General features: G+C 49.4%; 2 protein-coding genes, 1 long non-coding RNA gene, 1 other non-coding gene and 1 pseudogene across 8 annotated transcripts; 1 reads left to right on the plus strand and 4 right to left on the minus strand.

Annotated features, from left to right (window-relative positions):
* Positions 1–28,514: 28,514 nt before the first annotated feature.
* LOC107128872 (keratin, type I cytoskeletal 18 pseudogene) lies at positions 28,515–31,973 on the minus strand (annotated as a pseudogene).
* A 4,933-nt stretch (positions 31,974–36,906) lies between these two features.
* CAND2 (cullin associated and neddylation dissociated 2 (putative)) lies at positions 36,907–75,646 on the plus strand. Of its 4 annotated transcripts, none has more exons than XM_045385719.3 (15): positions 36,907–37,015; positions 43,646–43,789; positions 47,638–47,792; positions 48,530–48,653; positions 50,369–50,634; positions 53,444–53,569; positions 53,721–53,863; positions 55,611–55,903; positions 56,334–56,475; positions 56,825–58,327; positions 60,534–60,629; positions 65,729–65,898; positions 67,674–67,838; positions 71,693–71,800; positions 74,606–75,646. In XM_045385719.3, exons 5-15 carry the CDS (start codon positions 50,594–50,596, stop codon positions 74,831–74,833), a joined length of 3,015 nt encoding a protein of 1,004 aa, XP_045241654.2. In that variant the 5' UTR covers positions 36,907–37,015; positions 43,646–43,789; positions 47,638–47,792; positions 48,530–48,653; positions 50,369–50,593; the 3' UTR covers positions 74,834–75,646. The 4 variants fall into 4 exon arrangements, with proteins under 4 accessions (XP_045241654.2, XP_005547920.3, XP_073889117.1 ...); XM_005547863.4 differs by having other exon boundaries at positions 53,464–53,569; XM_074033016.1 differs by lacking the exon at positions 56,825–58,327 and having other exon boundaries at positions 53,464–53,569.
* Positions 75,647–77,070: 1,424 nt separating this feature from the next.
* Positions 77,071–82,544, minus strand: RPL32 (ribosomal protein L32). Of its 2 annotated transcripts, none has more exons than XM_045385716.2 (4): positions 82,496–82,544; positions 81,179–81,279; positions 80,379–80,560; positions 77,071–77,263 (listed from the first exon to the last, which is right to left on the minus strand). In XM_045385716.2, exons 2-4 carry the CDS (start codon positions 81,272–81,274, stop codon positions 77,134–77,136), a joined length of 408 nt encoding a protein of 135 aa, XP_045241651.1. In that variant the 5' UTR covers positions 81,275–81,279; positions 82,496–82,544; the 3' UTR covers positions 77,071–77,133. The 2 variants fall into 2 exon arrangements, with proteins under 2 accessions (XP_045241651.1, XP_045241650.1); XM_045385715.2 differs by having other exon boundaries at positions 81,179–81,282.
* On the minus strand, positions 81,361–81,499 carry LOC123572068 (small nucleolar RNA SNORA7). Its single transcript, XR_006696408.1, has one exon. It is a non-coding gene; the product is annotated as a small nucleolar RNA SNORA7 (small nucleolar RNA).
* A 37,837-nt stretch (positions 82,545–120,381) lies between the features above and the next one.
* On the minus strand, positions 120,382–127,165 carry LOC123571691 (uncharacterized). The gene is made up of 3 exons (XR_006695906.2): positions 126,767–127,165; positions 122,059–122,147; positions 120,382–120,574 (listed from the first exon to the last, which is right to left on the minus strand). It is a non-coding gene; the product is annotated as an uncharacterized lncRNA (long non-coding RNA).
* Positions 127,166–135,717: the final 8,552 nt, after the last annotated feature.

Raw genomic sequence — 135,717 nt, forward strand, 5'->3', positions numbered from 1 at the left:
TATTGTGTTGAGGATCTGTAAATAATTCTGCACAGCCAGAGAGTGGGGGCCTTAGGGATGGAGAGGGGGAGAGGAGGAAGCAAGAGAGGCAGGGACTCAGCAGCCAGACATCCAGAGAGGGATGGGGTGCCATCTGAGAGGGACATGACCAAACCTGCGTTTAAGATAAGAATTTTGCCTGGGGCCGGGCGCGGTGGCTCAAGCCTGTAATCCCAGCACTCTGGGAGGCCGAGGCGGGCGGATCACGAGGTCAGGAGATCGAGACCATCCTGGCTAACACGGTGAAACCCCGTCTCTACTAAAAAAAATACAAAAAACTAGCCGGGCGAGGTGGTGGGCGCCTGTAGTCCCAGCTATTCGGGAGGCTGAGGCAGGAGAATGGCGTAAACCCGGGAGGCGGAGCTTGCAGTGAGCTGAGATCCGGCCACTGCACTCCAGCCCGGGCGACAGAGCGAGACTCCGTCTCAAAAAAAAAAAAAAAAAAAAAGAATTTTGCCTGGGTGCCACGGCTCACGCCTATAATCCCAGCACTTTGGGAGGCCAAGGCAGGCGAATCACTTGAGTCCAGGAGGAGTTCAAGACCATCTGGCCAACATGGTGAAACTCCGTCTCTACTGAAAATACAAAAGATTAGCCGGGTGTGGTGGTGCATGCTTGTGGTCCCAGCTACTCGGGAGGCTGAGATTGGAGGATCACTTGAGCCTGGGAGGTGGAGGTTTCAGTGAGCAGAGATCACACCATTGCACTCCAGCCAGGACAACAGAGTGAGATCTCATCTCAAAAAAAAAAAAAAAAAGTTAAGGATTTGGCAGCTGCACTGTGGACTGGTGGAGAAGCTGTGAGGATCCAGCATGTGGGTGACCATGAGCCATGCAGAGGAGATGGGGACTAGGGACAGGGTCATGGGAAGTTTACATCTCCGCTGTCCAAAACAGTAGCCACCAACCACATGTGGTTATGGAGCCCTTGACACATGGTTGGACAGGATTGAGATGTGCTGTGAGTGTAAAACAACACTAGATTTAAAGACTTGGTATGAAAAATATATGTGTATATATACACATACACACATATGTATAATAGCTCATTAAAAATTTTTGTATTGGCCGGGCGTGGTGGCTCAAGCCTGTAATCCCAGCACTTTGGGAGGCCGAGACAGGCAGATCACGAGGTCAGGAGATCGAGACCATCCTGGCTAACACGGTGAAACCCCGTCTCTACTAAAAAATACAAAAAACTAGCCGGGCGAGGTGACAGGCGCCTGTAGTCCCAGCTACTCGGGAGGCTGAGGCAGGAGAATGGCGTAAACCCAGGAGGCGGAGCTTGCAGTGAGCTGAGATCCGGCCACTGCACTCCAGCCTGGGCGACAGAGCGAGACTCCATCTCAAAAAATATATATATATTAAAAAAAATTTTTTTTTGTATTATCTGTTAAAATGATATTTGGATATATTATTATTATTATTTTGTAGAGACAGGATCTTGTTCTGTTGCCCAGGCTAGAGTACAGTGGTGCAATCATAGCTCATGGTACCCTTGAAATGGGCTCAAGTCATCCTCCTACCTCAGCCTCCCAAGTAGCTGAGACTACAGGTGTGAACCACCATGCCTGGCTAACTTTTATTTTTTTACTTTTTTTTTGTAGAGAAAGGGTCTGCTGTGTTGCCCAGGTTGGTCTTGAACTTCTGGGCTCAAGTGATTCTCCAGCCTTGGGCTCCCAAAGTGCTGGGATTATAGGTATGAGCCACTGCACCTGGTCTGGATATATTAAAATTAGTTTCACCTGCTTCATTTTACTATTTTTTAACATACTGAAAATTTTAAAAAATTTTAAGTTTTCAGTAGCTACAGAACTTCTATATTGGATGGTGGTAATTCAGAGGTAGAACTGGCAGGGTTTGGAGGCTGGAGTACTGTGAGGGTGAAGGCGACCCCAGGTCTAATTGTAAGTCTCTCTTCTCCAGTTGCTCCTTTCTAACGAGACCATTGTGGTCCAGAGGCCACAGGGAAGAGCCTACAGAGTGAGTGTTCAGTTCAGCATAAGCACACACACTCATATCTTCAGAGTAAGATCTATCTAGACATGAAATAGGCTGACTGAACAGACAGTGAGTTCTCTGTCTCTGGTGGTATGTAAAAATAAAATTAAGCACCACCATTAAGCAGAGGAAAGGAGGTTGAACTAGATATTTTCAAAATATAGTCCCTGGACCAGTTGCTACAACATCCCCTGGAAACCTTTTATTTTTTTTTTTTTTTTTTTTTTTTTTTTTTTTTTTTTTTTTTTGAGACGGAGTCTCGCTCTGTCACCCAGGCTGGAGTGCAGTGGCCGGATCTCAGCTCACTGCAAGCTCCGCCTCCCGGGTTCACGCCATTCTCCTGCCTCAGCCTCCCGAGTAGCTGGGACTACAGGCGCCCGCCACCCCGCCCGGCTAAGTTTTTGTATTTTTTTTAGTAGAGACGGGGTTTCACTGTGTTAGCCAGGATGGTCTCGATCTCCTGACCTCGTGATCCGCCCGTCTCGGCCTCCCAAAGTGCTGGGATTACAGGCTTGAGCCACCGCGCCCGGCCAAAACCTTTTATTTTTATTTTTTCATTTTTTGAGACAGAGTCTCGCTCTGTCGCCCAGGCTGGAGTGCAGTGGCACGGTCTCTGCTCACTGCAAGCTCCGCCTCCTGGGTTCAAGCCATTCTCCTGCCTCTGCCTCCCGAGTAGCTGGGACTACAGGCGCCCGCCACCACGCCCGGCTAATGTTTCGGTATTTTTAGTAGAGACGGGGTTTCACTGTGTTAGCCAGGATGGTCTCAATCTCCTGACCTTGTGATCCACCTGCCTTGGCCTCCCAAAGTGCTGGTATTACAGGCGTGAGCCACCGTGCCGGCCTGGAAACCTTTTAGAAATGCAAATTCTCAGACCCTATCCCAGGCCTGAATCAGAAACTCCAGGAGTGGGACCTAGAATCTGTATTTAAACAAGCCCCACTGGACTAGGTGATGTTTCCTGCCACTTAAAGGTTTAAATGCGGCCGGGCACAGTGGCTCGCACCTGTAATCCCAGCACTTTGGGAGGCCAAGGCAGGTGGATCATGAGGTCAGGAGATCGAGACCATCCTGGCTAACACGGTGAAACCCCGTCTCTACTAAAAATACAAAAAATTAGCCGGGCGTGGTGACAGGCGCCTGTAGTCCCAGCTACTCAGGAGGCTGAGGCAGGAGAATGGCGTGAACCTGGGAGGCGGAGCCTGCAGTGAGCCAAGATCGCGCCACTGCATTCCAGCCTGGGCAACAAAGCGAGACTCTGTCTCAAAAAAAAAAAAAAAAAAAAGGTTTAAATGCCTGGCACATAGTAGGTGCCCCCAAAAAACTATTCACTACCTTGTTTGCCTCCTACTCCCAAGTTCAGGTACTTCCCTCCCTGAGCCTTAGTTTCCCTCTCGGCACCTCCTACAGCATCTGGTTGTGTGTGTACCTGGTACAGGATGGATGAACCTCACGGCGTTTCCTACCTCTTTGCTGTGGGCAGATCTCGGGGGACATGACAGAGCTGCCAGAAGTGTAAGGCAGGCCCCAGCTCAGCTCCATCCTGAGGTGACCTCATTGCCCTGTGTGTAGTGGGTGATTCATGGGACAACCTCCTACTGTCCTGTGAGCACAGCTGACAGCCCAGGGGAGCCGGCTCAGCAGCTGAGCATGGCATCCAGCTTCCCTGCATTCCAGAACTGCCAGCGGGGGACTGCCTGACTCAGCAGGCATGTGTGTTCTGGAGACAACAGTTAGACAGCTCAGCCTCAGTCTCCCCATCCATAAAAATGGGGAGACACAACCCCTATCCACGGTGAGAATATTTGTATAAAGTGGTTAAGGCAGCGCCTGGCACACGTCAGCCCCTGCTATACCTTGGTGTTCTTGAGATGAGGCCATGGGATCCTTCAGGCTGATTGGAACTCCCCAGTGACTTCCTAGGACTGAGAATGATGCCCTGTAAGTGTATGGAGAAAACAATGTTTACCTACTATGAGCACCTGGGAGCCATGAGCTTTTTTTTTTTTTTTTTTTTTTTAGACAAGAGTCTCATTCTGTCGCCCAGGATGAAGTATAGTGGCGTGATTTCAGCTCACTGCAGCCTCCATCTCCCAGATTCAAGTGATTCTCCTGCCTCAGCCTCCCAAGTAGCTGGGACTATAGGCACCCAAAACACCCAGCTAATTTTTGTATTTTTAGTAGAGACAGGGTCTTACTATGTTGGCCAGGCTGGTCTTGAACACCTGACCTCGAGCCTCCCAAAGTGTTGGTATTACAGGTGTGAGCCTCCATGCCCAGCTACATGAATTTTTCTTTAGTCACCAGAAAGATGTCTGTGAGGGCAGCACCTGCCTTAGTCATCGGATTTTTTTTTTTTTTTTTTGAGACAGAGTCTTGCTCTGTAGCCCAGTCTGGAATGCAGTGGTGCGATCTCGGCTCACTGCAAGCTCCGCCTTCCGGGTTCATGCCATTCTGCCTCAGCCTCCTGGGTAGCTGGGACTATAGGCGCCTGCCACCACGCCCATCTAATGTTTCGTATTTTTTAGTAGAGACGGGGTTTCACCGTGGTCTCAATCTCCTGACCTCGTGATTCACCCGCCTTGGCCTCCCAAAGGGCTGGGATTACAGGCGTGAGCCACCGTGCCCGGCCCGTCATCTTAAAGCATCTGCTAAATGAACTCTAAATTGGAGAGTTTTGTGCCCATTTCATGGATGAGAAAAATGAGATTCAGAAAGGTTAAATGATGTGCCCAAGGCCACATGGCTGAGAAGTGGCTGAGTCAGGATTTTTACCTGAGTCTCCCTGACTTGAAACCTGGGACTCTTTCTATCCCTCCATGGAGAAACTCCAAGTTAACTCACAGATTTGGAAGCTCCTGCATGTGCCATTTAAATCCATGTTTGAAGTGTTAGCTTCTCGTCCATTTTGGAATCCTTGCAATCTATGGACTTAGAGAAACAGTGGCTGTAGCTGATGCCATTTGAGATGGAGCTTAAAAGATTCCTAAATCTAGATTAAGCCTTACTCACCCTGGGCCTCTGGGTCTCAGTTGTTTCACCTGTAAAATGGGTATAATGAAAGCTTGCCTTGGCTGAAGGCAGAAAGTTGGATCTTGTGATCCTGAGGGCTCTCCTAACCCTCAGATGCCTGTGTCCCTGCGCCTACTTTAAAAGGCAAGGACTAAAGTTAAATTTAAAGTTAAAGTTAATTTAAAGTTAAACCCGGAGGCGGGTTTAGATATTTTAACATTTAAGTTTGTTTGTTTGTTTGTTTTGAGACAGAGTCTCACTCTATCGCCCAGGGTAGATGGCAGTGGCAGGATCTCAGCTCACTGCAACCTCCACCTCCCAGGTTCAAGCAATTCTTCTGCCTCAGCCTCCCGAGTAGCTGGGATTACAGGCACCTGCCACCATGCCTGGCTAATTTTTGTATTTTTAGTAGAGACAGGGTATCGCCATGTTGGCCAGTCTGGTGTTGAAATCCTGACCTCAAGTAATTCACCTCCCTTGGCCTCCTAAAGTACTGGGATTACAGGCATGAGCCACCACGCCTGGCCTGAAGTTAAATTTAAAAAAAAATAATAAAGAGGGAGTAGAGGAAAAGTTAATCCTAGCTCATTCTGGTAAGTGCAAAACTAGCGATTTGTAATCAACAATCTTATTGTTTTAAGCAGAAAAGTCCTTTTGACAAATAAAATTAAAGAAATCTTATCTGATCAAAGTGGATTTTTTTTTTTTCTGCTTGAAGTAGGAGCCATGGGCTGTCAATGGGAACACCGGCCCAGCATCACCTTGGCCTTGCAGGCAGCCCTTGGGGTACCAACGAAGAGCCCAAGGGTGCCAGAGAACCCAGTTTGACAATCACTGGAGGGCAGCAATACAAACAAACCATCGCTGGAGATCTGTTTGAAGAGACAAGAAGGTCCACTAAATGGTTGCTTTGAGTTCTAAAGAAAAATGGTTCTGTTTGATTACTTTTTTTTTTTTGAGACAGCGTCTTGCTCTGTCGCCTAGGCTGGTTGGAGTGCAGTGGCATGATCTCGGTTCCCTGCAAGCTTCGCCTCCCGGGTTCCCGCCATTCTCCTGCCTCAGCCTCCCGAGTTGCTGGGACTACAGGTGCCTGCCACCACGCCCAGCTAACTTTTTGTATTTTTAGTAGAGATGGGGTTTCACCATGTTAATCAGGATGGTCTCGATCTCCTGACCTTGTGATCCACCCACCTGGGACTCCCAAAGTGCTGGGATTATAGGCGTGAACCACCGCACCCGGCCTCTTTCTTTCTTTTTGAGACATGGTCTTGCGCTGTTGCCCAGGCTGGAGTGCAGTGGGCACCATCTCTGCTCACTGCAACCTCCACCTTCTGGGTTCCAGGGATTCTCCCACCTTAGACTACTGAGTAGCTGGGATTAGAGGTGTAGACCACCCGTACCCAGCTAATTTTTTGGTATTTTTAGTAGAAAGAGGGTTTTGCCATGTTGTTCAGGCTGGTCTTAAGCTCCTGGGCTCAAGCAGTCCTCCCACTTCAGTCTCCCAAAGTGCTGGGATTACAGGCATGAGCCACCATGCCCGGCCAGTTTGTTCCTTGTTATTGCAGAGTAGTGTGGATGTTCAGATTCTACGGTGTGGATAGGCAAGTGCTGGTTGTCCATTTACCCAGTGAGGGGCATCTGATTGTTTCCAGTTTGGGTCTATTATGAATAAAACTGCTATAAATATTCATATACGGGGCTAGGCGTGGTGGCTCACGCCTGTAATCGCAGCACTTTGGGAGGCCGAGGCAGGCGGATCACGAGGTCAGGAGATCGAGACCATCCTGGCTAACACAGTGAAACCCTTTCTCTACTAAAAATACAAAAAATTAGCCGGGCGTGGTGGCGGGCTCCTGTAGTCCCAGCTACTCAGGAGGCTGAGGCAGGAGAATGGTGTGAACCTGGAAGGCGGAGCTTGCACTGAGCTGAGATCACGCCACTGCACTCCATCCTGGGAGACAGAATGAGATTCCGTCTCAAAAAAAAAAAAAAAAAAATTCATATAGGTTTTTGCATGAAAATAAGTTTATATTTCTCTAGGATAAGTGCCAGGAGTGCAACTACTGAGTTGTATGGTAGTTGCATGTTTGGTACTTTAAGAAACTGCCATACTCCGTTGGGCGTGGTGGCTTAGCCTGTAATCCCAGCACTTTGAGAGGCCAAAGTGGGCGGATCACCTGAGGTCAGGAGTTCAAGACCAGCCTGACCAACATGGTAAAACCCTGCCTCTACTAAAACAAAATTAGCCGGTCGTGGTGGCACATGTCCGTAATCCCAGCTACTTGGGAGGGTGAGGCAGGAGAATCGCTTAAAACTGGGAGGCAGAGGTTGCAGTGAGGCAAGATTGCACCACTGCACTCTAGCCTGGAAAAGAGAGAAACAAAGAAAGAAAAGAAAGAAAAGAAGAAAGAAAGAAAGAGAGAGAGAGAGAGAGACAGAAAGAAAGAAAGAAAGAAAGAAAGAAAGAAAGAAAGAAAGAAAGAAAGAAAGAAAGAAAGAAAGAAAGACAGACAGACAGACAGGAAAGACAGGAAAGAAAAGAGAAAAGAAAGAAAAGAAAGAAAGAAACTGCCATACTCTTTTTCTACAGTGTCTGTACCCTTTTATATTCCTACCAGCAATGTATGAGTCATTTAATTTCTCCACATCCTTGCCAGCATTTGGTGTTGTCACTATTTTTTATTTTAATCATTCTGATTGGTGTCATTGTGCATTTTGCTAATGGCTAATGATACTCGACATATTTTCATGTTGTTATTCACCATCTATATATATACATCCTCTTTGACGAAATGTCTGCTCATATCTTTTGCCCTTTTTCTAATTGGATTGCTTGTATTTTTGCTGTTGAGTGTTAAGAGTTATTTATATATAGCAGATAGTAATCTTTTGTCAGGTATGTGGTTTGCAAATATTTTCTCCAGTCCATAGGCCACCCTTTGACAATGCTGAACAGTTATTCGCTTACCTAGTTCACAGGACTCTGAGATGCCAGCTGAACAGGCATTCTCTTATCTAGTTCACAGGACTCTGAGATGCCAGCTGAACAGGCATTCTTGGGGACAGTTCACAGATGCAGAAACACAGGTCTAGAGGATAAAAGGACTTTCCCACAAATGCACAAGGAGTTTAGGGGCAGAGGTGGGACCAGAACCCAGATCTCCTGACCCTCGGCCTAGTGATCAGACCAACTTGTGGAACGAGATGTCCTCCCTTTCCCTCCCCTCTCATCCTGAATGGATGCTTACCACACAGCCACAGCTCTAGTTGAGCTTGCTGAAGCCAGACAAAGGAGAGGGATGTCTGTTCCTGGGGAAGGGTCAGTCTTCAAAAAGGACCCTATGTCCAGAAAATAGGCACTTTCCTCCAGGTGAGGGAAGATCTGACCCTGGAGCAGCTACTACAGAATGAGTTTTGTGGGACACCTTAAGGCTGGGGAGGTTAAGTAACTTGCTTGAGGTCACACAGTGATTAAGTGGTAAAAGTTGGGGGGTCAGTTACCAAATTTTTGCAGTGCCTTCCTGTCAGCCCTGATACTGAGTTTTATAGGGGAAAGAAAATAGAGTCATCAGATGTAATCAATGGGTCAGAGGAATAAAAATTTGGCCTCCAGGACAGCAGGGAGAAAAGGCTCTCCTTGGAGAAGAGCAAGTGGGGACAATCATGGTGAGGGTGGGAGATGTCCTCTTTCCCAGGGGACTGTGGCATCGATGGAAGAGATGGGAGGAAGTAGCAGGTCAGGAGCTTTGGTCCACTTCTCTACAGTTAAGTATGAGCTCTGAGGTCCTTAGCGTTTGTTTTACCTGCAGATCAGAGAATTGTGGTGAAGAGAGAAATGAAGTAACGTCCTCATCAGATGGGAGTTTATCTGAGCCCTGGGTCCCTACAGGCCTGGCTAGATAGAAATGTTCTCCATTCACAGGGCAAAAGCAGCATGGTCAAGACTCCTCTGAACTCCTCTCTCTGAGCAGGGGCCCCAGAAGGTGGTCTCCAAAGGGACGGGAAAACAGGACAACTAGGGCTGATACCCCACCCACACTTTTGGACTTAACAAAGAGGCGAGGAGGGTCAATGGTCTGGTCTCATCTTGAGGACCTACTGTGAGCTAGTTTGTGTCTAGCATACAGTTGGAGCTTTTAGGGAGGAATATGGTGCAGCTCCCGTCTCCATGCCCCTTATAGCTTGTCCAGGAAGCAAAAATTGTGGAAGTGTCATAATTACGGACTCAAGAGCCAAATGGAACACTAAGGACCATCATTGCCCCTCAGCCAGATACCACAGGAGCCACCCGTCGTTAAACAAGTTAAAAAAGCTCCACCTTCTGGAGCGGAGGTGAGAGTGGAGGGGTAATAAAATGAGGCTGAGGCTGGAGCAGAGTGGAGGGGCTCACACCTGTAATCCCAACACTTCAGGAGGCCAAGGCAGAAGGATTGATTCTGGCCAAGAGTTCAAGACCATCCTGGGCAACATAGCAAGACACTGCCTCTACAAAAAATTCAAAAAGCATTAGCCTGGAGTGGTGGTGTGTACCTGTAGTCCCAGCTGAGATGGGAAGCTGAGGCAGGAGGAGTTGCTTATGAAAGGGACTTAGAGGTTACCCCACAGGAGTGGCTGTCCCCAAGCCAGCCTCTCTAATTCCTGGTGGTTCAAGAGATAATCATAGCTAGTACCAATAATACTGAATCACATAATCAGAAAGAATTTCCATTTTCAACGTGTCTGGGCCCTTCTGATTAAGAATAACATGGTGTTGGCCGGGCACGGTGGCTCAAGCCTGTAATCCCAGCACTTTGGGAGGCCGAGACGGGCGGATCACGAGGTCGGGAGATCGAGACCATCCTGGCTAACATGGTGAAACCCCGTCTCTACTAAAAAAATACAAAAAACTAGCCGGGCGAGGTGGCGGGCGCCTGTAGTCCCAGCTACTCGGGAGGCTGAGGCAGGAGAATGGCGTGAACCCGGGAGGCGGAGCTTGCAGTGAGCTGAGATCCGGCCACTGCACTCCAGCCTGGGCGACAGAGCGAGACTCTGTCTCAAAAAAAAAAAAAAAAAGAATAACATGGTGTTTATGACTCTGGAACCAGACAGCATGAATTTGGATCCTGACTGTGACTTACCAGCTGTTTGACCTCAAGAAAGTTACTTAACCTCTCTGAGCTCTGGTTTCCTCATCCATAAAATGGGGATAGCAATTGTACCTACCTTATTGGGTTGTTATATTAACTTAGCTCACTTAAACTGCATATTGGTGACTATTACATCTAGGAGAAAGTCTCCGTGTACTGTTAAAGTGTTTTTAACACGCTTTGCCCATTTTGAGCCCACGCTCACTTTTAGTAAAGTATTAGAGTGTATCTCTGTGGAGATACACTCTAAATTTCAGCAGACTGGTATCTGATTAGAATGTAATAATAACCTTGTTCCACTTTCCTGGTATTTTGTCCTTTTTAATAGTTATTTTCAATTTACGGCAGATAATACTGGCTTTCTGTCTTGGGTAGTAACATAAAGTTTTCCTTTAAAAATAAATTATTTTCCCTGTTGGCAGGAGGAGGGAGAGCATCAGGAAGAACAGCTAATGGATGCTGGGCTTAATACCTAGGTGATGGGATGATCTGTGCAGCAAACCACCATGGTACACACTTAACTTGCACATCCTGCACATGTACCACTGAACTTAAAATAAAAGTTGAAGATAAAATTGTAATTATTAAAAAATAAAATAAATTATTTTAAGTAAAGATGTGAGTTTAAAAGTTATAATGTAATATTAAAACCTTAAATATTCCCGGGTGCGGTGGCTCACGCCTGTAATCCCAGCACTTTGGGAGGCCGAGGTGGGTGGATTACCTGAGGTCAGGAGTTTGAGACTAGCCTGGCCAACATGGTGAAACCCTGTCTCTACTAAAAATACAAAGATTAGCTGGATATGGTAGTGCATGCTTGTAATCCCAGCCACTTGGGAGGCTAAGGCAGGAGAATCGCTTGAACCTGGGAGGTGGAGGTTGCAGCAAGCTGAGATCACACTGCTGCCCTCCAGCCTGGGTGACAGAGTGAGACTCTGTCTCAAAACAAACAAACAAACAAAAACCCTTAAATATTAAAATATGTAATAAATAATACACGTGGTTATAGATGTGGCAAAAGTTCTGGAAGTGGTATGTGAATGAATGAAGTTTGGGAGCTTTGTTGTTGAGAGAAATCCTGGAGAATCCCTGTAGATGTCTGAGCAGGAACACTCAGAAAAGAGCTGCACTATAGGAGGCCTGACTCAAGTGGGGCCCAGCCTACTCTAAAACAGAGACAAGGGGCAGACAGTCCGCTGTCCTGCCTGGGGCTGAGATGGGCCAGGGACAGGAGGGAGGGGGAAATTCGGGAAATTTTGTGAATACTCATCTTTCAAACAAATTGCAAATAGACATCTTTGACACAGTCTGTACACTTTGAATATAGGGCATTGAGTTATTTGAGGAATTATTTTTGTTAGGTATGAAAATGGCATGGTGGTATGTAAAAAACAGACTGGGCGTGGTGGCTCATGCCTATAATCCCATCACTTTTGAGAGGCCAAGGTGGGCGGATCACTTGAGGTCAGGAGTTCAAGACCAGCCTGGCCAACATGGTGAAACTCCATCTCTACTAAAAATACAAAAATTAGCCAGGTGTGGTGGAGCACGCCTATGGTCCCAGCTACTGGGGAGGCTGAGGCACGAGAATCACTTGAACCCGGCAGGCAGAGGTTGCAGTGAGCTGAGATTGTGTCACTGCACTCCAGCCTGGGAGTTAAGAGTGAGACTTTGTCTCAAAACAAACAAACAATGTCATAAATTGGCAATGCAGGCTGAAGTGATTACTAGTGTCTAGGATTTGTTTTGAAGCACTTGAGTAGCAGAAAAATGTGGAAGAGGGAGAGACGAAGCAAGATTGGCTAATGTTGGTAACAGTGGAAGCTGGGTGATTCGCTATATTATTGTGTCTAACTGGGTATATATGAAAATTTCCATAATAAAAGTTTCCAAGGATGCAGTACATCACTGGATCCATGTTCCATGGCATCAGAGAGGCAGCACTGTTTTCAGAAATGTCAGGACTGTGAATTCCATATCTTTGTTTAAACCCAGAATGAAAGCACTTAGTGACTGAACACCAGGACACTCCTTGCTATAAATGTTATGGAATCTCCGGTTGTGATTTCCCTTGGGCCTGGTGATCCCTTTCTAGAGTTGTCCGATCTACCAATATAGTTCTCTTCTTTAGGAGGGTTCAGCAGTCTCTGGCAATAAATAAGTGGGGGTTGTTGACCTTTATGACAAATACAGGAAGGGAGGGAGGGAAGGAGAGAGAGGGAGAGAGGAAGGAGGAAGGGAGAGAGGAAGGGGGAAGGGAGAGAGGGAAGGAGGAAGAGAGGGAAGAGGGGAAGAAGCAAGAAAAGAGGAGGGGCGAGGGAAGAAGGAAGTGTTACCAAAACACCAGCGGTTTTGTCTAGGTCCTGCTGCTTGCTGCACAGAAAGCCAATTACTGAGACAAGTATTGCCAAGGAAGAAGCCTTTAATCAGGTGCTAGAGCTGAGGAGATGGAAGCTCAGTCTGAAATCTATTTTCCTGACTGACTAAAACCAGGGGTTGGTATAGTAGGCAAGAAATGTAACCTTGTGTAAGAAAACAGGAACTTGGGAGGGGCAAGGAAGCAATCATGGTGAGTGAGGGGTCAGGCACCTAGTGCAGTCACCTGGTTTCAGTTCTTTGATACTTTTTGTGAGAGGCCTGAAGGTCCTTTCCTGAGGAAGGAACTCAGATAAAGCAAATGTAAGTTGCAAGTTTTAACAGCAGAATGGTCAATTTCTATGTTTATCCAAAAACAACTGTCTATGGGCTTCTTGGGCCCCTTTCAGAAGGAAGAAAAGGAGCAGGAGGAAGGAAGATAAAGAGAAGGCTCTTGAGATCATCTTGAGGCCCAAGCCCTAAGTGTTTGGAATGGGCTCATCTCTGTTGGAAGGAGACAGTGCCTTCAGTCTAGGAATTCTCCCAAGAACTCTGGGAAGTAACTCCTCTGAGCAGTCTGAGCTGAGCACGAGCCCAGGCAGATGTCACAGGACACATTTGTCCCACCCACCCAATGACAGGAGCCTGAGGATGTGCAGATGCACCCACCCAATGACAGGAGCCTGAGAATGTGCAGATGCAAGCATGTGTGGCGGGACTCCTATCCACTCCTCTGCCTGGAGAAAGCAGTTCCTCCTCAAGGCTTGGTTCATGAGTCCCCTCTCCCCCTTCCCTCTTCTGTGTTCCTGTATTAGTCAAGGTTCCAAGAGAAACAGAACCAATAGAGTTTACGTAGATATACAGGAAGAGATTTATTGTGAGGGATTAGCTCCACAATTATGAATGCTGAGAAGTTCCGTAATCTGCCATCTGCAAGCTGGGGGTCCAGGAAAGTCAGTGGAGTAAGTTCCGGTACCAGAAGCTCTGACATTAGAGGACAAGGGAAGGTGTGTATCCCAGCACAAGCACAGGCAGCAAATTTGCCCTTCCTCCACCTTTTGGTTCTATTAGGCCCTCAGCAGATTGAATGATACTTACCTGCACTGGTGAGGGCAGATTTCTTTACTCAGTCTACTGCTTTAAATGCTGATCTCTTCTGGAAACAGACACACCCAGAAATAATGTTTTACCAGCAATCTGGGCATCTCTTAGCCTAGTCAAATTGACACATCAAATTAGCCATCACTATCTCTATGATTCTTCCCTCAGCCATAGCACACACTGCACTGTGGTAATTATTGGTCAGTTAATGTCTGCCCTACTGGGCATAACAGTAATAAAAATATCAACTAACAGCTACCATTCATAGCAGGCTTGCCCAGCTCTTTCTCACAAAGCAGTTGCTCTTAACCACATTTCTAATCAGCTTGCCTCTAGCTCCCCCTGTGCCTAGTGAATGGCTGGCTCTTTGGTAAACACTTGAGGACACACTCACCTCTCTGACTCTTGACTTCCCTCCCAGTCTGGGGAGACTGCCACCCTCCCCGAGCAACTTGCCTGCCTCATTCACTGCCAAAAGGTGTGATGGAACGAGAGTCCCACCTTGCTCATGTCAAGTACAAACATCTTTCTCCATCCCAGAGAGAAGCGGCTCAGTCTTATAAATAGCCCTGAGCTGGGAGCTGAGAGACCCCATTTTGAGCTCTGGCTCTGGCTGTGTGATCTTCACAAAATCACACAACCTCCATGAGCTTGGGTTTCTTTGTAGGGCAAATGGAGAAACCCCTTGTCCCTTAGGGGAAGGCATCTGACAGTGCTCAGCAAATGTTCCTTTTTCAGTTCTCCGGGAGGGGTTAAAGAATTCTTTTGGCATCCTGCTGAGGTGGGCTGCGGTGTCACACACACAGCACCAGGCCATGGGCAGAAGCCTCTGCCGAGACCTGGACAGAAGCCTCTGCTGAGACCCAGGAGGAAGAAGTGGGGCCCAGAGGGAGCAGCCTGGTTCCCCCACAGGGCCAAGCAGATTGACTTCTGGAGCAAGGGGCTGCATCTGGGGAGGCTTCTCTTCAGGCAACACCTGAAGCCCTGACCATGGGCCAGTATAAATGAGGATGGTGGTTTGTTAGCCAAATCCACCTTCAGACACCTGCAGGATACCTACCCGCTGGAGGCTCTGGGAGTGAGCCAGCCCTGCCCCTCACTGTAGGAGTGGGAGATGACAGAAATGAACCTTTATTCCCAAAGTCTACAAAACACTGTCACAGCCATAGCTTTCTTGTACTCCTTGCTCCTCACCAGATCTCTCAGTTCAGTCACTTGCTCAAGCGTCTACACTGTGCCAGGCACTGTACCAGGTGCTAGGTGGCAGGGAGGGTAAGTACCATTGCATTTAACAGCAGGGGGCCAAGCAGTGAGGCCAGAAGTTGAATGCAGGGGCTCTGCTCTTAAAACCCCACTTCTTCCTATTACTAACTGTCTTCCAGCCAAAAGAGGATTTCTCAGTCAGCCATGGAGACAGAAAAAACAGCAGGAAGGGAAATTGAGAGTGAGACAGAAGAGACAAAGGAAAAGGGAGTGATATGGTTTGGCTCTGTGTCCCCACCCAAATCTCATCTTGAATTGTACTCCCGTAATTCCCACATGTTGTGGAGGCACCTGGTGGGAGATAATTGAATCATGAGGGCAGTTTCCCCCATACTGTTCTCATGGTAGTAAGTCTCAGAAATCTGATGGCAAGGGGAAAGCTGTTTTGCTTGGCTCTCATTCTTTCTCGTCTGCCGCCATGTGAGACCTGCCTTTCACCTTCCACCATGATTATGAGGCCTCCCCAGCCATGTGGAACTATAAGTCCAATAAAACTCTTTCTTTTGTAAATTGCCCAGTCTCAGGTATGTCTTTACCAGCACTGTGAAAACAGACTAATACAGTGAGTGAGAGGAGAAATCCACGAAGGCCTCCAGGAGGCTGTGACAGTTGGTTTTGAAGGTTGGTTGGGGTTTTTTTTTTTTTTTAAATAACTTCTCCCACCCCTTGACAGAAGCAGCATCAATTCCTTACAGCAACTTGAGTAAAATACTGGCAAACAAAGAAATCAAAACAAAAATCTCCTGGAATTCCCATCATCCAGAAATAACCACTGTTGATATAGGTGTATGTATCCTTCATCTTTTTTCTATCCACAAATACTTACTTTGTTACGAATGTGAGCTCAGGCTGTACAGGCTGCTTTATGAGGTTCTAGTGCAGGTTTCCCCCAGAAACATTGCAGGCTGAGCCTTCTTGCAGTTTCTTCCTAAGAGAGGAGGAGGGAGCATCTTATGGAGGGGGCATATGTGAAGGAACCACACATAGACCATTCACTTGGGTGGAGATTGCTTTCTGCCCTCCGACATCTGGTAGACCGGACATGTTCTCTAATCTGGGAGTGCTGAATTAGTAAGACTCATGAGGTGGGTGTCTAAAACCACTTTTCTAATCACCCTCCTCTCCATCTGTCTGCCTGTCTGTTTCTCAGTTCATTCCACATTGTGAAAGGGAAAGGGGCTGTTGTTTATTAACATCCTAAGTTGAAATCACCAAATAGTATGAAGAATTTGACATTTTAGTCAATGTTTTTCTTAACAACTTTTTAAATGGCGGCTTTATATAGCTGCATCGTAGTTTACTTGACCATTCCCGAGTGTGGACATCCAGGCTTTCTCCTCAGTCTTTTGAAATAAAATTAATCCTGTTAATCTGTGTGAAAGATGGGAGTTAGAAGGGCCGTGGGGAGCAGCTAGGCTCAAGGCTTGACAAACCCTTTGTGTAAGTGACCAGAGATAGTGTTTCGAGCTTTGCAGGCTAGGCAGTGTCTGTGGCAGCGTGGTGGCGGCAGGGAAGCATTCTGGACACACAACATTGTTCTAAAAATGTAATTCTCTGCAAGTCCCGTTGCTGAAAATGCCTGCTGTAACTTCATAACAATTTTATCTATAACTACGGAACCTGTCCTAACTCTAGGACTAACTTTGCCCACCACTGTTGCTCACCAACCAGAGCTTGCCAGCAGTTCCCCAGAACCTTACTGGTGCCAGTGCACTTTCTCAAAGAGCAATACGTTTCTCCTTAAAAAAAAACCTCCAACCTCTTCTCTGTTCTTTGGCCATACCAAAGACTACCCAGGCTGTGTGTATGCCCCAAATTGCAGTTCTTCCTTCATCACTGTGACAGTTTAATTTCAGATATTTGTTTCTGCATTTTTAGTTCGACTTTGACAACATTAATAGCAAATTCTAAATGAATGAGTGTGGCTGTATTCCAAAAACAGGTGGCAGGCTAAGTTTGAGCTGTGGGTCACAGTTTGCCAAACCATGAACTACAACAAAGGTGGGAAAGAGCAGGATGTGTTGGGGAATAAAACACGAGAAAGTACAAAAATATACTCTGCAGTATGTATGTAGAGCAGGAAGCAAAGAGAGACCCATTGATGTCCACTAAAGAACTAGGTGGTATTAACTCCTTGTGGCAGAAACTGTTTCCCCTTTTCCATAGTAATAGCTGGGCACATGGCTACTATAATATAGACTACACTTTCCAGTGCCAGAATATACACTAGTGGCAGCTTCTGACAATGTTGCTTAAAACACATCTGGCATATGATCTTTGTCCCTTTTTTCTCTTCCTCAGTCCAACTAGCTGGAAGCCAGTATAGAAAGCTCATAGAATGCAAGGTTAATATATGAAAGTCAGTTAAAATCTTTTTTTTTTTTTTTTGAGACCGAGTCTCGCTCTGCCGCCCAGGCTGGAGGGCAGTGGCAAGATCTCGGCTCATTGCAAGCTCCGCCTCCCAGGTTCACGCCTTTCTCCTGCCTCAGCCTCCCGAGTAGCTTGGATTACAGGTGCCCGCCACCACACCCAGCTAATTTTTTTGTATTTTTAGTACAGACGGGGTTTCACCATGTTGGCCAGGATGGTCTCCGTCTCCTGACCTTGGCATCCACACGCCTCAGGCTCCCAAAGTGCTAGGATTACAGGCATGAGCCACCGTGCCAGGCCTGCATTCTTTGTTCTTTTTTAAGATGAAGTCTTGCTCTGCCGCCCAGCCTGGAGTGCAGTGGTGCGATCTCAGCTCCTTGCAACCTCCGCCTCCCGGGTTCAAGTGACTCTTCTGCCTCACCCTCCCGAGTAGCTGGGATTATGGGTGCCCCACACAATGCCCGGCAATTTTCCTTATTTTTAGTAAAGACAGGGTTTCACCCTGTTGGCCAGGCTGGTTTTGAACTCTCGACCCCATGATCCATCCGCCTCAGCCTCCCAATGTGTGCGGAATTGGTTCCTTCCGGTGGGTTCCTGGTCTCGCTGACTTCAAGAATGAAGCCTCAGACCCTCGCAGTGAGTGTTACAGCTCTTAAAAGATGGTGTCCCCCGAGTTTGTTCCTTCAGATGTGTCCAGAATTTTTTCCTTCTGGTGGGTTCCTGGTCTCGCTGACTTAAGGAGTGAAGCCGCAGACCTTCGCAGTGAGTGTTACAGCTCACAAAGGTAGTGCGCACCCAAACACTGAGCAGCAGCAAGATTTATCCCAAAGACCAAAAGAATAAAGCTTCGCCACTGTGGAAGACACCCGAATCACTTGCCGCTGCTGGCTGGGGGGTGGCCAGCTTTTATTCCCTTATTCCCTGCCCCCGTCCTGCTGATTGGTCCATTGTACAGAGTGCTGATTGGCCCATTTTACAGAATGCTGATTGGTCTGTCTTTACAGAGTGCTGATTGGTGCATTTACAAACCTTTAGCTAGACACAGAGCACTGATTGGTGTGTTTACAATCGTTTAGGTAGACAGAAAAGTTCTCCAAGTCCCCACCCGACCCAGAAGCCCAGCCGGCTTCACCTCTCACCAAAGTGCTGGGATTACAGGTGTGAGCCACTATGCCGGGCGAGTTGCATTCTTATATGCTAGTAGTGTATAATTATAGAGTATATATGTGTGTATATATATACATGTTATTTATTTATTTATTTATTTATTTATTTATTTATTTATTTGAGACAGAGTCTCACTCTGTTGCCCAGGCTGGAGTGCAGGGGTGCAATCTCAGCTTACTGCAGCCTCTACCCTCCAGGTTCAAGCGATTCTCCTGCCTCAGCCTCTCTCATAGCTGGGATTACAGGCATCTGCCACCACACCTGGCTAGTTTTGTATTTTTGGTAGAGACGGGGTTTCACCATGTTGGCCAGGCTGATCTTGAACTCCTGACCTCAAGTGATCTGCATGCCTCGGCCTCCCAAAGTGCTGGGATTACAGATGTGAGCCACTGTTCCTGGCATATATATAATGTATAACATCACCTATAAAAAGAAATACTTAGGAATAAGCCTTACAAAATGTGTATAAGATCTGTATATAGAAAACACCCTGATGAAAGAAATCAAAGAAGATCTAGATAAATGGGGAGATATTCTGTGTTCATAGGTTGTAAAGACTTAATACTGTTAAGATGTCAGTTCTTCCCAATTTGATCTATTGGTTCTATTGGTTCAACACAATCCTAATAAAATCCCAGCAAAGTATTTTGTAGACATTAACAAACCGATTCTAAAACTTCCATGGAAAGGCAAAAACCCTAGAGTAGCTAGCACAATACTGAAGAAGAGCAAAGTCAGAGAACTTACACTAGCTGATTTCAAGGCTTGCTATAAAGTTATAATAATCAAGACAGTGTGGTATTGACAAAGGAATGAATAGGTCAATGGGAAAGAAGAGAGAACCCAGAAACATCTACAAAAATATAGTCAAAGTTGGGCATGGTGGCTCACTCCTGTAATCCCAGCACCTTGGGAGGTCGAAGCAGGAGGATTGCTTGAGGCCAGGAGTTCAAGACCAGCCTGGGAAACAAAATGAGCTCCTCTGATTTCTAAAAATATTAGAAAAAAATATAGTCGACTGGCCAGGCACGGTGTCTCACGCCTGTAATCCCAGCACTTTGGGAGGCCGAGGCTGGCGGATCACAAGGTCAGGAGATGGAGACCATCCTGGCTAACACGGTGAAACCCCATCTCTATTAAAAAATACAAAAAATTACCCGGGCGCAGTGGGGGGCACCTGTAGTCCCAGTTATTTGGGAGGCTGAGGCAGGAGAATAGCATAAACCCGGGAGGCTGAGCTTACAGTGAGTCAAAATCGCACCACTGCACTCCAGCCTGGGTGACAGAGCGAGACTCCGTCTCAAAAAAAAAAAAGAAAAAGAAAAGTTGTACTTTTGTACTTTTTCTGCAAAAAAAAAAAAAAAAAAAAAAAAAACTACACACAGACCTTACACCTTCCAAAAAATTAACTCAAAATGAATCATAGGGCCTGGCACAGTGGCTCATGCCCATAATCCCAGCATTTTGGGAAGGCTCAGGGAGGTAGATTGCTTGAGTCCAGGAGTTCAAGACCAGCCTGGCCAATATGGTGAAACCCCACCTCTGCTAAAAATACAAAAATGCATGCGCCTCTGGTCCCAGCTATTCAGGAGGCTGAGGTGGGAGGCTTGCTGGAATCTGGAAGGCAGATGTTGCAGTAAGCTGAGATCGCACCACTGCACTCCAGCCTGGGCAACAGAGTGAGACCCTATCTCAAAAAAAAAAGAAATAAAAATCATAGACCTAAATGCAAAACATAAAACTATAAAATGCGTAGAGGAAAATATAAGAGAACATCAGTGTGAGCTTGGGTTTGGCGATGAGTTTTTAGATACAACATTAAAAGCATGATTCATGAAAGAAAAAAGTTGGACTTTATTTCTTTTATTTATTTATTTATTTACTTATTTATCTATTTATTGAGATGGAGTCTCGCTCTGTTGCCAGGCTGGAGTGAAGTGGCAGGATCTTGGCTCACTGCAACCTCTGCCTCCTGAGATCAAGCAATTCTCCTGCCTTAGCCTCCTGAGTAGCTGGGACTACAGGCATGCACCATCACGTCCAGCTAATTTTTGTATTTTTAGTAGAGACGGGGTTTCACCATGTTGGCCAGGTTGGTCTCTATCTGTTGACCTTGTGATCTGCTGGCCTTGGCCTCCCAAAGTGCTGGGATTACAGGCATGAGCCACTGCACTCAGCCCAAGTTGGACTTTATTAAAAGTAACACTTACTGCTATACCAAAGACACTGCTAAGAGAATTAAAAAAGCAGCCACAGACTGAGAAGCAATAATTGCAAATTACATTTCTGGTAAAGGACTTATATCAAAAAATATACAAATAACTCTTAAAATTCAACAACCCATTTAATAATGTTACAAAGATCTTAACGGATAGCTCACCAAAGAAGAATACAGATAGCAAATAGGCACAAAATAATACTTAACCTCATTTTTTTTTTTTTTTTTTTTGAAATAGAGTCTCGCTCTGCGCTCTGTTCCCCCGGCTGGAGTGCAGTGGTGCAATCTCGGCTCAAAGCTCTGCCTCCTGGGTTCAGGCAATTCTCCTGTCTCAGGCACATGCCACCATGCCCATCTAATTTTTGTATTTTTAGTAGAGATAGGGTTTCACCATCTTGGTCAGGCTGGTTATGAACTCCTGACCCCGGGTGATCCACCCACCTCGGCCTTCCAAAGTGCTGGGATTACAGGTATGAGCCACCGTGCCCAGCCAACCTCATTTGTTTTTAGGGAATTGCAAATTAAAACAACAATGAGCAATCACTACACACTTACTGTAATAGCTAAAATCCAAAAAACTGACACCACCAAATGCTGGTAAGGATATGAAGCAACTGGACTCACTGTTAGTGGGAATGCAAAATGGTACGGTCACTTTGGAATACAGGTTTGGCAGTTTCTTATAAGCTTACCATATATATAGCTTTACCATACCTTCCAGCCAGCAATCGCATTTCTAGGTGATTATTCAACTGATCTGAAATTTACCTCCACACAAAAGCCCGCACATGAATGTTTATAGTAGCTTTATTCATAACAGCTAAACACTGGAAGCAACCAAGATGTCCTTTGATTGGTGAATGGGTAAACAAACTACGGTACATCCATAAAATGGAATATTCTTCAGCAATAAAAAGAAACGCACTACTGTTGATGATAAACACAGCCAGACATTAGTTAGAGCAGTGAAAACAGATTTTATTCAGTAACTACTGACAGCAGGGGAAAGAACTGAGCTCCATTCCAATTTGTGCAGAGATGATTTGGATGTTTTAAAGGGAGAATGAGGGAGCCAGGAGAGCGGGTCTCTGTAGAATCAGAGAAGTGAAAAATTACAAAGGCTTGGTCAGTGCAATTAGGCCAGCTCTGTTTGTTCTATCCTCCCTCAGAGAGTGGGACACAGAGGCCCTAACATCATGAAATGTTCCTGATGATTACATTTCAAAGGAATGGCTTTCAGGTCCTTGAGAAAAACTCTTCTGAGTTATAAGAGATACATATTCACAATTGTAAGCTGTTTCTAGTACATGCTTTAAGAAAGGGAGGTCAGAGGCTTATCATGAGATATTGGCTAGAATAGACAGTAATGTCTCCAGGCAACTTGAGCTTTCTGAGGTATTTTAACAAGGTCTGGGGTCATTCTAGGGATCTGTTCTTATGGTCAAATCTCTTAGTGCAGGGGTTTAGATGGATTGTTATATGCCAAGAGTTCTGTCTACCTCCCCTCCCCTCCCCTCCCCTCCCCTCCCCTCCCCTCCCCTCCCCATCCCTTTTTTCTTTTCTTTTCAGATGAGTCTCGCTCTGTTGCCCAGGCTGGAGTGCAATGGCATGATCTTGGCTCACTGCAACCTCCACCTCCAGGGTTCAAGCGATTCTCTTGCCTCAGCCTCCCTAGTAGCTGGGATTACAGGTGTCTGCCACCATGCTCAGCTAATTTTTGTAGTTTAGTAGAGATGGGGTTTCACCATATCGGTCAGGCTGGTTTGAACTCCTGACCTCAGGTGATCCGCCTGCCTCAGCCTCGCAAAGTGCTGGGATTATAAGCATGAGCCACTGCGCCTGGCTAAGTTCTGCAGTTCTCGTGGAAAGACATAGATGAATCTTAAATGCATATTACTAAGTAAAAGATGTCAGTCTGAAAAGGCTATATCCTGTATGCTTCCAACTATGCGACATTCAGTAAAAGGCAAAATTATAGGCCGGGCGCAGTGGCTCACACCTGTAATCCCAGCACTTTGGGAGGCCAAGGCGGGCAGATCATGAGGTCAGGAGATCAAGACCATCCTGGCTAACATGGTGAAACTCCGTCTCTACTAAAAATACAAAAAATTAGCCAGGCGCGGTGGCAGGTGCCTGTAGTCCCAGCTACTCAGGAGGCTGAGGCAGGAGAATGGCATGAACCCAGGAGGCGGAGTTTGCAGTGAGCCGAGATCATGCCACTACACTCCAGCCCGGGCGATAGAACGAGACTCCATCTCAAAAAAAAAAAAAAAAAAAAAAAAGGCAAAATTATAGAGACAGTAAAAAGGTCAGTTGTTGCCAGGGGCTCCAGAAGAAGGAGGGAGAGATGACTAGGTAAAGCAGAGGGGATTTTTTAGGATGATGAAGGTATATACAGCAACTATATATAATACTCCAATAGTGAATTCACAACACTATGCATTTGTCAAAACCTATAGAACTTTACAGCACAAAGGATGAATCTTAACATGTGCAAAGTTTCTAAAATCATTTAGGAGGTCAGGGGATTTCGGGGTGGAAAGCAGAATGTGATGAAACAATGCAACTGTATTATAAATGTATGCAACAACCTCACTGAATGCAGGGTGGGAGAAAGGTGCTGACCTAAGTAATTCAGGCAGATCCCAAAACCGGGGCTCAGTCTGGGAGGGTTCTTAGCTTCACTCAGGAAAGATTTCAGGAGGGAGCCAACAGTGAAGAAAGCAAGTTTATTCGAGCAATGATGTACAGCAAAATGGCTGCTCCACAGACAGAACAGGGCTATCTTATAGGCAGAGTGGCCTAGAGTAGCACTCCTGGATGGCTGGCTAGCTCTATTTATACCCACACTCAATTATATGCGAAATAAGGGGTGGGTTATTCACAAACTTTCTGGAAAAGGGGTGGGGCATCCCCAGAATCATATAAGGTAACTTCTGGGTCGTTGCCATGGCAGCATTTGCAAACGGTCATGGCACTGGTGGAAGTGACATGCCAATGCAAATAAGCAGTGAGGGTAACTAGAGGCTGCTTTTGTGGCCATCTTGGTCCTAATTGGTTTGGGCTGCCTTCTTTGTAAATCCTGTTTAGATAAGGAGGGTTGTGAAAAGAAGTCCTGTTGATCTCCTACCTCATAAGTAGCTTTGGAAATGAATGGAATCTGCAAAACTAAAGACACAAGAAGATAAACACAAGCACTATCCTGTAGTCTGTGAAGTTGTTTCCCATGGGGTACAGGTTAGCCATTGTGATATCACTGTGTGTGTGTGTGTGTGTGTGTGTGTATGTGTATGTGTGTGTATATATATATATATTTTTGAAGAATTGGGTAAATGAGTGGCCAGGATTCTCGTTGTTGGAGTAGGAGTTATAGTGAAACAAGGGGAGGAAGCTAGAATTATCCATTGGATAATGGATTCACATTGGACACATCAGTATAAATTTGTGTTTAGCTTAATAGAGATACAAATAATTACATATAGAAATATACATAGATATGTGGATATGCATGGATTAGTATACCTACATCTATCTCCTTGTCTATCAGCTGAGAGAGTGTACAAGCAATGACACCCCAGTAGGAACAATTATATCTAGCAGCCAAAACTTGATTTCTAATACCATTCTCCAGTAAAAGGAACCAGGGATACTTGGAGAAATGGCTGATTTTCAGGAAATATGCAAGATGAGCCTGAAGCATCTTCTAATGCCAGTAAATAAGGAAGTGCTCAAACACACACACACTCACATGCACACATGAGATCAGGGTATGTCAAAGGAACACAGGAACCAACTGAAAGAGTTCCCAATGGCCAAAGCTGGAACAATTAAAAAAAAAAAAAAAAAAAAAGTAAAGTAGTATTGGATTAGAACTCAAAGTATAAAATATCCATAAGTCCATACTTATATAAATAGATGGTTAAATAAATAAATGTGGGAGAATAGATGAATATCTAGTGCAGAACAATTTCAAATTATTTATGTAGATAATCCTCCCTTAAGGAAGTGGAGCATAACACCCCACTCCTTAGATGTGGGCTGCACATAGTGACTTTCTTTTGAAAAGTAGAGTATGGAAAGAGAGGTGGGGGAAAGGAATAACTTTATAGTGAAGAAACCTGACAAACACTACCTCAAGCTAGGTGGTGAAGGTTAACATCAACAGTGATAATTCATGCTGATATTATGCACCCCAGAGATGTGATGAGAATGATGCTTTACCTCTGTGGTCTTCCTTGCAGGAGCTCATTACCCCAGTCTAATTATAATAAAAACATCAGACAAATCTCAGCTGAAGGTCATTCTGTAAAATACTTTAACAGTACTCCTCAAAACTGTCAGCATCATCAAGAACAGGGAGAGTCTGAGAAACTGTGATATGGTTTGGTTTTGTGTCCCCACCCGAATCTCATCTCGAATTGTAATTCCCATAATTCCCACGTGTCAAAGGTGGGACCAGGTGGAGGTAATTGGATCATGGGGGCGGTTTCGCTCATGCTATTCTCGTGATAGTGAGTGAGTTCTCATGAGATCTGATGGTTTTATAAGCGTCTGGCATTTCCCCTACTTGCACTCACTCCATCCTGCCCCTCTGTCAAGAAGGTGCCTGCTTCTCTTTGCCTTCTACCATGCTATATAAGTTTCTGAGGCCTTCCCAGCAATGCAGAACTGTGAGTCAACTAAACCTGTTTCCTTTATAAATTATTCAGTCTTGGGTATTTCTTCATAACAGTGTGAGAACAGTCTAATACAAACTATCATAACCAAGATGAGCCTAAGGAGACATGACAACTAAAGGTGGTATCCTGGAACCAAAAAAGAACTTTAGGTAGCCAGGCGCAGTTGTTCATGCCTATAATCCCAGCATTTTGGGAGGCTGAGGAGGGCGGATCACCTCAGGTCAGGAGTTAGAGACCAGCCTGGCCAACATGGCAAAACCCCATCTCTACTAAAAATACAAAAATTAGCCAGGCATGGTGGCGCATGCCTGTAGTCCCAGCTACTCAGGAGGCTGAGGCAGGAGAATCACTTGAACCCGGGAGGTAGAGGTTGCAGTGAGCCAAGACTGTGCCACTGCACTCCAGCCTGGGTGAGACTCCGTCTCAAAAACAAAAACAAAAAAACCCCAAAAAACAAACAAAAAAGGACATTAGGTAAAAACCAAGGCAACCTGAAAGAAATATAGTCTTTTAGTTAATAATAATGTATCAACAGTGGTTCATTAATTGTGACAAATATACCATGTCAATGTAAAATTGTTAATAATATGGGGAACTGGATGTGGAGATATAGGAATCTTTCTATTGTGTTCACAATTTTTCCATAATTCTAAAACTGTTCTAAAATTAAAAGATTATTTTAAGAAATGTGAGGAACAAAGAACTAAAAACTGGATAGAAAAATGGGAGAAAGATATTAATAGATAATTCACAAAAAGATATAAAAAGGGCCTCCATACATTTGAAAAAAATCACACTCATAATTAGAGAAATGCAAATTAAAACAACACTGAGATACCATTTCTCACCCATAAGATTGACAAAGACTAAAATGCATGACAACACATGCATTTGCATAACACATAGGCTGTGGGGAAACAGACATTTTCCCACATTGCTGGTGAGAATGCAAACTGGTGCAGCCCTTGTGGAGGAGAATTTGGCAGTAGCTAAGAAAGCTACAAACGCATTTACCTTTTGACTCAGTAATCCCTCCCCTTGGAATCTACCTGAAGATAAAAAACATGAGGCCGGGTGCGGTGGGTCACACCTGTAATCCCAGCACTTTGGGAGGCTGAGGCAGGAGAATTGCTTGGGAGGTCAAGTGTGCAGTGAGCTATCATCACGCCACTGCACTCCAGCCTGGGTGACAAAATGAGACCCTGTCTCAGAAGAAAAGAAAGAAAATGCATATTTATAAGGCTATTCGTTGCAGCATTATTTATAATTACAAAATATTGGAAAAAAACTTAAATGTCCATAGATAGAAGAGTGGTTGAATAAACTATGACATCTCCAGCAATGGAGTACCATATAGCTGAAAAAATGGATGAGATCTCTATGAGTTGATATGGGGTGATTTCCATATATACAGTTAAGGGGGAAAGAAAGCAAAGTGCAAAAAAGTATCCATGGCATGCTACTGGTCGTGTAAGAAAGAAGAGGTTATAGGAAAATACACATTTCTGCTCATTTGTGCAAAAGAAATCTAGAAAAGGTAAACCAGAAATTAAAGAGTTTGGCTACCTACAGGGGGTATGTTGAATGGGGTGACAAGAAGGAAGGTATGGAAGCGACACTTTATTGAGTATACCTTTTTGGTTAGCCTTGACTCCAGGAACAATAGTAATGTTTCACATACTCCCTAGATAAAGAAACAATTAAAACCAACCAGGGGTGGGCGCAGTGGCTGAAGCCTGTAATCCCAGCACTTTGGGAGGCCGAGACGGGCGGATCATGAGGTCAGGAGATCGAGACCATCCTGGCTAACACGTCTCTACTAAAAAATACAAAAAACTAGCCTGGCGAGGTGGCGGGCGCCTGTAGTCCCAGCTACTCAGGAGGCTGAAGCAGGAGAATGGCATAAACCCGGGAGGCGGAGCTTGCAATGAGCTGAGATCCGGCCACTGCACTCCAGCCTGGGCGACAGAGCGAAACTCCGTCTCAAAAACAAAACAAAACAAAACAAAAAAAACAAAAAAAAAAACCAACCAGAACGTTGGGGAAACCCAAGCTGGAATACAAACACTAGCAAATCAACCTAACTTTATTCCAAATGAATAACAGACCATACCAAAGGGACGGAAAAGACCTAACTTAAGTTTAACTGTGGAATATATAATTTGAATGGGATTCTGTAAGGCTACAGACAAAAAGAACTGCATATAAATACTGTACTCTAGTTAGCAAATTTGTTTTTCACTGGGGTATGGGTTAGCAATTCTGCAAGTAGTGTATATGTATACTAGGATTGAACAAATAAGTAAATATAGCTAATGAGAACAAGATTTATTACTGTAAAAAAAAAAATAGTTACAAATGGCTGGGCACAGTGGCTCATGCCTGTAATCCCAGCACTTTGGGAGGCTGAGGTGGGTGGATCACCTGAGGTCAGGAGTTCAAGACCAGCCTGGCCAATATGGTGAAACCCTGCCTCTACTAAAAATACAAAAATTAGCCGGGCGTGGTGGTGTGTGCCTGTAATCCCAACTCTGGGGGGCTGAGGCAGGAGGATCGCTTGAACTTGGGAGGCGGAGCTTGCAATGAGCTGAGATCATGCCACTGTACTCCAGCTTGGGCAACAGAGCAAGACTCCATCTCAAAAGGAAAAAAAAAGTTACAAACAAGAAAAGATAGAGGGATAGAATGAACCCTTTAGTGTTGGGTTGAAATCAGATATCTCAGTATGAACTTGTGGGTTTTTTTATAGATAGAGATGTATGTGTGTGAGAGTTAGTGTACACATACATATTTTATAGCTTTGTCCTCTGAGAGGACCTAGAAGAAATGACATCTCAGTAGCAATGAGCATAGCCAGAACCCAGATATTGGTTTCTAAGTACCACTTTCCAATAAAAGGAACCAGTGCTCCTTAGAAAAGGGGATGGTGATTATAGGGTTAGAACAGGGAAAATATAAGATAAGCCTAGAATATCTTTTGTTATAAAAATAAATAAATAAAAGAAAGAAAGGAAATGCTCCAAAAAGAATAGGGGCTTGTCAAAGGAACATAGGAGCCAACTTGAAGGAGCTCTCAATGGGCAAACCAAGAGCAATTTGAGGAACAAAATAAATAGTAATGTTATTGGATTGTAACCCAAAATACAGAATGAATATACAGGAGACCACATGTTTATTTGTTGATTTTTAATTTATTATTATTATTTTACCTCTGAACTTTTTATTGGCCTCCTGCTCCCCAAAGGGTACCCTGCTTCTGCTGGCTTAATGTTTCAGAATTTTGGCATCGTTGGTCTCAGACACCACTTTGCCATCAACTATCTGGCGGGTGGTGGTTTTCTGGATGGTTTGCATGGAGTTGCCGCTGTCCAGGGCATCAAGATTGAAGTCCTCACCATCTTCCAGCAGGCAGCAGTAGGTGGCAAACTCAGCCTCCAGCTTGACCTTGATGTTCAGCAGGGCCTCGTACTCCTGGGTCTGGCTGTCCCTCTGCCCGAGTCAGTGCCAGCTCTGACTCCAGGTGCAGCAAGATCCCATTGAGCTGCTCTATCTGCAGGGTGTAGCGGGCCTCCACCTCCCTCAGGCTGTTCTCCAAGCTGGGCTTTAGATTTCTCATGGAGTCCAGCTCAATCTCCAAGGACTGGACTGTATGTCTCAGCTCTGTGAGCATCATCTCAGCAGCTCCAACCTCGGCAGACTACATGGTGACCACTGTGGTGCTCTCCTCAATCTGCTGAGACCAGTACTTGTCCAGCTCCTCTAGGTTCTTCTGAGACAGCTTGTCATATTGGGCTTGGATATCTGCCATGATCTTGGTGAGGTCCTGAGATTTGGGGGCATCTACCTCCACGGTCAGCCCAGAGCTGGCAATCTGGGCTTGTAGGCCTTTTACTTCCACCTCGTGGTTCTTCTTCATGAAGAGCAGCTCCTCCTTGAGAGCCACGATCTCTGTCTCCAGCTGCAGCTGAGTGACATTGGTGTCATCAGTGACTTTGCAGAGCCCATGGATGTTGTTCTCCACAGACTGGCACATGGCCAGCTCTGTCTCATACTTGACTCTAAAGTCATCAGCAGCAAGACGGGCATTGTCGATCTGCAGAACGATGCGGGCATTGTCCACAGTATTTGCGAAGATCTGAGCCCTCAGGTCCTCGATGGTCTTGAAGTAGTGGCTCCAAGTCTCTGACCTGAGGTCCCTTCTTCTCCAGGTGCTCCCAGATTTTGCTTTCCAGCCTCTGGTTCTCGGTCTCCAGGCTCTGTCTAGGTAGGAGGCCAGGTGGTTGTTCAGGCTTTGCATGGTCTCCTTCTTTTTCTGGATGCCTCCCATTCCTGCCAGACCCCCAGCCAAACCCGCGGCCAGGTCCCCGGACCCTATGCTGCCCTGGAAGCTGGTGGAGCGGGACACAGAGATCCAGGAACCAGAGCCCCCAGCACCTGCATAGACGCTGACCATGCTGCTGACCAGCTGGGCGCCATAGCTGGGCACCTGGACAGAGCCCAGGGACCGGTAGTTGGTGGAGAAGGTGGAGCGATTGCTGAAGCTCATGCTGTCAGGGGAGGAGGGCGAGAGGACAGGACTCAGCTTTGCCGACTACCTATTCTTATTTTTTAATAGAGATGGGGTTTTGTCATGTTGCCCAGGCTGGTCTTGAACTCTTGAGCTCAAGTAATCCTCCTGCCTCGACCTCCCAAAGTGCTGGGACTACAGGCATGAGCCACTGTGCCTGGCCAGAGACCACAGATTTAAATAAATAATTGAAAAATAAATAAATGGGGGAGAAATGACCATATCTTCCTTCCAGAAGAGTTTTAATTAATAAATGTAGAAGGAGACTGGATGCAATGGTGCACTCTTATAATCCCAGCACTTTGGGAGGCTGAGATGGGAGGATCACTTGAGCTCAGGAGTTTGAGACCAGCTTGGGCAACAGAGTGAAACCCTATCTCTACAAAAAATTAGCCAGGCATGGTGGCACAAGCCAGTAGTCCCAGCTACTTAGGAAGCTGAGGTGGGAGGATCACTTAAGTCCACGAGGTCGAGACTACAGTGAACTGAGATCGCATTACTGCACTCTAGCCTGGGTAACACAGCAAGACCCTGTCTCAAAAAAAGAGAAACAGGGAAATAGAAAAATCACCATTAAACAGTAATATTCATAAAAGAAAGATCCACCAATGGATGCTAAAATTAGTAGGTGGAATTTTGAGGAGAAATAGGATATTTTGGTCATCTCAAAAAATCTCCTCCAAGATATTTATTCGGTGCAATTTCTTAAGTTAATAAAATTTAAATGCAAATTTACAAAAAGTATAAAATTATTAATTACAAAGAGAAACATAGCAACTTTATAGTAGAGAAACTCAACCCAGACACAGTTTAGCTAAGTGATCAAGATTAACACCAGCAGTGAGAAGACTTAGTGACATCACAAAGCCCCTGCTCCGATGCACTGAAGAAAGCATAACACTGCTTGTGCTGTATCCTAGCCAAAAAATGCGTAACTTCAACCTAATCACGAGAAAAGCCTTAGACAAACCCAAACTGAGGGACATTCTGTAAAATAGCCAACCAGTTCTTTTAAAAAGTATCAAGGTCATTAAAAACAAGAGAAGGTGGAGAAAAAGTCACAGATTGGAAGATACTGAAGAGACCTGGAAACTAAATATAACGAGTAACACTGAATTGGATCCTTCTATAGGAATAGGACATTGACGGAAAAATTGGTGAAAACAATTTTTTTTTTTTTTTGGAGGCAGAGTCTCGCTCTATCCCCCAGGCTGGAGTGCAGTGGCACGATTTTGGCTCACTGCAATCTCCGCCTCCCAGGTTCAAGTGATTCTCCTGCCTCAGCCTCCTGAGTAGCTGGGATTACAGGCGCCTGCCACCATGCCCAGCTAATTTTTATATTTTTAGTAGAGACGTGGTTTCGTCATATTGGTCAGGCTGGTCTTAAACTCCTGACCTCAGGTGATCCGCCTGCCTCAGCCTCCCAAAGTGCCGGGATTACAGGCATGAGTCACCACACCCAGCCCACACCTGGCTGATTTTTTAAAAATATTTTTGTAGTGATGGGGTCTCAGTGTGTTGTCCAGGCTGGTCTTGAACTCTTGGGCTCAAGCAACCCTCCCATCTAGCCTCCCAAAGTGCTGGGATTACAGGGATGCACCACTGCGCCTTGTTTGTTTTTGAACTTCACACAAATGGAACCACATATAGTATGCACTCCTGCATCTGGCTTCTTTTGGCCGATACAATATCTTTGAGATTCATTCATGTCATTGCACATGGCAGTAGTTCATTAATTTTCATTGCTATATAATCCATTTTATGAACTACCACAGTTTGTTTATTCATTCACCTGTTGATGAACACTTGGGTTGTTTTCCAATTTTTGGCTATTCAGAAGAAGGCTTGTCTGAATTTTTTTTTTTTTTTTTTTTGAGATGGGAGTCTCACTCTTGTCACCCAGGCTGGAGTGCCATGGCAGGATGTTGGCTCACTGCGACCTCCACCTCCGGGGTTCAAGAGATTCTCCTGCTTCAGCCTCTGGAGAAGCTGGGATTACAGGTGCCTGCCACTACGCCTGGCTAAGTTTTGTGGTTTTAGTACAGATGAGGTTTCACCATGTTGGCCAAGCTGGTCTCAAACTCCTAACCTCAGGTGATCCACCCACATTGGCCTCCCAAAGTGCTGGGATTACTGGTGTGAGCCACCGTGCCTGGCCTGAACATTCTATTGATGAACACATATACATTCATATATCTTGAATATATGCCTCAGAGTGAAAGTGCTTATCTGAATACATCAAGGTAGACACATGCTTAGCTTTTGTAAATATGGACAAACAGTTTGTATCAATGTAGTTTTACCCATTTAAAGCTCCCACTACCATCATATAAGAGAGTTCTGGGGCCAGGTGTGGTAGTGCACTCCTGTAATCCCAGCACTTTGGGAAGCTGAGGTGGGTGGATTGCTTGAGCTCAGGAGTTTGAGACCAGCCTGGGCAACATGGCAAAACCTGTCCTTACAAAAAATACAAAAATTAGCCAGGTGTGGTGGCTCACACCTGTAGTTCCAGCCACTTGTGGGGCTTGAATAGGAGGATCGGTTGAACCTCGGAGGTCAAGGCTGCAGTGATCTGAGATCGCATCACTGCACTTCAGCCTGGGTGGAGTGAGACCCTGTCTCAAAACAAAACAAAACAAAAAATGAAAGAGTTCTGTTTGTCCTGCATCCTTGATAACCTTGTACACTTTTATTTATTTATTTTTTTGAAACGGAGTCTCGCTCTGTCACCCAGTCTGGAGTGCAGTGGTGGGATCGTGGCTCACTGCAAGCTCCGCCTCCTGGGTTCAGGCCATTCTGCCTCAGCCTCCCGAGTAGCTGGGACTACAGGCACCTGCAACCATGCCCGGCTAATTTTTTTTTTTTTTTGTATTTTAGTAGAGATGGGGTTTCACTGTGTTAGCCAGGATAGTCTCGATCTCCTGACCTCGTGATCCACCCTCCTCAGCCTCCCAAAGTGCTGGGATTACAGGCATGAGCCACCGTGCCCGGCCTGTACACTTTTATTGCTTTAAATACTTCCTCTGTGTGGAGACCTTCCCCCGTCTATATCTCCAACCAGGAATTCTCCCCTGATGCAACTAATGCATTCAATTGTCAACATGGCATTTTCCTTGGATGTCTAGTAGGTAATTTCAAGTTAACAGATTGCAGTTTTCAAGTCCTCCTTCCCATCAAAAGGTTTCTTGTCTTGACTTCCTCATCCCCATAAAAAGCACCACCATCTACTCAGCTGCTCCAACTAAAAACTCGTAATTCCTCCCTTTTCCTTACCCATAAAAATATATGACTTATAAAAACATATGCACTGACTCATAAAATTATTACAAAAGTATTATGAAATAGGAAAAGACCTATTAAACTATGTACTTATTTCATTTTCTTTTCTTTTTTCTTTTTTTTTGCTCAGTTTTTTGTCTGGTTCTTTTGCCCAGGCTGAAGTGCAATGGCATGATCTTGGCTCACTGCAATCTCCACCTCCCAGCAATTCTCCTGCCTCGGCCTCCTGAGTAACTGGGATTACAGGTACATGCCACCACACCTGGCTAATTTTGTATTTTTAGTAGCGATGGGGTTTCACCATGTTATCCAGGCTGGTCCCAAACTCCTGACCTCAAGTGATCCACCCACCTCAGCCTCCCAAAGTGCTGGTATTACAGGCTAGAGCTACCAAGCCCAGCCTATTTCCCTCCTTTTTATTGAGGCAACAGTTACATATAGCAAAGTACAGCTTGATTAATTTTTACAAATATATACCTGTAATCATCACCCCATTCAACAGTGTGGATTCAATTAGCCAGGTGTGGTGGTGTGTGCCTGTAGTCCCAGCTATTCAGGTAGCTGAGGCAGGAGGATGGCTTGAGCCCGGGAGGTGGAGGCTGCAGTGAGCGGTGATCATGCCACTGCACTCTAGCCTGGGCAACAGAGTGATACCCTGTGTCAAAAAAAAAAAAAAGTGAATTCAATCCTCAAATGAAACTGCTGTATTCTATTTCCACGACATAACCTGAATCTTCCCATCTTCACCACCATTCCCCCAATGCAAACCAACCTCATTCTTTTTTTTTTGTTTTTCTTTGAGATGGAGTTTCGCTCTGTCCCCCAGGCTGGAGTGCAGTGGTGAGGGATCTTGGCTCACTGCAAGCTCTGCCTCCCGGGTTCACGGCATTCTCCTGCCTCAGCCTTCTGAGCAGCTGGGACTACAGGCACACACCATCACGCCTGGCCAGGTTGGTCTTGAACTCCTGACCTCAGGTGATCTTCCCGCCTCGGCCTCCCCAAGTGCTGGGATTACAGGCATGAGCCACCACGCCTGGCCCAAACCACCCTGATTCTTGATTGTGTGGACTGTTCAGCACCAAAGAGATCTTTCTAAAAAACCAGGCCGGGTGCAGTGGCTCATGCCTGTAATCCCAATACTTTGGGAGGCCTGAGGTCAGGAGTTCAAGACCAGCCTCCTGGCCAACATGGTGAAACCGCGTCTCTACTAAAAATACAAAATTCTGCCGGATGTGGTGGCGTATGCCTGTAGTCCCAGCTACTCGGGAGGCTGAGGCAGGAGAATTGCTTGAACCCAGAAGGCAGAGGTTGCAGTGAGCTGAGATCACACCACTGACTGCACTCCAGCCTGGGCGACAGAGCGATACTCTGTCTCAAAAACAACAACAACAACAACAAAAACTGATCAAGTTACCTTCTTGCTTTATGCCCTCCAGTGCCTCTTTAGTGCTCCCACATAAAATATGAACTCCTTGCCTTGGCCTGAAAGGTTTCAAGTAATCTGGCCCCTGTCTGCCTCTCTGTCCTCATTTCCTCAGTTGAAGACTGATCTCATTCCATTCCAGCCATATCCTGCCCTTCCTTCCTCCCTCCCTCCCTCTCTCCCTTTTATTTATTTATTTTTTTGAGGCGGAGTCTCGCTCTGTCGCCCAGGCTGTAGTGCAGTGGTGTGATCTCAGTTCACTTCAAGTTCCGCCTGGGTTCACGCCATTCTCCTGCCTCAGCTTCCCGAGTAGCTGGGACTACAGGCGCCCGCCACCACGCCTGGCTAATTTTTTTTTTTTTTTTTTTTTTTTTTTGTATTTTTAGTAGAGACGGATTTTCACCATCTTGGCCAGGATGGTCTCCATCTCGTGACCTTATGATCCGCCCGCCTTGGCCTCCCAAAGTGCTGGGATTACAGGCATGAGCCACCGCGCCCAGACCCTCCCTTCCTTTTTTTTGAAACAGAGTCTACTTTGTCACCCAGGTTGGAGTACAGTGGTGCGATCACGGCTTACTGCAACCTCTGCCTCCCAGGCTCAAGTGATTCTTCTACCTCAGTCCCCCAAGTAGCTGGGACTACAGGCATGTGCCACCACGCCTGGCTGATTTTTGCATTTTTTTGTAGAAACAGGGTTTCACCATGTTGCCCAGGCTGGTCTTGAACTCCTGAGCTCAAGCGATCCACCCACCTCAACCTCCCAAAATGCTGGGATTACAGGCATGAGCCAATGCGCCCAGTCAGCCACAGCCTTATCTTTTTCTTTCTTCCTTTTTTTTTCTGAGATGGATTCTGTCGGCCAGGTCAGAGTGCAGTGGCGCAATCTTGGCTCACTGCAAGCTCCGCCTCCCGGGTTCAGGCCATTCTCCTGCCTCAGCCTCCAGAGTAGCTGGGACTACAGGTGCCCGGCACCACGCCCGGTTAATTTTTGTATTTTTAGTAGAGACGAGGTTTCACCTTGTTAGCCAGGATGGTCTCGATTTCCTCACCTCATGATCCACCCACCTTGGCCTCCCAAAGTGCTGGGATTACAGGCCTGAGCCCCCGCGCCCGGCCACCACCTTGGGACCTTTGCACCTGCTGCTCACTCTGTCTGGGAAGCTCTTCCCTCAAACCTTTGCCCAGCTGCTTCATCTGTTGAGGTTTTAGCCCAAATGTCTCCTCCTCAAAAAGTGCCCTCCCTGACCTTTGCTAAAGTTGCCCCTCCACGCTCCAGGAACTGTCTATTTTATTTTCTGAAGAGCTCTTATTTTCCTTATCTAATCACTTTCTTCCTTCATGCTTATTTCCTCCACTAAAGTGTAAAGTCCCCAGAGGGCAGGGGCCATTTGTGTCTAACACCCTGCCGCATTGCATCCCTATTGTATAGAACCTAGGCACCTCATAATAACAGGTGTTCAAGGGGGTGTCAATTTAATAAAGATTTATTTTATCCTTATTTTATCCTTATAGCCCAGAGAGGCTGTTTCATTATCCCAAGATCACACAGTCAGGAAGCAGCCTAGCAGAGATTTGAAGCCAGGCTTGTCTGGTTCTGAAGCACAGAATCTTTTTGTAAGGATTGTTGCCCAGGATATTAAGGGATCTGCAGTCAATCCTGACTCCATCCCAGATTCATTAGCTGTGTGACCCTCAGCAAATCCCTTTGCTTTTGGCCTCAGTTGCATTGCTAAAAAAAAATGAAGAAACTGACCCTGCCATCCTGAGGGTTGGGGATGGCAGGCAGGGAGCCTTGTGTGACTGAGTTCATTCCCCAGATGCTGTCTGGCTCAGGGGCGGGCAAGCATCGTGGGTGAGGGGATTGGGTGAGGGGTTCTTTGGTTGGCCTGACCAACTTTGGTTGATAGCTCCTGTTTCTTGAATGCCCACAGATGAGAAAGCTGAGGCTCAGAGAGGTAAAGTAACTTGGCCAAGGCTACACAGCAGAAGAGGCAGAACTGGGATTCGAACCTGAGACTCTCTGATATCATATCCATGCCGCAAGACAGAGCTGGCACTTAGGGGAATAACAACGAGGTGGTGGCCGGGTAGTGAGCTCCCCGTCTCTGGGGGTGTGCAAGCCGGCGCTGCACTGTTAGCTGGGCAGGGGCTGGGGCCGGGGCCAAGACCACCGAGTCAGGCCCAGGCCCGCCCGCCTCCCGCAGCCGCCATGGCCAAGGCGTGAGCACGGGGCGGGGCGGGAGCTGCTATTTCTGTCTGGTGAGCGCAGCCCGCGCAGCTGGCGAGGGAGGGGGCGCCCGCGCCGCCATATTCCCTCCCGCCGGCCAGCCCCGCGGCGCGCAGCCACCATGAGCACCGCCGCCTTCCACATCTCCAGCCTCCTGGAGAAGATGACGTCCAGCGACAAGGACTTCAGGTGCACCCCACCTCCGGCCCCCCGCCTCTCCTTCCCCTGTAAAGCCGGGGGCCTTCTTCCCCTCCCGAAGTGCCAGCCCATCCCCCATGACCATGCAGCCCCCTGCCTCTTCTGTCTTCTCCCTGCATTAAGCTGCGCCCCCTCCCCACAGACCCACTCCTGCCTCGTGGTCCCCACTGAAGCTCCGGCCGTTCTACCCTAGTGGCGGTCCTGCCCCTCTGCGACTCCAGTCCCTGCTTCGTCTCCCACCGTGCAGGCTTCAGCCCGGCCTCTCATCCCCCATCAGAGCCCCAGCTCCGCCCCTCTGCACCCTGCCTCGGCCTCTCCTCCCTCTGTATGGCCCCCTTCTTCCCCCGCAACTGATGCCCCAGCGCCCCCATCCCCCGCCACCTTCAGCAAGTCCACAGTGAAGCCCTCCGCCTCTCCCTGGGGACCCCATCACCTCTCTCTCCTCCGCATTGAAACCGGACCCTTCCTGGGACCGCTATCCCCTGCTGACTTTCTCACTGGCACCCTCAGTGATGTCCGCTTCTCAACATCACCCGGACCCCTCCCTCCCACTCTCCCTCCCGCCCTGGGGATTGTTCAGACCCAGCCTAAAGGAGGGGGCTGGGCTGAGTCTGGCTTTCCAGTCACAGGTAGGTGATGGTTGGGGTGGGACCTTCTAGGTTTTGTGTGCCACTCCGCTTCCCCAGTCCCTTTTTCCTTTTTTCCCCCTCTCACAGTATCACAGAACTACAGGAATAGAGCTGAAAAGAACGGTGGAAACATCTGGTCCAATGAGTTTGCACCTGCATTCTCCGGGGAAACAGGCCCAGGGAAGAAAAGGGATTGGCCCGTGGTCTCATGGCCAGTTCTGGCCCCTCCAGCTGAAAGAAGACCTTGGAGACTCAGTGAACACTTTTTCACTTTGTCCCCATTTTACAGATAGGGAAACTGAGTCTCAGGCATGAAGGGTGTAGGTTCAGTCACAAAGCCAGGAAGTGGGAGACTTAGTCCAAATCCAGGCCAGTCTAATACAGAGGCCAAGATCTTAGTGAGGCCCTCTGATTCCAGCCCCCTGACAGGTTAGGAGACTGAGACCTGCTCTGGTAGTCTGACTCCTACTCTTCTCCTGCAGCCCATTCCTCAGTACCCCTCAAGAGTCCCCCACATGAATAGAGCCTGGGATCCAAGGTCTTGGCTTCAGATCCCAGCTGCCATCACTCACTGGCTGTGTGACCAAGGACAAGTAACTTAACCCCCATGAGTTTCCTGTGCTTCTGTTTCTATAAAATGGGGGTAACAGAACCCATCTCTGAGGATTGGGGTAACGACGAAAAAGATAGTACATGTGAAATGCTCAGGTTCGTGGCAGGCACTGGGTCGGTGCTTAATAAATGGACACTGCTATGATTCTGTGCACATTCAAAATCTGTCACGCCCTGTCCCCTCTCTAAACCTTCACTAGGGGGATTCTTTGCTCTCCCTTGACCTCCTCCCTTCATCTGACAGCTCCTGTAATTCTTTGGGATGCCTCTTGACTCCAGGCAGGATTAGGCACCTCTCCTGAGCTCCCACCATGCCTCCCCTCATGTTTCTGCTAGATCACTTCAGCCCTGGGAGACCCTGAGCTCCTGGGCCACCCGGACTATGCACTTTCTCTTAGTGCCCCAGCAACTGTGCTGGGTACACAGTAGGTGCTTAGTGAATGTTCGCTGGGTCCCAGGCTCCCTACTGTGCACTCCACATGTAATCTCAGTCCACCCATGGGTGGTAGTGATTGTTCTTCCTGTTTTCCAGAGGCTTGGAGGAGTGCAGTGACTTGCCCAAGGTCACATAGCTGGCTAGTGGCCTAGGGGATTTGTGCTACTGTCTCTCAGGCCTCAGGTCCAGTCTCTGGGAGAGGGAGTTGGCCCTGCCAGCTAGAGCCCGAGAAGTCCTTTCAGCCTGTCTCTGCCAGTGGCCTGGAGAACACTTAAAACCACCCCAAGCATGTGAGAATGGTATCTATTTTTAAAGTTCGAATACCAGGGTGCTGGGTCCTGCAGACCAGCTGTTCAGGCGCCCGTGTGGCCAAGGGTTTCGGCTGAGTTGCCTCTAGGGTTTCTCTGTAATGAAACTGAGACTATGTCCTCTGGTTCCTGGAGGGGGGCAGTGACTGCAAATGAGGGTCCCAGGTTGGGTGGAGGAGACCTTTGATTCCTGTTCTTCCTGGGCCCTGGCTTTATGGGCAGGAGGTGCCCCTTTACCACAGAGGCTCCAACAGTCAAAACGAGTACACTTGGGGGTCTTGTTCTTGAAAACACAGTAGTAGTGATTGAGAAGCCAGGAGACGTGTGTGGTGGGCTGGTTTTCCGCCCAGTTTGCTGTTACCTTAGGCAGTTTGTGCAGCCTCCCTGAGCCTAGTTTTCTTACTACCTCATGCTAAGAGCTGGTTGTCCTATTGAAACCTCCCAAGGATACTATGAGGTAGGGCAAAGAAAAGTTCTCATATATATAGAAAATATGAGGCCCAGAGAAAAGGAGGTAGTTGCCCAATGTCACCTGGTTGATAGATGGCAAGACCAGTATACTCACTTAAAGCCAAACTTTGGTGCTCAAGCTCTTATCCACCAAATTATATACCTTTCCTTCCCTCTCCCATCCCTGCACACATAACACATGTAAAATATGGCTTCCTTTCTCTGAGAGCCAGTGTCTGCAGGAACCAGGGGTGTCTGAAATGCTGAAGCATACTTCAGAAGAGTTGGTTTCTGAGTTCGGGCTATTTGGCTGTAAATTCTGTTAAGGGCTAGCTCTCTCACTACCTCTCCTCCTGCCCTCACCCTCCCCGACAAAGCCCCCTGCAGACCTGTTCTTTGTTGAGCCTGGAGTCCCAGAGATAAACCTGATGGGCCTCTGCCCTCAGTGAGTGTACAGTCCAATGGAGAAGATGCTCTGGTGGCCAGACTTGTATTGCAGTGTGAGAAGTGCTATAAAGGAGGGGTGCAGAGTGCTCTGAAAGGATCCTGTCAGAACATTGTGTTTAGGGGCTGTGAATGCAGGGGTAGGGCAGGGTGGTCAGTCATCCCTGAGCTGGGACATTTGAGCTGGGGTCTTGATGGGTGAATAGGAGCTCAACAGGTGGAGAAGAGGAGCGGGGGCAGGAGGCCTATCTTGGGCAAAGAGGCACATCACCTGGGTTGCCAGGCTGAGCTGGGCCCCCATGGACTGCAGCAGAAACACAACTTGGAGACCCTGCATGCTATCTCAGAATGTCCCCTCAGCTGAGCAGACGTAGGCATGCATGTGCCCACCTCAGGCCTTGGCCTGGCTCAAATCCAAACCTCCTCCTTCACTTTACCTTTGCCCAGAGGTGGGCACAGTCAGTCCTACCATCCTGCCCGTGCTGCCAGCCCAGCCTCCTCCTGTCTCCTAGCAACTGGTGGCTAATCTACCTGTTAAAAATAAATAGGACATCGACCAGTCCACCCCTGGTAACAGGGCACTGTGGGCTGCGGTGACATCCAGGAGCAGGTCTGAGTCTGCACAGATGAGAGCCAGAATCCCAGCTGTGATAGTTTTTGCCACAGGAGGCTGGGGTCAGGGCTCTTGGTTGATTTGCTCAACCATGCTGGAAAGCAGGGCCAGTGTGGGGCAGCGGAGTGGCCCAGCAGGGCCAGCAAAAGCTGGAGGCTCTCTCCAAGGCAGCCTCGTGGTATCTCCTCGCTGCTCTGTCCTGTTTTCTTCTGAGACTCCGCTCACGTGCCTGCAGGAGCCAGTCAGTGGGTGAAGTGGGCCTAGTGGGGACCAGGTAAACTGGGGAGAGGGCAACCACAACCTGACTCTAGTCAGGTATTGTCACCAGTGATTGTAGGCCCCATTGTACAGAAATACTGTGTTTTCAAGATAATCTGGAAGTCAGGTTTTTTTTTTTTTTTTTTTTTTGAATCTCACTCTATCACCCAGGCTGGAGTGCTATGGCACGATCTTGGCTCACTGCAATCTCTGCCTCCCAGGTTTGAGTGATTCTTCTGCCTCAGCCTCCCAAGTAGCTGGGACTACAGGCATGCACCACCACACCTGGCTAATTTTCATATTTTTAGTAGAGATGGGGTTTCCCCATGTTGGCCAGGCTGGTCTCAAATTCCTGACCTTGAGTGATCCGCTGACCTTGGCCTCCCAAAGTGCTGGGATTACAGGCATGAGCTGCTGCACCTAGCCTGGAAGTCAGCATTTTATTTTATTTTATTTTATTTTATTTTGAGACAGAGTCTCGCACTGTCACCCAGGCTGGGGTGCAGTGGTGCGATCTCAGCTCACTGCAACCTTTGCCTCCCAGGTTCAAGTGATTCATCTGCCTCAGCCTTCCCAGTAGCTAGGATTACAGGTGCTCACCGCCGTGCTCGGCTGATTTTTGTATTTTTAATAGAGACAGGGTTTCACGATATTGGCCAGGCTGGTCTAGAACTTTTGACCTCAGGTGATCCACCCGCCTCAGCCTCCTAAACTGTTGGGATTACAGGCGTGAGCCACTATGCCAGGCCAAAGTCAGTATTTTTATGTCAACTCTCCCAATGTTCAAATGTTGACAAGTAATTTAAATTTTTGAAAACGCATTTGCAAGCTGGACATAGCTGAGGGCTACTAGTTTCAGACCTCTGCTCCTACCCTCTTAGTTTTGGCAGGAATGGTGCCTAATAATGGCCCCAGCCTCAACTTTCCATGGCTTCCAGCTTAGACTCCCACTGCAGTTTCAAATGCCTGGGACGGCATCAGGATTTGTGGGGCCTGACACCAAAAGCCTGATTTTTCTGGGTGGGTAGCCCTTGCCTCTGATGCCTACCCTAGGTCAGTGAGCCAGTCAGCTATTGGTGCTGGTCTCCAAAATATGCCCATGCCCATCAGCATGGTATAGGGCAGTGGTTTTCAAACGGTGGTCCCTGACCCTCAGCATCATCCATGAATTTGTTAGAAATGCGGATTCCTGGGCCCCAACTCAGACCTGCTGATTCAGAGACTCTGGGAATGGGGCCTAGTATTGTTTAACAAGCCCTGCTGGTGATTCTGATGCTGGCTATAGCTGGAGATCCACTGCTCTAAGGGCAGGGACCGAGCCAGTTCTCTGAGATGGGAGTGGACAGGGCTCGCCTTCCTCCATCTGTTTGGTAGGCCTCTAGCTCTGACTTTGACACAAGGTGTCTGTTCAACCTTCTGGCATCCCTTGGCTGGGCACGGTGGCTCACGCCTGTAATCCCAGCACTTTGGGAGGCCAAGGCGGGTGGATCACGATGTCAGGAGATCAAGATCATCCTGGCTAACATGGTGAAATCCCATCTCTACTAAAAATACAAAAAATTAGCCGGGTGTGGTGGCGGGTACCAGTAGTTCCAGCTACTCAGGAGGCTGAGGCAGGAGAAAGGCGTAAACCCAGGAGACAGAGCTTGCAGTGAGCCGAGATTGCGCCACTGCACTCTAGCCTGGGCGACAGAGCAAGACTCCATCTCAAAAAACAAAACAAAACAACCTTCTGGCATCCCTTTGTCAGCTGTTGTGGGATGTGGATGATGTCATTATAATAATGGCAGTGCCATTTACTGAGCGCTCACCATGTGCACTTAAAACCCTATGAGGGGCTGGGCGCGGTGGCTCAAGCCTGTAATCCCAGCACTTTGGGAGGCCGAGACGGGCGGATCATGAGGTCAGGAGATCGAGACCATCCTGGCTGACACGGTGAAACCCCGTCTCTACTAAAAAAAATACAAAAAACTAGCCGGGCGAGGTGGCGGGCGCCTGTAGTCCCAGATACTCGGGAGGCTGAGGCAGGAGAATGGCGTGAACCCGGGATGTGGAGCTTGCAGTGAGCCGAGGTCTGGCCACTGCACTCCAGCCTGGGCGGCAGAGCTAGACTCCGTCTCAAAAAAAAAAAAAAAAAAAAAAAAAAAAAAAAAAAAATAAAACCCTATGAGGCAGATACTAGTCTCATCCCCGTTTTCAGACAGGTAAGCTAAGGCTTGGAGAGGTGAAATGACTTGCCCAAGTTCACACTGCATAAATGGTCGGGAGCCACCGACCCTGAAGCATTATGCATTTAGCCAGCATGCTGGGCCATTCCTAGTCTGCCATCATGTGGCAGTTGGTGTCACACATGTGGGTCTCCTTGTAGCCCAACCATACCCACTGCCCAAATAATCCACTGTCATGTGGCACTTAACGACAGGGAGACATTCTGAGAAGTGCATCATTAGGCAATTTTGTCCTTGTGTGAACCTCATAGAGTGTGCTTACACAGCCTAGATGGTAGAGCCTACTACACCTCCAGGCTATATGGTGCAGCCTGTTGCTCCCAGGCTACGCACCTGTATTGAGTACTGTAGGCAGCTGTAACAGAGTGGTATCTGTGTGTCTAAACATAGAAAAGGTACAGTAAAAATAAGGTAGAAAAGATGAAAATGGCATGCCTATATAGGGCAGCCTCACTATAATCTTACAGGACAACCATTGTATATGTTGCCTCTCATTTACCAAAACATCATCATGTGACACAGGAGTGCATTTGACCTCGAATCTTTGTATTAAGGTCTACTTCTAGGGGAACCCTGAGGTACTGCCCAAATCCACCAGGGCCCAGGAGCTGCTCAGCAATCCTCCTCTGCCCTCCCTGCACAGGTTCATGGCCACCAGCGACCTGATGTCGGAGTTGCAGAAGGACTCCATTCAGCTGGACGAGGACAGCGAGCGCAAGGTGGTGAAGATGCTGCTCCGGCTCCTGGAGGACAAGAACGGTGAGGTGCAGAACCTGGCTGTTAAGTGGTGAGTGTCAGCCTTGGTGGAGCAGGAGAAGGGGCCCTACCTGGTGTGGGAGCATTCTGGGGACCCCTGTCCCTTTGGGGTACAGCCTTGCAGAGGGGACCTGCTGAGCAGCTCTTGTTGAATGGTACCTTAGTCTTGAGTTTCCCCAGAAGATGCTGAGACAAGGATTCAAATCTAAGTTTATTTGGGAGGTGATCCCAGGAAACATGGTGGAGGAGTAGGGAAGTGAGGCAGGAGAGGGAAGAGGACCAATCAAGGGTACGGTACAAAGCAAGTGACCACAGTGGGCCCGATGAGCTTAACCCCATGGGGACCTCTGGGACACAGTATAGGGCATGCCTCTTGGACTTTTCCCACTTAAAGGGTGAGGGAGCTGGGGTATTAGTCCACCAGCTCCCTGGTAGTCATTGGTTAAGGGCTGCTTCTGGGGTAGGACAGAGGGTTGTCCACTTTCTGCCACCTTTAGCCAGAGAAAGCCCTCAGACAGATGTAAATGCTGGGAAGATCAAGCTGATACACATCAAGGTGGTAAAGGCTTAAAGGCTGGGCACGGTGGCTCATGCCTGTAATCCCAGCACTTTGAGAGGCCAAGGTGGGTGGATCACCTGAGGTCAGGAGTTCGAGACCAGCCTGACCAACCTGGTGAAACCCTGTCTCTACTAAATAATAATTTTTTAAAAAATTTGCTGGGCATAGTGGCACATGCCTGTAATCCCAGCTACTTGGGAGGCTGAGTAAGGAGAATCGCTTGAACTCAGGAGGCAGATATTGCAGTGAGCCGAGATTGTGTCATTGTACTCCAGCCTGGGCAACAAGAGCAAAAACTCCATCTCAAAAATAAAAAACAAGAAAGGCTTAGGGCACATGGGATTGGGAGAGGTCCTAAAAGCCCCAGCCTTAGATCACTGTGAGGCTGTGATCCTGAGACGTTGGCAAGTTAACTCCAGAGTAGAAAAAAACAAGACAAGGGTATGTGCAGAGCACGTGGGGATGCTTGGGTGGTAGAGTCATTCTCACACCCACACCTGAGAAACACTCGTGTAGGGCAGAGGTTGTCAACCTTGACTGCAGGTTAGCATCACCTGAGTAATTTTAAATAGAATGCCAGGGATCAAGGATCAACAGGGTGAGAGAATTGGGCACTGTCTTTCAAACCACTGTCTGGGAGCTGGGTCCAGGCATTCTTCCGGGGCATGTTAAAGAATTGCCCTGGTGGAGCAGGGGCCCTACCTGGTGTGGGAGCATTCTGGGGACCCCTGTCCCTTTGGGGTACAGCCTCGCAGAGGGGACCTGCTGAGCAGCTCTTGTTGAATGGTACCTTAGTCTTGAGTTTCCCCAGAAGAAGATGTTAAAGAATTGCAACATGATCCCAAGAGCAGAGGGAATTCGGTAAAGGGTTTTCTGTAGGAAGGTGACATGGACAAGTTTATGAGTTGGGAGTGTCTTTCTGGTCATGGAGTAGACTTAGGATGGAGTGTGGTTTCCCACCAGCAGAACCAATACCTTTTTATAACAAATCGTTTGTAATACTGTTTTCCTATTAGGAAATGAAATTCGTACATTATAAAACCTACGTCTACACATAATGCCCTAACCTTAACCATAAAGGCAAACTAGAAGGAATGTAGCTTATAGTAAAGTAGTATGTGTTTCCGTGTATGCGTGCTGGGGCACTGTGATGGTAGAAGTGATGAAGTCACGAGAAGCCTGTACCTGCATGTAAACTCATCATGAGTACTCATCATGAGTACAGATACCAGATATAGACAGGGGGTGTTGGGACTCAGGTTTCAGAATTGGAGGCATTGCTCTTAGTGGCAAGATTTTCTTTTTTCTTTTTTTTTTTTTTTTTTGAGACAGAGTCGCACTTTGTCACTCAGGCTGGAGTACAGTGGTGCAATCTCAGCTTATTGTGACCTTCTCCTCCCAGGTTCAAGCAATTCCCATGTCTCAGCCTCCTGAGTAGCTGGCATTACAGGCACACACTACCACGCCTGGCTAATTTTTGTATTTTTAGTAGATGCGGGGTTTCGCCATGTTGGCTAGGCTGGTCTTGAACTCCTGACCTCAAGTGATCTGCCTGCCTTGGCCTCCCAAAGTGCTGGGATTACAGGCGTGAGCCACCACGCCCAGCCAGGATTTTCTAAAGTGAGTGACCATCTCCCAATAAAGTTTCCCAGAAAACAAAGTACACTTTTCCTTCTATTTACCTGAAAATTGCATTCTTGGAAAATCTAGAATGCGGTATATTAAAACAATGTAAAAATATTTTGTGTCTCTGTATAAACTGAAATGTTAGACTCAGATAATTACAGAAAGGCCTTTTGCCTATACAAATGCCCATTGGGATGTTAGAATTTCTTGCGGGGCATGGACAATGCTTTGTTTTGCATTGTTGTCTTTCTGCGGTTCCTGCTCCCCACCCGCTTAAAGGCCAGAAGTACTAACTCTATAGTTATGATGACCAAGGACACCCATAAATTGCCAAGGCGGTATTACTTCTAGTGGGAACCAGTGCTATAGGAGGTAGGATGGAGGATTTCATCATTATGTAGATAGAGGAGCTGTGGAGAAGGAAGCTGAGAGAGCCAAGGTTTGAAAACCATGGTGCGCATGCCTGTAGTCCCAGCTATTCTGGAGGCTGAGGCAAGAGGATCACTTGAGGCCAGCAGTTCAAGACCAGCCTGGGCAACATAGCAAGACACTAAAAAAAGAAATTAGCCAAGCGTGGTGGCTTGAATATGTAATCTCATCTATGTAGGAGGATTGCTTGAGCCCAGGAGTTCGAGGCTGCCATGGGCTATGATCATGCCACTGTATTCCACCCTGGGCAACAGAGCAAGACCTCATCTCAAAAAAAAAAAAAAAATCAAGAAAAAAGAAAACCATTGTCCACTGCAGTCACCTGAAGCCCTTGTTGAAACTCTATATTCCCTGCCCAGGGATTCATATTCAGGGGATGGAGCAGGGAGGGAGCTGGGGCAGAGGATGAGACCATAGCACCCTGGAATCTGCATTCTGATGCAACCAATGTCTGAGAACTACTCAGGTAGGGCAGAGGTTGTCAGCCTCGACTGCATGTTAGAATCACCTGGGGAATTTTAAATGCCCTCCCGCCTCCAGGTCACACGTGAAACCAATTAACTCAGACTCTCTGAGGGCAGTGCCCAGGTAGGCATTTTTCAGAGGCCCAGGTGATGGCAACTAAGGCTGAGAACCCAGGCATCTAGTGCAGCTGTTTTTACACTTTCCTGTGCATTAGAATCACCTGGGGACCTTGTGGCGCTACAGATCCTGGCTCAATAGATCTAGGGTAGGGTAGGGCCTGAGATTCCACATCCTGAACAAGCTTCCGAGTGGTGTTGCCGATGCTAACCCACCACCAAACTTTGAGAAGCAAGCCTCTAAGGTAGAGGTTCTCCAAGTGTGCTCCCTGGACCACCTACACTATCACCCTCAACTGGGAGCTTGCTAGAAATGCACGCTGTTAGGCCCCACCGAGATAGCCCTCCTGACTCTGAAACTCTGGGGGTGGGGCCCAGCAATCTGTTTTAACAAGCCCTCCAGGGGATTCAGATGCACGCTCAAGTTTGAGCACCCTTGTTCTGGGGCACTATTTGGCCATTTCCTGAGACGTAAAACAAGAAGAAACGTAGGTTTGGGATGTGCCAGGAACAATTTTGGCATAGCCAGAGAGTACCTCTTTCTGGCCAAACAGGGGCTCCCCTGGTGATCTGAGGCCTTTTCCTCAGCACATGTGGTCCCAGGAGCATGAAGGGACATAAAGGGGCAGCCTGACTCAGGCTGAACCTTGGGACCTTGGACTCACCTTCCCACTCCCTGCTCAGCCTGGGTCCTCTGGTGGGCAAAGTGAAGGAGTACCAGGTGGAGACCATCGTGGACACCCTGTGCGCCAACATGCGGTCAGACAAGGAGCAGCTGCGAGACATCGCCGGCATTGGCCTCAAGACCGTCCTCTCGGAGCTCCCCCCTGCAGCCACAGGTACCCAGGTCCCCAGGACTAGGTACTGTTAGTATTTGTCCTAGTTAATGGTAAAAAACAAAAAAACACTGAGGCACAGAGAGTTGAAGAGACATACCTGAGGTCACTCAGCTAGTAAGCAGGGCAGAGAATTCAGGCCCAGCTCCATTTAAGTTCATGCTTCTCTGTCAGTTAGAAATGCTTTTAGCTCAAGTGATGAAATCTAACCAACGACAGTTTAAAGAAATCAGGGGTGGTTTTTCCTCACATGGCAATCCTGGAGGAATCAGCCACTCCATTTCGGTAGCAATTCATTTAGTGGCTCAATATTGACAGGGTTCAGGTCTTGCCCCATGTCCCCTCCCTTTATAGGGAAAGCACACGTTTTCCCAGAAGCCCCCATACGACTTCCACTGATATCTCACTGGCAAGAGCTGGAACACCCAGCCACTCCCAGCAGCAAGGGAGGCAGGAAAGGAAGTGTTTAACTTTCCCTGCCTCCCTAGAGGAATGGGGAAAGGAAGAAGGGCTTGGGTGTGTGAGTGCCACCCAGCAGCTCGGCCATTGGCTCTGCAGCTCCCCTAGCTGTCTCCTTTACTTTGGCCAGACTCTGGGTCAAACCTGGGACCTCTGGAGCCCTGGCAAGATTCCCTGGGATGTGGGCTCAGGAACACAGCCAGAGCAGAGGCAGACCAGTGGTAAAGGCTGCCTTTCCCCCAGGCCAGGGCCTCACTGTGCCCACCTTGTGCCCTGTGCAGGCTCCGGGCTGGCCACCAACGTGTGCCGGAAGATCACGGGCCAGCTCACCAGTGCCATTGCCCAGCAGGAGGATGTGGCTGTGCAGCTGGAAGCCCTGGACATCCTCTCTGACATGCTGAGCAGGTGTGGGAGGCCACCCTGGGTATTGAGGAAGAATGGGTAAAAGGGGACAGGAAGGGACTCAAATCACAGCTAGCACCTACTGCACACCAAGCCCTGTGCTCGGGGCTCCTTAATCATCCCAGCAGCCTCGTAAAGGAGAACTCAATTGTCACATGTTTACAGGCTCTGAGAGGTGATGTGGTCACACGGTCAGTAAAACCTCCCACGACTTGAATACCTGCTCTAACCAGAAAAATGTCAGGCGCTGGCCTAATGTTCGGAACATGGGGTTAGATCAGTCTTGGTTGTTCCTAGGGAGGAGTTCACAGACATGTATAAAACTGTGAATGGAGTAAGCACAACAGTTAAGGATAAGAACAGGGCTGACAGGAGCTCAGAGGAGCCCCCAGCCCAGCTGGGAACGAGGAGCCTTCTAAAAGAGCGTGCTGCTAGAGTTGAGCCTTCGAGGAGGGGCAGGACTTAGCTGAGTTTGGGCAGGTATAAGGAGGATGCTGGAGGGGAGACTGCCCCCAGTCCGGAAGGCAGAGATGGGGGAAGACTTGGGGTCCCAGAGTCTGCCAGGGGTCGTGGGGCAGGCTGTAATGTGGAGAGGTGGGTATGGAGAGATGAGGTGGAGGGCTGGCCAGGAGCCATGGGGTGGGGTGAGTATTTGTGTGTTCCACTCTGATCTTTCTCTCTGCAGTGGAGAGTAGATGGGAGGGGATTGAACAGGCTGGGGACTGGTTAAAAGGCTACTATAGGGAAAGCAATTCGGGTTGTATTCAGGAGGTAGACTCCACAGGACTTGGAGTGGGCAAGAGAGGCGGGGACTGGAGGCTGACCCCTAGGGTTCTGCCTTTAGTAACTGGCGGGGGCAGACAGAGGTGCTGTGATGGGGTGCACTCTGGGAGCCAGGAGCAGGTGTGTGGGGAGGAAGGTGATGGATTCAAGCTGGGGCATGTTGAACTTGAGGTTCCTGGGAGGCACCCACTCAACCACACACTCCATGAGGGCAGGTCCCAGGATCAGTCTATCTTGTTCACCCTGGCTTCCAGCACAGTCCCTGTCACTTAGCAGGTGAATAGACAAATGAAACCCAGGAGAGAGGGTTGGGTAGGACATAGAAATAAGGGAGAGTGAGGTCAGTGTTTGTGTAAAGTGAGAAAAGGTCTCGGGATGTTTATGGGACAGAAAATGCACGGGCCTCGTTTGAAGGTGTGGATAGAAGCTGCTGAGGCAGGCAGGGGCTGTGCTGTGTGCGTGGAAGCCATTCTCTGGTGTTGCCTCTTGAGCCCAGAGCTCAGCATCTCCAAAGGCACTAAGGAGCCATGGAAGGAGTTAAGTAGAGGAGTGACCAGGTGAGAAGTAGATTTTATACTGCTCTGGTCTCAGCGAGGAGGATGGACAGAGGGGGATGGTATTGAGGCAAGGCCTAGACTTACAAGAAGTAGGGACAGCCTTACTCGATCTCCCATGCTTCCCCCATCAGGTCCTTCTCCCTGGGCTGGGAGCCAGGCTTTGCACTGCTGAGAAGTACCTTTCTCTCTCCGCTTTCTCTCATGTAACAAAATAATTAAAATAATTCCTCCTCACAGTTGCAGGGCACCTCTTTTGCAAGGACCATTGAGTTGCCATAATCCTGGGAATGAGGCCGGGAGAGAATGGGGAGAGGGGCGGAGCGTGGCCCAGGCTGCCCGCGGGGTGCGACCGGCCTGATGCCCCCTCGTGTTCCCCAGGCTGGGTGCCCCGCTGGGCGCCTTCCACGCTAGCCTCCTGCACTGTCTGCTGCCACAGCTGAGCAGCCCGCGCCTGGCGGTGCGCAAGCGGGCGGTTGGAGCGCTTGGCCACCTGGCGGCCGCCTGCAGCACCGACCTCTTCGTCGAACTCACTGACCACCTACTGGACCGGCTTCCCGGCCCACGGGCGCCCACCAGCCCGGCTGCCATCCGCACCCTGATCCAATGTTTGGGCAGCGTCGGCCGCCAGGCCGGCCACCGCCTCGGTAAGGGGGCGGGGAAGGGGCAGGGCCTGGGATGGCATGGTGGGTGGAGCTTAGGAGCGAGCCAATGACTCGGTAAGGGGGTGGAGCTTGGGGCGCCGTGCAGCCCGGGCGTAAGGGTGGACAGCCCCCTTGGTAGGGAGGATGGAGCGGGACCTGGACTGACGTGGTGGGTGGGGCCTGGGCCGGGCTGCTTCCTCGGTTGGTTGGTGTGCCTGAAGCCCTTGGAACGCAGAGGTTGGGGCCGGGCACGGCTTGAGAGGTGTGGGGCTTGAGAGGTGCAGGGCGGGCCGGAGCTGGACAAACCACCCGGCCTGAGCTCCTGCCTAGTGCAGATGGTTCAGAGAAGGGGGTTGGATCAACCACTTCCGAGACCTGGGGACTGGCTGGTAATTACAATTTTAAGTCACGCCACTAAACTGTTAGACTATATTCTGTTCTCCCACTTTGACAAAGATATCTTAGTAACAGCCCGTGGGCCAAGTTTGAATTTTTAAGAAACAATTTAATGTGCATACAATAAACCGCACTATTTAAAGTGTACAATTAAGTGTGTTTTGACCTTTGTGTATATCCGTGAAACATTTCCATCACCCCCAAAAGCTTCCTTGTGTCCGTGTGCAGTCCAGCTCTCTCTGCCTTGTCCAGGCAGCCACTGATCTGCTTTCTGTCACTATAGATTAGTTTTTTAGAAATGGAAAGCTGCAATCAGGTTTGAATGTATCTTCAGACACCTTGGAATTCTGACTATACCAAGACAGTTTGGATAGAGTTGGCCTACGGTCAGCCTCTCCTAACTCCTGGCTCTCTCACTGCAAGCGGCCTTGCAGGCACACATGGGGACAACCCCAGCTGACATGGCCACACCCTGTCCCATTTCTCCCAAACAGCAGCCAGCCCTCAGCCATCCTTGGTTGCATGGACCCGGGAAAGAGGCCTGTGCAGGCTCGGACAAGGGGTCAGGATCCGTTGGGCGGGAAACTCTGGGGTCCTCAGATACCCAGACAGAATGGAGTCTAGGAGTGCTGGGGGGTCTCTAGGTCAGCATGTCTCTTCTTGTACTGTGAGGAAGGATGTGGCTGGAGAAGGGCATGAGTGGGACGCTCTAAAGCCTAGAGACCAGGCAGGAACCCCTCTTGCCTGGTCTATTAGGGCAGTACCTGCCTCCTGTTTCTCCTATCCAGGGACTTACAACCTAGTAAAGGAAATTAGGCCAGGACATGAGTAATGGTTTTGATAACAGAAGCTACTTATCGAGTGCCTGCTTGTGCAGAACCTGGACTAAACTTATTTATTTATTTTTTTGAGAGAGAGTCTCACTCTGTTGCCCAGGCTGGAGTGCAGTGGTGCAATCTCGGCTCACCGCAACCTCCGCCTCCCAGATTCAAGCGATTCTCCTGTCTCAGCCTCCGGAGTAGCTAGGACTACAGGCGCACGCTACGATACCTGGCTAGTTTTTGTATTTTTAGTAGAGACACGGTTTCACTATGTTGGTTGGCCAGGTTGGTCTTGAACTCCTGACCTCATGATCCCGTGATCTGCCCGCCTCGACCTCTCAAAGTGCTAGGATTACAGGGGTGAGCCACTGCGCCCAGCCTTGGACTAAGCTTTTCTTAACTTTTTTTTTTTTTTTCAGACTGAGTCTCATGTCTCGCTCTGTTGCCCAGGCTGGAGTGCCGTGGCACAATCTCTGCTCACTGTAACCTCCACCTCCCAGGTTCAAGCGATTCTCCTGCCTCAGTCTCCCAAGTAGCTGGGATTATAGGGGCGCACTGCCACACGCAGCTAATTTTTGAATTTTTAGTAGAGATGGAGTTTCACCATGTTGGCCAAGCTGGTCTCGAACTCCTGACCTCAGATGATCCATCTGCCTCGGCCTCCCAAAGTGCTGGGGTTACAGGTGTGAGCCACGCGCCCAGCGTAAGCTATTTATCTTTTTTTTTTTTTTTTTTTTTTGAGGTAGAGTCTCGCTGTGTCCCCCAGGCTGGAGTACAATGACGCTATCTTGTCTCACTGCAACCTCCACCTCCCAGGTTCAAGCAATCCTCCTGCCTCAGCCTCCTGAGTAGCTGGGACTACAGGTGTGTGCCACCACACCCAGCTAATTTTTTGTATTTTTAGTAGAGACAGGGTTTCACCGTGTTAGCCAGGATGGTCTCGATCTCCTGACCTTGTAATCCACCTGCCTTGGACTCCCAAAATGCTGGGATTACAGGCATGAGCCACCGCGCCTGGCCTAAGCTATTTATCTTTTTTTTTTTTTTTTTTTTTTTGAGACTGAGTCTCGCTCTGTCGCCCAGGCTGGAGTGCAGTGGTGCAATCTTGGCTCACTGCAAGCTCTGCCTCCCGGGTTCACGCCATTCTCCTGCCTCAGCCTCCTGAGTAGCTGGGACTACAGGCACCCGCCACCGCGCCCGGCTAATTTTTTGTATTTTTAGTAGAGACGGGGTTTCACCGTGGTCTCAGTCTCCAGATCTTGTGATCCGACCGCCCCGGCCTCCCAAAGTGCTGGGATTACAGGCGTGACTCACGGCGCCCAGCCAGATATTTATCTTTATATAATTTATCTTCACAAAATCTCTGCCCAGGAGACATTGTTATCCTTGTTGTGAAAATCAGCTAAGGTCAAAGAAATGTTGTGACCTGCCCAAAGTCCCATAGCAGTTGGGTGGCAGAGTCAGGGCTAGAACCCACATCTGCTTGACTATGAAACCTCTGAGTTGAATCTGCAGTGGTCAGCGCTGTAGGTGTGGGGACAGGCTGAGTGCTGCGGGCTGGGGGAACTCCATGAGAGTGTCTGGCTTGGGTTCAGTGACCCACCCGGCCCTGCAGGGGCTCACCTGGACCGCCTGGTGCCCCTGGTGGAGGATTTCTGCAACCTGGATGATGATGAGCTCCGGGAGTCCTGCCTCCAGGCTTTTGAGGCCTTCTTGAGGAAGTATGTATGGTGGGATTGCCTGGGGACTCCTTTGGGAAGTTGGTGGGGATGCTGGCCTCAAAGCAGTAAAATTTCAGGACTCCCGTTGGGCCCTACCCCCTACTCCCATCCTGACTGGATTCAGCAAAGCATTCCTCATCCTACCCCACAGGTGCCCCAAGGAAATGGGCCCTCACATGCCCAACGTGACCAGCCTCTGCCTCCAGTACATAAAACATGACCCCAACTACAACTACGACAGTGATGAGGATGAGGAGCAGATGGAGACAGAGGATAGTGAATTCAGTGAGCAAGGTTGGTGGACAGCCCATCATTGGGGTTGGAGGGTGGAGGTGAGCACAGCCTTCTTGGGATCCCCCAGCCAAAGACAGTGGTCACATTTGGTGCCCCTGTCCTGATGCCAGCTCTTCCTCAAGCTCCAGTCCCACCTGCTGTGACTGCATAGAGCACAGTAATGATAGTAGTCATTGCTGTCATTTATTGAGCATTTGCTGGTTGTGTTCCTCACAAAAACCCCAGAAAAACAGATATTATTACCCCGTGTTGCAGACAAGGACACATACTGAGAAGAGAGTGGCCTGAGATAACACAACTAGGAGTTGGCATAGCTGGGCCTTGGAGCCAGGTTTGTCAGACTCCCCCACCTCTGCACTGCCACTGTGTACCCTTTTATGAATGGCTTTCGGGAGATAATGTCTTTAACCCAGCAGAGGAAAGCCCTGATGGTGGAATGGCAGGCACTGGCAGGGGAGTGAGGTGTCTCAATGGGGGTGGACTTGATAGCTTCTTTCCTCCTATGCCTGTGGTCCTGTCTGTCATTCAGACAGATTTCCAGGGCAGAGATGCTGCTAGGCCTGAAGGCAGGGCATAGATGGAGACGATGGATTTAGAGCCTGATGGGGTACTTGGAACAAGATGGGATGGTAAATGAGATTGGACAGGCATGTGGGGGCCTTGAATGCCAAGCCAGGGAGGTGGGACACTTGTCAGTAATAGGGAGCTAAAGATGTGTGTTCATGGGTGGCCGGCTGTGGGGGTGACAGTGGTCCATCAGAGGGGATGGCTGCTGAGCTACCCGGTGGCCGTGGCCCACCGTGGCTGCCCAGACACCACCCTGTGGGTCCAAGTGGTCCACAGAGTGGTATGGGCAAGGCCATGCTGACTCCGAGCCTTTGCCTCGGGGCGCTCCCAGGCAAGACTGTCCTCCTCTGAGCCTCCTGAGTGCCTCTGCAGGTGATAGGGCTGGGCCTCGTGGGCCTGAATCTCAGCTCTGCTGTTCCTCGCTTTGTGCCCTAAGAGTCTCACCCCCTCTGAGCCTTAGTCTTGTCATCTGTAAAATGGGGCTCGGCAGTACCTTCACTTCTGAGGTGATGGTAAAGACTGCATGAGCCCTTGACTTTCAGGGAGATTGTGGGGTAGAAAGCCACACAAACCCAGCATTTCCTCTTTATTAGTCCTGCCTGGAAGCCTTTGGAATCGGGACCCTTGAGAGGCAGAGATCAGGCGAGAGAAGAGGCCAAAGGGAGGCTTTGTCCCTTCTCCCTTCTGGAGTCCCAGTAAACAAAACATCACATAGCGAAACCTGATGCCAAAAGATGAGTTTTGTGCCCCAAATTGATTCTCCAAGTCTACATGACGACTTGGAAGTCTGTTTTTTCCCTGGTACAGTCCAGACAATTAAGGGTCTGCAGGCAGGGAGGACTCTAGTTTAACTCCAAGTATTTCCTTAACTTGGAGCAATCCACTTCCTCTCTCTAAACCCCAATTTGCTCACCTCTATAATGGGGAAATAATCCCTGTCTCAAAAGGTCATCATGAAGCTAAAATAAGATTATGGGTTTGACACGCTTAGCCCCATCTGTAGCACACGGTAGATACCCGTTAAAAGGTAGGGAATGTTCCCCATAGGGTATCTATAAAAGCTGATCAGCAAAAGGTGAAGCACAGTGCCCGGCTCCCTCTCCTCCCCATCCCTTCTCCCCCGAGCCGCAGACCTGTCCTGGGAGACGAGGGTTCCCCGTGTGTCTTGTTCCTGCCCCAGAGAGTGAGGATGAGTACAGCGATGATGATGACATGAGCTGGAAGGTGCGCCGGGCAGCTGCCAAGTGCATCGCAGCCTTGATCAGCTCGCGGCCTGACCTGCTGCCTGATTTCCACCGCACCCTGGCACCTGTGCTCATCCGCCGCTTCAAAGAACGCGAGGAGAATGTCAAGGCTGATGTCTTCACCGCTTACATCGTGCTGCTGCGGCAAACGCGGCCCCCAAAGGGATGGCTGGAGGCCATGGAGGAACCCACCCAGACCGGCAGCAACCTCCACATGCTACGTGGACAGGTGGGCGTGCCTTCACCTCCACCCCTTACCCCCAATTTGCCCACCCAGCCACTCACTGTTAGTGTCCCTGGACTTGGAAACTCACCTGGGGAGAACATCCAGCTGTGGAAGGGAAGGGGTCCCCGGGGTGGGGGGCGGGAGCCAGCCAGGCTTCTGGAGTGTGGTAGTGACAGCCAACCTGCCTGGGTGACCTCGAGCAAGTTGCTTGGTCTCTCTGTACCTGTAAAATGGATGCGGGAAATTTGCCTGCCCTCCAAGGGTCTGTGTGCAGTCACCAAAAGCCTGGCACAGAGTGAGGGATGAGTGCTTGGGAGATACCTTGATGCCGACATCCTCCCTGGGGATGTGTCTGGCAAAGCCTCCTGGTAGTGGGCAGCCTGGGAGGTTTCTTTGGTGGTCCCTGACCTTGACTTCCCCCTCCTGTCCACAGGTGCCCCTTGTGGTCAAGGCCCTGCAGCGGCAGCTTAAAGATCGGAGCATCAGAGCACGCCAGGGATGCTTCAGCCTCCTCACCGAGCTGGCAGGCGTCCTCCCCGGCAGCCTGGCTGAGCACATGCCTGTGCTGGTATCAGGTAGGCTGGAGTGCAACCAGGTATCTGCTGTTCTGGGCCACTTCCAGAACCCAGACCCCACCAATTTCTGAGAGAGTCTGGGACCCAGTCCCAGGCTCAGTCCCTGGTCAAGAGTCTCCAGTGGCCTCCCACTACCAGCAGTGAGAATAAGGCTGGTTCCAATGAGTTCCCTGGACATGTTTCCCTCAACCCTGGCCACTGGTCAGCGCTGACTTCTTGGAAACTTCTGCAGAAGAGTTTAGGTGCTTCAGTCCAGCTCAGGCACCTGTAGGTATCCCCGCCTTGCTTCCAGGGAGGGCCGCGTTGCATCAGAGGCGGTGGCCTCATAACCCTTGCACTCACCCTACAGGCATCATCTTCTCGCTGGCCGACCGCTCCAGCTCCTCCACCATCCGGATGGATGCCCTGGCCTTTCTGCAGGGGCTGCTGGGCACTGAACCAGCTGAGGCCTTTCACCCACACTTGCCCACCCTCCTGCCACCTGTGATGGCCTGTGTGGCTGACCCTTTCTATAAGATTGCAGCCGAGGCCCTGGTGGTGTTACAGGAGCTGGTGCAGGCCCTGTGGCCGCTGGACAGGCCTCGGATACTGGATCCTGAGCCGTATGTTGGAGAGATGTCTGTGGTTACCCTGGCGCGACTCCGTGCCACTGACCTGGACCAGGAGGTGAAGGAGCGGGCCATTTCCTGCATGGGCCACCTTGTAGGCCACCTGGGTGACCGGCTTGGGGATGACCTGGAGCCCATATTACTGCTCCTCCTGGACCGCCTGCGGAATGAGATCACCCGGCTGCCTGCCGTCAAGGCGCTTACGCTGGTGGCTGTGTCCCCGCTGCAGCTTGATCTACAGCCCATCCTGGCCGAGGCACTGCCCATTCTGGCCTCATTCCTGCGGAAGAATCAGCGGGCTTTGCGACTGGCCACACTGGCAGCCCTGGATGCCCTGGCCCAGAGCCAGGGCCTCAGCCTCCCACCGTCTGCCGTGCAGGCTGTGCTGGCTGAGCTGCCTGCCCTGGTCAACGAGAGTGACATGCACGTGGCCCAGCTGGCTGTGGACTTCCTTGCCACAGTGACCCAGGCCCAGCCAGCCTCTTTGGTAGAGGTCAGTGGCCCTGTGCTCTCAGAGCTGCTGCGGCTGCTGCGTTCGCCTCTGTTGCCAGCCGGGGTTCTGGCAGCCGCTGAAGGCTTCCTGCAGGCCCTGGTGGGGACCCGTCCCCCGTGTGTGGACTATGCTAAACTCATCAGCCTGCTCACTGCTCCTGTTTATGAGCAGGCTGTGGATGGTGGGCCTGGCCTGCACAAGCAGGTGTTCCACTCATTGGCCCGGTGTGTGGCAGCCCTCTCAGCTGCCTGTCCCCAAGAGGCGGCAAGCACAGCCAACCGTCTGGTCTGCGATGCCAGGTCGCCCCACTCCAGCATGGGGGTCAAAGTCCTGGCATTCCTGTCGCTGGCTGAGGTGGGTCAGGTGGCTGGGCCAGGCCCCCAGCGGGAGCTGAAGGCAGTGCTCCTGGAAGCCTTGGGGTCACCCAGTGAGGATGTGAGGGCTGCGGCCTCGTATGCACTGGGCCGTGTGGGTGCTGGCAGCCTGCCCGACTTCCTGCCCTTCCTGCTGGAGCAGATCGAGGCTGAGCCCCGACGACAGTACCTGCTGCTGCACTCACTTAGGGAGGCCCTGGGGGCCGCCCAGCCTGACAGCCTGAAGCCCTACGCTGAGGACGTCTGGGCCCTGCTGTTCCGGCGCTGCGAGGGCGCTGAGGAGGGCACCCGGGGGGTGGTGGCTGAGTGCATTGGGAAGCTGGTCCTTGTGAACCCTTCGTTCCTTCTGCCCCGCTTCCGGAAGCAGCTTGCTGCAGGTAGGCACACAGGTGTGGGCAAGGCAACCCAGCGCGGAGGTGGGCAGTTTGTCACTGAGCATCCAAGCAGCTGGGGCAGAGTGAGCTATTTCAAGTCGTTGGGTACAAGAATCATGGTATCTATGCGACAGAGGCAAGGAAGCTACAGAGGAACACACAGTGATACCTGAGACTTAAAGGCTCCCTTCTATGGGACTGTGGGATAGAAGGGACAGAGTCCTTGATAGGTCCCTACAACAAATACACTTAAAAATCTCATGATGTAGGCTAGGCATGGTGGCACATGTCTGTAATCCCAGCACTTTGGGAGGCTAAAGTGGGTGGATCACTTGAGCCTAGGAGTTTGAGACCAGCCTGGGTAACATGATGAGACCCCGCCTCTACAAAAAAAAAAAAAAAAAACTCATGATGCCAACTTCATAATCCTCGATGTGGACAGTAGCTTAGTGCTCCACACAGAGGTCAACAAAAACAGTTTTCTGAGTAGCATAGACTGCAACCTGCAGAGGGTCAGCTCTTTTCAGCTAGCCTGAGCCATGAGCAGATGTCAGTATGGACTGGAACAGGCTGACATGCCCCTGAGGCTTGGGGAGGGCTGGGCAAGAACCAGGAGGGGCAGGCGTTTTGGTTTGTCATGTTTTGGCACACCAGGTATCTTAGCTTCAGGAGGTGGAAGGCAGGCAGGTGGGGTCGTGGGGCTCCTAGGAAAGGGAGAGTCCCCAGAATGAAAGGCCAGTGGGCTTCAAGCTGGCCAGCTGGCCCCTTATGGAACCAGTGGGTGCTCTGGTTGACAGAACGCAGGTACAGTGTTTGGTACACTGTGTGGTACCTACAGTAATTAATACTGAGTAAGTTGAGAGCTGCTGCTGTTACTAGGTATGTTAGTGATTTCAGTTAAGGCCTTCTTGGGTTGCTGGGTTCATAAGAAGCAGTTGTCTGGCCTCATGACTAGATGGAAGAACATTGTCGAGGACACTGTCTGTTACATCACACAAAGAACCTTGACAGACGAGAGTCTTAAGATGCAGAGGAGCCCTGCTTTGCCTAAACACCTATTTGTTTCTGTCCCACGTATTCTGTTGAACCAGCCACCTGGTCACATTTCCTTTTTACCACCAACTGCTGGGAAGCTTAGAGCCAGATGAGTGGCCTGCTTCTAGTAGGTTCCTGGAACTTCCTAACTGATGCTCTCTGTACGTCTTCCTTCTAGTCTCCTTCTCACCTCTCTGCCTTCAGTCGTCCTTGGCCTTGTTCTTGTTTTCAGTTCACTTAATCTAACTCTCTTGTGCCTGTCTTCATCAGCCACCCTAAATCTTCCTGGGAGCCAGTCAGGCTGGCAAGAGAAAGAGGTAAAAGCTAAAAGTCTGAGTTCAGTAACTCTTCCATTCATTCATGCCTTAGCACCAATTGGTAAACTTTTCCTCGAGGCTGAACGTAAAGCCTGTGTGGTGGAAGCACCTTAGCCCACTCGCTGCAGTGTGCTGGGGGTTGGGTGGGGGGCAAGCGGGGCAAGCCACTGAGGAGAGATTCAGGCAGGTGGAGCATCCACCCATTTGTTTCTTTCATTAAGGGAATGCCCTCCCCCTCTTTATTCGGCTTCTCTACTCAGAAAGCAAGCAGCAGAGCACAAGTAAGCGAGCTCTCCGCGACCGAGCCTGGAGATGATCCGAGTTCTGTTAGGCCCCCCTGACCACCAGCCAGAATGCAGGCCCAGGAGGAAGGGCCCAGCCAGGAATTCTGGATCTGCTGTGCGGCCTTAGACACGAACTTATCCTCTCTGAGTCTCTTTTCTCATGTGTCAAAGAGATGATTTTTATTGGTGATTTTAATACTATTTTATCATTATTAATTAATAGGATCATTGTTAGGACTAATTGAGATAACATGTCTGAAAAATCCCAAGGCCTGAGGGAAGGTCTTTGTCAGAGCAGTTCCTGTCTTGGTTATCGGTTCCCTGTTTGCAACCTGTGGTGTGGTTACCTAAGCACTGGCAGTCCTACTGTTTCAGCTACAGCATGAAGGATTGAGGGGAGAGTCAAGGCTGCCAAGGGAAATGGTAGAATCCACTTTCCCAGAGATGGGGAGGGGGTACAGTTCTGTCTTCCAGGGAAGCAAGGGGAGGAGCCTCTGCACCTTCTGACCTGTAAGCATCCAGGTTTGGCCCCTGCCCCTTACTAACTCACCTCCACCTCCTCTTGTTCTGCAGGTCGGCCACACACCCGGAGCACTGTCATCACAGCGGTCAAGTTCCTCATCTCGGACCAGCCCCATCCCATTGACCCCCTCCTGAAGAGCTTCATCGGTGAGCACCTCCCTCCTGCCTCCCCTACCTTGTTCAGTGCCCCCACCCAGTCCTTAAGCTTGGGCTGATATTTCCTACCTGATAGCTAAGGGCAGTGGGAGACCTGGGAGGCATGCCCATGATGGGCAGCAGGGCCTGGCCCTCCAGTTAAAAGGCCTGGGTTCACATCCCTGCCTCCCTACTGCCACTAAATCATGGGTGGGCCTGGCATGTCCATCACACCTCAAAGCCTTGCTTTCCTCATCTGTCAAATGAACGTGAGAAACTCTTACTATCTGCATCTTCTAGAGTTGTCCTGGAGGCCCATGGGCAACTGAGGGAGAAGATGCTTCATAAACATATAGACTCTTGGGAATGGAAAACCACCAGCCTCTCACATACCTTAGCTTTTATGGGCCCTAAAGTGGGGCAGGGAAGAGTGCTCCCCCCGCCACCCTGCCCACTAGATCGCCCTCTGTCTGAGGGGTCTTCTGGCCTGAGGATCCCAAGCAGCCTTCACTGTGAGGAGAGGAACTGAGACCTCCCAACACTTTGGGAGGCCAAGGCAGGTGGATCACCTGAGATCAGGAGTTCAAGACCAGCCTGGCCAACATGGTGAAACCCCGTCTCTACTAAAAATACAAAAATGAGCCAGGCATAATGGCGGGCACCTATAATCTCCGCTACTCTGGCGGCTGAGGCAGGAGAATCACTCGAACCCAGGAGGCAAAGGTTGCAGTGAGCGGAGATTGTACCACTGCACTCCAGCCTGGGTGACAGAGCAAGACTCTGTCTCAAAAAAAAAAAGAAAAAAAAAAAATTAGGCATGGTGGCAGTGGGAGACTGCCACCCACTAAAGAAAAAAAAAAAGTGTTGATCCTCATCTGCCAGGGGCCTGTTGTGTGTGACCAAGGGGTCAGCAGATGTGACCACGTTCTGCACTGGAGAACATGTGCAGAAGTTCTAGCAATGTCATCGGCAGCAACTTTGTCCCTTGCCCTAGTGCGGTGGGCACGTGCCCCACCCCCCAGCCTGATTTCCTCCATCGTGACGGAGCTGCCCTTGGTGGGCACCACCAGCGATTTCACCTGGGGTTCCTGTTTGCTTTAGAACATTTGAACTGTTTTTGAGCTCTCACTGTGTGTCAGGCACCACATCAGACCCTTTAATATACCTCATCACAGTGGTGCTCACAGCTCCCTCCATGGTGTGTAGGACTGGCCCCATTTTACGTGTGAGGAAACTAACTCAGAGCGGGGATGTGAACTCGGGTCTTGGCAGTTCCCCACAGCTGTGTTCTCACAGAGAATGGGGAACCTGGGAGCCAATGCGGCACCATTGAAAGGGGCCCAGAAGAGGCTGCTGGCTCTGAGCTTGCATCCTGTTCTGCTGGGAGCCTTCCTGCCCTTCCCAGTGCATCACCTCAGGGGCACGTGGAGGTGGCTTGTCTCCTGACTGGCGATGGTAACTTTGATCACCCAGTTCAGATGGACACCGCCAGGGTTTCTCTCTACTCTAAAGTTTCTCTTTTTTCCTTTGGAATGAATATGAATTCTTGAGTACATAAAATAAGTATTTTATGTAAACATCCTTGTTCTCATCAATCTTTTTGCCCACTAGGTTTAGCATCCACAGTTGTTTCTTGCCTGAGTCAATGATTACTGTGATATTTGCCAAATGGTGACTTTCTAGTTCCATTATTCTTTCCATAGTTATAGGTTTGCATTCTACTGTCTGGAAGAACTTTTTCTTCTCTTGCATTTATTTACTTATTTATTCATCAATTTATTTGTCATTAGAGACTCATGGCTTCTTCCTACTTCATTCTGTGGGTTATAACCTATTACTGTCTTTAATTTTGATGCTCAAGATTGTCTCAGATTTGGCCATTGGGAGCGCTTCAAGCTGGTTCCTATTTTCTATTGACATGTTTCCTTTTTTTTTTTTTTTTTTGAGAGACAGAGTCTCAGTCTGTCACCCAGGCTGGAAGGCAATGGCACAGTCATACCTTACTGCAACCCTTGCCTCTCAGGCTCAAGAAATCCTCCCACTTGAGCCTTCCTAGTAACTGCGACTACAGATGTGTGCCAGCCACCACGCCTGTCTACTTAAAAAAAATTTTTTTATAGAAACAGCATTTTGCTATGTTGCCCAGGCTGGTCTTGAACTCCTAGGCTTAAGTGATCCACTCACCTTGGCCTCCCAAAGTGCTGGGATTCCAGACGTGAGCCCCCGTGCCCAGCCTCCATCATTCTTTTAAGTGTATCCTTGCTTTTGGCACGATGAGATGCTCCAGATTCATCACAAACCTTTTCTGCACCAGTCCTGGAATCAGCCATTTCTCCAAGGAGTCCTGATTCCTTTTAGTGGAGAATGGTATTTAGAATCCAAGATCTGGACACTAGATGTGCCTATTGCTATTGGGGCCTCATTGCTTCTAGGCCCTCTCAGCAGACAGAACTAGGAAATGCATGTCTATACGCAGAGACAAACATGCACGTGTATATCTGTGCTTCCAGATGCACATTCATCCACATCTTTCTTTGTCCCTCCTTCTTTCCCTCCCTGCCTCTCTTTCTGTCCCTCTTTCTCCTCCCTCTCTTCTACCTACCTACCCACCTATCTTGAAAATCTTGAGTTCATAGCTGCTTCCTATTGTAGTCTAGCCCCCTTTCCATATCTGTAACTCCTTTCTCTTACAGTAAGAAACCCAGCTCCCATTATCTACAAGATATTTATTTTCTTAATCCTGAAATACACAGAAAGTAGTCTGAGAATTGCTGACTCTTATCTCTGTGAAAATTAATATTCATGGGTAGTTTTTTTGTCTTCCGCTAGAGGGCAGCTAGTCAAAATACTCAAAGTAGCTTGGTTTGTTTTCTCCTTCATAACCTGGGTGGTTACTTGGATCATTTTAAATACAGTTTTGTTTGTTTGTTTTTGAGGACGGGTACGGTGGTTCACTCCTGTAATCCCAGCACTTTGGGAGGCTGAGGCGGGAGGATCACCTGAGGTCAGGAGTTAGAGACCAGCCTGGCAAAATCCCATCTCTACCAAAAAATATAAAAATTAGCTGGGTATAGGCCAGGCATGGTGGCTCATGCCTGTAATCCCAGCACTTTGGGAGGCCAAGGCGGGTAGATCACGAGGTCAGGAGATTGAGACCATCCTGGCTAACATGGTGAAACCCTGTCTCTACTAAAAATACAAAAAATTAGCTGGGTGTGGTGGCGGGCACCTGTAGTCCCTCCCAGCTACTCGGGAGGCTGAGGCAGGAGAATGGCGTGAACCTGGGAGGCGGAGCTTACCTGGGAGGCGAAGCTTACAGTGAGCTGAGATCGCGCCACTGCACTCTAGCATGGGCGACAGAGCGAGACTGTGTCTCAACAACAACAACAACAACAGAAAACCGGGTGTGGTGACACACGCCTGTAATCCCAGCTACCTGGGAGGTTGAGGCATGAGAATTGCTTGAACCTGGGAGATGGAGGTTGCAGTGAGCCTAGATTGTGCCACTGTACTCCCTCCTGGGCAACAGAACGAGACTGTCTTTTTGACTCAAACAAATAAATAAATAAATAAATAGTTTTTTGCGTTTTGGTTTTATATTTAGGGATTCCCCCATCCTTGATTTTCTTTATTAAATATATAAAACATTAACAATTCTAAAATGTTTCAACTATAATGGCTGGGCATAGTGGCTCATGCCTGTAATCCTAGCACTTTGGGAGGCTGAGGCAGGAAGATCACTTGAGTCCAGGAGTTTGAGACCAGCCTGGGCAACATAGTGAGACCCCCCTATCTCTAAAAAAAATTTTTTTTTCCAAACCAACATGGCACATGTATACCTATGTAACAAACCTGCATGTTGTGCACATGTACCCTAGAACTTAAAGTATAATAATAATAAATTTTTTTTTAAGTTTAAACTCTATATCATAGTCCCTTTTCTGCTACTATAGCAGAATACTACAGATTGGGTAATTTATAAAGAAGAGAAATTTATTCCTCACAGTTGTGGAGACTGAGAGGTCCAAGAACATGGCGCCAGCATCTGGTGAGGGCCATCCCATGGTGGAAGGGAGGGCAGAAGTGAGTATGGGAGACAGAGATGAGATGGGGGCTGAGCTTTTCCTTTAACAGGAACTCCCTCCCATGAAAACTGACCCACTCCTGTAGTGATGGCATTAATCCATGCCTCAGGGCTTCACCCTCACGACCTAATCACCTCTCAATACTATTACCATGGCAATTAAGTTTCAACATGAGTTTTGGTGGGGACATTCAAATCATAGCACTGTACAAGTCTGGGCGCAGCAGCTCGTGCCTGTAATCTCAGCAATTTGGGTGGCCAAGGTGGGCGGATCACTTGAGGTAAGGAGTTCGAGACCAGCCTGGCCAACATGGTGAAACCCCGTCTCTACTAAAAATACAAAAATTAGCCAGGCATGGTGGTGTGTGCCTGTAATCCCAGGTACTTGGCAGGCTGAGGCGGGAGAATCACATGAACCTGAGAGGTGGAGGTTGCGGTGAACCGAGATCACACCACTGCACTCCAGCCTGGGCAACAGAGTGAGACTCTGTCTCAACAACAAAACAAAAAGATAGCACTGTGCAAAAAGGAGTATCCTGAGAAGTGCTGGTGACTTGACCGCTCTGATCTTTAAGAACCTCGCCTGTGATACCAAGTTAACATTCACAGAGTTCATGCTCTGTGCCAGGCACTCTGCTATGTGCCTTCCATGCATTACCACATTAAAAAATTTTTCTCTTTTTTTTTTCAAGATAATGCTGAGGCAACACATTTTAAATTGTAAACACAGTCCTATAGCATAGGTTCTCTTATGACTCCCATTTTACAGATGAGGACATTGAGGCTCTCCAAGGCCCCACAGTTAATTAGTAGAGCTGGAATGGAAGCCAGGTCAGCCTCGAGCCCACATTCTTATCTGATCTTTGAAGGGTGGTTTGTGCCTGGCACAAAGTACATGTTCACCACTCCCAGCTTACCCCCATTCAGCCAGTTCTGCACATGCACAGTAACCAGATGGCCAGGGCGGTGAGGGGGGTGACTGTGCTGTGGCTATGCATCCCCTGCACCCCTCATGTTCTTCTGCCAGGAGAGTTCATGGAGAGCCTGCAGGACCCAGATCTGAACGTGCGCCGTGCGACTCTGGCTTTCTTCAACTCAGCTGTGCACAACAAGCCCTCGCTAGTCCGGGACCTGCTGGATGACATCCTGCCCCTCCTCTACCAGGAGACAAAGATCCGCCGGGACCTCATCCGAGAGGTGTGGAGCAGAGCTGGGGACCCTGGGGAAGCTGGGGATGATGCCACTTCTCATGCCTCATTGGTAGGGCATTATTATCTCATCAGAGTAGGTGCTGGGGTCACATGCCTTGGGTCAAGTCCTGCCCTGACTCCCAGCTATGTGACCCCAGCCAGGGCAATCTGATCCTCTCTGAGCCTCAGTTTCTCTTCATGAGCACATGAGGGTGCTGTGTCTGTGTCGTAGGGTTGCTGCAACAATTCGGTGAGCGAGGTCCTGTAAGTGTTTAGAACCACCGCAGGCACACAACCAGCGCCCAGTAAATGTTGACGTTTGGCAGGTGTTCACTGAGCATCTGCGCTGAGCCCAAGTGCCAGGACTCAGGGTTGAACCTGATTTGGTTTCTGCCACCAAGGAGCTCATCATGGCCCCCTAAAGGAGAGAGATGCCCACCCTGCTGATTACAGACAGCCCCCTCCTTACAATGGTTCAACTTTACAATGGTGCAAAAGCAGTAGCGTTCAGCAGGCTCCTCACCTTATGATGGGATTGCCTCTGGAAACCAACTTATGATGGACCTATTGTGACATAATCCCATCATACACCAAGAATGCATTTAACTTAGAGCCCACCTGGTAAAGTAGCATTCAAGGGGCAAAGGTTAAAGGTGATTTAATAAGTTTCAGCTGTGGAATACTAGCAGCATTGAGGCCCTTTAAGCTGGGCTTTGAAGGGTGAAAAGGTGTTTACCATTAAAACAGGGCTTCATGGTTGAAAGCTTCAGAAAGACCTGGGTGTCTTTTTGTTGTTTTTTTGAGGCAGGGTCTTGCTGTGTCACCTAGGCTGGAGTGCAGTGGCACAGTCACAGCTCACTGCAGCCTCAACCTCCTGGGCCCAAGCGATCCTCCCACCTCAGCCTCCTGAGTAGCTGGGACTACAGGCGTGTACCACCACACCTAGCTAATTTTTTGTATTTTTTTTTGTAGAGATGGGGTTTCACCATGTTGCCCAGACTGGTCTCAAAATTCGTCCTGCCTCAGCCTCCCAAAGTGCTGGGAGGACAGCCATCATGCCCAGCCTACCTGGGTTTTAAATTCCAGTTCAGCCACTTACAAGCAGTGTATCCTTAACCTGTCCAACCCAGTTAATTAACCTGCCCAATGCAGTTTCCTCATCTGTTAAATGAGATCAATAATATTTCTTTTTGAGATGGAGTCTCACTCTGTCACCCAGGCTGGAGTGCAGTGGTGCGATCTCAGGTCACTGCAACCTCCACCTCTCTGGTTCAAGAGATTCTCCTGCCTCAGCCACCTGAGTAGCTGGGACTACAGGCATGTGCCACCACGCCCGGCTAATTTTTTGTATTTTTAGTAGAGATGAGGTTTCACCATGTTAACCAGAATGGCTTCAATCTCTTGACCTCGTGATCCGCCTGCCTTGGCCTCCCAAAATGCTGGGATTACAGGCGTGAGCCACCGTACCCGGCCAGTAACATTTACTTCTGATGGTATTTGTGATGCTTGAATGAAACGTCATCCATCAAGCACTCAGTACAGTGCCTGCCGCTCAGACAGTGCCTGCTCAGTAGATTATAAGAATAATTGTTCTTATTGCCACTATTATCACCTAGGGGAAAGGATGCTGCAGGCTGAGCAAAGGCATGGAGACTTGAGAGTATAAGGCATGATTTGGGGCCGGCGTGCAGTGTGGAATAGAGATGTGGGGTTTATAGCAGAAACTACAAGAGGTGTCCTTACACCCTGGGGCCATATCCCCAACCTTCATCCCTCCTGCAGGTGGAAATGGGTCCCTTTAAACATACAGTGGACGATGGGCTGGACGTGCGGAAGGCGGCCTTTGAGTGCATGTATTCACTGCTTGAGAGCTGCCTGGGCCAGCTGGATATCTGTGAGTTCCTGAACCATGTGGAGGACGGGCTGAAGGACCACTACGACATCCGGGTAAGACCAAGCCCCTGCCAGATCTATGTGCCCCTGTACCAAGTGATAGTCAGGCACCACTGGGGCCATGCTTGTTTGTCCTTGCTCGCTACTCCAGGCACCCAGTGAAGATAGCGGCATTGTTGTTTTCTGATAAGAAAAGGAACCTGTGCCTCAGATACCTTTGGTGGGAGTCTACACTGGGCAGGCTCTTTGGAGGATGGTTTGGCAGCAACCAGAAAAAAAAATTGTCCAGGTGTGGTGGCTCATGCCTGTAATCCTAGCACTTTGGGAGGCTGAGGCAGGAGGATGGCTTGAGCCTAGGAGGTTGAGGCTGCAGTGAAATGTGATCGCACCACTACACTCTAACCTGGGCAACAGAGTGAGACCCTGTCTCAAAATAAATAAATAAATAAAAAATAAATAAATAAATAAATAAATTCCCAGATGAAACTTTTGACCCAGCAGGGCACTTTGAGCTGTGGAATACTAGCAGCATTGAGGAGCGGGCTGCATCTCTTCATGTTGTGACCTGAAGGAGCTCCAAGCCCCACTGTTGAGTGGCAAGAGCTAGTTCCAGAAGTTAGGGCCATTTTCTTACCAGAGAGAATGAGGCTGGGGCTGGTGGAACAGTGCGGAGACTTCCGTTTCTTCATTTTATATCTTTCTATATCATTTTTTAAAATTTTAAAGTTTATTCACATATATAATAGAAATCATTTCTAATTGTGGCGAAATATTAATAATACAAGTTACTATCTTCACTTTTTTTTTTTTGAGACAGGGTCTTGCCGTCACCCAGGCTGGAGTGCAGTGGTATGATCTCAGCTCACTGCAGCCTCCGCCTCCCAGGTTCAAGCGATTCTCCTGCCTCAGCCTCCCAAGTGGTGGAGTGCCCACCACCACACCCAGCTAAATTTTTTTTGTATTTTTAGTAGAGACGGGGTTTCACCATGTTGACCAGGCTGGTCTCGAACTCCTGACCTCAAGTAATCTGCCTGCCTTGGCCTCCCAAAGTGATGGGATTACAGGTGTGAGCCACCGTGCCAGGCCCTGTCTTCACTGTTTTTAAGTGCACAGTGCAGTGGCATTAAGCAGATTCACATTGCTTTGCAGCCATCACCACTGTCCATCTCAGAACTCTTTTCTCCTTCCCAAACTGAAATCTGCACCCATTAAACACTATTCTCGATGAATTTGACTACTCTAGGATTCTGCCCTTGTAAGTGGAATCATACAGTATTTGTCCTTTTGTGACCGACTTGTTTCACTTCTTAGTCTGATGTCCTCAAGGTTCATCCATGTTGCAGCACATCAGAATTTCCGTCTGTTGTATGTACAGACCACAGTTTGTTTACCCACTCATCCATTGCTGGACAAATATTTGGGTGTTCCCAGCTTCTGGCTATTATGAGTAATGTGACTGTGAACCTAGGTGTTGCAATATCCTTTGGAATCCTGCCTTCAGTTCTTTTCACTTTACCCACAAGTGAAATTGCTGGATCATAGGGCAATTCTGTGTTTAATGTCTTAAGGAACTGCCATACTACAACTTTATTTTTAAATTTTTATTTATTTGTTTGAGATGGAGTCTCACTTTATTGCCTAGGCTGGAGTACATTGGTGCCATCTTGGCTCACTGCAACCTCCGCCTCCCGGGTTCAAGTGATTCTCCTGCCTCAGCCTCCTGAGTAGCTGGGATTACAGATGTGTGCCACCACGCCTGGCTAATTTTTGTAATTTTTAGTAGAGACAGGGTTTCACCATGTTGGCTAGGCTGGTCTGGAACTCCTGACTTCAGGTGATCCACCCACCTCGGCCTCCCAAAGTGTTGGGATTACAGGCGTGAGCCACCACGCCCGGTCCCATATTACAACTTTAAAAAATATGTACTGTAAGTATGAGTCACTTTTTGTAATGAAAAAGTAATACAAAGTAATCAAAAGTAACCCATACTTGTTTTAAAAGATTGATGAAAACAAAGAAGCAAGTAATAATCATCCAAAAGCTTCCCCCCACCCAGCGAGGCCTGCTGTCAGTCTCTGTGTTTCCTGGGATGATGCACATAGACCCTCATTCATTAGTCAATCCATATGAAGTGGGTGCCACCACGCCGAGGTCAGTGTGAGAGGTGGGGTCCCTGCTCTGAAAGCTGTGGAGATGAGTGTATGAGATCTGTTTTCTAGAAATGGGATCATACCACACATGCTGTTTTTTCCCCAGTCTTTTAACTTACATTTACTGTATGTTGTTTGCTTTGCTTTTCAGTATGTATCAGTCCTGTCATATTTCACAGCTGCGGGAGTTCCCATTTCCGTTGCACTCACTGCTACACATGTAGGTTGTTTGCACATTTTCACTATTACAGACAGTGCTGCTGTGAACACCCTGGTGCATTACTGACCCATGGTGTGATCGCTGGGCTTCTACGGTGGGAGTGCGTGCTCCTACTAGAGCATCTGATGCACGTGGTGAGGCTGCACCTCCTGTAGTGGGTGTGCCTCTGACCACTGCAGACTTGGAGCTCCCGGGATGCTCCTTCCTGCACTCCCTGTCTGTCTGTTTCCTCTTTGGCTTTATTATTGCTTTAAACTTGCTTCCCGCCAACCCCTAAGAAAGAGAGAAGAAGAAACAACATAAGTTCTCTGGGGTTCCAGCCCCAAGGTCTTGGTTGAGAAAGGGGGTTGGGTTTTCCAGTGTATGCCATGATAACTAGTGGAAAATGATGGGGCGCACAAAGCTGAACAGGACTTTCCACCACAGGGTTCCGGGAGGCTCCAGGCAGAGGGGTGTACTCAGCTTCTCTCATTTGGGTGTGCCTGGTATTAGGCATCTTGTGGGACTCAGTAGATGCCCAGAACACCCCAGAACACAGAGTGAGGAGTTCTGGGCTGGCCCCAAAGCTCCAGCTTCTCAGGATCGAGCAAGTCTGTTCTTTCCGTCCAGTCTGGCCATATCCTCTCATGCCTGCCCTCAGGACCACAGGACAGGGCCTAGGCACCAGTGCAGCCTTAGAGCCCACTCTGTTACCACCCCCTGGGGTGAGGAGGGTGGGTGTGACAGCGACAGAGCCCACAGCCTTGCATCATCAAGTCTTCAAGTGAGAGGGAGTGAACACCGCCCAGTTCACAGGGGAGACAGGGAATCTTGTCTAGTTCGAGGGCACAGGGTCATGGAGGAGCCAAGAGTCATAGCTCGTGAAGTCCGGCACTGCTGCTCCTCGCTGCCGTGGGCTGGGCCTCTTCCTTTGCTGTGGGTGTAGGGGTCAGCATGTGGGGATGGGTAGGGCGTGGGGATTTCAGACAACCACTCTTTATGCTGTGCAAGGCTTTTTTGTGAGGACTTGACCATTTCCAAAAGATGTGACAGTTATTCTCCCACAGGCTGAATCTAGGCCTGCAGTCATGTTTAGTTGGTGTCAAAGTTTTTGTTTGGTTTTGAAATCAGGTGTCAACATTTAAAAATCGAGACTTTTTTTTACATGAAAATCGGGATTTCTTTTGAAAACATTTCAGTGGCCCCAAGCCACATGTCTGCATTCCCACCTGGCCACAGTCAGCCAGAGCTGCCCCAGCAGCCCCCTTCACTCATCCCCAGCATCTGCCTGACTGGTGCGCATCGGAGCTTGAGTACGACTCCCTAACTGGTGCTTATCTGATCCTCCTTGGGTCAGCCAAGTGTAGTTGGCAAAGAAAGTGTCACCATTTGAGGAAACAGACCCAGAGAGGGAGAGACTCTGGCAGGACTTCATGGTGGTCTGAACTTGGGCGTCAGGTTTTGGGTGTGGGGCCTCTGCTCTTTCCCAGGGCTGGCTGCTTCTCTTGCTCCTGCACCATTTCACTAAGAACTGTCTCCTGTCTCCTTCCTCTGGGCAGATGCTGACCTTCATTATGCTTGCTCGGCTGGCCACCCTGTGTCCTGCACCTGTCCTGCAGAGGGTGGACCGTCTCATTGAGCCACTAAGGGCCACCTGCACTGCCAAGGTAAGTCCCTGGCCCAGCCCTAGCCCAGGCCCTGGAGCACCTACTGAGTCCTCGGCCAGTTGTTCAGTTACCCCTTACTGAGCACTTCCTGCAGTGCAGGTGATATTGTGAAAGTGCTTCATTTAATCATTATCATTGCCCTATAAAGTGCTTTTTATTGTCATTTTATACACAGGGGAACAGAGGCTTTGAGAGGTTGTTATTGGCCAAGGCTACACAGCCAGTAAATTGCAGAGCTGGATTCAGACCCATCTCTGTCTCTTCTTCCATTCATTAAACACTTCTTGGGTGCTGAGCCTCATGGGAGATCCTAAAGATATAACATTGAGCCTGATAGGTTCCCTACTGTCAATCTCTCACCTCCTTGTTGGGAAGCTGGGTCAGATGATTGATCTAGGGCAAAGCTGCCACTAGACTGGAGTGCCTGAAGGGTCTGGAGGAGGGATCTGGAGTGGAAGCTCTCATGGAAAGCTGGTGTTGGGAGCAGAGCCTGGCATCTATGCTCTAGGTGGTACCTAGTAAATACCTGTTGAATGGAAGAATACATCTGGGTTTTTTAAGAATGGGAATCATTACCAAAAGGAGAGCAGCGTTTTAGATTGGCGCTTAAAGAGGAGAGATACCATACCCATAGAGTGGTGATTTTCAAAAATGAAATCTTTTGTGGATAAAACATTAAAATTGGTAGTTTATTCATAGAGACCTGCCTTGTAAGTTTACATTTTTAACATATGCTTACTATTGAGTCAATCCAAAAAAATGCTTCTACAGGGCCAGGCCGGTTTTGACAGTCTCTGTGGCCAAATCATTTCTAGTTTTCTCTGAGCTCTATGGCACCAAGGAAAGTCCCAGTTCTGGCTTTGTTGCCCAGGCTGGAGTGCAGTGGCGCAATCTCGGCTCACTGCCACCTCTGCCTGCCTCCTGGGTTCACGCCATTCTCCTGCCTCAGCCTCCCGAGTAGCTGGGACTACAGGCACCTGCCACCATGCCCAGCTAAGTTTTTGTATTTTTAGTAAAGACGGGGTTTCACCGTGTTAGCCAGGATGGTCTTGATCTCCTGACCTTGTGATCCACCCACCTCGGCCTCCCAAAGTGCTGGGATTACAGGTGTGAGCCACTGCGCCCGGCAAAAAGTCCCAGTTCTTAAGAGGGGAGGTATATATGGCACTGCAGTGCCAGAACATTCTTGCAGTAGGCTGAGGTGGCAAGAGAAGCTCTGCTCTGAGTTTCTACAAGAGCCACTCATCTGGCCATGCGGAGGATGCTGTCTGTTGGGCATTGGGATGAGTGTGGATACATCCACACCCACAGTCCTTACCCATGATTCTGAATCTACCAAGCTCTGACAACCAAAAGCTTTTTAGGAACCTGTTTGTCACAAAACTTGACTTGAAGTGGCATGAGGCTATGATCTTTAATTCTCGCCAATGTACCACTTTTTTTTTTTTTTTTTTTTTTTTTTTTTTTTTTTGAGACGGAGTCTTGCTCTGTCACCCAGGCTGGAGTGCAGTGGCCGGATCTCAGCTCATTGCAAGCTCCGCCTCCCGGGTTTACGCCGTTCTCCTGCCTCAGCCTCCCGAGTAGCTGGGACTACAGGCGCCCGCCACCTCACCCGGCTAGTTTTTTTGTATTTTTTAGTAGAGACGGGGTTTCACCGTGTTAGCCGGGATCGTCTCTCGATCTCCCGGCCTCGTGATCCGCCCGTCTCGGCCTCCCAAAGTGCTGGGATTACAGGCTTGAGCCACCGCGCCCGGCCTGTACCACTTTTATATAAGGGACTTGAACATCTGAGGATTTTGGCATCCATTGGGATCCTGGAACCAAACTCCCATGGATACTGAGGGACACCTTACTACTCACAGTACTCATACATGTAGTAGAGTATTCATGTATTTGATTACAGGGTATTGTACAAGACCCCCCGGGAATGTAATCTGCACAGTATTACCTTTCTAAAACCCAAAATGTCCTGGATTCCAAAGCACATCTGGCTCCAGGGGTTTCAGGGAAGGGAGTGTGGACTTGTGTCAAGTTGTTTAATCCTCTTGGCATCTCTTATGAAGAGGCAGCTGTTACTTATAGATGGGGAAATGAGGCTCAAAGATGTAGTTACCTGAAGTCACAGCTCTTGGGGGCAGAGCCATTTGAATGCAGGACTCTGCAACTCCAATGCCAAGCTGTTATCCACTGCATTCAATTCTTTAGGAAGAGCCCAGCATAAGGAATTTGAACTTTAGTCCATAAGCAGTGGAGGAACTGCTGAGCTCCTCTGCCTAAGTGGGAGATGGTGGGGGAAGAGGAAACAGAAACTGCAGGAGGTAGTTTGGGGTGCTTACTCTCCGGCTGCATCTGTAGGACGGATCGCCGGGCAGGGACTTGAGTGCAGGGAGGAGGCTGCTAGAACACCATCACAGTGATCCATTCATTCAGTCTAGTCATATGGTGCTAAGAGCTGGTTTTAAGCACAGTATAGGCTGGATCCCTGCAGTCTGTAGGAGGTAAGTATGGGAACGCAGTACTTGCCACTGTCAATCAACAAAAAAGTGAGCACTTTAGATTGGCTGCTCTGAGGCCCCTCAGGCTGATTTGAATGGCAAAGAACCTCTGTGGGGAAACTAGCCAGTTTAAAAGCCCGGAGGTAGAGTTAGGACATGGCTGGTGAGACAGAAGCCTTAGGAGACCTCACAGCAGGGATTTATGTTGGGTAAGATGATGGGGCAAAGAGGAAGCCAGAGACCGGTGAGGAGGCAGTGGTGCGGGCCAGGCTCAATAAAGGATGGCTGCTTCTGCTGTTTCCTGCTTTAGGTCAAAGCTGGTTCCGTGAAGCAGGAGTTTGAAAAGCAAGATGAACTGAAGCGCTCTGCGATGAGGGCAGTGGCTGCCCTGCTGACCATCCCCGAGGTGGGGAAAAGCCCCATCATGGCCGACTTCTCTTCCCAAATCAGATCCAACCCTGAACTTGCTGCCCTCTTTGAAAGCATCCAGAAGGATTCCACTTCAGCCCCCAGTACAGACTCAATGGAGCTCAGCTAGTCCCCCCAGCACCGAGGTGGGCCCTCACTTAAGAGAAAGGAGCCCACCCAAGCCCAAGGCCTCCCCATCGCCCACTGCAGGTCTCTACTTTTGCCCTTCCACCATCTCACTGGGGGCCCTGCCGCTCCTGGTCAGGGCTTACAGTGCCTTCTCCAGGGACCCAACTCAAAAGGACCCCAGCCCGAGCTGCGAGGCTGCCCACAGTTGGGCCCCTTCCTTAACTCAGGACAGTCATCCAAAGAAATAGGGTGAGGAAGTTTTCCAGTGACTTCACACTGTATCCCTCCATAGTCTGTCTGGTTCCTTCAGAGGGTGTCTCTGCCTCACAAACTAGTAGCATTTAGAAATAGGCTGTGCTGTCAGCTGTAAAAGGTCAGGAGGCCGCAGACACCACTCTGGTTTCTTCACTGCATTTAGCAATGCCTGAAGTTAGTGCTTAGGCCGGGCATCTCAAAAAGATACTTGGGTCATTCACATTTTAAAATTCAAAACGGTTCATTTCTAAGTGGCAGCGATGAATCAGAAATTTGGATGATGTGTTTCTTTTCCACGGAGGAGAAATGGGTTGGGTAGGGAACTGGACAGGCTTGGACCTCGTTTCATTTCTAATTTCAAAATACTTACTAGCAAATTGGGCAACAAGGAATTACACATCTTCCATGCCACCACCCAGGCATAACCAGTTGGTGTGTTTCCTTCTGAGGAAGGTTTCAAATGTGTCTAGTGTTTAGCATTGAGGACAAAGAAATGCAAGTGGCAGGCCCAAGTATTTTCTGTGATATCCCAGGTTAATAAAGATTAGATTCTAAGTTACTTCTTTTCTCTACACAACTCGTGTCCAATTGTTAGACCAATATCTTGAATGCACTCGTCAATTTGTAAGAAATCCCAAAAATGAGGCTGGGTGCGGTGCCTCACGCCTGTAATCCCAGCACTTTGAGAAGCTGAGGTGGGCGGATCACCTGAGGTCAGGAGTTTGAGACCAGCCTGGCCAACATGGCGAAACCCTGTCCCTACTAAAAATATTAGCTGGGTACGGTGGCAGGCCTGTAGTCCCAGCTTTCAGGAGACTGAGATTCAGGAGAATCGAGTCGCCTGAACCCAGGAAGCAGAAGTTACAGTGAGCCAAGATCAAGCCACTGCACTCCGGCCGGAGTGACAGCATGACAGTCTCCAGGAAAAAAAAAAAAATCCCCAAAATGACCAGTTTACATTATAAATATTTATGACTAGGTTTTGAACAGGAGACAATCTGTAAGATGCCTATCTACTAGAATGAGACTAGACCTAGAGAAGCTTTGTTATAACCAGCGCAGCATTTCTGGTAAGTTGACTGGATGGTTACTGAAAAACATCCTGTAAGCATTTCCATCTCGTAAGTACCACATCCCATATCCCTCATGACCTATATACACTATGTAAGGTGCCTGTAATCCCAGTACTTTGGGAGGCTCAGGAGTTAAAGAGCCTAGGCAACATGGCTAGACCATCTCTACCAAAAAAACTTCAAAAACTACCCAGGTGAGGTGTGCATCTGTAGTCCCAGCTACTTGGGAGGCTGAGGTGGGAAGATCACCTGAGCCTGGGGAGGTCAAGGCTGCAGTGAGTGTGCCACTGCACTCTCAGCATGGGTGACAGCAAGACCCTGTCTCCAAAAGAAAAATCGGGGCCACGTGTCACTAAATTCTAAGAGTACCAGTCAAGAGGCTCAATTGTCACCAGTTAGGTCCCCGCCTTGGCAAACTGCTGTAACATTATACCTGAAGCAGCAGCTGGTGGGAAGGTTACAGGAGACTGAAAGTGCTTTTCCAGTAACCATGGTGGACTACCTGGAAAAGCAATTTGTACATCATCCTGTTCTTTCTGGACAGAAGTTACAGGATGCAATTTAGGCATCCCATAACAATCTGTTTAAGAAAGTCATCTGGGTATTTCCGTGCATATTTTCTCAATTCTCACAAGCATCACATGGAATAACTTGTCACCCAACTTTACAAAGCAAGGTTAAGAATGACTACTTGTGGCTTGGGACCCACAGCTTCTCCAAGTGTCTTACAACCTACCTAGTCTGTGCCCCTCATCCCCAGCCTCAACTGTGCACTTGAGGCCACGTTCCCCTGTTCAAGGACCGAGTGTCCTTTACAAATCCCCTCCAAGTGGGAGATGCCAAAGGGGTTTAAGCAAAAGAACGATCTCTGTGACAAACTAAGCCAAGAAGCTGAAGACTTAAAACCAAGGAAGGAAGATGCCAGATGGCAGTTTTTACATTTATTTAAACAGAAAACGTGCACATGAGCTGTCTACTCATTTTCTTCACTGCGCAGCCTGGCGTTGGGGTTGGTGACTCTGATGGCCAGCTGGGCAGCTCTTTCCACGATGGCTTTGCGGTTCTTGGAAGAAACATTGTGAGCAATCTCGGCACAGTAAGATCTGTAAGAGAATCAAGTAGGTAAGGAGCAAGACAGCCCTGAACACACTTGGAAAATTCCATTAAGAAGGCAGTGAGTTCCAGCACCAAGCTAAGAGAGGGCTGCTTGGTATGTGGCTGTGGAATGACACCTACATGCCCCCAAATCCTGACTCCCGAGTCTATGGTTCCCTGGTGATGACAAGAACACTTTCATTTACAAAGTATCCTCACTGTTCCCTCTCATCTAATCCTTACAGCAGCCTTGTAATCCAGGCATTACCTCCATTTTACAGATAAGGAAACCAAGGCCCACAGCAAGAAATGGACAGGGATCCAGGGTGAACCCAGGCCCACGCTCCAGGTTCAATGGTTCTTCCCCAGTCGCAGGGTGCTTTACCTTGCCCATGAAGTTTCAGAACTCTTCAAAGTGGTCAAGAGCAGAACCCAAGAGTCTGAATGGAGCCAAGAGCACCCAGTTTGACCACTGAGGATACAAAGCAAGTAGAAGCAACAATGCTTAAAGTCACCCAGTCATAGCCATGCCTAATACCTGAGGACTTGGTGTGCCAGATCCAGTTCTAACTCATCCCATTTGATAACCAATTGGCCTAACGAGCACACTTCAGTAAGGAGGTGATTTATGAAGCCACCCACAGTGGGTTAAGAACAGACATTCCACCCCTGAAGCATTTTCAGCAAAGACAGAAGCAGCAGGACTGTGAGGAGTGATTAAATGAGGCAGTGGACACACAGCTCTTTTCAAGAACCCTGCCTTAACAGCAAGACAGCAAATCCAGACAATTCTTGTTTTACATTAGTCCACTCAAATTCAAAGCAACTATATTTTTAAATGTTTCTATGTTTCAAAGGCTTAGGTTTATATTACACTTCTCATCTGTCCTTTTCAAAAAACTCTCCTGTCCTTGTCCATCTACATATTTGATAATTACAGAGTGTACCCACCATTTTAAATGTGTCCCCCTAGCTTGGGCATTTTCCATACTACAACAGACCAATCATTTTGAATAGACTCACAACATTCTATCCAGCACTCTACAATTCTCTCATTATATTTTCAGTTGTTTCCAGTTGTACTGCTGCAATGACTAGCTTTTGTTTCCCTGCTTTTCCATTCCTTAAGGACAAATGCCCAGAAATGGAACTTAGAGATCAAAGGTCAGAGATAACAGAGTATTTCCAAGGATCTTAAAATGACTGCCAAGCTGCACTTACAGAGCATATGGCAACCAGCCAACATGTGCACTGCAACTGAGTAATCATGTTGGCCTGTTACAGTTCAACTGTGGTTTCAGTGTCCACCATTAATTCCTATGCTCATCTTTTTCTAACAGAAATTTTCAGCATTTCAACGCCTGGTTAAATTTCCAGCCTTGGAAGGTAACCACGTTAGAATACTGCTCTTGTTCATTTTTATTACTTATATCTACAACCACTGTAGATAAAAGATCTTTGTAAACATAAACACAAACATCCTAGTTACTCACACACACTCCATGTTCTTTCTAGTTTACTTAGGAAAATTCAGCTTTTTGGCTTTCATTTACCAATAAGTGAAGAAAATAAACTGTCACTTCCCATGAGAATTTTTCATTCCACTGCCCTAGTTTTGGTCTAAGCAGGTCACCAAGTCTCTTACATACAGAGCTCATCAAGTGTCTAACTTACTCAAAACACCTAGAACCAGCTGGGTATGGTGGAGCATGCCTGTGGTCTTAGCTACCAGGAAGGCTGAGATGGGAAGAGACAGCTTGAGCCCACCTTGAGTTTGGGGCTGCAGTGTGCCACGATCACAGCTGTGAATAGCCACTGCACAGTAGCCAGGGCAACACAGATGCGTCTGTCTCTCTCAGATCAAACCAGGCCAGGTGCAGTAGCTCATGCCTGTAATCCCAGCATTTTGGGAGGCTAAGGCAGGCAGAACACTTAAGGTCACGAGTTCAAAACCAGCCTGGCCAAGATGGTGAAACCTCATCTCTACTAAAAATACAAAAATTAATCAGGTATGGTGGTGCACACCTGTAATCCTAGCTACATGGGAGGCTGAGGCAGGAGAAACGCTTGAAACTGGGCGGTGGAGGTTGCAGTGAGCCGAGGTCATGCCACTGAACTCCGGCCGCGGCAAGAGAGCGAGACTCCATCTTAAAAAAACAAAAACCAATAAAACCCACCTAGAACCAATGCCCTGCAAACCCTCCATGCGCTTTCACTTCTACACCTTTGTGTAAGCACTCTCTGCGTGCCAAGTTTCCTCCTGTTCTCCACCTAATCCAAACTTGGTTCTAAAGCCCTCCTGTCCCTGAAGATACCCCTTACCACAGCACAGACTAAAGGGTCCCTTAAGGCCTGAGGTCCATGTTTGATCTTCTCCCTACCCTCCTTGTAAGCCAAAAATAAAATTCAAAGGCCCCCAGCAACCATCTGAATGCACTCCCTCCTTGAATAGGGCACTCTTGGTTTCCACAACCTCTTACCATAGCCAAGACATTCCTTTCTAGTGATAACCAATTCCCGATGAGAAACAGAAAATCTATTCAAAACCTCGAACTGCTGCCTTTCTGGACTAAACCAATGTATGCCTTAAGTGTATTTGATTGATGTCTCATGTCTCCCTAAAATATGTAAAACCAAGCTGCTCCCTGCCCACCTTGGACCCATATTCTTAGGGTCTCCCAAGGGCTGTGTCCCAGGCCATGGTCAACTCATATTTGGCTCAGAATAAATCTCTTCAAATATTTCAGAGTTCAACTCTTTTGGCTGACACCTTCATAAAGAAAGCAATGTTCTGGAAACAACAGCCAAAGGATATTGTAGTAGTGGAAAGTGGTTATTATTGCAGTGTTCACAGAGCAGTCTTTTCCTGGTCTTGGGTCTCTACACTTAGAAGACCAAGCCTCCTCCCTCCGGTAAAGGAAACACCTTGAACTCCCCAAAATCTTTACTCCCCAACAAGCATTCTCTAAAATCCCGCAAGGAACAACTTCAGATTCCCTCAGAGAATGTACAACCCCTCCCAGCCAAAATGCACCCCCCAAGAGTTTCTAGAGTTCCTGCCAGAAGTGCTCACACAGATGCAAACTTCAGATCCCTGAAAACTAGAGGTGGGACCCAACTCACTTGTTGCACATCAGCAGCACTTCCAACTCCTTGACGTTGTGGACCAGGAACTTCCGGAAGCCACTGGGCAGCATGTGCTTTGTTTTTTTGTTGCTCCCATAACCAATGTTGGGCATCAAGATCTGGCCCTTGAATCTTCTACGAACCCTGTTGTCAATGCCTCTGGGTTTCCGCCAGTTACGCTGAAGGAAATAACACACAGGTGGGTTAGCGTCTGTGCAGAGTGCCAACTGTTCCTTTGGGGAGGGAAAACAGAACCAAATGAAAAGGAAGTATGCCGCACAGTAGCTGCCTTTGGTGACAGGACTTCACTATTTCCTTACTTTTTTGGTGGGAAAAACCAGGAGCTCGTGGCTTTAGCCACTAGGAATGCAGGCACCCCCACCATTCCTACTCCCAAGCAATGGAGGAGGCACCAATGGGATGCGAGGGGACTGTGTAGATACTGAGATGGCGAGCACAGCTGCAGACACGGCTCTCAGCACCTCTGAGTGTTCTTGTCTATAAAATAGGGATCCTGCTGTCATAAGGCAACCCAAAATACACGACAAATGCAAAGCCCTCTAAAAACATCGAAACAGCCAAGTGTCCCTTCTCATTTAAATTTCACTTAACACATCAAGAGATGTTAAGTACCAGCACTAGGGCACACTGGGGGAGACCTGTATTTCTACAGAAAGCTCTTCCACAAACCAGTTCATTGGTCAAAGGTAATCCCCACTAGATGATGTCAGAAACCGACAGCCTGTTGGAAACTTCTTTCTTCACCCCACACCCATTTCCATCCCAGGACCACATACCTTAATTTTGACATATCGGTCTGACTGGTGCCGGATGAACTTCTTGGTTCTTTTTTTGACGATCTTGGGCTTCACAAGGGGTCTGAGGGCAGCCATGATGCCTTCTGGGAAAGAAGCAGCCCCAGGTGAGGAAGAATCCTGGAAGACGGCTTGGAAGGAGGTTTTCCCACCCAGGGGTTGAACACTGTCGCAGAGTGTCTTCCAATCGCCAGCTACGGAGCAAGCTGGGAATGGAATGGGTGCCTCTGCCAGGCTTGCTTTCCCTCCCTTTCCGAAGCTGGCAGAATACTAGGCACTCTCCAGACGCGATCCCAGGAGGTCAAAGGTCAACTCAACCACTCAGAGCCCAAAGAATGCCAACAGCTGAGCAAATCAAAACCGACCCCAAGACACTCAATTTGCAAGGGGCAGCAAATCCCACCTCGCCAGTGTCCGAACCCCAAGATGGCCTTGACCATCTACTTGGACCTGAGTCTCAGTTTCCTCACCTGTAGAATAGAGATGACACTGCACGCTGAATGCCTGCAGTGCCTGTCACAGGGTAAACGTTTAATAAAGAAAACCTTCTAATTCCCTAGGGAGCTGCTGCGCTACCACACCCTCAGCACACACAAAACCATCATATCCGTCTAAGGATGCCTCAAACCTGGAGATCTTGCAGTATCAACTCACACCTTCCTCAGTGTGGTCTTCAGAGCCATTCATTTATTTCCTACAGCAGCACCCCTTCTGTTCGCAGCCATCAACTGGCACACAGTGGGTAATCAGTGAACCACGTATTCAAAACGACTTTGCCTTCTGGCCCATGATATCCTCGAAGGCAAGGTGGGGGCAGTTGCATCTTATTTCCAGAGATACTACCAGAATTTCTGCCTGCAACTGAACCAGCAGCCGCAGCAGCCCTAGGGCCCGAGACTACAGCGAAGAAGCGGGCTATAGCAATGAACGAATACACGTGGGCCGACATCGGTGAGCGCTGGGATCCACAGATCCCAGCTGACGGCTGTCAAGCTGGGACACCCCTGGTCGTCCCACGGCCCACAGGAGACCCCGCAGTCTGGGCTCAACTAGCACCCTCCACCGCCAAGGAACAAACAAGCAGCCCGCAGCTCTGACTACAAGCGGAGAGCCGGAGGCTCTGGGACGCAAAGCCCCATCAACCCGGGCTGCTTCGTTCTGCTCCTGTACACGCCCCAGTAAGCTGACAATAACAATACCCACAGCCACTACCGCGCCGAAGGGGAGGCCCCCGCACCACTGGGCAATGGGGCCAGATGAATCCCGCAGGAATGCAGATGGCCACGGATTAAGACTTACCGAGGAGGAGATGGCTGCCACCTCCGTAGGCAGCGCCGAGGAAGAGAGAAGGGACAGTGGCACGCAAGGGCTGATGGGACGTAAACCCCTGGGTCCTGGTAGGGAAAAGGCAAGCACTTCCGGTTCGGCTCTTTCAAATAAAATAAAGACACGTCAAAAAATAATGCCGCAAAAAATTCTGAGTATACATGTTTTAATAGATCGTAATATCTAGGAATATGACTGAAAAATGTATTCTACCTATCCTTGGGTCTACGTAGAAATTTGGAATTCTTTATGAGCTAATAAGACCCGGTGGAGGGAGGAACTTACTTCCGCCAGAAGTTGAAGCCAATCCGCTTTTGGGCTATTTCCGCCCGCGTTTCTTCTACTCCGAAGTGCGCCTCTTAGTGGTCAGAAGAGAACAAGACAGAGACTTCCTAATAATTTCCTCACCGAATTTAGACAGTAAATAGTAACGAAACTATGATAGCTAACATGCGATGGAGTTCACTATGCCTACCACAATTCTATAACGTACCCCTATTATGTCTCCATTTTGCATATGTGGAAGGTGAAATTTGGAGACTTGACTCCAAACTCCATGCCCTAACCATTATGCTAAATGGCCTAGTTTTTGTTTGTTCATTTTTTGGAGATGAGGTCTCACTTTGTTGCCCAGACTGGTCTCGAACTCCTGGGCTCAAACGATCCTCTCGCCTCAGCCTCCTGAGTAGCTAGGATTACAGGCACGAGCTACTGCCTAGTTGTTTTTTGTTTGTTTTGTTTTGTTTTTTGTTTTTTTTAGACAGGGTCTCCCTCTGTCACCTAGGCTGGAATGCAAAGGCGCCATCTCACGGCTCACTGCAGCCACTGCCTCCCAGACTGCCTAGTTTTCAAAGTTACTCTTAATTCGTTTTGCTTAGCTTTTGCATTTAAGATTATTGTGAAAATTGGCAGAGCACTATGGTTCACACCTGTAATTCCAATACTTTGGGAGTCTGAGGCGGGAGATTTGCTTGAGCCCAGGAGTTCAAGACCAGCCTAGGCAACATAGTAAGACTCTGTGTCTACAAAAATAAAATAATTAGCTAGGGCTGGTGGCGCATGCCTGTAGTCCCAGTTACTCGAGAGGCTGAGCTGGGACAATCATGTGAGCGCCCAGGAGTTCTAGACTACAGTGAGCTGTGATAATGCCACTGCACTCCAGCCTGGGTGACAGAGCAAGGCTCCGTCTCAACAACAACAACAAACCTATAAAGACAAATAACCCAATTGAAAAATGGGTAAAGAATCCAAATAGACATTTCTCTGGCCAATGAACACATGAAATGATGATCTACATCATTAACCATCAGGGAAATACAAACTGGAACTGCAATGAGATACCATTTTACACTCACTAGGACGGAGAAATGGGAATCTCCGTACAGTGCTAGTGCAAATATGAAATGGTGCAGTCACTTTGGAAATGAATAGCAATTCCTCAAAATGTTAAACATAGAATTACTATATGCCCAGCAAGTCCACTTTCAGGTATATGCTCAAGAGAAATGAAAACATATGTCCACACAAAAACTTGTACATGAATAATCACAGCAGCCTTATTCATAACAGCCAAAATGTAGAGACAAACCAAATGTCCATCAACTGACGAATGGATAAATAAAATATCATCTGTCATTCAATGGAATATTATTCAGCAATGAAAAACAAGGAAGTACCAGTACATGCTACAACATGGATGAACCAGACACAAAAGGCCACATATTGTATGTCTCCATTTATATGAATTATCCAGAATAGGCAAATCCTTAGAGACAGAAAGTATGTTAGTCGTTGCCAGGGCTGAAGAGAAGGAGGAATTGGGATAGACTACTAATGGGGTTTACTTTGGGGTGATGGAAAAGTTCTAGAATTAGATGGTGACGATAATTGCACAATTCAGTGACTATACTGAAAGACATGTACACTATTTTTTTTTTTTTTAGACAGAGTTTCACTCTTGTCACCCAGGCTGCAGTGCAATGGTGTGATCTCGGCTCACTGCAACCTCCGCCTCCTGGGTTTAAGCGATTGTCCTGCCTCAGCCTCCCAAGTAGCTGGGATTACAGGTACCCACCACCACACCCAGCTAATTTTTGTATGTTTAGTAGAGACAGGGTTTCACCATGTTGGCCAGGTTGGTCTCGAACTCATAACCTCCAGTGATCCACCTGCCTCGGCCTCCCAAAGTGCTGGGATTATAGGTGTGAGCCACTGCGCCTGGCAATCATACACTTTAAATGGGTGAATTGTACAGTATGTGAACTACATCTCAAAAAAGTTGTTATAAAGAGTAATAGTATGGGCATAGTTGCAGAAAAAAGGACAATCTTTCAACTGAATAAAATCAGCTTTGTAAAAGACTTATTTATTTATTTATTTATTTGTTTATTTATTTATTTATTTATTTTGAGATGGAGTCTCGTTCTGTCACCCAGGCTGGAGTGCAGTGGCGCAATCTCGGCTCACTGCAAGCTCTGCCTCCCGGGTTCACACCATTCTCCTGCCTCAGCCTCCTGAGCATCTGGGACTACAGGTGCCCACCACCTCGCCTGGCTAATTTTTTTGTATTTTTTAGTAGAGATGGGATTTCACTGTGTTAACCAGGATGGTCTCAATCTCCTGACCTCGTGATCCGCCAGCCTCGGCCTCCCAAAGTGCTGAGATTACAGGCAAGAGCCACCGCGCCTGGCCTGCAAAATACTTTTTAAAAAGAGATGGAAAAAAGAAGCTGAGGGGACCCATTGAGCCATAGCAATAACTATATGTGCAGAGGAGGGGGGCCTTTGGGAGCCAAACCATCCAGTCTCCATCTTGGCTGAGGAGCCCTGACACGCTCCTGCACTCCTGGAGCACTTGGGTGGGCCTAGGGGAGGTGCCACTGACTCTAGGAGCTGAGGATTGGGCTGTGTGGTCGGGGAGTAGGGAGATGGAGAGGCAGGGAGGCGCGTGTTCACCATGGGATGACACAGGAGAAAAGACCGGTCAGCTCTCCGTCTTCCCAACTCCCTCCATTAAAGTTGGCGAGAAAAGCCCTTAATTGTATTGCAATGGTTATGGATTCGGAAATGGTTTTTCCCTTGGTGTGTGTTCTTTTTCCTCAGATTGGAAAGGATCGGGCACTGAACTTTGACCCCTGCTGCATCAGCTACTTTACTAAAGGGGAGTACATTTTGCTGGGGGGTTCAGACAAGCAAGTATCTCTTTTCACCAAGGATGGAGTGCAGCTTGGGACTGTTGGGGAGCAGAACTCCTGGGTGTGGACGTGTCAAGTGAAACCAGATTCCAACTATGTGGTAAGAAGAGGAAGTTTGTTCTGTGGGGCCATGGCTTGAAGAGGCACTGAGCAGCCGCCATGTCTCGAGAGACATATCACTGGGGTTTGTGTCTGACAAATGGGAGTGCAGACTGTCTCCAGAGAGCTGGGAATTGACAGTTCTGTCACCCTGCAGGTGGTCGGCTGCCAGGACGGCACCATTTCCTTCTACCAGCTTATTTTCAGCACAGTCCATGGGCTCTACAAGGACCGCTATGCCTACAGGGATAGCATGACTGACGTCATTGTGCAGCACCTGATTACTGAGCAGAAAGGTGAGAAGCAGGTCTAGACCTTGGGAAGAGGGACAGGTGGAAGCAGATGGAAAGGACTGGTGACAGGGCACTTGAAATGACAGGAAAGGTTTCTCCTTGGCCTTTTGAAAACATGTTAGCCACTGGGTCTGTGTCTTGGGTTTTTTTTTTTTTTTTGGTGGGGGAACTAGGGATGCCAATCTCCTTGAGGATTTCATGAAAGCAATAAACCCTCTCTGAAAAATGTACCAACTCAGAATTTTGCACATAATTTCAAGGAGTACGTGAATTTCCTGAGTGAGGGAGGATGATTTATGACAGGTTGGAGCCAGGTGGTTGACCTACATGGGTCTTTGTGGACCTTTATCCTTTCTTGTCAGAGTCACTCAGGGGTGCTTCTCCCTCAGCCCAGTCTCCACTTGTCTCCTGCTGGGTCCTTCTGCCAGAGATGAGCAGCAGAATTGGATTGGCACAGGCTTAGTCAGAAGATCAGGGTTCCAGGCCTAGCATAGTCATTCCAAGCCCTAAGACCGCAGTCTCTCCCTCTGTCCACTTAAGTAGCTGTGCTGGTTAAATAGGCTCAGAATCCACTTACTCCAGGTGTATTCATATCTGCATGTGCTGGCCTTAGTGCACTGCTGGGTGCCTTTGCAAGGGATCCAGGTGGGGGGTTCTTTTGTAGATTCAGATGAGTGTCCTTTGATCCCCCTGGAGGACCATATCTTTTTGAAGATTCTGGCTGTGGTGGCTGGGGCAAAGCCTCTTGGACAGCTCCACAGTGTCCCCCTCAGGGACATTTTCTCCACCTGGTCTGTAGTGGGAGTGTAGAGCCTGGTGTGTACCAGAAATTAACGTGTCTTTCCTGTTTGTCAAGGAGGTGGGCAGGGAGCGGCCAGAGGTGAGGTCAGTTACTTAGGCAGGCTTCCAATCACCACGGCCACTAGTGCTGTAGAGAGGAGTTTATATTTGTATCCAGCAAGTGATGGTAACAGTGAGTTCGTTCATTCCTCCCTCCCTCCCTTCCTCCCTCCTTCCCTCCCTCCCTCTTTTCTTTTCTTTTCTTTTCTTTTCTTTTCTTTTCTTTTCTTTTCTTTTTTAAGATGGAATTTCACTTTGTTGCCCAGGCTGGAGTGTAGTGGTACAATCTCAGCTCACTGCAACCTCTGCCTCCTGGGTTCAAGTGATTCTCGTGCCTCAGCCTCCCAAGTAGATGGGATTACAGGCACCTGTCACTATGCCCAGCTTACTTTTGTATTTTTTAGTAGAGATGGGGTTTCACCATGTTGGCTAGGCTGGTCTCAAAATCCTGACCTCAGGTGATCTGCCCTACTTGGCCTCCCAAAGTGCTGGGATTACAGGCATGAGCCACCACGCCCAGCTTAAAGATTTTACAATGAGAGTGTCTCACTTTAATTGCCAGTAGTTTAAAGTGATAGCTTTTTAATTTCTCTGCCTTCCATTTAGTTAACAATCTCTTGCTAGAACTAGATATTTTTTTCTTTGACAGTTCAGATTAAATGCAAAGAGACCACCAAGAAGATTGCCATCTATAGAAATTGATTAGCTATCCAACTAATCCTCTGCTATAATTATATTCAGAGGACTCATTAGACATGCATTACCAGGTAAAAAAAAAGATTGTCAAGAAGTTTGAGTGCAACCTCCTGGTGATGTGTGCCAATCACATCATCCCATGCCAGGTGGCTGTGCATATATATATGCTATATCTATAGTCCCAGTATGACAAAGTGCTCTGCAATACAAAAAAGTATTCTCCAGTTTATGGCTTATGACATGCTAATAGAGTCTGGTTCCTCTAGATGTCAGGAAATGAAAGCCAAAGAGCAGCCACTTAGTTTGAGGAAACAGACTTGTTTTCTAGTGACCAGTGTTAAAACAATGAGGTAGGCACCCTATTGTTGTAGCAAGCGTGAATGGAATTCACCCCAACTCCTCCAACATGCTGCTGCCCACCTGGCAGAGGATGATAATGTGATTGGCACACACCACCAGGAGGTTGCACTCAACTTCTTGACCAGTGGTCCCCCAACCATTTTGGCACCAGGAACAGGTGGAAAACAATTTCTCCACAGATGAGGGGAATGGTTTCAGGATGACACTGTTCCACTTCAGATCATCAGGCATTAGATTTTCATACAAGCTGGATCCCTCACATGTGCAGTTTGCAATAGGGTTCTCACAGCTATAAGAATCTAATGTGGGTGCTGATCTGACAGGAGTCAGAGCTCAGGCGGTAATGCTTACCCACCACTCACCTCCTGCTGCATGGCCCAGTTTCGAACAGGCCGCAGACAGGTACTGGTCCTTGGCATGGGGTTTGGGGACCCCTGTTCTTGACCTTGATCTTCTCCTTTACCCAGTAATGCATGTCTGGCGAATCATCTGAAAATATATATATATATATACACACACACACATATATATATATAAAATAATTCTCTGAATATATATTGTATATGATATATCCTCTGAATATATATATTATATATATATATATAAAATATCTTCTAGAGATGGGGTCTTGCCATGTTGCCCAGGCTGGTCTTGAACTCCTAAACTCATGCTATCTGCCTTCCTTGGCTTCTCAAAGTACTGAGATTACAGGTGTGAGATACCATTCCTGGCCAGCTTGTATAATTTTAGTGACTTAAAACATAAATTGGTGTCCCATGGCTGGGCACGGTGGCTCATGCCTGTAATCCCAGCACTTTGGGAGGTTGAGGCGGGCAGATCACCTGAGGTCAGGAGTTCGAGACCAGCCTGGCCAACATGGTGAAACCCCATCTCTACTAAAGTAACAAAAAATTAGCTGGGTGTGATGGCACGTGCCTGTAGTTCCAGCTACTAGGGAGGCTGAGGCACAAGAATCACTTGAACCCGGGAGGCGGAGGTTGCAGTAAGCTGAGATCACGCCATTGCACTCCAGCCTGGGCAACAAGAGCGAAACTTTGTCTCAAAAAAAATAAAAATAAAAATAATAATAATAATAAATAAATTGGTGTCCCACAAAATGAAGATACTTTTTTTCTGATAAGAATATATACATAAGATTTATGTCAACTCAGTAATCATTTAGGAGGTTTTACTTCCTGAGAGATTTTCTTTAATGAAAAAATGTTCTCAAGTCAGATTCCTAGGGTGTCTAAGTCAATGCCAAGAAAAGTTTGGAAAGACTTTGAGAGAAGGCCAGCCCGGCATCTTTCTTGGAAGCAGAGGTAGATTTGGTTTCACATAGCCCTACTGGAAGTGATAAAAGGGAAGAATTCTTTAGGAATCACTGTGATATTTACTTTACATGCTAGGGACATAAATTTCTTTTTAAAAAAAGGAATCACTGTGGTGTAAAATACTATTAAAATTTCTTTAAAAGTCTAAAGCTGGGCTGGATATGGTGGCTCACACCTGAAATCCCAGCACTCTGGGAGGCCAAGACAGGAGGATTGCTTGAGGCCAGGCATTCAAGAGCAGCCTGGAAAACAAATCAAGACCGCATTTATATATTTTTTTAAAAATCAGCTGGATTTGGTGGCACTCACTTGCAGTCCCAATTACTCAGGAGGCCAGGGCAGGAGGATTGCTTGAGCCAGGAATTGGAGGCTTCAGTGGGCTATGATGGCACCACTGCACTCTAGCTTGAGTAAGCTTCACCTGCTGCACACCTAAAGTGCAGGAAGGAAACGATCAGTTTTGTCATCTGAAAGGGGAAAAGAGATGGTCAAACCCGGCCTTCTGCTTACTTCACAGGAATGCCAGAAGAGCCAGTAGAATGGGAAGTGCTTGGATCTTTGGGGACATGGGCGTTTACGTATCATTCAGCCTTGTGGCTTGAGGAAGCATGTCACCAGAGAAGACAGATCAAAGGCTCCATGCCCAGGGCCTGGCTGGCTTTCTGCTGGGCTTACACCATTCTTTGCCTCTTTAGGGCTTTGTAGGTGGTCAGGGCTGGTTTTCCAGAATGAAGTTCCCCCCAAAGTTGGAGCCCCTCCTGACTGGTTACCTCGACTACTACAGGGCTTCCCAATGTTATGGGAAGATTCGGTCCCCTTACTAGGCTCCTCCTTGTTCTCCACAGCAAAATCGATAGTGGGAGGGGCCTGGAGTAGGGAGCAGCCTCAGTCAATTACAAGGGGTTACCTGGTGATATGGTTTGGCTGTGTCCCCATCCAAATCTCATTTGGAATTGTAATAAACCCCAAGTGTCAAGGGCAGGGCCAGGTGGAGATAATCGAATCATAGGGGCAGTTTTCCCCATGCTGTTCTCGTGGTAGTACATAAGTCTCACGAGATCTGATGGTGGAGTTCCCCTGCACACGCACTTTTTGCCTGCTGCTGTGTAAGATGTGACTTTGCTCCTCCTTTACCTTCCGCCATGATTGTGAATTGTGAATAGCCATGTGGAACTATGAGTCAGTAGCCTCTTTCCTTTATAAATTACCCCGTCTGGGGTATGTCTTGATTAGCATCACGAGAACAGACTAATACAGTGAATTGGTACCTGGAGTGGGATGCTGCTGTAAAGATACCTGAAAATGTAGAAGCGACTTTGGAACTGGGTGACAGGCAGAGGTTACTGATGGAAGGTATCCAGGTTCTTGGCATCTTTTTTTTTTTTTTTTTTGAGACGGAGTCTCACTCTGTCACCCAGGCTGGAGTGCAGTGGCGCGATCTCGGCTCACTGCAAGCTCCGCCTCCCAGGTTCACGCCATTCTCCCGCCTCAGCCTCCGAGTAGCTGGGACTACAGGCGCCCGCCACCGCGCCCGGCTAGTTTTTTGTATTTTTAGTAGAGACAGGGTTTCACCATGTTAGCCAGGATGGTCTCGATCTCCTGACCTCGTGATCCACCCGCCTCGGCCTCCCAAAGTGCTGGGATTACAGGCTTGAGCCACCGCGCCCGGCCAGTTCTTGGCATCTTGAACAAATAATTGGACAAAATGCACAAACAAAGCAAGGAAAGCAAAAGCAGAGATTTATTAAAAACGAAGGTACACTCCACAGTGTGGGAAGTGGGCCTGAGCATCAGGGCTCAAGAGCCCCCATTACAGAGTTTTCTGGGGTTTTGATACTCTAGAGGTTTCCCTTTGGTTACTTGGTATGTGCTCTGTGTAAATGAGAATGGAGTGAAGTTACAAAGTCATTTACTCAGAGTGTGTCCAATGTAAATGAAGAGGATGTTACTTGGCGTATGTCATCTACGTAAATAGGATGAATGTGAAGTTACAAAGTGTAAATGGAGAGGATGTTACTTGGAGCGTGTGGGCTATGTAAATGGAGACGATGAATGTGAAGCTACAAAGTGTAAATGGTGTAAATGGAGAGGATGAAGTGAAGTTACAAAGCCATTCACATTTCTTTTTTTTTTTTTTGAGACGGAGTCTCGCTCAGTCACCCAGGCTGGAGTGCAGTGGCGTGATCTCAGCTCACTGCAAGCTCCGCCTCCCGGGTTTACGCCATTCTCCTGCCTCAGCCTCCCAAGTAGCTGGGACTACAGGCGCCCGCCACCATGCCCTGCTAATTTTTTGCATTTTTAGTAGAGACAGGGTTTCACCGTGTTAGCCAGGATGGTCTCGATCTCCTGACCTCATGATCCACCCGCCTCGGCCTCCCAAAGTGCTGGGATTACAGGCGTGAGTCACCGCACCTGGCCAGCCATTCACATTTCTGTCATTGCTGAAGTGCTTCCATTTGATTTAGTTCTAAGAAGTCAGCATGGATTGGCCTTATGTTCCCTGCCTCCAGGCCCTATTCTCCTGCCTCATTGGAACAGTTTGAAGGGCTCAGAAGAAGATAGAAAAAAGTGGGAAAGTTTGGAACTTCCTAGAGACTTGGAGGGCTCAGAAGACAGGAAAATGTGGGCAAGTTTGGAACTTCCTAGAGACTTGTTGAATGGCTTTAACGAAAATGCTGATAGTGATATGGACAATAAGGTCCAGGCTGAGATGGTCTCAGACAGAGATGAGGAACTTATTGGGAACTGGAGTAAAGGTCACTCTTGCTATGCAAAGAGAATGTTGGCATTTTGCCCCTGCCCTAGAGATCTGTGGAACTTTGAACTTGAGAGAGATGATTTAGGTTATATAGGGGAAGAAATTTTTAAGCAGCAAAGTGTTCAAGAGGAACAAGAGCATAAAAGTTTGGAAAATTTGCAGCCTGATGAGGCAATAGAAAAATTACCCATTTTCTGGGGAGAAATTCAAGCTGGCTGTAGAATTTGCATAAGTAAGGAGGAGGCAAATGTTAATCACCAAGACAATGGGGAAAATGTCTCCAGGGCAAGTCAGAGACCTTCAAAGCAGCCCCTCCCATTACAGGCCTAGAGGCCTAGCAGGAAGAAATGGTTTTGCGGGCTAGGCTCAGGGCCTCCCTGCAGTGTGCAGCCTAGGGACTTGGTGCCCTGCATCCCAGCTGCTCCAGTGGCTAAAAGGGGCCAAGGTACACCCTGGGCTATGGCTTCAGAGGGTGCAAGCCCCAAACCTTGGCAGCTTCCACATGGTGTTGAGCCTGTGGTTACACAGAAGTCAAGAATTGAGGTTGGAAACCTCCGCCTAGATTTCAGAGGATGTATGGAAATGCCTGGATGTCCAGGCAGAGTTGTACTGCAGGGGCAGAGCCCTCATGGAGAACCTCTGCTAGGGCAGTGCAGAAGAGAAATGTGGGGTTAGAGCCCCATACAGAGTTCCCACTGGGGCACTGCCTAGTAGAGCTGTGAGAAAAGGGCCACTGTCCTCCAGATCCTAGAATGGTAGATCCACTGACAGCTTGCACTGTGCACCTGGAAAAGCCACAGATATTCAATGCCAGCCTGTGAAAGCAGGCAGGATGGGGTGGGGGTGGGGTAGCTATGCCCTGCAAAGCCACAAGAGCATAGCTGCCCAAGGCCGTGGGAATCCAGCTCTTTCATCAGCATGACCTAGATATGAGACATGGAGTCAAAGGAGATCATTTTGGAGCTTTAAGATTTGGCTGTTGCACTGGATTTCAGACTTGCATGGGGCCTCTTGTCCTTTTATTTTGGACAATTTCTCCCACTTGGAACAGGTGTATTTATCCAATGCCTGTACCCCATTGTATCTAGGAAGTAACTAACTTGCTTTTGATTTTACAGGCCCATAGGTGGAAGGGACTTGCCTTGTCTCAGATGAGACTTTGGACTGTGGACCTTTGAGTTAATGCTGAAACAAGTTAAGATTTTGGGGAACTGTTGGGAAGGCATGATTGGTTTTGAAATGTGAGGAGATTTGGTAGAGGCCAAGGGTGGAATGATATGGTTTGACTGTGTCCCCACCCAAATCTCACCTTGAATCATAATAATCTCCATGTGTCAAGGGTGGGGCCAGGTGGAGGTAATTGAATCATGGGGGTGATTTTCCTCATACTGTTCTCATGGTGGTGAATAAGACTCATGAGATCTGATGCTTTTATAAATGGGAGTTCCCCTGCAAAAACTCTCTTGCCTGCCACCATGTAAGACATGACTTTGCTCCTCATTTGCCTTCCACCATGATTGTGAGGCCTCCCCAGCCATGTGGCACTCTCAGTCAATTAAACCTTTTTTCTTTATAAATTACCCAGTCTCAGGTATGTCTTTATTAGCAGTATGAGAACAGACTAATACACTTGGCCACCACTAGCCCAGAGGTGACTTCCCGTCAATCTCAACTCACTCGGTCCCTGAGAAAGTAGAACGGTTCAGGGGAAAGAGAGGGCACAGCCTTCAGGGTGACCTGGGCTTGGGTCCTGCCTGCATCCCTTACTGTGTGATCTTAAGTAAGTTAGTGAGCCTCTCTGAACCTTGATTTCTTTTCTCTAAAATGAAATTAGTAATTGCCCCTCACAGAATTGCTACAGGAATAAACAAGATACCATAGTACCTAGCTCAGTGCTGGGCACAAAACAGGGCCCAAAATGTTACTTCTTCTCTCCCCAGCCTCAACTTCCACCTATGGTGGGGGTGGGTAGCAGGCCCCAAATGTGAATCTGTCTGAGTCTAGAACCATACAAGTGTGGAAGGGTGTGTGCTCCACCATCCCCACTGCTGGCTGTGTAGCAGGCTAGGGGAGGTGATTCTCAGCCCTGCCAGGAGACATTAGCATTTCCAGCTGCGACATTGCCTGCTGGCTTTTCTTCTTCTCCACTGCCCCTCCCACTACACATGAAACAGCTATATTGCTTTTTTCTCATTATAAAAGCAATCCATGCTCATTATTAAAAGATTCAGACATTATAAAATATCCTAGGTAGAAAGCCGTGAGCATCTGCTGGTCCCTGGGGCTCCAGGGCCGAGCAGAAAACCGAGGTACCCAGGGTGCCTCCCAGGAAAGCTCTATTTTCACAATGTGTGAACTGTAAATGCAAATGCAAGATATTCTTTTCAAATCTTACAAATCTTACCCTTTTTTTTTTTCTTATAAAACACAATAGATGGGCTGGGCGCAGTGGCTCATGCCTGTAATCCCAGCACTTTGGGAGGCTGAGACGAGTGGATCAACTGAAATCAGGAGTTTGAGACCAGCCTGATCAACATGGAGAAACCCCATCCCTGTTGAAAGTACAAAATTAGCCAGGCATGGTGGCGCATGCCTGTGATCCCAGTTACTCGGGAGGCTGAGGCAGGAGAATCACTTGAACCCTGGAGGCAGAGGTTGTGGTCAGCCAAGATCGCGCCATTGCACTCTAGCCTGGGTTACAATAGCAAAACTCCATCTCATAACAAAAACAAACAAACAAACCAAAAAAAACCCACAACAGATGTTAATGACAAAACAAATCCAGGCAAACAAAAAAGATTTTCTAATTATGCAATTCTACCTACGCAGAAACACTGTTAATCGTTTGAAGCATATTCTTGTAAACGTTTTTCTGTGTATAGAGATGTATATTTCTTCTGTAATAGAAGTGGAATCCCTTTGCTGATTCTCCACTTTCTATATAGGAATTCATATTTCAGGAGAACATTTTTCAAAAGTAATGCTTGCTTACTGAAAAATTCCAAAAACACGCAGATGCATGGAAGGACTTGCCTCTGTTCATTTTTCTGTGGTTCCCTTTCCTCCTTTTCCCTCCATCCCACTGTAAGCAATTTAGTGGGATTCAGTCTTTAAAAGGGTATTGGGCTGAAATGTGTGAGCGCTGCCCAAGCCCAGGGTGGTTCTCACAGGATCCCCACCGTCCCTGTCCCCCGGGAACCAAATGCCAACAGTGTGGCCTGGAACACCCAGTGTGAGGACATGCTCTGCTTCTCGGGAGGAGGCTACCTCAACATCAAAGCCAGCATCTTCCCTGTGCACCACATCCACCAGGAACTTGCTCTCCCTCAATTGCACCAAACCAACTCTGCTTATTAAAAGTTTTCTCCCAAGATTGCCATCCTGACCTCAAAAATAAATGCAGTTTGCTGCTCTCTGACTGTGGCCAGCCAAGAGGAGACAAATGGGTGGCCTGGGGCTGCCTCTGCCAGGACCTTAAGATTCAGCAGCAAGGCTGGGTCCGGTGGCTCACGCCTGTAATCCCAGCACTTTGGGAGGCCGAGGCGGGCAGATCACCTCAGGTCGGGAGTTCAATACCAGCCTGACCAACATGGAGAAACCCCATCTCTACTGAAAATACAAAACTAGCTGGGCATGGTGGCGTATGCCTGTAATCTCAGCTACTCGGGAGGCTGAGGCAGGAGAATCACTTGAACCCGGGAGGTGGAGGTTACAGTGAGCCGAGATCATGCCATTGCACTCCAGCCTGAGCAACGAGAGCGAGACTCCATTTCAAAAAAAAAAAAAAAAAAGATTCATCAGCAAAGTCTTGCTGGCTACACCAGGGCCATCCTGCCGATACAGTAGGTCAGGACTGTCAAAAGTTAGGAAAGGCAGTATTAAGACAAAGGCAACTCTGTCGCCTCTGCCTCCGGCCATCCTGCGGTTTTGGCCTGGAGAGGAGGGATAAAGCATCAGATACACTCTTGGAATTTTTGGTTTCCCTTCAAAATTTATATCATCTTGTGCAAGAACTGGTTTGTCAGGGCTGCCAACTAGGACAGCGAGCCCTAGGAGGGAGGGCTTCTCCAGGTGGTGGTGACTTCATGTTTGGAATGCAACAGCAAGATAAAGTATAGCTCAGAGGGTGAGTGAGTCTATTTCTTTTTTTTTTTTTGAGACGGAGTCTCGCTCTGTCGCCCAGGCTGGAGTGCAGTGGCCGGATCTCAGCTCACTGCAAGCTCCGCCTCTCGGGTTTACGCCATTCTCCTGCCTCAGCCTCCCAAGTAGCTGGGACTACAGGCGCCCGCCGCCTTGCCCGGCTAGTTTTTTGTATTTTTAGTAGAGACGGGGTTTCACCGTGTTAGCCAGGATGGTCTCGATCTCCTGACCTCGTGATCCGCCCGTCTCGGCCTCCCAAAGTGCTGGGATTACAGGCTTGAGCCACCGTGCCCGGCCGAGTGAGTCTATTTCTAAAACTCCACTCAAATTGTGCCTCCCAGAAAGTCCAAGGGTTAGCCATCCATCATATGCTCAGCTGTGATGTGCCTGTCTGAATGCCTGCCCCACTCACGGGGCAGTCAGCATGGCAAGGAGTTGTGGGGTTCGGGGAAGGAGCACCGGCTTTCAGTCCTGACTCTGCCATTCAAACATTTGCTGAACAAAGGACCTGTCTAAGGCACTGCTAGGTGGTGTGGGGTGACGCTAAGATGAGGTACTTGTTTAGTTCCTGGGTGACAATCTAGAGGGAAGACTTTAAATTTCTTTCTGTGTCCAAAGCAAACAGTACCTATTCTAGGGATGTCGTCTTCCTCCCTGATGGCATTTCTGGGTGGGGCAGGAGAGGGAAGCTTCCTCCATGGAGATGCCTCCTCCCTCCTCTGAATCTTACAGCCTCCTCCATCTCCACTTTCCTACACTGAGGACATCTAAAAATATAATCTAGATCATTGTTACACAACTATCACTTCCCTTGTTTAGTAATGGCTAGCATCTGCACAACCATCCCTGATTTAAATTCCCCTCTACAGCATCTCAGTTAAGCCTCATGACTGCAGCGGGCATTCTCACCACCCCCATTTCAGAACTGGGAGGACTGGGGCTCTGAGGGAAGCGGCTGGCCTGAGGTCCCAGAGCCCCTTACGTGGCACAGCTGGTTCTCAGCCAGGCTTCTTAGTCCTGGTCTGGTCCAGTCTCCTCTCTCTTCATGCCTACAAGTCTTGACCTAACCCAAGGCGGGCATCACATCCTTCTTTGCCACTCCTTCAGTATCAGCCCAGGAGTATGGACAAAATGAGCAGTTCGTTAATTGACTGTGGGGAGATAAAGAGGGAAGGGGTAGGGGAGAAGGGGTTGGAAGCCATTCCTTCCTCCATCTCAGGTTCTAGATGGAAACACAGCTCAGGAACATACCCGGGCTTTTCCTTATGTGCAGAAAGAGGTCAGATGTTTTCAGCCATCTCTCTAGCTTTCATAGACTAGGCCAGGAAAGGACACAATGAATCAAGTCCATGAATCCCACCATGAAGGTATGTGGGAAGTGCCCACATTGCTGTCAGAATCAGACACCTTGACCATCTTCTCCACTCTAGTTGACAGATGCTAAGAAAAGCAGCATTGTGTAATACATGGCCAGTGATCATACTGATAATGAAAGCCACCATTTTTGGAGTGCCTATGATGTGCCAGGCTACTACCAGGTGCTTGCCATAGATGACAGCTAATAAGAGTGACAGCCAGAATCTGAGATGCTGCTCCTGGATCAGGCTTTACAGGCATCTTCCCACTCAATCCTCACACCTTTGTCCAGCTGTGCAACAACTGAATTACAGATGCTTACAGGGTAGCCTCTGACCAGAAGCCTGGCCCTGCAGGATGAAAGGATGAAGTTACATTGTGGTCATCTTCAAGGCAGCCAGGGACCAGGGGCTCGCTCATCTCCCCAGGTCTTTTTAGGAGGGAGGATGCCATACAGCTGAGCAGAGGCTGCAAGTGGCCAAGGTTGCTCCACACTTTCAGTTCAAAGTGCTCCAGAGCTGCCGCTTCCTCTAGGTGTAGGTCAGCCCATTTCAACTGGGACAATCCATGTGGGCACTCTTCTAGATCCTCATGCCAACTGAATGAGGCAGGTACTGTTGCTTTCTCTATTCCATGCAGGAGGAAACTAAGGCTCAGCGAGGCTATGCCACATTCCCATGGGTCCACAGCCAAAAGCTCAGTGAAATTCAAGCCCAGTCTGTTTCCTAAGCTCATACTCCCTCCGTCACGTCCCCTCTCCACCTGCGCATTGTAAGGGGCGTCTGTATGTTCTGGGGTTTACCTACCTGCATGGTAAAGGGCTTGTTTGGAGCCATTGCCAAAAATGCCCAGGGCTGCTGACTCTTACTTGTAAATCCGCTGGCCTGGATCTAGCGGTCTTCACCTGAAGCCAATGAGCATAATTTTTCTCTCTACAAAAGTAACCGGTTGCTGTGGGGTCCAACTAATGTCATTTGTCATGTCTTACTGAGGTCAAAATGTCTGCCTCTCCTCATGTGCTATGAGGTGGGAAGTGGGTTAAAGTAAATTCCTAAGAGTGTTTCTCGAAAAAAAGTAAAGTGTCTTCGAGTACACTCCATGTTGACTGTCCTATGGCCTTAGGTGCACACATCTGGGTGCCCAGCGTAATTCCAGAGAACTGCGGATCCTCAGCAGGTGCCTTTTGGAGAGGGAAGATGTTCCTGTCCTGCTGACGGGGGGAAAGAATCTGTCCACATTGACCTGCACCTGCTGAGTGCCAGGCCATAGATCGTTTTTATTGGTCATAGTGATATCCTGGGGCCTAGAATGGATACGGTCTGAATTTCATGTCTGGTAAATTCTTATTGTAAATATATATTTTGTAGCGATAGGGTCTTGTTCTATTGACCAGGCTGGTCTGGAACTCCTGGGCTCAAGCGATCCTCCTGCCTTGGCTTCCCGAAGTGCAGGATGTACAAGTGTGAGCTCCTATGCCCAGCCAAAACCGTTTGTTTGTTTGTTTGTTTGCTCACTGCCAGATTTTAATTCATTTCCAAGTACTAGGAGTTAGTCTGTCTGGTGAGCCTGAGCTATGTGCAGGATTTTTAAAAGATGATTTCTGTCAGTTGGGAAGCATGTTAAAATACCCTCCCTGAGCACCCCATCTGCAGTATGGTTACCCCCATCTTCCATCATCACTTTTCTTGGTATTTCCTTCCTAGTTGCTATCTCTATTGGGAGTTTTTTGCACTGATAGACTAGTCTCTCTTGCCCAGTTAATGCCCTCTCCCCACCCTAAGGGTCAGCCCCAGGCAGGCCAGGCCACTGTGCCTGGGGTGCCTGTTGCATGTGCCCTTGATGGGTGGCCCCCAGGGGACACAGCCACACTCGATCAGCTGTGGTCCTGGGGCAGCCATGTCTGGGTAGGCGGTACTTAGGGAGGACAAACTCCAAAACCCAGGGCTCCAAAGGACCCATGCGAAGGTCGGGAGGCTCAGGGGAGTGAATCTGTGCTGGGCCCAGTGATGCGAGGCCACTGGGGACACAGCAGAGGGGACCCCCTGAGATATCTGAAGGTGCTGAGTGTGTCCGGGAGCCACAGGACCTGCTGAGGGCGCCCAACCGTGTGGGGACAGCGTTGCCTGGGGAAAGGTGGCCATGGCAGCCCACAGGGGTCCAGCTGTGCCTAGGGAGACCAAGCTGGCCAGGTCCTTTGCCCATGGGAGTTCTGTTTCACACCCACCCCCAGCACCTGGCCCTGCCCCAGTCTCTGCCCTGTTTGTGCCTGCAGCCATGGTGCCCAGGCTTGCCCCACCAGGAGACACCACGAGTCTGTCCATGTGTCCACAATTCTGCTTCTTCCCTGTGAAGTGGGCAATAGGTCAGGGATCCAGTCTGTTATAACCAGGAAAGGGAAGGGCCTCCAGGCCCAGAAAGTTTGGCAGCTGAGGTGTTGTCAGAAACAGTTAGTGACCTTAGCCTAGTTAGCCACAGTGGTGCTATGCATCTTAGCCTAGTTTGCAGAGAGGTAGGACTTGTAAACAGCATAGTTAGGAGTACTGTGGAACAGGGATCGGCCTCCACCTCACTTGACAAAGAAATACAAAACTGTAAGATCATAGGCACCATCCACCAGGGATCTGGTCCAGCATAGGCTGAGACCCAGGTTGTCCTCCAAATCATCTCTAAAAAGGCTGGCCTTGCTCTCCAGACAGAGATGAGCATCATAAAAATTCTCCATCACCCAAATATCATTCACCTCCACCAAGTGATTGACAAGGCAGTCACCTTGACAATTAGGTGGTAATGGAGTATGCCAGAGGAGAAGAGCTGCACCACCTAATACACCACCACCACCACATCAAGGATGGGGAGGAGGCCTGGATCATGTTAAGGCAGATTCTGTCAGCCCTGCAGTACTGCCACTTACAGAACATCACACATCCACACCTACAAAACATCCTACACAATGAGGAAGGCAATATAAAAATCATGGACTTTGGCTTTAGCACAATATTCAGGGAGCAGCAGATTGCTGAAAACCTTTTGTTGGGTGTACCCCTACATAGTCACAGAAATCTTCCTGGGCCCGGGGTACCATTGACTTGCCATAGACGTATACCGCCTCAGCAGTATTCTCTATTCCATGGTGTCCGGATCCCTGCTTTTCGACTCAAGAAAAAATTATCACACCTCAAGAAAAAATTATCAGCGCAGAATACCATTCACCACAATTGTATTCCCTACGAATGAAAAGACCTACTGAAAAGTGACTAACGCTGGACCCCAGGGAGTGTCCTCCATTGAAAAAAGTGATGAAAGATCCCTAAGTGAAAAGTGTCCAGAAGATGTCACTACCAATGTATGAAAAGCCACTCCTGGACCACCTGAACCCCAAACCATCCAGCTCATGGTGCCATGGGATTCCAGACCGAGAACATCTCAGTTTCAACAATGGAAGAGAAATTAACTATCCCATGGCAAATATCTCATTTGAGAACACAAAAAATAAGAGAAGAGGAGGCGCTCAACCATCGAGCACCACCCCTTCCTCCTGGGGTTTCCGCCTATCCATCCCCATCAGCAGAAATATCCCCCTTCCCAGCAAAACCAATGGGGGCTCAAAGCAAGCCAGAATTTCCTACTTGTCATTTTCAGCTACCCAAGCAGGGCCAAAAGTCAGAGAAAGTCAGGTAAGCCTCTCCTTCCCTACAAAAGAGCATGACCAGGAAGCAAGAAGAGGTCTGGAGAGAGGGCAAAAAGTTGTGGGCCCCATTGTTTACCCAGTGTGCAGCTGTCCTTAAAATCCACTTTGGGGGTGAGGGTCCACCAGGTGTCAATACTGAATCTCCCTCCACCCAATGTGAGTTTGCAACTCCAAAGAAAGGGTCCCTGTGGGCCCCACTTGAGATCCCCAAGGCCCTTCAGAGTCTGTCTTCCCCACCTTGCTGCCATCCACCCCCTCTAGAAGTGCCAGCCCTCTGAGAGGAGGTGCCTTCCTCGGGCCTGGCGTCCACTGGCACCAAAAAAGGCTAGAATTGATTCTGGGCCATGACCTGTGGTAGAGTTTGACATCTCTTTTCTAAAAGTTGGGACTCCAGGATCAGCCAGCTGGGGTGGGTAAAAAGACCATAAGGAAGGGGCAAGAGGCACCAAACAAAACCCACAAAGAGAGAAAGGCCCCTCCAGTGTCAACACAGGCCTGGCCCCAGAAACCGTGCGGCCCTAAATGCAAACTGGGCAACCTTGACTTGTTCATCTCCCTTTGCGGCAGCGTAGTGAGGAGGTACCATAAAGCAGGGATCAGTCTCCACATCAATTCACAAAGAAACACAAAATTATCGGATCGTAGACACAATTCGCCATGGAACTGGCCAAGCATAGGTTAACTGGGAGTCAGGTTGTCCTACAAATCATCTCTAAAACGACTGGCCTTGCTCTGCAGAGAGAAAGATGAGTATCATGAAGACTCTCAACCGCCCAAATATAATTCAGCTCTACCAGGTAATTGGCAAGGCGGAAACAACTTATATGATGATGCACCACAACAACAGCTAAACCGCCAGATACGCCACCATGGCCACAGCGGGCAGCGGGGGAGGCCCCGATCAACTTCAGGCAGATTCTGTCAGCCCTGCAGTACTGTCACTTAAAGAACATCACACATCCAGAGCTAAAGCCACAAACCCATCTAGTCATAGAGAAGGCAATATAAAAGTCATGGACTTTGCCTTTAGGACAATATTCAGGGAGAAGTAGATGCTGAAAACCTTTCGTGGCCTGTACCCCTACACAGTCACAGAAGTCTTCCTGGGCCCGGGGTACCACTGACTTGCCATGGACGCTACTGCCTCAGCACTATTCTCTATTCCACGATGGTCGGGTCATTGTCCTTCTACCCAGGGAACCCTACAGACCTCAAGAAAAAATTATCAGTGCACAATACCATTCACCACAATATTTTTTCCCTGTGAAAGAAAAGACTTACTAAAAAGTGACTAACTCAGAACCCCAGGGAGCATCCTTCACTGGAACAAGTGATGGAAAATCCCTAAGTGAAAAGTGTCCAGAAGATGCCACTACCAACGTATGAAGAGGCACTCCTGGACCACCTGAACCCCAAACAACCCAGTTCATGGTGCCACGGGATTCCAGGCTGAGAACATCTCAGTGTCAACATTGGAAAAGAATTCAACTATTTCATGTCATATAACTCATTTGAGAAGGGAAGAAACAACCGAATAGGAAGCACTCCACCATCAGAGTTTCGTCCCTTCCTCCTGGGGTCCCCACCTGTCCCTCCCCATCTGCTAAAGTTTCCACCTTCCTGCAAAACCAAAGAAGGCTCAAAGCAAGCCACTATTTTTTACTTGTCATTTTCAGCTGCCCAAGCAGGGCCAAAAGTCAGAGAAAAGAGAAACATAAAATTCCCCTTTGCCCCAGGATAGAAGAACCAGGAAGCAAGAAGCGGGCTGGAGAGAGGGTAAAGGTGTTGTGGGCCTTTTTTTTTTTTGAGACGGAGTCTCGCACTGTCACCCAGGCTGGAGTGCAGTGACGCGATCTCTGCTCACTGCAAGCTCCGCCGCCTCCCAGGTTCACGCCATTCTCCTGCCTCAGCCTCCCGAGAAGCTGGGACTACAGGCGCCTGCCACCTCACCTGGCTAATTTCTTTGTATTTTTTAGTAGAGACGGGTTTTCACCGTGTTAACCAGGATGGTCTCGATCTCCTGACCTCGTGATCCGCCCACCTCGGCCTCCCAAAGTGCTGGGATTACAGGCATGAGCCACCGCGCTCGGCATGGGCCTTCTTGTCTACGCAGTGTGCTGCTGTCCTTAAAATCCACTTTGGGGGTGAGGGTCCACCAGAAGTCAATACTGAATCTCCTTCCACCCAATGGCAGTTTAAACTTCAGAGAGAGGGTCTCTGTGGACCCCACTTGAGTCCTCAAAGGGCCCCTCAGAGTCTGTCTTCCCCATCTTGCTGCCATCCACCCCCTCTAGAAGTGCCATCCCTCAGAAGAGGTGCCTTCCTCAGACCTGGCATTCACTGGCACTGGACAAGGCCAGAATTGTTTCTGGCCCGTGACCTGTGGTACAGCTTGACATCTATTCTCTAGAATTTGGGGCTCCAGGCTCAGCCAGTGGGGCTGGGTTAAAAGACCATAGGGAAAGGGCCTCAGGCACCAGAACAAAAACCAGGAACAGAGAGAGCCCTCAACAGCGTCATCCCAGGCCGGGCCTCAGGAGCTGTGCAGCCCTAGGTGCAGGCGGGGCAACCTTGGCTTGTTCATTTCCCTTTGCGGCAGCGTAGTAAGGAGGTACCATAAAGCAGGGATTGGTCTCCACCTCACTTCACAAGTAAATACTAAATGAACAGATCATAAACACCATTCCCCAGGGAACTGGACCAGCGTAGGTTAACTGGGATCTAGGTTGTCCTCCAAATCATCTCTATGAAGACTGGCCTTGTTCTCCAGAAAGAGAGATGAGTATCATGAAGACTCTTAACCACCCCAATATTATAAACCTGGACCAGGTAATTGACAAAGTTACAACATAAAACCCACAACTTAGAAGCAAGAAACAGAGCAGCAACACCAGATATGCCACCATGGCCACAACGGGCAGCGGAGGAGGCCCCAGTCAACTTCAGGCGGATTCTGTCAGCCCTGCAGTACTGTCACTTAAAGAACATCACACATCCAGAGCTAAAGCCACAAACCCATCTAGTCATAGAGAAGGCAATATAAAAGTCATGGACTTTGCCTTTAGGACAATATTCAGGGAGAAGTAGATGCTGAAAACCTTTTGTAGCCTGTACCCCTACACGGTCACAGAAGTCTTCCTGGGCCCGGGGTACCACTGACTTGCCATGGACGCTACTGCCTCAGCACTATTCTCTATTCCACGATGGTCGGGTCACTGCCCTTCTACTCAAGGAACCCTATAGACCTCAAGAGAAAATTGTCAGTGGAGAATACCATTCACCACAATTTTTTCCCCCTACGAACAAAAAGACTTATTCAAAAGTGACTATCACTGATTTCCAGGGAGCGTCCTTCACTGGAACAAGTGATGGAAAGTTTCTAAGTGAAAAGTGTCCAGAAGATGCCACTACCAACGTATGAAGAGGCACTCCTGGATCACCTGAACCCCAAACAACCCAGCTCATGGTGCCACGGGATTCCAGGCTGAGAACATCTCAGTGTCAACATTGGAAAAGAATTCAACTATTTCATGTCACATACCTCATTTGAGAAGGGAAGAAATAACAGAATAGGAAGCACTCCACCACCAGAGCTGCGTCCCTTCCTCCTGGGGTCCCCACCTATCCTCCCCCTTCTGCCAAAGTTTCATCTTCCCTGCAAAACCGAAGAAGGCTCAAAGCAAGCCAGTATTTTTTAATTTGTCTTTTCTGCTGCCAAAGCAGGGAAAGAAGTCAGAGAAAGTCAGATTCCCCTTTCCCTGCAAGACAGAAGAACCAGGAAGCAAGAAGCAGGCTGGGGAGAGGGTAAAAGTGTTGCGGGCCTTCTTGTCTACGCAGTGTGCTGCCGTTCTTAAAATCCACTTCGTGGGTGAGGGTCCACTCGGTGTCAATACTGAATCTCCCTCCAGCCAACAGCAGTTTAAACCCCAGGAAGAGGGTCCCTGTGGGCCCCACTGAGCTCTCAAAGGGCCCCTTTGGAAGTGCCAGCCCTTTGAGAGGAGGTGCCTCCCTCAGACCTGGCATCCACTGGCACTGGACAAGGCCAGAATTGTTTCTGACCCCTGACCTGCGGTAGAGCTTGACATCTCTTCTCTTGAATCTGGGGCTCCAGCCTCAGCCTGCTGGGCTGGGTTAAGAGACCATAGGAAAAGGGCCTCAGGCACCAGAACAAAACCTAGGAACAGAGATAGCCCCCATCAGCATCAACCCAGGCCAGGCATCAGGAGCTGTGCAGCCCTAGGTGCAGACTGGGCAACCATGGCTTGTTCATTTCCCTTGGGCGCAGTATAGTGAGGAGGTACCATAAAGCAGGGATCGGTCTCCAACTCATTTCACAAGGAAATACTAAATTAGCAGATCATAGACACCATTCCCCAGAGAACTGGCCCAGCATAGTTTAATGGGGACCCGGGTTGTCCTCAAAAGCGCTCCACCATCAGAGCACCGTCCCTTCCTCCTGGGGTTCCCACCTATCCCTCCCCTCTGTCAAAGTTTCCACCTTCCTAGCAAAACCAAGGAGGGCTCCAAGCAAGCCAGTATTTACTTCTTATCATTTTCAGCTGCCCAAGCAGGGCCAGAAGTCAGAGAAAATCAGTTAAGATTTTCTTCCCCCCAGGATAGCAAGACCAGGAAGTAAGAAGTGGGCTGGGGACAGGGTGGGAGTGTTGTGGGCCCCTTGTCTCTTCAGTTTGCTGCCGTTTTTAAATCCACTTTGGGGATGAGGTTCCCCCAGGTGTCAATACTGAATCTCCCTCCACTTAATGCCAGTTTGGAACCTGAGAGAGAGGGTCCCTGTGGGCCCCGCTTGTGCTCCTTCAGAGTCTGTCTTCCCCACCTTGCTGCCATCCACTCTCTGGAAGTGCCAGCCCTGTGGGTGAAGACGCCTTCCCCACACCTGGCTTCCACTGGCCTCGGAGAAGGCCAGAATTGTTTCTGGCTCATGTCCTGCAGTAGAGATTGACATCTCCAACCTAGAAGCCAGGGCTCCAAGGCTTGGCGAGACGGGCTGGGTCAAGGGACCATAGAGAAGGGGTTCCAAATACCAGGGAAAACTCACAAACAAAACAAAGAAAGCTCCCTCCTGTGTCCATCCAGGCCGGGCCTCAGGAGCCGTACAGCCCTAGGTGCAGGCTGGGCAACCTTGGCTTGTTCATCTGCCTTTGCAGCCAGTGGCCTCCTTTTGGGAGAATATTCTTGGCATGGAATGACAGCCATGGAGGGTGGGTAGCAGGCCTGAGCAGGGTAGGCTCTTTACTGGCAGCCCAGAGGGGAGGAACAGGCAGTGGGGAACTTTCCAGCTCCACTGTCCAGGTTAGGCCACTGAGGCTGCAAAGAGATTGAGTAGCATCCCCAGTGATATCTGGAAAGGAATGGATGGCAAAGATTTGCTGTTTACCCCGTCCCATGCTGCCCTGCACACACCCAGTCACTTCCCAGTTTTCTGCTTTGTCCCCCTTCTTCGGTTCTGAAGTCATCCTGTTTTACACCTGTCGCTCCCACTGGAGCAGGGACCTTGCCTTCCCCACAGCCACACAGGTCTCACACCCAGTAGGCCCTCAATCAATATTTGTGTGTAAGATACAATAAATCTTTCTGAGTTTCTCTTCAAAGGGTTTAGCCTGTTAACTTCCTTATCCTTTGTTCTCAAACTCAACTTTCTTGTTCTCCCTTGCCCCTGGTTACCGTAAACAGCCTACCACCTCCCATCAGCTCTAATCAATAACTCACATCTGTTCCCTTGGTTACCTGTACCCACTGTTCCCCCGAAACTGCACATCTCACACGGTTCACCTCTGTACCTCACGTCCCCCTCCCCTGCTATATTTAGGAAAATATGTACAAGTAGCCAATCGGGTCAGCTCAGATTGTGCAGTCACCCCAGCCCATGGGGGAGTGGCACAGAGATAGGGACTGCATTAAGGATAAAAACCTTGGCCGGGCGCGGTGGCTCAAGCCTGTAATCCCAGCACTTTGGGAGGCCGAGACGGGCGGATCACGAGGTCAGGAGATCGAGACCATCCTGGCTAACACCGTGAAACCCCGTCTCTGCTAAAAAATACAAAAAACTAGCCGGGCGCGGTGGCGGGCGCCTGTAGTCCCAACTACTCGGGAGGCTGAGGCAGGAGAATGGCGTGAACCCGGGAGGTGGAGCTTGCAGTGAGCTGAGATCCGGCCACTGCACTCCAGCCTGGGCGGCAGAGCCAGACTCTGTCTCAAAAAAAAAAAAAAAAAAAAAAAAAAAAAAAAAACCTCCTGGTCTCCTTTGTTCTGTGTGCGCTTGCAGTCTTAATTGATGCGAGTGACACCCTTCTGCAGAAGTAAATTGCCTTGCTGAGAGGATTAAACTTTTGCCTGAGTGCCATTTTTACTCGTGGCACTGAGCATTTATTCCTGGAGTATTTTATATCCAACATGTGGAATCGGTGAGGTGGGATTCAAGCCCAAGGTGTGTCTGCAGAGCATTGGAAGTGCAGCTCTGGGTCCCTGAGGCTGCCCAGCAGAGCAGGCTTGGGGACCCACAGGGGCAGTGGACGCCTACTGTGACTCTCAGCAAGGCTGGTGGGACTGTCACTCACTAAGCTTATTTGCTCATCCAATCTTGGGGATCCTGAGCTCCCTGTGGGGCAAGGTTGGTGGGTTCACAGCTGCCTCCGAGGGTTTCCTCAGCAACCTCAAGTAAGACTCTGCTCCTTACTTGCCAGCACCTATTACTAAAGAACACGGGGGCAGAGAGAATGGGGGCGTCATGGTGACAGGGGTAAGGAGAAGGCCAAGAGTTTTCCACTTTTGGTGATGGCCGTGGTGGTGGCCACATGACCCAGGGTACCGTCTCTTCCTCCTGTCTGTCCCCTGCTTCCTCTGCCCTGCCACCTCCCCCTTCCTCCCCACCCAGCTCGCTGCAGTCCTCTCCTCCACCTTTCCAAGGTAGATGCAGCTTGCTGCTCTCCTGATGCCCCCACTAAGGCTGTGATTTCTGGGCCCCACTGAACTCTTGGACTTTATTTCCCTGGCCCCTCTCCCACCTCCTTTCTGTTTGTCCCAGCCCCGCCCCCAACTCCCTCTCCCCCAGTTCTTCCTTTGCCATTCCTAATCCCCTCATCCTGATTCCTCTTCTAGGTTTTCTCTAAGTTATCTTTTTATATACTTGCTAATATCTGTCCCCTTTTCCCCCAGACCTCCTCCTGTGTAACACGGAATGATGAACATCTACAAACAGGAATCCCACTCCTGGCCCTAGCCATGACTCAGGTTTTGTGAAGGGGTGTGGGGTGGGAGAAAAAGCAAACCCCACCAAACCAACACCCAGTCTAGAGCCTGATCTAAGTGCCACTCAAAACACGTTTCCTCCCTTTACTTTCCTATACCCCGAGAATTCTTCCTGAAAAAGGTGGCCCCTGAGAGCCATCTAGAAGCATCACGGGGTGGAAGGGCAAGGGTCCTGAGAGCTGGTCTTGCGTTCCCTTGTCCCCAGTTTTCTTGAAGAAGCTGAGCTCCAGAGAAGAGGCAGGGCCCGTGGGGTGTTTAAGTTACACTCCAAGTCTAATTCCCAGTCCAGCAATCCTGCCCCCAGAGGCTCCCTTCCTTCATCTGTCCACTTGGCCAAGGAAGGGGCGGGTTGCCCCACGCCCCCTGCCTGGCTGCAGAAGACAACCACTGGAAGGGTGTCCTTGTAACTGGGGCCCCAGAACCATGTCTGCATGGAAAGGGCCCAAGGAGCTAGAGCCCTTTAGCCTCAAGAAGAGTGTGAGGGACTCAGCATCCTTCTGAAACCTAAACCAAATTTTGGCCTGAGCTGTTTTCACCGTCTGTGCCCTAGAAGGTCGTGAAGCTCTCGAAGTGAGTCTTCCTGTTTCCCCATCTTCTGAGGCTCAAGCCTTTCTCCGAGCCTCCGTGGGTCCCACCCTTGCACCCATCACACGGTGTCTGGGCCCTGCCTTCCTGACTCACCCCCCCACTTCCACCCGCGGCCCTATTTCCATTCCTGAGACACTCCACTGGGCACTGCTGTTCCCTCCATTAGAAGACTTTCACAGGCCCTGAGCATTCCTTTTGCTAATCAAGTGAATGTCACCCCCTCAGAGAAGCCCTCCCTGAGCACCCGATCTGCAGTAGGGTCACCCCTATCTCTCGCCCTCACTTTTCCTGGTGTCTCCTTCCTAGCCCCTATCTCCAGGGGGAGATTTCCGCACTGATAGACTAGTCTCTCTCACACACCCGGGGGCCAGCGTGTCTGTCTTCTCTGTCCCCCACATGGGAGATGGTCAGTGTTCACTTGTTGGCATCAATGTTCACTTGTTGGCATCAATGAAACAGGAAGGCCCCTGAGGTGCCGGGATTGGGAGCCCTTCACCCAGGTGAGGAAGGAGCCTTGAGGAAGGGGAGAGGACCCAAGTTAGTGCCCTCTCCCTACCCCGAGGGTCAGCCCCGGGCAGGGATGGTCACTACGCTTTGGGATGTTGTGGGCAGCAAGCCACCCAGGTGCCAAGGCAAGAGACCAAGGGCACAAACTGTTCCAGTATAATAAAAAAAATATAGAATAAGAATAGTTATACTAGAAATAGATTATAGATATGATTATATATGAATATCATTAATCATTAGTTGGTAACATTACTCTTTCTTCCGATGTTGTAACCTTTGTTCTACAATGATAACCTCGGAAAAACCAGGCCATACAGAGATAGGAGCTGAAGGGACACGGTGAGAAGTGACCGGAAGACAAGACTGTGAACCCTCTGTTATGCCCGGCCAGGGCCACTAGAGGGCTCCCTGGTCTAGCGGTAACGCCAGCGCTTGTAGAAGCGCTGACTTCCATAGTTCTGCAGGAGGACTGCCACTCCTTGTGGAAGGCCTGACATCCGTCAGGCTGGCCGGCAGCCATCCGGAGGCCTAACCGTCTCCCTCTGATGCTGTGCTTCAGCGGTCATGCTCCTGGTCCGCTTTCATGTTCCACTCTGTACACCTGGCTCTGCCTTTCAGATAGCAGTAGCAGAATTAGTGAAAGTATTAAAAGTCTTTGAAATGCATAGAAGAAATAATGGCATAAGCTGTCCCCTCTCTCTCTCCGCCTCGGCTGCCAAACAGGGAAGGGCCCACTGTCCGGTGGACACGTGACTCACGTGACCTTATCAATCATTGGCGATGACTCACACTCCTTACCCTGCCCCTTTTGCCTCGTATCCAATAAATAACAGTGCAGCCAGGCATTCGGGGCCACTACCGTCTCTCCGCATCCAGGTGGTAGTTGTCCCCGGGGCCCAGCTGTTTTTTCTTCTCTTTGTCCTATGTGTTTATTTCTACGATCTCTCCTCTCCGCACACGAAGAGAAAAACCACAGACCCAGTAGGGCAGGACCCTACAGGACGCCTCTCCCCTGTGCCCTTGACAGGTGGCCCGCTGGGGGACGTGGCCGCACCCGGTGCGCTGTGGTCCTGGAGCAGCCGCCTCCGGGCGGGCGGCACTTGGGAAGGACAAACTCCAGAACCCCCGGCTCCAAAGGACGAATGCATGGGAAGGTCCGGAGGCTCAGGGGAGTGACCCCGCGTCTGGGCCAGCGCTTTGAGGCCCCTGTGGACCAGCGGAGAGGGCCCAGGTGAAGCCTCTGGAGGCGCTGAGCGGGGCGGGAACCGCGGGACCCGCAGAGGGCGCCGGTCCCTGTGGGCGCAGCAGCGCCTGGAGGGAGGTGGCCCCAGCCTCCGGCAGAAATCAGGCTCACCCCACGGATCCCTGGCTCCAACTCCCAGGCCAGGCTCTGTCTCTTTGCCCAGGCTGGGCGGGGCTGATGGCAGTTGGAAGCTCAGCTCCCCGCCGCTGACTGTCTCCTGACCCCGCCCCCGTCTCCATGGAGCCCGAAGGCGCCGGACAGCCTGTCAGAGGCTGCTCTCGCGTGCGCCCTATCTGTCCACCGCGGGCTGGCCTGCCCAGGCTGTCGCCCGACTAGGGACACCGGGTTGCCTGTCCACGCCTCCACTCCTGGGCCACTTCCCCGCGGGGCGGGCAGTAGGGCAGTGAGGAGTGGGAATCTTGTAACCAGAGAAGGGAACTGCCCCCAGGCCCAGAGAGTTCGGAGCCTGGGTACTGTCACTAACAGACCAGGACTCCCGCAGCTGGGCCCTCCCCTAGAGTCTTCCTGCAGCAAGGGCCTCCTCCAGAGGGGCTGTGATTGTTTCCCCGGGGTGGGGCTGAAGCCAGAGCCCAGAGGTTTGCCCCTGGGGCACGGATTCCCAAGGTCACTGGCCTCCCACGGGCTGCAGTGAAGCAGGCTCTAGGGGAGGATGGCCAGCTTTTCCCCTTCAAGGATATGAGCCCCAGGGAAAGCACTCCTGCTCTGGGGACTGCCTCCCTGCCCTACCTCAGAGCCAGCCCTCAGAAGCTTGGCCAAGCTGACCACTGTGTCTGTGATCTCTGCCAGGGAGGCTGAAAGAACATCCAGCCCCACCTGTGGTCCCTTCCCGCCTCAGGCTATGTGACAGTATGACTCCCCACCTATTTCTTCGTTTCCCTCTACCCCAGTGAACGACTCCCACTAAACCAGCTGACGTGGGACCCCTGGGTCGATTTTGGCCAGAAGATGCTGACACCATACAGAGAGCCTGGGCACCTGGGCCCCCTACAAGGCTGGTCATGGTGTCCATGGGATTTCAGGCCTCATACATCTCTGAATCAGTATTTCCCCCACAAAAAAATATGCATGCAATTATCCCATGGCCTCGTACCTAATCCTGGGGTACAGGAGAAGTGCAGAGGAGGAGGCGCTCCGTCATTGGAGCACAGTCCCTTCCTCCTGGGGGTCCCACCTGTTCTTCCCCATCTGACAAAGTCCACCTTCTCTGTGGAACCAAAGAGGGCTCAAAGAGAGCCGGCTGTTCACACTTTTTAATTTTCAGCTGCCTGAGGAGCGTCAGAAGTCGGGGCAGAAGCCCACCATTCCTGCTCAGAACTCTTCCTGGGCCTGGGGTGCCAGTGCCCTGCCACGGACATATGGAGCCTCAATGTCATTCTCTATTCCATGGTGGCCGGGCCCTGCCCTTCTACTCAGGGAACCCTACAGACCTCAATAATAAAACTATCACAAGAAAATACCATGCCCCACCATTTTTTCCCTTCAACTTGAAAGACTGATTAAAAAGTTACTAACACTGGCCGGGCGCGGTGGCTCAAGCCTGTAATCCCAGCACTTTGGGAGGCCGAGACGGGCGGATCACGAGGTCAGGAGATCGAGACCATCCTGGCTAACACCGTGAAACCCCGTCTCTACTAAAAAATACAAAAAACTATCCGGGCGAGGTGGCGGGCGCCTGTAGTCCCAGCTACTCGGGAGGCTGAGGCAGGAGAATGGCGTAAACCTGGGAGGCGGAGGTTGCAGTGAGCTGAGATCCGGCCACTGCACTCCAGCCCGGGCGACAGAGCGAGACTCCGTCTCAAAAAAAAAAAAAAAAAAAAAAAAGTTACTAACACTAGACTCCAGGGAGCGGTCCCCGCCCCAAACAACTGATGAGGGACCCATGGGAGAACAGTGGTCAGGAGATGCCACTGATACTATACGAAGAGCCACTCCTGGACCACCTGAGCCCCAAACAACTCAGCTCATGATGGTCATGGGATTCTAGACTGAGAACATCTCCATGTCAATAGTAGAAAGAAAATTCAACTATTCCATGGCCCCCTACCTGATTTTAGAGCACCCAAAACAAAAGAGGAAGCACTCTACCATCAGAGAACTGTCCCTTCCTCCTGGGGTTCCCACTTGTCTTTCTCTATCCACTGAAGTTTCCACCTTCCCTCTCCCACTGAAATGAGCTCACAGCGAGCCAGCTTGTCACACTTCTAACAAGCTGCCCAAGCAGAGCCAGAAGTCAGGGCAGAAGACCACCATTCCTGCCAGTGCACGTGCCGGCCTGCAGAGGAAGCCGGACAGTTTTAGTGAAGCCCCCAGCATGACCCTGTGGCCTCCCCCTCCACCCAGAGCACCAGAAGCAGTCGCAGAGACCCAGAAACGTCCCTGGCCCACTGAGAACCATCGCAGGAAGCCAGCTTCCTCCAAGCTGGACAGCCAGAGGCTGTGACGTCAGCCTTGCCAAGAAACTAGGGCTGCCGCAGGGCTGCCAGAAGTTGACTTTCATTTCTGCTAAGATTCTGTCACTTGAGCCCAGCGCAGAACATTCCAACCAATAAAACCGCCCCAAAGAAGTAGTTGGACGGCAGTAATGAAGACAAAAATCACGTAGGTGGGGTAGTCAAACCACACTTCCTGCATTTTATGGTATTTATTAGTATTATTTTAGTATTAGTATTAGTATTCTGTCTTTATTAGTATTATTTTAATTGGCAAATCATGCTTGTATTCATTCATGGGATACAATGTGAGGATTAGATAGATGTGTGCACTGTGGAAGGAGGAAACCCCGCTACTTAGCATCTCCACCACCTCAGAGACCAATTCCACATGATGTCCCGGAAGTGTTGATCTAAAAAAGTTGACCTCTTAGAAATAGCAAGTAGATTGATGTTGACCTGGGGCTAGGGAGTGACAGAGGGAGGGAATGGGGGGTTGTCGGTCAAAGGAGCAAAGTCTGGACAGGAAGAAGAGGTTTTGACATCTAGTGCACAGCAGTGTGACCAGAGTCAATGAGAATGTCTTGGATTTTGCAAAACACCTGAGATAGTCCTTGTCAAATGTCTCCCTGCATTTAGATTGGGGAGGATGAAGGTCCTGAGATCCAACAATATTTGCTTTTTTTTTTTGAGATGGAGTCTTGTTCATCGCCCAGGCTGGAGTGCAGTGGCGCGATCTCGGCTCACTGCAAGCTCTGCCTCCCGGGTTCACGCCATTCTCCTGTCTCAGCCTCCCGAGTAGCTGGGACTACAGGCGCCCGACAGCACGCCCGGCTAATTTTTTGTATTTTTAGTAGAGACGGGATTTCACCGTGTTAGCCAGGATGGTCTTGATCTCCTGACCTCGTGATCCGCCCGCCTCGGCCTCCCAAAGTGCTGGGATTACAGGTGTGAGCCACCGCACCTGGCTGAGATCCAAGAATATTGAAACCTGACAGTGGATGCCAATAGCTGCGGGGAGGAGCCAAGCGAGATGCCCACGCAGCCGTGTGCCCAGCTACTTCGGAGTCTGCAGCACTTCTCCCCTGCCCTGCTCTATTTTATCTTGTTTAATAAAGATGATTCCTGATAAATGACCGTTTCCTGCAAATCTTGTAGTAGCATTGGAAAGGTGGCAGGTGGCTCACAGACACTCTGCTGCTTTGCACCCTCCCTGCACAGAACGGGGGCTGTGCACAGCCTAGTTTAGGTGGCATGCAGTCATGTGATCCTCTCAGTTACTCAGAAAAACTGAAAGGAAAAGACTTCAGGGAAGTATCAGGATGACCCCACCCACAGCAAATCATTATCAGTGTTTCTGAAGGGCTGAGGCTCTGAACGGGTGCAGGGCAGAGTCCCACACATTGGGCATGGCCTCTCCACACTCACACTGCCTGGTGATCACTTTCAGAAGGACCAGTAGCCCCTTCAGTTCCCATCTGCCTGTGTTAATCATGCTGAGAGGTTCCCAGGAGGATCCCGAAGTCCTGGGAACCAGACTGTGCTGGGGTCAGAGTGGCGTGGGTGTGGTCCCCAAAGCGCTTTAGGGGGCTACTTGTGCTGCTGGGCTCCTGACTATCTAATGTGGCATTGGCCTTTTTGCTGCAATGGTTTCCCCTTTTGTGAAAAGTGGCACGGAGCCATCCCCCTCAGAGGCCTGACAGAGGAGTGAGCCTTCATCCAGGCCCAGGTGGAAGGGGTGCTTCTGGGTGAGGCAGGCGTCCTGGGGGTCTGGGGAGGGTTGATGGCAAGACACAGCAGCAGCCTGGAGGGATGGAGGGGGTAGTGGGAATGGGGGCTTTCATAAGGCAGGTTCCAGTTTCCCAGGAACCCAGTGTTTCCATGTCAGGCAGTGAATCTATGGGTGCAGATGCCCATCAGCACCCATCAGGGAGCTTCCTCGGGGGTTCCTAAGGAGCCTGAGGAAGGTCCAGAAGGCCCTGCCCTTGTGCATGGCTGGTGGCTCAGTGTGCACAGCCTTGAATATATGGTGACCCTGCACACTACTGATAGTGGCCAAGGACTATCTTGGAGTTCAACCAATCATATAAGATTCTCCTTCCCCAACAAAGAGCAGGACTGGGAAGCAAGAAGCAGGCTGGGGCAAGCACGGGAGTGTTGTGGAGAGCCCCTTGTCTCCCCAGTGTGCCGCTGTCCTTTAAATCCACTTTGGGGTTGAGGGTCCCCCAGGTGTCAATACTGAATCTCCCTCCACCCAATGCCAATTTGCAACCCCAGAGAGAGGGTCCCTGTGGGTCCTGTTTGAGCTCCCCACCAAGGGCCCCGCAGAGTCTATGCCTCCAACTTGCTGCCGTGCCCCCTCTGGGAGTGCCGGCCCTGTGAGAAGAGGAGCCTTCCCCAGGCCTGGCTTTCACTGGCATTGGACAAGTTGTTTCTGGCCTGTGACCTGTGGTAGACCTTGACATCTCTTCTCCAGAAGCCAGGGCTCCAGGCTCAGTGAGCTGGGCTGGGTCAAGACACCATAGGGAAGGGGCTCCAGGCACCAGGGCAAAACTCACAGACGAAGCTCCCTCCAGTGTCCACCCAGGCCAGGCCTAAGGAGCCATGTGGCCCCAAGTGCAGGTCAGACTACCTTGGCTTGTTCATCTCCCTTTGTGGCCAGCAGCCTCCTTTAAGGGGGACATTCTTCTTGGGAGGAATTGAGAGCCATAGAGGGTGGGAAGCAGGCCTGAAAAGGGCAGACTTCCTAGAGACAGCCCAGAGAGCAGGGCCAGGCGGTGGCGAAGCTCAAACTCCACCGTCCGGGTGAGGACACTGAGGCTGAAGAGAGATCAGGTAGCATTTCCTATGATATCTGGACAGGAAAGGATGGCAAAGATTTGCTGTTCACCCCGTCCCAGGCTGCCCCGCACCCGCCCAGCCACTTCCCAGTTCTCTGCTTTGTCCCCCTTCTCAGGTTCTGAAGTCATCCTGCTTTACACCTGTCACTCCCACTGAAGCAGGGACCTTGCCTCCCCGACAGCCACAGAGGCCTCGCACCCAGTAGGCCCTCAATCAATATTTGTGGAATCAGTGAGATGGGATTCAAGTCCGAGGTGTGTCTGCAGAGCATTGGAAGTGCAGCTGTGGGTCCGAGAGGCCACCTGGTAGAGCAGTAGAGCACCCTGGGGACCTGCAGGGGCAGTGGACGCCTACTGTGACTCTGGGGAAGGCTGATGGAGCTGTCACTCACTGAGCTTATTTGCTCATCCAATCTTGAGGATTCTTAGCTCCCTACTTGGCAAGCCTGGTGGGTTCACAGCTACCTCCGAGGGTTTCCTTGGCAAACTTGTATCAGACTACTCCTTACTTGCCAGCACCTGTTACTAAAGAAGGGGGAGCAGAAAGAATGGGGGTGTCATAGCAACAGAGGTAAGGAGAAGGCAAAGAGTTTTCCACTTCTGGTAATGGTAGCGGTGGCAGCCACCTGGCCCAGGGCACCATCTCTTTTCTCCTGTCTGTCCCCTGCTTCCTCTGCCCTGCCACTTCCCCCTTCCTCCCCACCCAGCTCACGGCAGTCTTCTCTCCATCTTTCCAAGGTAGATGCAGCTTGCTGCTCTCCTGATGCCCCCACTAAGGCTGTGGCTTCTGGTCCCCACTGACCTCTTAGACTTTATTTCCCTGGCCCCCTCTCCCACCTCCTTTCTGTTTGTCCTAGCCCCACCCCCTACTCCCTCTCCCCTAGCTCCTCCTTTGCCATTCCTAATCCCCCCATCTTCATTCCTCTTCTAGGTTTTCTCTTGCTGAATTATCTTTTATACACTTGCTAATATCTGTCTCCTTTCCCCTAGACTTCCTGTGCAACATGGAATGATGAAAATCTAGACACAGGAATCTCATTCCTGGCCCTAGCCAGGACTCAGGTTTTGTGAAGGGGTGTGGGGTGGGAGGAAAAGCAAACCCCACCAAACCAACACCCAGTCTAGAGCCTGATCTAAGTGCCACTCAAAACACATTTCCTCCCTTTACTTTCCTATAACCCGAGAATTCTTCCTGAAAAAGATGGCCCCTGAGAACCGTCTAAAAGCATCATGGGGTAGAAGGGCAAGGGTCCTGAGAGTTGGTCTTGCCATCCCCTTGTTTCCAGTTTTCTTGAAGAAGTTGAGCTCCAGAGAAGAGGCAGGGCCCGTGGGCCATTTGGGTTACACTCCAAGTCTAATTTCCAGTCCAGCAATCCTGCCCCCAGAGGCTCCCTTCATCCGTCCACTTGGTCAAGGAAGGGGCGGGTTGGCCCACAATCCCTGCCTGGCTGCAGACATCAGAAAGGTGTCCATGTAGCCGGGGCCCCAGAACCATGTCTGTGTGGAAAGGGCCCAAGGAGCTGGAGCCCTTTAGCCTCAAGAAGAGAATGAAGGACCCAGCACCTTTCTGAAACCTAAACCGAATTCTGGCCTGAGCCGTTTTCACCATCTGCACCCTAGAAGGTTGTGCAGGCCTTGAAGTGGGTCTTCCTGTTTTCCTGTCTTCTGAGGCCCAGGCCTTTCTCAGAGCCTTCATGGGTCACACCCTTGCACCCATCACATGGTGTCTGGGCCCTGCCTGCCTGGCTCACACCCCTCACCCTGCTGCCCTATTTCCATCCCTGAAACAGTCCACTGGACACTGCCATTCCCTCTCTTAAAAGACTTTCACAGGCCCTGACCATCCCTTGGTCGATCTAGTGAATGTCACCCCCTCAGAGAAACCCTCCCTGAACACCCCATCTGCAATAGGGTCACCCCCATCTTCCACCCTCACTGTTCCCGGTGTTTCCTTCCTAGTCCCCACCTCTATGGGGAGTTTCTTCACTGATAGACTAGACTCCCTCGCCCACCCGGGGGCCAGCGTTGTCTGTCTTCTCTGTCCCTGCACACCAGAGGCGATCAATGATCGCTTGTTGACACCAATGAAACAGGAAGGCCCCTGAGGTGCTGGGAGCCGTTAAGAAGCCTTGAGAAGTGGAGAGGACCCGAGTTAGTGTCCTCTCCCCACCCAGAGGGTCAGCTCCTGGCAGCTCTGCGGCTCTGTGGCTTGGGACGCCTCTCTCCTGTGCCCTTGACGGGTGGCCTGCAGGGGACGCGGCCGCACTCGGTCCGCTGTGGTCCTGGAGCAGCCGCGTCCGTGCGAGAGGCACTTAGGAAGGACAAACTCCAAAACCCAGGGCTCCAAAGGACCCATGGGAAGGTCGGGAGGATCAGGGGAGTGCCCCGCGTCTGGGCCAGCGCTTTGAGACCCCTGTGGACCCAGCGGAGAGGGCCCGGGTGAGGCCTCCGGAGGCGCTGAGCCGGGCAGGGACCCGCGGGACCCGCTGAGGGCGCCCGTCCGCGTGGGGGCAGCAGCGTCTGGAGGGAGGCTGCCCCGGCCGCCGGCAGAAATCAGGCTCTACCCGGGGGTCTCTGGCTCCGCCTCCCAGGCCGGGCTCTGTCTCTTTGCCCAGGCTGGGCGGGGCTGATGGCCGTTGGAAGCCCCGCCCCCCGCCGCTCACCACCAGGTGGCCCCGCTTCCGTCTCCATGGAGACCCGACGCAGCTGGACCGCCTGTCAGCGGCTGCTCTGGAGCCTGGGGCCTGCCCCGTGCGCCCTGTCTGCCCTCCGCGGGCCGTGCTGTCCAGGCTGACCCGACAGCCCGACTCGAGACATCGGGATGCCTGTCCACGCCTCCACTCCTGGGCCACTTCCCCGTGGGGCGGGCAGTGGGGCAGGGCGGGGTGGGAATCTGCTGCAACCAGGGAAGGGAATTGTCCCCAGGCACAGAGAGTTTGGAACCTGGGGTACTGTTACCAACAGCCCAGGACCGCGCAGCTGGGCCCCGCCCTAGAGTCTTCCTGCAGCAGGGCTCTCCTCCGGAAGGGCTGTGAGGGCTGTGAATATTTCTCTGAGGTGGGGCTAAGCTAAAGCCCAGAGGTTTGCCCTGGGTACGGATCCCCCAGGTCACTCGCCTCCTACAGGCTGCATTGAAGGAGGCTCTGAGGGGAGGATGGCCGGCTTTTCCCCTGCAAGGATATGAACCCCAGGGAAGGCATTTCTGCTCTGGGGACTGCCTCTCTCCCAGACATCACAGCCAGCCCTTGCAGAAGCTTGGCCAAGCTGACCACTCTGTCAGTGATCTCTGCAAGGGAGGCTGAACGAACACCCAGCCCCAACTGTGTTCCCTTTCTGCTTCAGGCTAGGCCATATCTAGGCCTATCAGGGAGGTTGGTCTGGTCTCCTCATGAGCCCTCCTGCACAGACGTCTAGATGTCCAGAGTCCCAACAGAACAACAAAGGGTTAAAAACTATCTCTAGCTGGGCGCGGTGGCTCAAGCCTGTAACCCCAGCACTTTGGGAGACTGAGACGGGTGGATCACGAGGTCAGGAGATGGAGACCATCCTGGCTGACATGGTGAAACCCCGTCCCTACTAAAAAATACAAAAAATTAGCCGGGCGAGGTGGCGGATGCCTGTAGTCCCAGCTACTCGGGAGGCTGAGGCAGGAGAATGGCGGGAACCTGGGAGGCAGAGGTTGCAGTGAGCTGAGATCCGGCCACTGCACTCCAGCCTGGGCGACAGAGCCAGACTCCGTCTCAAAAAACAAACAAAAAATAAATAAAAACTATCTCTATACTGAAGCAGGCCAAGCTGAGGGCTGACTTCTAGGGTGCCCTAGAATGGTGGAAGCTGCACACACCTGACACCACCTAGCAGAGTTGGCTTCCAGAGGAATCTTTCTGTGGGTCCTCACTGACCACAGGATGCAAGCCTTCAAGATGTGCCTTCAAGACCTGTGTTCCTGATGTGCTTTCAGGACCTGTGCTGTGGGCACCTGCTGGCCTCCCCATTGCTGGAATCCATTTGTGCAGCCCCTGTGGTGAGGTGCACACTAGGACCAGTGTTCCCAACTTGCCCGATCATAAAACCACTGAGGACCCATTCTGTGGAACCAATACACTCCACACCTCAGGTGCCCTTCTTGTCCGTGCATCCGTACCTCTGTCTGGGATGCTTTTCCATTCAAATTTTATCCCAATAAAACCTCTTCAGCAAAAAGAAAAGCAAATCAAAAGCCAACAGCATTTATTATATCTTTTCCAGGGGCCACAGGCTTGCGGGCCTACCTGGCCAGGCAGATGCTCCAAATCTGCCTGAGACGCATGAGGTGAGGGGCTGGTGCTGGAGGGTATGGTCGCCCTGCCAAGGAGCACCTGTGGTTCCAGCTGCCGCAGCAAGCAGAATGGAGGCCTGGGGCTGCAAGACGTTTTGAAGAGACACAGGAATCAGCATTTTTGTACATGATCGTGTGTGTGTGTGTGTGTGTGTGTGTGTTAAACATTAGAGTCGTAAAACTGTAGATTAAAAGAAAAACTGCAGAACATAAAACAAAACCCACCTGCAGCTCAGGGCTGACCTGCAGGCCACCTGTGACTGGTGCAGTTTCCCGCCTGTGCTGCCCGTGACTGGGTAAGTCTCCACTGCACACCCCATTGACACGGTCTCAGTCTGTGGCTGCAGCCCCAAGTGCCACAGAGGTCCCTCCTCATTGCCAGGGCTGTCTGGCCCTGAGTCTGTGAGCTCCTGTGGGGCAGGCATCAGCTTCATGACCCGGTTTTCCTTCATAACTGCTCTCTGAGGGTAGTGGCTGGCCAGAGATCCTTTGCCAAATGGATGCTGGAATCCAGCCCCGGTCCCTAGGCCTCTCCCCACTGGAGCTACTCATCACTGGCAGGCTGGCCACCAGGGCATGCTCCTCTTCCCTTGACTTTATGTCCCAGGCCTGGAAGGAAGCATCCAGAAGTCTCCTCCTAGCACCACGGGACCCAGAGAGTAAGAGAACAGAGCAGCAGGGTCACACCCTGGCTTGCAGGGCCAGCTTCTGGCAACTGCCACAGACCTGCCACATTCAGCCATAGGTTCCCAAATGCAGCCCAGAACAGCTGCAACTCCTTCTTGGGCCTCCTCTGACTGGTCTATATGCTAACTAGCAACCTGCCTTTGTCCAAAACGCAGCACCCCATGTAGACAGAGCAGCTCAGGGATCCCATCGTTCCTGGGAGCCGCTGCCTCCTCCAGATCTCAGCCCTGCCTGCCTCCAGAGGGAACAGTAGAACTACAACTTCCTCCAGGAAACATATTCACAAACATACTAGAAGGGCCAGGCGGAAGAATGATTCTGCTGGCTTTGGGCCTTGATGTGTTGCAGGAGTTTTAAGGAATCAGAGAGACCAATGGGGCTCAGGAGGATTTTTTTTTTTTTTTTTTTTTTTTAGACGGAGTCTCGCTCTGTCGCCCAGGCTGGAGTGCAGTGCCGGGATCTCAGCTCACTGCAAGCTCCTCCTCTCGAGTTCACGCCATTCTCCTGCCTCAGCCTCCTGATCAGCTGGGACTATAGGCGCCCGCCACCACGCCCAGCTGTTTTGTATTTTTAGTAGAGACAGGGTTTCACCGTGTTAGCCAGGATGGTCTCGATCTTCTGACCTCATGATGCGCCGGCCTCGGCCTCCCAAAGTGCTGGGATTACAGGAGTGAGCCACTGCACCCGGCCAGGAGGATATTTATTAATTATTTAGCTGCACCGGCCCAGTCGGATTAACATCCAAAGGACTGAGCTCCAAAGAGTCAAGTTACCTTTTAAGCATTTCATGGGTCAGGGGAGATTTGTGCAGGGGGAATACTACAGAAGTAAGAAACAAAGACAGTTACTCAATTGAAACATGCATTACATAATTTCTTACTTTTCAAGGAAAACGTGTTTTGCAACTTGAGTTTATCTGTCTAGTGACCTTGCAGCTGCACAGCTAGGGAAACAGGGTCTTCACAATACCTGGGAAAGGAGGAGAGATAAGGCTCAACAGCCACAGAAAAACAGGCAGTTAATTTTAAAGGACTCCAGCTCTTTCTCTTTCTCAGAGGGAATTGGGTTTTCTTACATACAGCTGAGTTCCTGCTTACACATTCTTTAATTTCTTTTAATTCCTGTTGCAGATGAAGAAAGAAGGGATTTATTTTCCTACACAGAAACACCCCGAGCAGGAACAGAAATAGATCTTTTGTGCCTACCGATATGTGTCTCTCTTGCTCAGCCTGTCATTGTCCAGGGCTGTGGGTAGTGGAAGGCAGGAACTGCAGGCTCCTTGCCTGGTTCTGCAGAAGCCCTGGGTCAAAGGCCTCCACTGAGAGCGTCCAGAAATGTGTGCTTCTCCATCCTGGCCACACACTCAAATCATCGGGTGAGCCTTCAACACACCCGTGCTTCTCCCAGACCAAGGAAATCCAGGGCGCTGAAGATGGGGCCTAGGCATGAAGTTTTCTTAAAGCTCCAGCTCTCTAGTGAGTTTCCTGCCTTGGCACTCCTGGAGACATTGCCTGGGCAGCTCAGGGGCCTGCAGCTCTACCCAAGGCAGAGCTCCAGGGACTTGCAGGGTCAAAGGCGCCTGGGCAAGCTTCCCAGCATCCCAGTTTCCACACTGACCACAGGGGTGAGAGCGACTGAGGTTGGGAAGAAAGGAAGGCCACTGACTTTCCAGGCCCTGCTCCACTTGGGAGGGAGGGTGCCTGGGTGGCTTCCCTGCACTCTCTGTCTACAGCCTCCTTCAGCAGCAAAGCCGGCTGGAGTTGCCAGGGGATGCTTGCATAGCCTTATGGGCCAAGAAATGAGTCCTAACTCACGTGTCCTCCCATACTGAGTAAAAATCTCTGGCCCCCACCATGATTCAGAGCCTGAAGTTCCAGAAACTCAGGAGGCTCAGCACCAGAACTCAGGAGCTCTCAGCCTGGGTGGAGCCCTGAGTTTCTTTTTTTGAGATGGAATCTCGCTTTGTCATCCACCCAGGCTGGAGCGCAGTGATGTGATCTCAGCTCACTGCAACCTCCCTCTCCTGGGTTCAAGCGATTCTCCTGCCTCAGCCTCCTAAGTAGCTGGGATTACAGGTGTGTGCCACCACACCTGGGTAATTTTTGTATTTTTAGTAGAGACAGGGTTTTGCCATATTGGTCAGGCTGGTCTCGAACTCCTGACCTCAGGTGATCCACCCGCCTCAGCCTCCCAAAGTGCTGAGATAGGCGTGAGCCACCGGGCCCAGCCTGGAGCCCTGGGTTTCTATCCTTTTGCCTCCTATGCTGGGTGAGCCTCCAAGGCCAGCGCGGCCACTGGGAGGGCTGACAGCAAAAGGGCCACCAGCTTGGGGCTCAGAGACACATGGGAAGGGGGCAGATGCAGAGGCAGCTGGGGTTTTTGTGAGGCGAAGCCTTATTTTCAAGTTCATGGGTTTTAGGCAATTGTAGGCAATCGTTGATTTTTGACTTTTTTTCACTCAGCAGTTTCCTATTTTTTATTTATTAAAAAAGTATCAAACATACATAAAATTTACCATTTTACGTGTCCATCTCAGCATCATTAAATATATTCACAATGTTGTGCAAACATCACTACTATTATTTCCAGAGCTTTTCCATCATCCCAAACAGAAATTGTGCACCCCTTCAAGAGTAATTCTCCACTCCCTCGACCCCACTCTGTCCTATTCTTGTCGCTATGAATTTTCCTGTTCTAGGTACTTCCAAAGAGTGGAGTGATACAATGTTTGTCCTCCGGTGTCAGGCTTATTTCCCTAGGAATAATGTTTTCTTTTTTCTTCTGAGGCAGATTCCCTCTTTGTTGCCCAGGCTAGAGTGTAGTGGCGTAATCACAGCTCACTACAGCCTCTGACTCCTGGACTCACAGGATCCTCCCAAGTAACTGGGACTATAGGCTCACGCCACCATGCCTAGCTAATTTTTAACTTTTAGTAGAGACAGGACCTTGCTATGTTGCCCAAACTAGTCTCAAACTCCTGAAGTGATCCTCTTGCCTCAGCCTCCTGGAGTGCTGCAGTTTTAGGCATCAGCCACTGCACCCAGCCTGGACATTTCGTTGAAATGGAATCATACGACATGCAGTCTTTTGCAACTGGCCTCCTTCACCTAGCACCCATGTTGCAGCAAGTGTCATTAATTTATTCCTTCTTATAGCTGAATAATATTCTAATACATGGATAAACTACATTTTGTTTACTCACTTATCAGTGGATGGACATGTGAGTTGTTCCTGCTTTTTAGCTGTTATAAATAGCAATGTTTTACATTCCCATCAGTACCTAGGAATACGTTTAATATGAAAGGCAAAGGATCCTATATAAATCAGTTATAGCCTGGGTGTGCCTACAGTCCCAGCTACTTAAGAGGCTATCATGGTAAAACCACTTGAGCCCAGAAGTTCGAGGTTGCAGTGAGGGATGACTGTACCACTGCATATCAGCCTGGGTGACAGAGCAAGACCCTGTCTCTAAACAATAAACCAATTAATCTTACTGAAGGAACTGAAACAAGACCTCAAATAGTATCATGGGCGGAATGTTTATGTTCCTCCAAAATTCCTGTGCTGAAGCCCTAACCCTCGGGTGGCTGTGTCTGGAGTAAGGAAGGAATGAAGGTTAAATGATGTCCCAAGGTGGGGCCCCGAGCTGAGAGAATTCATGTCCTTATAAGAACGGGGCCTTATAAGAAGAGGTGGCACCAGGGCAGGCACGGTGGCTCACGCCTGTAATCCCAACACTTTGGGAGGCCAAGGCAGGTGGATCATCTGAGGTCAAGAATTCGAGACCAGCCTGGCCAACATGGCGAAACCCCGTCTCTACTACAAATACAAAAATAGCCAGGCGTGGTGGCAGGCACCTGTAATCCCAGCTACCTGGGAGGCTGAGATAGGAAAATTGCTAGAACCCTGGGGGTGGAGGTTGCAGTGAGCCAAGATGGCACCACTGCACTCCAGCCTGGGTAACAGAGTGAGACTCCATCTCAAAAAAGAAGACACGACACCAGAGACACCTTGCTCATGTGTCCTCTCTCTGTGCACACAGCGGAAAGGGCATGGGAGGACACAGTGAGAAGACAGCAGTCTGTGAGCCCGGAAGAGTGCCCTCACCAGAAACCAAATGTGCTAGCACCTTGCTCACGGACTTGCAGCCTCCAGAACTGTGAGGAAACAAATCGTCTGTTTTGGAGCCGCCCAGGCTGTGGGGTTTTGTTAAGGCAGCCTGAGCAGACTAATGCAACAGCTGCAACAAAACTGCAATCGATGAGAAAAAAAACAATGGGCTTGAAGAAAAAAATAAATTCCAGTCAAAATCTCAACAGAGTTTTATTTGGGAGGTGAGACGAGAGAGGAAACAGGTGGGAAAAGAGAGGTAAAAGGCTTGGTTAGTCTCACGGCTGCAGAAGGTCAGGGTAGTGGACAGAGACCCCCAGCTGCCGGCTGCAGGGTCTGAGACGCCAACCGTGTATGTGATGAAGCTGGGCCACCCAAGAGACTTCTCCTTCACCAAGGCCAGCATGGCCGGGACCTGGATTTCACCTGGGAGAGACATCAGAGCCGGGGGTGCACATTCTGCAGAGTGGAGGGACCACTGAGTGGGGCCTCGGGACCCCGAGGCGGGAGGGCTGCTCTGCATGGCCCATCTCTGGAAGCACCCCCGCTTCAGCCTGACATGCTGGGCTTCCCTCCTGGGGCCCAAGGGTATGGAGTGGGGACCCCTGCCCAGGTCACACCTCATGGGCAGGTAATGACACCTGGGCACTGCTCATGGACGGCATGTAGTCTGCAGAGTTGGGAAGCCCTGTCCATACTCAGGGTGTTTTTTGAGGGAAGAGCAAACCAATATGAATGTCAGAATCAAATTCAAGTTTATTCAATTCTAATCAAGTGCTGCTTTAAAAAAGGCTAAACCAACACGAAATATCACCAAGCACCAGCTCTCCAAGGCAGCAGCCCGAGCTCTGCTCACGGCTGGTCTCCAGCAGCCGCCAGCGGGCCGGCCCTCCTCCCTCATTGGTGATGCTGGGCATTCCCTGCCTCTGCGGGAGAACACGCCGTCACGCTGGCTGCAGCAAGGCAGGAGGATGAGCAGGTGGAAATGCTGAGGAACTCCTTGGTTCTCTCACCCCAGAACTCTTCCCAGCCTGCTAGGCTCCGGGCCTGAGGAATCATTCACCCCCCAACCCCACCCCACGACTTAGTCATGGGGGAAGTGAGGCCTGGAGAGAGGGGACTTGTCCCAGCAGGGATTAGGGCTTTCCTCCCTGCTCTGTGGCGGATGCTCCTGCACTGAATTCGGCCATGCCACGCACCACATGCTCACTGGCACCTTTTCTGGGTTCTCAGTGCTGCCCCCACAAGCTTAACTTATAGCTAGGGAAGAACAGCAGAGGTCAGATCAATTAATACAATCACGCAGCCTGAGAGAGAGCAATAGTGCTACAGAAAGAGTACTTCAATTTAAAAATTATAATAAAAATAAATTTTAAAGAGAGCTGGCCCAGGACATCCACGCCACATTCCCTCTTCCTCCAGGGCCTTCCTGACGCCCCTGACTCCGGCCTGGCCTGAGGCATGCAGATGCCACTCACCTCCAAGTTCTCCAGAACCTCCGGGGCACCAAAGACCCTGACCTCGGAGCTGGTGTAGTGGTTGCTCAAAAGGATTTCAGCCTGGTCGGCGAAGAGACCTGGGCTGAAGGGCACCTCTGGCCAGCTGGTAATGACACGGAGTTCAGCCTTGTCCTCACACAGCGAGGGCAGGACAGGGAGGTTTGGAGCTGAGAGTCAATAAATGGGTAATGGGCGGCCATTAGTGAAGTGGCAGGAGGCGGGGCAGCACACACCGCGAGCTGTTTTGTGTATGAACGGCCAGGCGATGGTGTCTGAACATCTTCCTTTAATTTTGCAGGTGGAAACAGGGCACGATGAACCTGGGAACCCACAAAAATGATGAGCATAGAACTCTGTGGGGTGTGGTAAGAAGGGGGGAGGGGATGAAAATATCTTTGCATCGGGTTTTGACTTTTGAGCCATACAAGTACTTTACATGTTCAAAACCTAGAATTAAGCTCCCAAGGAGAAAAAGAAATCCAGACCATAACTTGTCTTCCTATCCATCCACCATCATGAGACAGCAGCAGCCTAATGTAGAGGTGGAGTGGCTCACTGCAGCCGCAGCACAGTGCCACCTGGGGACACGGCCTTGGAAGGCCAGGGCTCTGTCTCACAGGGAGCGGGGCATGCTGTGAACCAGGGACCACCACATTGTGCTGGCTACTCCCCAGCAGGGGTCTGCAGCTGGGCGTGCATGTGGCAGGGGCTCCTCTTCACACCTAGTAACCCTTGCACAGAATGTTTGCTTCCTGCCCCAGAAACTTTGAGTTTTGCTTGTTTGGAGGTCTTAGTTTCCACGAGGGAATGCTTCCCCAGAGGAAATCTGGCAATGGTTCCAGTGCATTGGAAGATGAGACTTTCCCCTGGCCATCTGGGGCTCCCCAGGCCACTGAAGCAATGGGAGGCAAAAGGGTTCCTCTACTGGCTGGAGAGATTGAGCCCAGTCACCAAGGCTTCGCTACGCAATGGGGACAAGAACCCGGGGGCTGCTCTGGTATTTCCATACCCAGTGGTAATGGCTCATGGGAAATTCTAGCAACCAAAAAAGGCAGGACAGTTGAAGAATCAGAGTACTTATGAATGATGGTTTGAGTCACAACACAGATAGGAGAAACTTGAGGCCAGGTGCAGTGGCTGCATGCCTGTAATCCCAGCACTTTAGGAGGCCAAGGTGGGCAGATCACTTGAGTCCAGGAGTTCAAGGTTACAGTGAGCCATGATTTTTCCACTGCACTCCAGCCTGGGTGACAGAGAGAGAGCTTGTCTCTATAAAACCAATTTTAAAAAAGAAACTTGACCAGCTCAGGTCTGTATGAGGGCAGGGGACAATGGAATGGGTTCTGGAAGAAGGAAGCCACAGACATTACCCACAGCTGTGCCCTCCATTAGCAAAGGAAGGGCTGCAGTAGCTTTACTCACTTTCACTTTCCTAGTTACACACACGTGTTAGTTGGTTTGTGCTATTTCCTTCTTTCCATTTTTTTTACTTTCTATACAGGTGTCAATGGGTAACATTACAATTTAGTCTTCAGGGGACAGAATATTCAGCAGCGCTGTGATGGAACCTGAGGAGTCACTCAGAGCCCCGCATACACAGTGACTGAGGGACTGTGCCTCATTGTGGGCAGGGTGTGAGAAACCCCTTCTTGGTCTGAAGTGTGGCTGTATCTTGGGAGGCGGAAACACAGGGCTGCTTGCTTGTTCTGAATTTCACATGTGCGTGGAAGGTGCAGGTGGAAGCTCAGTGTTCTATGATAGCTGGGTTAGAGCCATTTTGTCTCTCAGCTCTAAAGCCATTGTTCACCGCCTTGCTCTGTTATCATAGCATTGGACTTTGTCAATGTTCTCCTCTGCCAGTTAGCAGAGGTGACACTGGGGGTGCTGCGGGAAGAAGGGCGACCCTCATGGCTGCACTGGGCAGCCCTCTCTTCCCATCTGCAGCTGCCGTGGGCAGGCAGGGTTCCATGGGAGTGACTTCCCACATGCAGTGCCCTGTCTGCCAGCACCCGAGGGACATCCTGCTTGCCAGTCCTGTCTCACACTCCCACGCCTACCAGCCCCAGCCTACTGGCTGCAGCAACTGCGTTGTGGGGCAACTGCTACGTTCTCCGCCATTCCAAGGGCTGCTTCCACTCCTTCTCCAATGAGACCGAGCCTCGGTACCAGAGGAATGGCCCAAGCAACCCTGAGTCTGATGAGAAACAATTGTTTTTTTTTTTTTTTTTTTTGAGACGGAGTCTCGCTCTGTCGCCCAGGCTGGAGTGCAGTGGCGCGATCTCGGCTCACTGCAAGCTCCGCCTCCCGGGTTCAGCCATTCTCCTGCCTCAGCCTCCCGAGTAGCTGGGACTACAGGCGCCCACAACCGCGCCCGGCTAATTTTTTGTATTTTTAGTAGAGACGGGGTTTCACCGTGGTCTCGATCTCCTGACCTTGTGATCCGCCCGCCTCAGCCTCCCAAAGTGCTGGGATTACAGGCGTGAGCCACCGCGCCCGGCCGAGAAACAATTGTTATTGTGGTTCTAAGCCAGGAAGTTTTGCAGTGTTTGGCTTTGTAGCAAAAGATAACTGTCATCCCTTTTATTTAGGGGTCTGTCTTTTGTCCAGTGATTTGTCACACCATCTTTACTGTATCCTAAGTTTCCATTTTATGGAGTCTGTTTCTGGACTTTCCATTCTGTTCAGCTCGTCTGAGTCTGCACATACCAATACGGCAGGTTTAATGACAGAAGCTTTCTAGTGTGCTGCAATGATGTCTGGATGTACCACTAACCCTAAAAACAAACACACAAAGAAAGAACGATTTTCCTGGAGAGTCTTGCCTTATCAAAATAGGAATTTAAAATAATCTTGACTAGCTCCATTTTTTAAAAAAACTGAGAAGTATTGACCTCTGTGTGTTAAATTGTGTTATCTTAAAACTCTGTATTTTTCTCAGTGTTTTAATCTTTTCCTCACTTGTATTGCCATTATTTTTTGAAGTTATTCCTAGTTATCTTTTTCCTTTTTTTGAGACGTGGTCTGTCACCCAGGCTGGAGTGCAGTGGTGCAATCATGGTTCACTGCAGTCTGAACCTCCTGGCCTCAAGCTATTCTCCTGCCTCAGCCTCCCAAGTAGCTGGGACTACAGGCATGAGCCACCATGCCGAGTTAATGTTTTTTATTTTTAGGAGAGATGAGGTCTCCCTCTGTTGCCCAGGCTGGTCCCAAATTCCTAGACTCAAGTGATGCTCCTGCCTCAGCCTCCCAAAGTGCTGGGATTATGGTGTAAGTCACCATGCCCAGCTCCTATGTATCTTTTGTAAAAATTTTATCTTGTACATGCATTCCTTTTTTCCTTTTATTATTCTTTTAAACTTATCAATGTCTATTGATTCATATCTATTAATGTCTATTGATTCATATATATTAATGTGCTTTTCAGTCATCTTGCTGAGTTTCCTCATTGTGCCTTAACTTTTTCATTGATTTCTTGGGATTTCCAGAAATGCTGTTACGTCATCTGCAAATATAAATAATTTGCCTCTTTGGTGGGGCACAGTAGCTTATGCCTATAATTCTAGCACTTTAGGAGGCTGAGGTGAGAGGATCGCTTGAGTTCAGGAGTTTGAGACCAGCCTGGGCAACACAGCAAGAACTCATCTCTACTAAAAATAAAAAAAGTTAGCCGGGGGTGGTGGTGCACACCTGTAGTCCCAGCTACTGGGCTGACTGAGGCAGGAGAAACACTTGAGCCCAGGAGGCTGAAGCTGCCGTGAGCTGTGACTGTACTACTGAACTCCAGCCTAGGTGACAGGGCAAGACCCTGTCTCAAAAAAAAAAAAAAAGAAAAAAAAAAAAAGAAGGAAATAATTCACCCCTTCCTTTCTGATTCAGATGCCTCTAACTGGATCTGATTGCATTGGCTGAACCCTTCAACACAGTGTTGAAGAGAAGTGAAGATGCTTACCATGTCTTTTCCCTGATTTGCACAGACTGCATTCACTGTTTCTCCATTCAATTAAATGCTGGCTTTTGAACTCAGATATACTCTATCATTCCCAAAAAAGAATCCACTTATTTAAGTGTTTTATGTACCAGGAATTTGTTCTGGATTTTGTTGAAGCCCTTTTGTCATCCAGAGAAATGATCATGTGGTTTTTCTTCTTATTTTAGTTAAGATGATGGATTTCCTAATATTGAACAATTCTTGCATTCCTGATGTAAAATGCTATTTGATCATGAGGTATATTAGTTTATATGGAATATACCACTAGATGTTTGATATGATTTGATTCACAATTTTCTTTTTTTTTTTTTTTTTTTTTTTTTTTGAGACGGAGTCTCGCTCTGTCTCCCAGGCTGGAGTGCAGTGGCGCGATCTCGGCTCACTGCAAGCTCCGCCTCCTGGGTTTACGCCATTCTCCTGCCTCAGCCTCCTGAGTAGCTGGGACTACAGGCGCCCGCCACCGCGCCCGGCTAATTTTTTGTATTTTTAGTAGAGACGGGGTTTCACCGTGGTCTCGATCTCCTGACCTTGTGATCCGCCCGCCTCGGCCTCCCAAAGTGCTGGGATTACAGGCGTGAGCCACCGCGCCCGGCTTGATTCACAATTTTCTATTGGTGACATGTAGCTCTGTATTTATGTAACTTCTATCAGGTCTAGAAAACACTGCCAAAATCACTGCATAAAAAACATTGGGAGGCAGGTGCGGTGGCTCACCTTTGTAATCCCAGCACTCTGGGAGGCTGAGGCAGGCAGATCACCTGAGGTTGGGAGTTTGAGACCAGCCTGACCAACATGGAGAAAACCCGTCTCTACTAAAAATACAAAATTAGTGGGCATGGTGGCGCATGCCTGTAATTCCAGCTACTCGGGAGGCTGAGGCAGGAGGATCGCTTGAACCTGGGAGGTGGAGGTTGCAGTGAGCTGAGATGGCACCATTGCACTCCAGCCTGGGTAACAAGAGTGCATCTCCATCTCAAAGAAAAAAAAATCACTGGAAAGTTTTCCTTCCTTTGCTGTGATCAGAAACAGTTTACATAACAGTGAAATTATTTGGTTGTGAAGGTCAGAAGAATTCTCTGTGAAACAAAATGGGCCAGTTAAGCCGTTGATTACATTTTCTATTTCTCTCATGGGAATTATTCATTCCAAATTTATTTGCATAAAGTCGTTCAAAGTATCATCACTCTAAAAAATGTTCTCCACTTCAATATTTAGTCCTGTGTTGGTTTCTCATTTTTAGTATTTTGTTTTCTTGTCACCTTGGTTTGGTTAGCTAGAGGTTTGTCTATTTTCTTTTTTTTTTCCAAGATAAACTTTTTGTCCATAAGCTTTATTATTTCTTTGTTCTGCTTTTTGCTTTTTGTTTTTCTTTCTTGAGACAGAGTCTCACTCTGTCTCCCAGGCTGAAGTGCAATGGCGCTATCTCAGCTCATGGCAACCTCCGCCTCCCAGGTTCAAGCGATTCTCCTGACTCAGCTTCCCAAGTAGCTGGGATCACAGGTGTGCACCACCATGCCCAGCTAATTTTTGTATTTTTAGCAGAGATGGGGTTTCACCATGTTGGCCAAGCTGGTCTCGAACTCCTGCTCTCAAGCAATGTGCACGCCTCGGCCTCCCAAAGTGCTAAGATTACAGGCATTAGCTGCCACACCCAGCCTTGCTTGTTATTTTGCAACTGTTTCTCCTTTGTTTAATCTTTTCCTAATTTTGCATTTGATGTTTCTTTTTCATTTTGGAGGTAATTTTCTTTGCCTCATTAATTGCACCATGGATTCTGATACAAGTTTTTACCATTTTAAACAAATTCTATGGTTGTGGTTTGTATTTGTCCTCTGATCCAAGAGTAATTTAATAGAGTTAATAACATTTCCAGTAGGGAATTTTTGAGTCTTTAATTAATTTCTAGTTTTACTGTACTGTGATTAGAGAATATGTTTAGATTCTCTCTGCCTTGTGGAATTACTGAAGTTTCCCTTGTGCCTTAATATGTGGCAAGTTTCCAAAAACATTCCAAGGGAGCTCAGAAAGGTATTTTCTCTGTTATTGAAGTGCAATGTTTGGTATCACATTCATTAGAAACTGAAAGCTTCTAGATCATTTCATTTCGGCCTCTTAACCTATCTTGGATTCAGAGTGGCAATGTTAACCTTTACGAATGTGTTTTTATTTCTTCCTACCTATCCTGTAGTTTTGGTTTTTTGAAGACTGCTGTTGTCTTATGTAGCGCATAGATATTCCTGTCATGTCTACATTGGGAATTGCAGCTTCTAGCATTATCGAGTCATCTTCTCTTGCACATTGTTTTTAAGGCTGATTTCTACCCTGTCACACATCAAGACTGTAACTTGCTTCCTCCCCTTATTGCGCTTCATTAGCTTGTGCCCCTCCGTGCACGTCTTTATGGGTAGCCTTTAGCCTTTCTGAATTTTTCTCTTAGGTGTCCCTTTAGCATATTGGCAGAGAGTTGGTGGGTTTTGCTTTGTGGTCTGGGGTAGATGGAATGCATTTCTAGTCCATACCCTAGCCATGACTCCGTTTATGGCAGGGAACACTTCTATACCCTCTGACGCTGGGCTGGGCGTGGAGCGAAGTGGTCAATGGGGTTGTGGTGTGCCTGGCGTGAGCAAAGGTGTGCAATGTGCTTGGGGCCAGGCTCATGCTCCTGCACTCCAGCCTACTGCCATGACCAGGACAGGCCTCGACCGGTGCAGTCAGGAGAATGAGGGATACGTGGAGCAGTCCTAGACCCGCTACGGCTCAGACTGACCCAGTTCTAGACCAGGGGAACCCTGTGCATCTGCAGATGCGGGCTGATAAATCAGTGGTTTTTTCCTGTACACTTTGGGGTTGCCGCACAGAACTAGTGTGGCGAAGAGAAAGGTCTTCAAAGACCTTTTTCTTAGTGGGTGAGCTAGGCACACTTGCGTTTTTTTTTTGTTTTGTTTTGTTTTGTTTTTTTGAGATGGAGTCTGGCTCTATTGCCCAGGCTAGAGTGCAGTGGTGCGATTTCGGCTCACTGTAAGCTCCGCCTCCTGGGTTCACACCATTCTCCTGCCTCAGCCTCCTGAGTAGCTGGGACTACAGTCACACACCACCATGCCTGGCTAATTTTTCTTTTTTTTTTTTTTTTTTTTTTTTAAGGAGAGACGGGGTTTCACTATGTTGGTCAGGCTAGTCTCGAACTCCTGACCTTGTGATACGCCCGCCTCAGCCTCCCAAAGTGCTGGAACTGGCACACTTGCGTTTTGATGTAGCTAGTGTCTTCAGTTTGTTCTGGAAGGTTGTTTGCCATTGTGAATTTGTTGTTTGCCACTGTGTGGAGTATGGTGTCCTCGTGTGGCTTTCAATCTGAAGACTGCGGTCTGTTTCACTCCCCATTTTTGGCTTGGTTATTTTTTTCTGTATTTAGGAAGGCTTTATTTTTGTTCTGGAGCTGTATTAGTCAGTGTTCTCCAGAGAAAACCGAACAAATAGGACACACACACGCACACACACACACACACTCACGAGGGGATTTATTGTGGGAATTGATTGGTTCATGCCCTTCGGGAGGCCAGGAAGCCCCAGGGTATGCCAGTGGCAAGTTGGAGACCTGGAAAGCCCGTGGTGCAATTCAGTCTGACTCCAAACGCCTAAGAACCAGAAGAGCCGGTGGTGTCCCTCTCAGTCCCAGGCCACAGGCCTGAGAACCTGGAGGCTTCTGGTTTAAGACACGTGGTCCAGAGGCCCAAGAACCTGGAGTTCTCATACGCAAGGGCAGGAGAAGGTGGATGTCCCAGGTCAAGCAGAGAACAAATTTCCCCTCCTTCCACCTGTTGGTTGTATCTGGGTCTCAGCCGATTGGAGCAGGCCTACTCACACTGGCACGGGTGGCCCTCAGTCAGTCCCCCTGGGGGGTCAAGTGCTCAGCTCTTCCAGAAACCCCCCCCCCACAGAAACACAAGAAGTCACGCTCTCCCTGCTCCCTGGACATCCCTTAGCTTAGTCAAGCTGACTGCTATAATGAGCCATCACAAGGGCTGCCTTGGTAATAGCACCTTCCACTAATGCCCACGGTGCCCGCTTTTCCTAACTGACCTTGTGCTATTATTGAGCACTGTCAGCTGCAATAAAATCACCCGACTCTCACCTGCTAACAGTGCAGCAGCGGATAGGCTGACTGCCTTTCCCTTTCTCTTCCTTCTCTTCCCGTTTTTTAAACGCGCGGGTGCTTTTCTGGGTTTGCTAGTGCAATCATGCCCTCTTGCGCTGCTAAGGTGAAATGCAGTTCCCGTAATAAAAGATATTTTTAGGTGGGCCTGGTGAATCTTTGACAGCATCTCTGTGATGAGGCCCCTCTCTTAGCTGCTTCCTTCTTGCCCTTCATCACCAAAGCTCCCAGACACCCTTTCGAGGTGCTTCTGGCCCGATGGCCTGTCCAGGTGCTTCCTGTAGCTCTTGCTTAGCAGGTCACCTTTCTCCCCTCAGGGCGGCTCCCTCCTCCTGCTCGGTGCATTGCACCTCCACAGGGACCACCCATTTCCTCCTGCTATGCACCCCCTCTGGCTGCCCCGGCACCCACCCAGGACCTCCATGGGGACCCCTCCATTCCTTTCCGCTGTGCACCCCTCACCCCTGCACCCCACCCAGGACTTCCACAGGGACCCCCAACCTCCTCCAGTTGTGTACCCCCCCACTCCTGCACCCCACCCAGGACCTCCAAGGGGACCCTCACCTCCTCCATCCCCCTGCCCCTGCACCCCACCCAGGACCTCCATGGGGACTCCCCACCCCATCCAGCTGTGCACACTCCACCCTTACACCCCACCCAGAACTTCCACGAGGACCCCCTCATCCCCTCCCGCTGTGCATCCCCCCTGCCCCTGCACCCCACCCTGGCAATGGCAAGTGATTCTACGTCAACTCTGCTGCTCTAAGATGTTTATTTTCCCACTGACCTTTA

The sequence above is a fragment of the Macaca fascicularis genome, chromosome 2, assembly GCF_037993035.2.
Source record: "Macaca fascicularis isolate 582-1 chromosome 2, T2T-MFA8v1.1".
NCBI classification, from domain to species: domain Eukaryota; kingdom Metazoa; phylum Chordata; class Mammalia; order Primates; family Cercopithecidae; genus Macaca; species Macaca fascicularis.

Bases quoted from the DNA above. Each gene is read 5' to 3' on its own strand.
- CAND2 (XM_005547863.4), top strand. From the start codon at position 36,948: ATGAGCACCGCCGCCTTCCACATCTCCAGCCTCCTGGAGAAGATGACG. The intron at 43,790-47,637 runs GTGAGTGTCAGC...CTCCCTGCTCAG, and splicing joins CAGAACCTGGCTGTTAAGTG to CCTGGGTCCTCTGGTGGGCA. The intron at 71,801-74,605 runs GTAAGTCCCTGG...TTCCTGCTTTAG, and splicing joins GGGCCACCTGCACTGCCAAG to GTCAAAGCTGGTTCCGTGAA.
- RPL32 (XM_045385716.2), bottom strand. From the start codon at position 81,274: ATGGCTGCCCTCAGACCCCTTGTGAAGCCCAAGATCGTCAAAAAAAGA. The intron at 80,561-81,178 runs GTATGTGGTCCT...TATTTCCTTCAG, and splicing joins ACCGATATGTCAAAATTAAG to CGTAACTGGCGGAAACCCAG. The intron at 77,264-80,378 runs GTGAGTTGGGTC...ATTCTCTTACAG, and splicing joins GTGCTGCTGATGTGCAACAA to ATCTTACTGTGCCGAGATTG.